The 131343-nt window shown below is 41.0% G+C and overlaps 1 protein-coding gene and 1 non-coding gene across 3 annotated transcripts; one reads left to right on the plus strand and one right to left on the minus strand.

Annotated features, from left to right (window-relative positions):
- Window positions 1-2257: 2257 nt before the first annotated feature.
- Window positions 2258-85741, minus strand: NPNT (nephronectin). Of its 2 annotated transcripts, XM_028158608.2 has the most exons (14): window positions 85235-85741; window positions 82980-83080; window positions 60964-61014; window positions 45905-45997; window positions 41475-41567; window positions 37109-37228; window positions 35468-35587; window positions 33513-33647; window positions 33093-33215; window positions 31404-31799; window positions 16162-16248; window positions 15342-15440; window positions 6396-6652; window positions 2258-5028 (listed from the first exon to the last, which is right to left on the minus strand). In XM_028158608.2, the coding sequence occupies exons 1-14, from the start codon at window positions 85303-85305 to the stop codon at window positions 4918-4920; spliced, it is 1857 nt and encodes a 618-aa protein (XP_028014409.2). In that variant the 5' UTR covers window positions 85306-85741; the 3' UTR covers window positions 2258-4917. The 2 variants fall into 2 exon arrangements, with proteins under 2 accessions (XP_028014409.2, XP_008148465.2); XM_008150243.3 differs by lacking the exon at window positions 60964-61014.
- LOC114234679 (U6 spliceosomal RNA) lies at window positions 12572-12678 on the plus strand. The gene has a single exon (XR_003620868.2). It is a non-coding gene; the product is annotated as a U6 spliceosomal RNA (small nuclear RNA).
- Window positions 85742-131343: the final 45602 nt, after the last annotated feature.

The following is a 131343-nucleotide window of genomic DNA, read 5'->3' on the forward strand; positions in this document are numbered from 1 at the left end:
TCTTGTCTTTTTTTATCTCTGTAGGGTTAGTGGTAACATCCCTAGTTTCATTTCTGATATTATTTATTTGTATTTTCTCTCTTTGTTAGTCTGGCCAAAGATTTTTATATTGTTTATCCTGTTAAAAAAAACAAAAACAATTTTGTTAATTATCTGTTTTAATTTTGCTTACTTTTATTTAACTTGCTCTTCTTTGTCTAGTTTTATATGGTTTAAAGTTTAGATTACTAATTTAAGATTTATTTTTTAATTTGACATTTACAAATATAAATTTCCTTATTAACAATGCTTTATCTGTATTCCAGAAGTTTGGGCATGTTGTTCTTATTTTTATTATTCTCAAAATATTTCTTTCTTTTCCTTTGATTTCTTCTTTTTCCCATTGGTTATTTGTAAGCAAGTTGTTTAATTTCTATATATTTGTGAATTTCCCCCAATATTCCTATTATTGATTTCTAATTTTATTTCATGTAAGAACATATTTTGTATAATTATAATTTTAAATTTACTGTGATTTGTTTTATGGCCAAATTTATAGTCTGTCAACATCTCCACATACTTGAAAAAAATATGTATCCCTGTGTTGTTGAGTGTTTTTAGATGCCTGTTAGATTATATGTATCCCTGTGTTGTTGAGTGTTTTTAGATGCATGGTTGTTTTATAGAATTTTTTAAGTCTATTTCCATGTTGATCTTTATTGTTTTATCCTTATTGAAGCTTTATCTTTCTGTTCCTCAAACTAGATAATCTCAAGTGACATATCTTTGAGTTTCCTTACTAAATTTTTCGTTTTTATGATGGTACTTATTATATCCAGAACTTCTGTTCTTTTAAAATAATATTTGTCTATTTTTATATTCTCTAGTTGTTGAGACTCTAAAGTTTTTTGGGTAAAAAAAATACACCAGAACTTAGTGAATTTTTGTGGCATAGGTCTTGCAAGTATGGATTTTTAGGTCTCCCGACAGTGAATGTTAACAGAGATAAAGGCCCAGGGTCCTCGATGTACAGTTCGGCCTTGTTACTTACTAGTTAGTTGGGGCTCAGGACCAGCAACAGGGGCATCGCCTGGAGCTGGTTAGAAATGTAGAATTTAATCCCCACCCAGATCCACCAAATCAAAAGCTGCATTTTCACATGATCTCCAGATGATTTCTATGCCCTTAAAGTTTGAAAAGCAATGGGCAAAGGGCATGGAATCCACTTTCAGATCCTCAAGGTACCACACACCATTATTTTCAGAATAGCAATTTGGCATTTACTTATATGACTTTGGTAAATGCCCACCTTCTTCTTTAAATTGAAACCCCACAAAAGAAAGTCTGCTTTCTGTTGTATCCCAGAGACAACTACAAGTAAGTACTCTAAAATCTGTCAAAAAAATAATAATAAATAAAAGGAACTGGACCCTGGAATCTCATACTTATCTGCTGCCTCCAAACCCCAACTTCAAATAGGTTTCAAAAGAGGTTTATTTTAATTTTTTGTCAATTATAGTTTATTTTCAATATTATTTTATATTGGTTTCAGGTGTGCAGCACAGTGGTTAGACACTCATATACTTTATAAAGTGTTCTCCCCAATATTCCCAGTACCCTCCTGGCACCATACATAGCTATCATAATATTATTTTTAAACTTAACATATTCAAAAAACATAAGCTTTCTCAGATCTAAGAATGAGTAAGAAGGATCTCTGAGATAAGGGAACTTCCGTTTTTCTTTACCTTTTGCTTAAGGTTTGTGTTTATCCCAAACTTGTGTCCTAGCTGCTAGTATTGGAAAGAAAGAAGCCATTTAACCATATTCTCTATAATTTTGTAGGAGAACAGATTTTTAATCGTGCATCTCATTAATTTTTTTTTATAGTTTTCTCCATTAGAAAAGGTTGTTGGGAATATGAGTAAAATGTCATAAATTAATAAAATCAATACTAGTAAAAAGGCTTTTCATATAATTTACATATATTTATATATTTATTTATAGCTTATACTGTTTTTCCATAAAAAAAAAAATTGAGGCAAATGTTTACAACTAATGAGATATAAGAAAACCAAAGTAATTTGCTAAGGTAGGACATGTGTTATATGAACTGATTACTTTCCCTGTCCATGTTGCTGGATAATGACCTCATATTTTATAACCTAGAAAGCATAATAATGTGGGCAATTATCTTTGTCCCCAATCAGGCAAGCAGTAAATATTCTCCCAATAAAAAATAACTCAAAACAATAAGAAATAAACAACCGGTATTATTAACAGTGTTTTTATTTACAAAGAATTATTTTTATTTGGCTGTTTGGAAAACCACTAACATTTTTTCACTTTAGAAAACATTAAATAATAAACAAGATGTTATACAGTACTTTGGATAACTTCTTCCATCAGTTTAGTGCAATGCATTATTGGCACCTAAAAGTGAAATTTTCAATTATTTTCCCCTTTCATCTTCAGTTGTGCAGTTATATGACCCAAAAGGAAAAGAATCATTAAGAAGAGCTCTAAGGCCATATTTGCTGGCCCCTACTCAAAGGCTCACTGATTTACCCTCCCCTGCTGCCCCGCCTCCATCAAGTTCAATGACAAAAGGTATTACAGGTGTACTATAATAGGCATACTATTATACCTATTGTTCAAAAAACCCATTACCATTGTGGAACTTGGGAGATTCAATTGATAAAGAGAAAGTGAATTATACAAGTTAGGTGAAGGAAAAGGCCTGGCAGTTGTGTTGGGCATGTGCTCTGTATCAGTAGCCAAGCTAAGCTGTCACACACATTGCAGAGAGAGTGCACCAGTTAAAGTCTCTGTAAACTGTGTTCTTTGCTATGGTCTTTCAAAATCTGAAGTATCAGCCACTGAGCAAGTGAAAGGGTTATACCATTTTCAAGAAAAAAACAAAACACATTAGGACACAGAAATATTAAAACATCTGCCTATTATACTCTCTTTTTGGAATAAAATATATATACCTATATATATGGGTTTTTTTGTTTGTTTGTTTTAATACTGCTAGGTTTGCCATAAAGGGAAAGCTCAGCATTTGGTGGGCTTGTCCCCTTTTGATTCCTCTCCATTGGAAGCCAAAGAGGGAAATGCCTAAATTAAACGCTGGCCTAGTCCAAATTACTTCGTCTGGAGATTTTCACTACACAGTAATAGGAGCAAAACATATTTTGGGAGATTGTGTAATCTATTACTCTTTCTTAAACATCCTTAACCACCTTAAATAGACAAAGTTTCATCTAATTTTTTAAAAGCCTCCAAGATAGAGACACTCCTTTATAAGGGATTTTCAGATTCTATTTTAACAACTGTCCCTGCCAGAAAGTGCTCCCTCATACTCTGGTCTAAGCCTGCTTCCTCTTATTCTATTCTTAGTGCATGCAGAGAACAGCTGGCCACCATCCTCTCTGCACCAACCCTTCATGCACTGGGAAACCAGCAATGGTTTGCCCCTCAGTCTTCTCTTCTCCAGGCTGAATAATCCCAGTTCCTTTAATTTTTCATCACAGATCTTTTTTTCCAACCCTTTAATCATATTTGTGATTCCTGGCAAAAACAGCAGAAAATATTTTGATTACTTAATCAGAAGTGAGGACAAGTCTCAGTAGTAAGCTGCATTTTAAAAATGATATTCTTTTTAATATAAAGTTAAAAAAATGCAAGGAGGAAATATGTTAGTTGAGGGTCCTTAGATCTCAGAATTCCAATCCTGTCCCGTTGCTCCAGTGCGTGAGTCCTATTCCAACACATTCCATACCTCAAAGCCTCCATACCCATGCTGACATGGTAGCACATAAGCTGTGAGCTAGCCCTGCCTCTGTTTATACTGATTTAAAAATTAGTATGAAATCTATTCCAGGGGAGCTGCTCCCAGGCTTCTCCTCAGCCTGCTTCCATAAACAGAATCCTTCCTCTGAAACAGCCGGGACTTTCTCCAAGGTCTTGCAGATTAGCAAAGAGAACCGAGTTATTCTGGGGAAGCCTCCGGCTTTTAAGTGTAGTGAGAAACAGTGCGGGTTGCACTGGTATATGCTAATGGCAGCTTCCTGTCCATCTAAATGGTTTCCTCTCCTTTGTAGGGATCAAACGCAAGGTATTTAAAACATTCACCCCTCCACGGCCACAACCTGACGCCATTCCCAAATTTCTCTTGCTACCGATAAAAGGTCATAGGACTGGACAACATGTCACCGTGTATTTTTAATTCAAGAGATCACAAGCTGCCTTTTCCCTTGCAACTGGAAGTCTGTAAATATCAGGAACACGCAACTGCGTCACATCAACAGCACATTTACACAAAACACAATACCACTATCGAGGAACTACGTGCCCACTTTACATAATTGTCTTTAAAAGAAAAATACAGATAACAAGAATAAATGCATCTTGCTATGTTACACACCCTTCTTTCATAAAGTGAATGGCAGTGAGAGAGTTCAGGTCAGGCCAGAGCTAACGGTGAAGAGGAGAAACAAAGTTCGCAAGCACATGGTACAGCGTATCTTGGGGGAAGTCAATACTACTCGTGGCACAACACTGAAGAGATAACAGAATGGCCATCTGCACACATTTCTTTTGAAAATGTCTCCCGTACTTTGCTACAAGGAACACCTTGTCACCAGGATGAAGGATGGCGTAGGTCACCCGTGCTGAAGGCCAGTTCCTAAAAGAGCCACGGGATGTAGGCAGCACCCACAGACAGCTTGCGTGTGTCTAACAAATGCCCCTTCTGTTTCAAAGGGAGTGTCACTGTCCATTGGCATTGCACAAAAGCAGGCCAACAAGATGGGGGTCAACAACCAGACTTTCTCTGACCCACTGACCCACGCGTCTCCTAGGCCTGATAGAAGGGAGGAGAAGACAGGCGGTGAAGATTAGAAGAGGAGGAGAGAGCAACATAGGAGTCCATTGCTAGTTGCGGAGTTGCTGGCGCTCTTCATAGCAGTGGCCTCTTTTCAAGCTCACATCATCCAGTCCAATCTCCCCGGTGTGACCACGCCTCTTTTCGCCTTTGAAGATGACCTAGGGAGAGAACGCACACACTGGTCAAGCCTCCTCTGCCCTTCCCCAGGCCTGCTCATTCGGCAGAATGAAGGCGAACTTCCCCCCGTTCTAAACAGTGAACTTAACAGAAGGAAAGACTAGAGAACAGTGTCTCCTGAGGCCTGCATTCTGGTAGAAACGGAAAGCCCCAGGAAACTGTTCATCAGACCACGTGACTCAGAACCAGCTGCCCTTTAAAAGCCACACTACACTACAGGCTGCTTCTGTCAATGATTACCTAGGTCAGAAGTCAAAAGACTGATGGCATGCAGAGGTGCAGACGTACAGCCACAGTAAAGACCACCGCCACGCAGCCTCCTCTGATGCTGCCGAGCTCCTCCACGGGGCTCAGACGGCCTGGCTGCCAAATGGAATAGAAGCCAACGCCACAACCCATCAGAGCATGGTTCTACTTGCGCACAAACCAAGAACTTCCACTATTCTTGTATTTTGCCTTGGATAGCATCCTTGCTCCATTTCAAAACAAATGAAACCTGTCTATGCTGTGATTTGAAATGATTTATCTTTTTATTTCTCTTAAAAATACATATGAACATATATTAAGAAAAATTTTAAGAAAAAATCAGAGTAACATACAATTTAAGACTCTGGTAAAAGCTGTATGAATGGAGCCTACCTTTTCTTTCTAAAAAGAGTTTACAGAAACTATACCTACCAGCACAGATGCAGAACCTCCTCATAGGAACAGTTTTAGAAGCAGCAATGTAAAGAAGACACGTCCCAAATAAGTTATTTTGGTGAGGTGTTACAGATCACCTCATTGCTACATGTGACTTGGTTACTTAGGATAAAAGTTATATATTCAATCAAGCTTTCCCACATCCTGTCCTGAGCAGAACAATATCTTTCAAGTCTATTGCTCTGGGTCCCACCCAAAGCTGCTTAACTATGCTCTCTCAGGCAAAGAGGGAAAAATGGATTTTAAAGAAACATTCTGGAGAAAAGCACTCTAGGGTAACTCATGGTGGTCAGCGTTTGAAGTATAAGGAAGGAAAGGAAAAGCAAGAAGAGTTAAGCTCAGCACCCCTGCCTTTTGAAGTTTCTCTTGATTAACATTTTTACTTTAATTACTCATTTTCTTCAATAAAAGTAGGGGATCTACCCTAGGGTGGGGAGAGTGGTGGTGCTCATAGGTTATAATGAAGAATGTAATAAGAAGCAAAAAGTGATTCAAGAAAGAGGCAAGGAATGGAGTTGTCATGCCCAGAAAAACAAAACACACGAAACTGTCTGAGCCTGAGTTACTAAGAAGAACAATTCGGACCCCAGGGTTCTCCTATGAAAGGAAAACCTCCCAGGTCCACGTCCTTTGCGGCTCTACTTACGCTCTTGATGTCAGCCCCTCGCAGGGTGATCTGTGTTTGCCTCCAGCCATGGCCACCATTTCTTCCCCACAGGGCTGCTCCGTGGGCCCCCAGTTTTCTCACGAACACCTGGAGCGCGCCCGAGTGCAGCCCAGTGACCCAGTGCCTGAAGGACAGGCACAGGTCCCCTGAATGCATGAGGCGGCCCAGCGGCAGCACCAGGCGAGCGGCTTTCCCCCCGGGGCCCTTGGCTGCGGAGACTGCCAGGTACTGTCCACCTGCAATGGGAAAGCAGGGCCGTGTGTGTACGTGTGACATCCCTTTCTAGCACAAACAGTACGGACAGTTTGAATCCACTTCAAAGTCATTTGTAAAGAATCCCCGGTTATTGCAGGAGAAAACGATGACTTATTTCTAGGCCTGTCTCAGATTCCATGGTTTTGTGTTTACAGAAAACGCTCGCCCATGGTGCTCACGGAGAGGACAAGTTATGCCAAGGACACACAAGAATAAATAATCCTAACGCTGTGACTACTTCCAGTGGAAGAGGATCAGACACACACAGGCATGCACAAACACACACCCTTTCACCACCTCCTGGTCCTCCTCAGGTTATGATTATGTTGTCAAGCTGGCTGGCTGATTAGGTGGTTGACGCAAGTTGCCAGGGAGAATTTTTCTACATGGATAATTAACCTCCGGGCAGTAGAGCAGATGTGGTTTAAAGGGCATTAAATCTGTTTATTATCTCTTCTCCCTATTTTTATTTATTTATTAACTCTAGAGAGAAAACAGCCCTTTAACGATGCCAGAGCTTGCCCTGGCCAGTGTGGCTCAGTAGGTTGAGCATTATCCTGTGCACCAAGAGGTCATCGGTTTGATTCCCAGTCAGGGCACATGCCCAGGGTTGCGGGCTTGATTCCCCTGGGGGGCTGTGCAGGAGGCAGTGGGCCAATGTTTCTCTGTCTCACTGATATTTCTTCTCTCCCTCTCCCTTCCTCTCTAAAGTCAATCCTATATAATAAAAGGCTAATATGCAAATCAACCAAATGGCAGAACAACTGGTCTCTATGACACGCACTGACCACCAGGGGGCAGATGCTCAATACAGGAGCTGCCCCCTGATGGTCAGTGTGCTCCGAAGCGGGGCTCACAGCTGGCGAGCACAGCGGCAGTGGCACGAGCCTCTCCCACCTCCGCAGCAGCACTAAGGATGTCTGACTGACAGTTCTCCCTGTGGGGAGCGGGCCTAAGCCGTCAGTCAGACATCTCCCAAGGGCTCCCAGACTGCTAAACAGCACAGGCCAGGCTGAGGGACCACCCCCTCCAGTGCATGAATTTTGTGCACCAGGCCTCTAGTAAAAACATATTTAAAACAAAACTAAACAAAACAACAACAAAAAGCCAGGGCTTGCTATACTTCTCACACTGGAGTGCAGCTCACCCCACGAGGTGATTGTGGAAACCCTCCACTTCCTGAAACATCAGCTTTATTTAAAGATAAGCAGTTTACAATGTGTTATATAATAAGAAATATATAATAAGTAGAATGTAATATGTAAATTTCTTATTACATATACATGAACACAAAGTGTTAATAAAAGCTGTCACTTTGGACGGACACTTTGTCCTCACATCCCTGGGGCCATAGAGCGTGCCTCCCCATTGTTAAAGGGATTGCAATTAGGGGGAAAAGTTTGAGCAGCAGTGAGTGGGGGGAAGCTGCTTCTCAAGAGAGGGAAAGTTACAAGTCGTATCTGAAGCTCCATCCAAGTACAAATGACATCCCTCTCAGGCTGCTTAATTGGAGCCAACTGAAAACACACTGTGTTTCAGCACCGATTTACACACAGGAAACGGTGGTGTGAATGCTGAACACATGTGTCTACTTTGGTAGAAACCCCACTTATTTTTCAATGAAAAGACAACCACTTATTTTTATGCTTAATCTGTATCAGAGATGCTGGAGTTAGGGGTGTCCTCCTATTTGTCAAGTGACTGCTCCTCTCCCACGTGCTCTCTGAGCAGTGGGGGGACCAGCAGGGGATGTCTGGGCCCGTACTCTGTACCAGGCTGTGCTGAGTGCTCCGGGGGCACCTCATGAACCCTGAAGGCTGGTTTTACCGATGCAGAGTTAGGGCTTTGAGGTGAGGTCCCCCAAGGTGTCACCCAGTGAGGGGCAGAGTGAAGGTTTGAGTTCAGAACTGTCTGACCCCCGTATCCAGCACGTGCTGCCCTCAGGTTGGATCACTGGCGTGCCTGCTTCTCTCCCCCGGGAGATGGCAGAACCCATCGCAGCGCCAAACCACCCCAGGGCATCCCTAGCACAAGGCAGAGGGGTAATGCCAGCTGTTGAATAAGTGATATTGTACGAAGACAGAAGGAAAAAACCTGCAAAGAAATGGGTCCTTGAGTCATATACTTGACCCACCACCAACAAACACAATTTCTTACCCTCCGTCCACCCCCGCCGCCCCCATTAATCCAAATGATATTTTAGGCCAAAATATTTAGATGGATTTTAAATGTCTCCCCGTAAGTCAGCTTTTGAATCGTCACAGGTAGGTTGCTTAAGACTAAGATATAAGGTTATTACAGTTAAACCTGCAAGTTTTAAGAAAACAAGGATTATCTTAAGACTCTGTGGAATGTATACTAACATGACTGCCAGACGCCGCCTGCGAATAAGACAACCTAACCAACCAAGGCAGCCTAATAAGAGTCAAATAATCCTTTCTAGAGGCACTTAAAACCCTGTCGTGTTAAATATGAGCAGAACTACCGTTGCTCTCCCTCCGTGGAGCTGCTCTGTGAACATTTTGCAGTGTTATAACTTATGTTTTTTTCACAAATATATCAGCCATTTTTCTATGACAAATACAGACATTTTTCATAGCTGTATGTCATTAATAACTTAGCCAGTTTTTTACTGAAGAGCATTTAAGTTGTTTCCAGATTTTCACACTTAAGATAATACTATAAAGTAGTAAGACAAGCAAAAAAAATAAAAATTGGTGACACATGAAATAGGACTAAGTTTTCTTTTCACATAAAGAGCTTAAAAATCAATAATAAAAAAAAACACAAAAGAAAAATAAAAAGCATCTCAGAAAAAAAGACTTTTAAAAAATGTGAAAAAATGGCCAGCTTTTCACAATAAAATAAACATTCAAATGAGATGACTTTCTACCAATAAGCCTGGAAAAGGTTTTAAAAAGTAGTTTAATAAGATCTGTGTTGGGAGTGGTCCTTAAATATTGTTTGGGGGAGTATAAATTGCTATAACCCGTATGAAGGGCAACTCAGTAAAATCTATCAAAATTCAAAATCCAAGTTCCCTTTGATTTGGCATTCCACAGCTAGGATAAGATGTATTCAAACACGTCTGAAATGATATGTGTATAAGGTTTTCACTGCAGTATTGTCTGAAAAACCGGAAGACTGGAAACAATGGAAATGTTCCTCAGTGGGTGGCTGGTTAAACACAAGGGAACATCTAAGGAATAATGGAGTAACCGTCATTAGTAAGAATGAGGGTGTTCTCTATGTTCTGATACAGGACAATCTTCAACAACAATGGCTAATGCTATTTTAATGGTAACTCGGGGACAGGCACTGCTTTAAATACGTTGAACAGATACTATTGATTATTCTCGGTTAAGTCACCTGCTCAAGGTCAGAGCTAGTAAGCTGTGGTACTGGGTTTCAGCCCAGGCATTCTGTCTTTCAAGTCCTTGTTCTTCATGTCAACTCTTAGCATAATATCCTTAAGTGACAAAAGCAAGATAAGTAACAGGGAGCTTTGTGGTTATGTGGACAACTATATCTCTGGAAAGATAACCAAGAAACTGGTTGTATCTGGGAGGGTAACTGAGAGCCAGGGCTGGAAGGCAGCTTGTATCTTCACCGTGGATTTATTTTTCCGTTTACAATATTTCAAAATAATGCTTTTTAATGCTACACCAGACATACTTGTACGTACACGCTGGCATGCCTGTTATGTATTTAAGTGAATTCCTTGCAGCTAGCAGTAGCCGACAGGGCACTGAGTCAGCCGCCTTTAACCCTTGATCCCCAGTGATCAGGGTTCCAGGAAAAGGGCCTCAGGTGCAGCCTTGACATCTATGGAGAAGGGTATGTCTTCAGGGCCACCGCTACATGCCTGCTGTGAATCACCACATCTGTTGACAGCACAACTTTCCATTCCTTAAAGCAGTGGTTCCCAACGTGGGGCATATGCCCCACAGGGGGCTATTTGATTTTTAAGGGGGGCAATTCAAGAATGAGTTATTGACATTGAATTTTTTATATTTCTTACGGTTTAGGGGCCTCATATATAGTACATCTCTATATATAAAAGCCTAAGCGACCAGCCGGCTGGTAGCTATAGTGCAGACTGACCACCAGGGGGCAGACGCTCAACCCAGGAGCAAAAATCACAGGCATGGAAACATGGAACAGACTGATGAATCTCAGAGGGGAGGGGGGAGGGCAGGAAGAGATTAAACAAAGATCGTATATGCATACTAGAGGCCCAGTGGGATCCCTCGGCCTGGCCTGCGGGGATTGGATTGAAACTGGCTCTCCAACATCCTCCAAGGGGTCCTGGATGACGAAAGGGTGCAGGCCAGGCCGAGGGACTCCACTGGTGCACGAATCCATGCACCGGGCCTCTAGTAAATATATATTGTGACATATTTATGCATTTCAGTTCTCTTATATGTTTTAAAACTTTATTTGCTATTTTTTCATATCACTTCGTATTATTTTTTTAACAAGTTCTTAGTGATTTCTTCCTCAGTACTTCAACTATCCTTTCGTTCTTTTATTTTTCTCTTTCATGGATGCCATGTTCTTTGGAAGCTTGTTTAGACCAAGTTAAAGGCCTTTTAGGCTTCTTCCATGTGAATAGGAGTTTACTTTTTGAATAATAAGAATTATATGTCACGGGGGGGGGGCGGTAATCAAGATTTTAGAGATGTTTAGGTGGGGCATGGCCAAGAAAAGGTTAGGAACCACTGCTTTAGAGGAATGTATTAATTTCACTATCTCACAATTAAGTTTAAGATTAAATGTGATAAACACAATCCAATGACCTCAAGGGAGGGCGGCTAGCAAATGCAATTATTTTACAGCTGTTTCTCAAAGTTATAAATTTATTTGAGAATTTTCTTTTCTTGGAGATATTAGCATAAAAGAATATTTGCATTTCTGGGTCTTGGATAAGAAATGCATATTTAAATCAGTCCTAACTGTGGAAATCCAAACATATGTTCCTTTTTAAATGGTATAATCTAGATAGAAACAATTTAGAAACAGCTAGCTTGGTAATTAGAGAATTCACACATAGAATTCATTAAATTGCTTATATTTATATACATACAACCTCACCTAAACATCCTAGAAGAAAAACAGCATTCTGCATTAAGAAGCTTAATTAATATTTCTCCATCAGTATTTGGTTAGAATTCCCCACCACAGCCTAAAAAGCCCATCTGCAATGCCACCTTGATATATGCCATGCACTCCTACCCTCTTCCAACCCTCTGCCCTCCTACGGTCTCCTGTCCATTTTCCAAGCTGGAGCCCCGCTGCTCACCGCTCTCCTGTGGTTACCTGGGCATTCCATTCTCAGTCAGAGGCTCTCAGAGCTGGCGTAAGAGGCTTTATAACCCAATGCTTATCCAGTGCTCAAAACATCTTGCCATACGTTACCACCGACAGAGAGCTCCTTAGACAACAGCCTGAGCTTTTAAAACAGCCCTGACTATGGGGAAGTTCTGTAGAGAGTGAGCCAAAGTCCATCTCTCTGTAGTTGTCACCTACTGATCTGACTTCCATCCCTTTGTGGTCACAGAGCAATGGTGACAGCCATTGTCCGTCAAGTACGAAGGCAGCCCTGTTCCACTGTTTCTTCTCCAGGCTAAACACTCTGGTCCCTCCCCCCGCTCTTGCACAGGCTTTGGGACCCCTGTCCATCCAGGTCTTTCTGAATTACCGACACTTATCTCTATTCTTCTCAGACCAGAAAGAACCCACCAAAATGGATTTTCCATTCTGAAAAAAAAAATAAATAAATAAACACACACACACACACACACACACACACACACACACACACACACCACACACACAAAAACACACCCATATTTCTTGGGAAATGACCCAACTTTTTGGCAGTAAAAACACAGGGTTCAGTGCTCGCTTCGGCAGTACATATACTAAAGTTGGAACGATATAGAGAAGATTAGCATGGCCCCTGCACAAGGATGACACGCAAATTTGTGAAGTGTTCCATATTAAACACACACACACACACAGGGTTCACTCACTGATTTCATCACCCACTAAAATTCTAAAGTCTTACACACTTACCGCTAAGTCACTTCTTCCCCTCCCACGGCTGCGTCACTGGTTTCTAGACCAGGAGTCCTACCTTGTATTCATCCCCATTAGATTCCACCCTCTTAAATGGGACCCGCTGGTCTAATGTTGTGGAGCTGGTGTGTCAGCACAGCTCCACACTTTCCCCTCTGGCTTCACGCCATCCAGTTTGGGAAGTATGCCTTCAATATCCACATTCAACAGCCAGTTCATCCAAGTCATTGGTGAAACCCTGGAGCAACCGCAGGAGATCACGCACACTTCCTCAGGAGCCACCAGGCCCACCCGCAGCCACCGCTGCCTTTCCATTGGTTCTGTGCTGTCACAGCCAAACCGCCATTTCCAACTTTTGTTTTTGCCTGCCATTTTAATTTCCAATCTTATCATTTTTCTTTTTGCCTGCCATTTTAATTTCCAATCTTATCATTTTTCTTTTTGCCTGCCATTTTAATTTCCAATCCTCTTCTCATTTTTCTATCAGAGGGCAAGTGGAATTTGGGTCACAAGTTTAAACATTTACCTATGAGATGAATAATAAAAAAATGTTGTAAAGTACTAAATTGGTTCTATAACATGGTATTGAAATTCTAAAAAATCAAGTCTTGTATTATCTACATAGACTATCTACGGAGATGTGTAATGAATTCTTTTGAGTTTATTTAGCATAAACTACTCTCTCCAGTGTACTTTACTTGAAAGGGTTATTCATTATGACCATGAACATGCATGGCTGCTAACAATCCTCCCTTTGGCAGCAAACGACTTCAGGTCAGCGGTCAGTTGCATCCACAGGCCTGAGGTCTGCTCATGGACCACGCACACTACCATAGGAGACGGAGGCCAGTCTGCGGGGCAGTGAGGACCCCAGAACACTGCTGGCCGTTCCGGACACTGAACTGCCCCGGAGGCTGCGTGGGCAGCACAGAGAGGTCTGGATGTGAAGTCCGTTCTTTTGCTCCGTGGACTTAGGAAGTTTATGCACACTCTGGGCCTCAGTATTCCCTTTGTGAAATAAAAACAATATTTAACCTGCTTCCCAGGGTGGATAAAAGGATATTAGACAAAATTAATGAAATGATGAATGACTCAAGCCTGTGGTAGGTATTAATTAAATGTTGGTGTCTTTCTAATTCACAGATATATGTGACATTAATAATACTAATGTTGTCCTAATAGTCATAGGGATGTGAAGTACAGCATAGGGAATATAGTCAGTAATATAATAACTGTGTATGGTGCCAGGTGAATACTTGAATTATCAGGGTGATCACTTTGTAAATTATGTAACTGTCTACCATGGCGTTATAGCCTGAAACTAATGTAAAATAATATTTGGCAACTGTAATTAAAAAATAACATTAAAAATGTATAATAATATTGCCCTGCTCACAGTTAACCTTCAATGAATGAGAGATCTAACAGGAGAGTGAGAGGGACTGCTTTGTGTGTATGCATGCACGTCGTGAAAATAATAGCTAAAAGAAATCTAAGAAACCCATTTGAATTTATAGAATATTCATATTTTTAAAAGCTTACCTCAAATTTTCGTTGTTCAATATTTGTCTAGTATTTTAATCTTAGGGGATTTAATGAAATGTTTTAGACTAATATTTTAATACCTTTCTACTCACGATGTGCATCAAGGATTAGCGCCAGAGGTATCCCCAAGGAACTTGTTAGAAAGGCATCAAAATCTACATTTTCACAAGGCCCCCAGCTGACTTGTACAAATGCTGAAGTTTGAGAATAACTGGTTTAACAGAGCATACCCTCTCTCGAGTTAACTTTTGTGTATTTTCTGTTCTTCTGTATAATACTTGGGATGGTATTTAACAACTAGGCTTTTAATTAACAACATCCTTTTTAGTTAACGATATACTTTTTCTTCACATATTGTCCCTTTCATTTCTAAATCTAGAATCAGAAATATAAAAAGAAGTCAAATTCCTCATCCTTTCATTAAGTTGACATCATCCATAAAAGATTCAATTACTGAGGGGAGGGAGAAAACCAACAATATGTAGCTTTGCTTCCTGGAACAAGACAACAAAACATCTTGCAAGTACTAAAACTTTAGATTAGTAGGAAGTGTGCAACTTAAAAGCCTATTAATTTTTCCAAGGAACTATGTCTAAATCCACCTTACTATAAGAACATTCTTTAGCGGAATAAATAATGGTAATTATAACTAATTTCTCCAGCATCTAAGTTAGAGTGACATTTTTTCAGAGAGGTATTCACAACTTCACAGAAATTTCAGGCTCCTTCAACTATGTCTCAAATCTTAAAAAAGTGAAAAACTGCATGGCTGATGTACTTCTTTTATGCTTGGGAATGGGGCACAACAAGTAAATTGAAAATTATAAGTTAGAATAAGCCCATGTGTTTTATTTACCAAGCCTTTTAATGAACTACTCGCCCTCCCATAATATAATTCTAGTTGACAGCTAGCAAATGGACTATGAATGCTGGACATGATCTCTCTTTACCTCTTAGGGATGTGCTACAGTGCCCTTGACTAGCAGAGCTGGGCCTTCCAAGGGGATCAACCGGAAATGGGTCCTAGAGCTAAACTGGGCTTACCTGCTGGATCCCTCACTGGTTCCCAGTGCAAGTCACTGTCTTTCTCCCTGATCCATCCACAAAGCCCATGGTCAAAACTGCAACTATGTATCAGGACACCTGCAAGGAAATGACCAGAAAGACAAATAAACCACAATGCACAACAGAAACGCACTTGTTAACAAGGTTATCGGTACAAGTGTTCTCTCCCATCTGCACTTCACTAACCCACCAGAACTTCTCTCCAGGAGAGCAAAAGGGAATCACATGAAACCCTTCTCAGCACAATTGTGCCTGTGTGCTCAGCTATAAAAACACAGCACACAAATGTTGCCAATTATGACCTTTTACATCAGTGGTTCTCAACCTTTCTAATGCCGCGACCCTTTAATACAGTTCCTCATGTTGTGGTGACCCCCAACCATAAAATTATTTTCGTTGCTACTTCATAACTGTAATTTTGCTACTATTATGAATCGTAAGGTAAATATCTGTGTTTTCCGATGGTCTTAAGCGACCCTGCTAGCAGTTCTCAACCTGTGGCTCAATTACTTGTGCCAACTGATATAACAGCAGAGGAAACCAAGTTGGGGAAAAAAAAGGATCTATAATTTTCCTAGGTGTAACCTAATAATCTATAATTTAAAAATTATTTTCATGAAATGGAGGAAAACAATAAAATGTCATTATAACAGTAGTAAGAATATAAGTGTCTTGGGGTGGTAAATACACCATACAATATACAGGTGATATGTTGTAGAATTGTACACCTGAAACCTATATAATTTTATTAACCAATGTCAGCCCAATAAATTCAATTTTAAATAAAATAAGTATCTACCTGGATCATCCTTTGCTTCATCATCTGCACTGACTCCTCTTTCAATTTCAAATATTTCAAACAAATCATTTGAAGGGTGCCGTGGAACTGTGTGAGAGAGAGAGAGAGAGAGAGGTTTTGATAAAAGGGCAATGCCTTTAACAAGGGGCAGGGGAGAAAGACCTGGGCATCCACTCATCTGGAAGAACCCCAACTTTTCATTACACTTCACGTGAAGATTCAGGAAGTTTGTTCTGCAGTGATGTATACTGTAACATTTATCTGTGTGCAAATAAAAACTGGTTTTCACAAGTTTTTAAATTTCAACACAAAAACACATTCAAAGGTTTTCATCTGGAAAATACATTTTACTAGTAAAAGAGCTACTAATTTCGAGTAAAATATTCATCTCCATGAAATTCAAAATTGTGTCTATAAAAGATACACTGTGAACGCTAGGTTGAGGATGTTTTGATGGAAATGCCTGCCAGGGGGGTGAGTGGTTTGGTTTTCTAACCACAGCACCCACTGCCCTCCATGAGCTCTGCACACTGGTGCAGGCTCATCTGGACTTCTTACCAGGGCTGGCCTTGCTTAGGCGGGGGCCCTGGCTCCTTTAAGATAAAATCCAAAGGCCTTGGTGCAGCATTCACAGCTCCTTCTTCCCCCCACCCCACCCCACAGTGCCCAAACATGCCATTCATTTTCAGTCTCTGACTGTCCCGAGCTTGGGAGGCTCTTCCTGCTAATTAACCTGCCAAACTTCCCTCTTCCTTCATTGCCCAGTGTAAATACCTTCCTTCATTGCCCAGTGTAAATATCACTGCCTGGGTGAAAACTTTCATGCCCCGGGCAAATTAAATCCCCCCCCGCCCCCCTGTAGTTCAGACTCCTCTTTCTACACCTCTATTCCATTTTTTTCATAGACTTGCAGTTATTTACACACACATGTGTGTGTCTGTCCCTCTGCTAATCTCTGAGGTCCTGAAGGACATCAATCATGTCTTATTCATGCGGCATTTCCGGGGCCTGACCTGGTGACAGGCACTCAGTAAGTGTTTACTGAACAAATGTGAAGATCTTGTCAAGAAACCCATGCACTCTGTCAACTCTCCCTCACTGAAACAAGTGGGACAGAGCTTAATTACCCACTTCTAAAAACATGGATTCATTTAAATAATTAGTTGCTTGTTCTTTTAACGTGTATTTGATTACCGCCCATATGCCAAGCACTGTGGGCGGCCACGCCGGCAGGGAGAAAGGGGTGAGTCAGTTCAACAAGGACCTGGCCCTCATGGAGCCTGCACTCGAATGAGAGAGGCAGAGAAGACTCGAAGACCAATGAGTACCACAATTCTCAGCGTTGGAAAGGGCCAGGAAGGAAAACACCCGATGACGTCATGGAGAGTGACAGGTGGGAATGGGGGTGTGGGAATGGGGGTGGTGGTGGAGGGGAATTCTTGGCCAAAGACCAGAGAATACTCCCTTTTCTTTGACAGAATTTAAATTAATTAGCTCTATTTTTACAAGGCAGGGAGTGAAAGATGTAGAACACCAGGGAACACACATTAGTCAAAAGGGTTCTTTTTTGACAATGTTCCTATTATTTTTAGCAACAGTTTCAAAAATTAATAATCTCATAATATTTACACTGATTTTCTAAAAGCTTATTGCTTTGATTTTTTTCTCTGTTTGTTTCAAAAGCCAGACAGTAAATCGCCCTCACCTTCTGCCTCACACACTCACATATAAGCAGCCTGTGAAGAATAAAGAAGAGAAGCTAGTTCACAGGCAAGCTCTAGGGACACTACCTGATCACAGGTGCTCTGGGGTGAGGCAAATGCCCTCCCTCTTGTACACCCAGATGACTGACAGCAATGACACCCAATTATAGTGTTCCTTTCCTTGTTGAGGCTCTGAGGAGGAGACTGTCCACTAGAAATACTACAAAGTTGTAGGCAATCACAATTCATTTCTCATGACAGAGAAAGTTAGAAAAAACTCTATTAAGACCATCATTTCTTTGTTCCCTTAATCTTGTTGTAACTTATACAAATTATCTCTGGATTGGAATAGCTCCAGTCTTAAGGTACCATATTTTAGGGGCATTCTGATGGTTTGTCAGCTCCCTTTTTTCCAGATGAAGGACTGTCAGATGGCAAGAAGTCTAGGTGGACGGGGGAGGACCGCTCCAAGGTTTCCTGGTGCAAGAGGACTGCTTTACGAAGGGGGATCAAGGAGGGCCTCTCTGAGGAAGCACCATTTGGATGGATAGGGGAAGAACATGAAGCCTTCCAAGCAAAGTGTTGGAGTAGGAGAAGAGGGAGCATTTCAGGCCTCAAGTACAAAAAAAAAGCGCTCAGAATAGTTGGAGAAAGGTGTTCTCAGTGGCTAGAGGATGCTGAGAGACAGAGCAAGTGGTCTGGGATGAGGCAGAAGAGAAAGGAAAGGACCAGATCACACATTTGGAAAACAGCAACCCAGAGAATTAGTCATCCAACAACTTGCTCCATGTCAGATGGTTCATTAGTATCTTCAGCACTGGGTTTCCAAGAGCTATTCAATTCAGCAGCGGCTGATCACACACACCTTTATTTTCATTCACTGGGAAACGTTCCAAGGATGTAGAGACCTGAAGTGCTCGGCAGCTATTAGTTCTTACAGTGGCGTGCGCTCTGCTCTGTGACTCTGCCACAGTATTTAACTCTCCTTCCTCACACACCGCAGTCTGGACTGCTAACAGCGTCCCACTGCTGTGCCAAGAGAAGGTACACTACCCATTCCCTGGTGTAGTTTACCGTTTCGGTAAAAATACTAAGTGAAACAAGCAGTGAGGGGAAAAAATCAAGCAGTATGATCTCAACTATGGTCAAGAGAAATGAATGAACAAACCAAAAATTTGGACTAGAAAAAAAAATGGTAAAAAATACACCGTGGTGGTCTGATTATCAGAAAGAAAATAATCGTGGTGGTCTGATTATCGGAAAGAAAAGTGTTATTTTCTCATTTGTTGGTTTGCAATTCTAAATCTTTAAGGTTGTTTATAAAATGAATTTCAATTAGGAAAAAAAACTTACTTAAAACATTGAAAGAAAGGAGACTTCTATCAGAACACATACAGGCCCGACCTCATGGCAACTATGTCTGTTACTTGTGTTTTGTCTGCTCAGAGGACTCTGAACAGAATCTTAATACCTGTTGTTAAATATGAGACTATGAAATTGAAATGTATGTGTGTAATTTAAATATATTCTTTGATTTATAGAGCTAGTGTAATCACTGCAGAAAATGTTAATTAAAATAAATGACTAGCCATGCCCCAAAACACAAAGGATAACCAAGAAAGATGCTAATACATGATCTTCCTAATTATCCTTCCCTGCATCATATTTGGGCTAACAGTCAACTTAAATATATATAAACAAATATCAACTATTCTCTGTAGCTGAACCATTAATTCTCAAAATTAGAATGGTATGATTTTAGAGATAGAAAAGGATCAGAGAAATCTAACAATACCATTCCTCTAGCATCTTTTCGTCCATCCTCCCCCCTCTATTCCATCCACATGCTAATGCAATCAATCAAGGAAGTGAGCATCCACTGGGTCCCCGGTGCTGGGCTAAGAGCTTGTTGTGAAGCGAAGAGCATGCTTTTGCCTTCAGAGGATCTACCGTCCAGATGTAAAGACAGACACCTAACAATTTCCCCAGGTAATGAGTGCTTTTAAAAGTGAGGTAGAGGAAGCTCTGTGAGCATGGGGGGTGAGAAGAAAGGGGGGCTAGCAGGAGGAGGACGGATGAGTGAAAACCTCCGAGAGGTGATGCCTATACCAGGATGAGTTCCTGTGAGCTGGCACCCTAAAGAATGAAGGTGTGTGGGACTGAATGCTCATTAGAGCTGGAGAGCTCACAGGGGAAGAAGGGTACCACAGGAATGAAGCTGGAGATGCAGGCAGACTATGCAGGGCCTTTTAAAGCTCCGTAAAGATTTGGGACTGTATTCTGGTAGAAACCGGGAGCCTCTGGAAGACTTTTACACAGGAGTGCCAAGATGAGGTCCACCATTCTGGCTGCAGCATGTGGAACGAACAGGGGGAGAGGATGTCAGAGGGCAGTTAAGACCAACATTAACTAAAGAATTCATCTTGAAAACATTTCCTCAACATTTTCCTTCCATTGGTCAATGTTTCACCTACTCAAAATATCCCATGCCCATTGCTTCTTACAACCTTCTGTCTGAACTAAAAGAAAGGAGGTGTCCAGGCATGGGAGGAAGGAGCCAGGTGGATCAAGACCCGGTGGGACTGGGTTTAGGGGTCCAGGATGCTTCCTTAACGCCTGGGGAGCCCTGAGGCCTGTGAGAGGATCAGCCACACAAATCATCAGGAAACTTCTTAAAAAGGAAGTCTGACCCACTGTTTTCTATTAAACATATTTTCCCCAGGAATATGATAATTTTAATATATAGCATGAGTTCATAAATGAGGTCTCCCAGATAGTCAATTGTATATTTTACCCAAAAAGCACTAAGAGTAAGCACAGTGGAGTAAGTGTAAATATTGTCATACACAACTCCCATGGCCAGCCCTCTCCCAAAGGGTAACTACAACAAAGTGTAAGCCATAGTTAGTAAAGGTAGATCTGCAAATTCTGTTTAGTGCTTCGGTGGCTCCCCTGACATGACCCAGGCCGGTTCTGGCATTTTTTGTTGAACTAAAAGGGTCAAGATAACAATGTCTGAAATTCTACCCTTGTAGGTTTAGTTCATTGAAGGAGAATGGCGCACATGGAACTTTCCTAATGTTCTGAAGGCTTGTTCTGGTGGCAAAAACTGGGCATTTTTAGAGACTACAGTATAGGGGTGAATGACAAGGATTTTATGAGGCAGCCTCTCCTCCCCTCCCCTCCTCTCCCACCTCACCCCACCTCTTTTCCCTCTGCCCCTCCCTCCCCTCAATCTGCATTACAGTTTTAAATGACCAAAGAGAAGCAAACACAAGGATTGGAAACAAGTTTCTAAAATTTCCTTAACCACTTTAGAGAAAATTCTTTGCTACCACCTGATTACAAGGGAAAAAGGAGAGGGTTGCTGGGCTCCACAGAAATAAGTTCTTGTTTGCCAGAGCTTTCATCCCACAGGAAGAATCTAAAAAGTTCACAAGACACCTCTGGGGGAAAGGTACATAGCAGAGCTGGGAAAATTAAATCTCTGGTGAAAGGTGGAACACAGACACAGCTACTCAATAATAAGCCCAGTTTTTGTGACTCACCTATTTCTCCTTTAAATCAAGTTTCAGAACAACTTCACCACTGCCCAGGAGAACAGGAACAGGATGTCTGAAAGATGGTTCCTCTGTAGGTGTGACCACATGGATGGTAATACAACTTTTCCAGATTAAGAGTACTTCACAGGTTTTGTGCTCTTTCTCTCTTCTAAGCCAAAAGAACCCCTAAAAGTTAGGCTCTGTCAGGACTGATTCCCGCACACCTGAACCCCAACAGGTCTGCTGGGACCTGGTGCAGCATGATCACCTGGGGGGGTCACAGAAGCCCATGGACTGTGGGAGACAGGTGTCAATTCCCTAGGCCAGTGGTCGGCAAACTGAGGCTCGCGAGCCACATGCGGCTTTTTGGCCCCTTGAGTTTTTAGCAAAGGCCAGCTTAGGAGTACCCTAATTAAGTTAATAACAATGTACCTACTTATATAGTTTAAGTTTAAAAAATTTGGCTCAAAAGAAATTTCAATCGTTATACTGTTGATATTTGGCTCTGTTGACTAATGAGTTTGCCGACCACTGCCCAAGGCCAAAATAATCACTTTAAAGGAAGAAAGGGAGCTTTTATTTCTGATATTTGTCAGACCCATCATGTAAATTTCCCTTGTAGACCTTGTCTCTGAAAAGGCTATTTGCACAGCAAAGCAGTTAAGGCAAAGCTGTCTCTAACATTACAACTGTTCAACCAGGTACTATCACACCTAAACAAAACAGGAGAGTAATTATTTGGTCACAGGAAAGCATATATGAAGTCGCAGTTTTCTATTTTCATTTTGTCTGTTCACCTAATAGGCTGCACTTGCAAATCAACTTGTTTCAAAGGGATCTGGTTAGCCAAAAATAACATTAAAATTGTAATGAACCATAACAGAAAGCATCAGAAAAATATAAACATTGAGGGCCAGAACACAAAATGGGGCTGTATTTTTCTGAGGTAAGTAGGCAATGCTATCATTACCATATAAATGAATTCATTTTTTAAAGAAAATCTGATTTCTGCCTTTGGTCACAGTCGCCAAGGACTCAATTTATACTTTCCAGAGAGAACTATTTTTTTTTTCTTCACCAGACACCATAGGATCCAATTAAAATGTAAATCAAACATCTTGAAAACTTGCAGAATTCACAGCACCAGATCCTGACCTGTAAACATTGACAACTCACTCCTTCAAAACACTAGCAGAAATGTCATCTTCAGGGAGATGTCAGGCATCTCCTCGGGGTCTCTGTAGGCCTTGCTGTTTACTAGAAACCAAACTAGTTTGAAGACCTCTTCACCCCTCGGCAGAAACAATCTTTTTACTCATCACCACAGAGAATCAGAAAAGAGACCATATTTCCATGACTGAGAACAATGTGATCACAGCAGCCACATACTCAGATCTGTTGACGGGAAATGAGAGAAAGAACCTGGGCACAGCTTGCAGCAAAGCAGCACTCAGGGAAAAAGGAAACAATCTCCTTCCTCCTGCAGGACACCTGGAATGTCAGCACATCCTCCTGATCTAGAGTAACAGCAACAGTGAGTGTGCTGTGTGCTGTGGCCACTCACAAGAGCACCTGGTCCATATTACATTATATCCTACTAGAGGCCTGGTGCACGTGATTTGTGCACTGGAGGGGGGCGTGACCTGCGGGGATCACCCGCAGTGGGAGCAGGGCTCATCCCGGTCAGCCCAGCGGCTGTGGATGTGCCCTCTGAGTGGCTGCTCCAGCGGCTGTAGACCTGCCCTCTGAGTGGCTGCTCCCACTGTGGGAGCGCACTGACCACCAGGGAGCAGCTCCTGCGTTGAGCGTCTGCCCCCTGGTGGTCAGTGCACATCATAGCGACTGGTTGACTGGTCAATCTGGTCGTTCCGCCATTTGTTTGCTGGGCTTTTATTACACAGGATAATCTTCATCTGCAACACTTTTCTTCTTGACTTTCCATGAGCCAGATGCTGCATGCTACATTTCAGGCACGGTTGTTACGTTTTAAACGCCCCACATCTGGCTGATTCTGTCTCTATTGAGGACAGGGTTCTGCTGGCCTAGAGCTGCCACTATGGCTCTCTGGGTCCTGCTACAGCCTCACCGGGTGGGTTTTCATTTTCACAAGATCCCATGTTTCTTGGGCACACAGTGCTGACTGAGCAGAACTTCCCTAGACAGTCCAATGTAGTAAATGTATTGGAGAGATTAGGAATCTACATTTTAGATAAGCATCCTAAGTTACTGTGGTTCAAAGAAGCTGTGCCAACACAAAAAAACTGCTTCCTGGGCCAAGTGATATTGTATTCCTTGCAGTAATCTGAGCTTCTTAGCTAAAACTGGGCATACCTGACACACTCAATGGTAAAAAAAAAAAAAAAAAAAAGTGAAAGGTTAAAAATAGAAGTTAATAAAACCTTTCATGAATTTTTAAAAACACTGTGTTCTAAACAAATTTAGCATGATTAAGAATTAGAATCTACTGGGGTTCTTTCTAAAAACACACAGTACACTGCTGGAGAAAGCGGGATTTGAGTACCACCAGCCCCTCTGCTGAGGAATTACTGCTCTGAGGTACTGTGACTAATGACAGTGGGGACGAAGTGATTAAAAAACACAGCATGCGGATAACAAAAAGACAGTGAAAATCGCCCCAAATATCACAAACTGGATAGATCGATGGTTACCATTTTGGGCTCTCTTCTTCCAAACTTTTGTATTCATTCAGAGAGATATAGGTATGCATTTTATACCCCAAAGGGGTCAACGGCATATACAGTTCTGTGTGTTCTTTTCACTTAACATTTTTATAACATGGGTATTTTCCCAACTCATTAAATATTTCTCAAACAACATCACTACATAATATTTCATTATCTTGCTAGACTAAAATGTATTTTCCCCTATCTTCCTTTACTTCAGGTTCTACATAAAGTGTTTCTTCTTGCCTGGCTGGTGTGATTCCTTGTCAGGGCACATGCCCAGATTTTGGGCTCAATCCCAGTAGGGAGTGTGCAGGAGGCAGCCAATCAATGATTCTCTCTCATCGTTAATGTTTCTACCTCTCTCTCCCTTCTTCTCTGAAACCAAAAAAAATATATTTTAAGGTGTTTCTTCTTTTCTTTGCTCTGGGATAGATCCTACCTGCTCTGATACCAGATTTTTGTCTTTGGTTCTTGGTCTCCAACTTTTTTTCAGCCCCTTGCAGCATACCTCTGATTAAATCGGCTTTTCTTGCCCTGTGTCTGCCTAGCTCCTTTCTGTCCTCCAACTCCACCCCTCCAGCAGGCTCTTCCAGAGGCCAAGACAACCCACTGGTCTCAGAAACCGTGCAAATGAACACCCATGGGAGAGGACTCTTCAGTTTTGTGGAGAGTGGTCTCTGCAATTCTTAGTTCAGCTCAGCCTGACCTGAAGTTGGTGACAATGAACTCTAATCCCAACAGTTATATAATACACGACATGCCACTCTGAGAAAGTCACAAGACCCTTAGCATACTGAGAAGTCCTACAGTTAACAAACCTATTTAAGTTTACTAAACCTAGGATCTCTCAAATTTATTTGACCTCAGAACTTCTTTAGCATACACTTGCATAATATCCCAGAGAACTAATGTTCAATCACACACACTTGGAGAAGCACTGGTCTGTCCCATACGTGAAAGAACAAGAATCTCGTGTTATCTGGTAACTGTAGAGTTGCCCAGTCAGGCCTACAGGGTGAGCTCTGCAAATGCATCTGATCATAATTCTATTTACTCAATTTTAAAGACCAAGGGTCACTCGAGTTGGAATTATTTAAAAAATACATGGAGGGGGTCAATGGGGGAAAAGGGTGGGCATCTGTAATACTTTCAACAATAAATATTTTTATAAAAAAGAATACAAGAATATCACTTATAGGTTAGAGGAACACCAATACCCCTTCCCATTTCTTCTGTACTCCGCTTTGCTTAGTTGTAATTTCTTCTATTATCCGTTCAAAAGAATAAAATTATCTTTTGTGCATTTGATTGAAAATCAGAGAAGGAAAAGTGTAAAAATTATTTCCCTGCACTTCTCCAAATCAACTAAAGATATTTTAACAACTAAAAAAAAAAAAATACATGCTTCATGTTTCATATCACACATAAATGGTTATTTCCTTAATCACATATTATGTAAATGTTCCCCATCATAGTTATTCCTATAAAATACAGTAATATTTTATATTCCATAGTAATAAATAATTAACACTTTTACTTGTATTATGTTTGATCCCTGAAATCACTCAATGTGAATGTAAAGCTATGAATACTAACTCAATTTTACAGATGAGAAAATTGAGATGGAAAGCTTAGTAACTTAGACAGTCACTTAATTAATAAATAATAGGGTTGAGAATCAAAAGTAGATCTTCTGATTCAGTGCATTCTTTGTCTGGCAGTAGTTTAAAACCCTCAGCTTCAAATGCCTCAGCCTTATTTTCATATTCCCTTTCAAAGCCTTTTCACTTTTACTCAACATCAAGCTTAAAATTATAAAGTATGTTTGAGTTAGAGTTTTCTAGATATTATTTCTTTTCAATGTCAATATTACTAGTAAACTCTATCAGGATAAGATATGATTGTCTAACAACATGCTGTACACCTGAAACTAATACAGAATAATGTGGAATGTAAACTAAAACTGAAAAAAAAAACCACCATAAAATTGAATAAATAAATGAAGGTAATAATATCTATATTTTAAAAATCTACATCTTCAAAAAAAGAAATGGATGGAGGGAAAAGGAGGTAGGAAGGGAGGTGGGAAAAGGGAAAAAATACTGGAAGCACAATAAAACATCTCTCCATAGTATAAAAATAAGTAACAATCAGAAAAGAATATATTTTTTAAATTATTAAAATATAGATTAATGTATTACATTAAACTAGGTTTTGTATGGAAAATTTGATTATATGATGATAATTTATTTCAGTTTAAAAAGTTATGAGTGATCAATCTATTCATTGATCTCTTTGTTCCACAAATAGTGTTGAAGTGCCAATTACTATGTAGCAGGCATTATGCTAGGTTCTGGAAATGTACCAACGAACAAAACAGAAAAAGGTCCTTTCTTCAAAAGCTTATATTCTAGAAAGGAAAGACAAAATAGACATTATAAATAAGTACACAATGCAGTATATTAAAAGGTGATTTAAAGTAAGTACAGTGGAGAGAGATCACTTGTGCTGGTGGTGGTTGAGGAGGTCACAGTGTTGAATGGGGGAGGCGGGCTCAGGGTAGCCTCACTGTTAGGTTGAGATTTGATAAAGAGGAGAGAGAGGGAGTCCAGCTGATAGCTGAGGGCAGAGGGTTCCAGGAAGAAGGAAGAGCTGGAGTCAAGAGTCCTCAACTGGGAGAAGTTTGAGGAATGGCAGCGAGGAGGCTAGCGGGGAGTGAGGAAGGCAGAGTGCTAGGCGATGAGATCGTTTAGGACTTTGTAAGACACTGGCAGGGCTTCAGTTCTTCCTGAACTAAGCGGTACTAATGCAGAACTGTGAACAATGACATCTTATTTAACTTTTAAAAGCTCACTTTGGCTGCTGAGTTGAGAAGCGACCACAGAGGAACAAAGGTGGAAGCAGGGAGAAGCTGGAAGACGATTGCAGTGCAGGTCCACAGTTGTTCCCCATAATTCTGAAATCCAAAAGCTGTTTCTGTAGCTGATTAGGTGGCAAAACTAACCTACACTTCACCTAACCTTGAGGATTTTAGTTGCCAGTTATTGAGTATTCATGTGTTTCACTGTAGAAACATCAACATGCATCATTATATCAAGTATGGCATATGCAGCTTATTCTCTAATATCTGAAAAAAAGTTGTATGCCACAACTCATCTGGATAAAGGAGGTTGGACCTAGACTCTAGGGGAGGGATGGCGTGGGCCAGGGGGGTAGCATTGGAGATGGCATGCAGTGGCCACAATCTACACTAATAAAAGAGAAAGGTGCAAATTGACCATACCTTCGTGACACCCACCAGCCAATCAGGAGTGAGTATGCAAATTAACCCAACAAAGATGGCGGGTTAATTTGCATATGCAGGCGCTGAGTGGCCAGGGGCAGGATGCTTGCGTCGTCGCCATGGCGACAATGTAGGAATTCCGCACTGCCCCAGCCGCTCCAGGCCTTTGGGCAGCATGGGAAGGCAGAAAGGTGGCTCCGGCCAGAGTGAAGGCAGAAAGGCGGCTCTGGTCGGAGCGAAGGCGGTGCCTGCAGCCAGGGGAAGGAAGGCCCATTCTTGCACGAATCTTCGTGCTTCGGGCCTCTGGTCTATATATATAAAACCCTAATATGCAAGTAGATCAAACGGCGGAACAACCGAACAACCAGTCGCTATGATGTGCACTGACCACCAGGGGGCATGCACGGAACATGGTGGGCATCGGCTGCATGGTGGAGCAGGTGAGTGGGGGCGCCAGACCACTGCAGGGCTCCGGTCACTGTCATCGGGGTGAGCCTCTGGTGGTTACTGAAAATTCTTTGCTCCTACGTGCCGCTGTCTCACCTGACGCTCGCACCTGCTTCCGGCGCCAGCCCCATTTGCACCTGCTGCTGGCGCCAGAGTCGCCACTCACACCCACTGCCGGTGCCTGGCCCCGATCTCTTGGGACCATCAGTGGGTGCGAGTGGCAGCTGCCAGCCCCGATCACCCCTCAGGGCTTCTCCACCTCCCCCTGCTCCTGATGGGCAATCAGGACTGGCAGCCGCCTCTCGCACCTGCTCCTGGAGACGGCCCCACTCGCACCCGCAGGTGTGAGTGGGGCTGGCACCATCAGCACATGGGAGCAGTGGGAGTGGGGCTGTTGGCAGACAGGGGACCAGGGTGGGAGGAGCTGGGTGGGGGCACGGAGGATGGGCCAAGACCCGCCTCTATGCCCACTGCAGCCTCGTGGCCCACAGTTCCTTTCAAGGTGCACAAATTCATGCACTGGGCCCCTCGTTTCAATATAATTTGAAGGTAGGTCTAACAGGTTTTCCTTGTAGATTGGATGTGGGTATAAAGAGATTAATTTACTATGACTCCAAGTTCTTTAGCTATAGCAACTATAAGATGTAGGGTCTGAAAGACTGTGGGTAGAGTGTGTTTAGGATGAAGTTGAGGCACAATTCAACAAGTGGTTTGAACATCTGGTTTCATCTAAACTGGAGAGGTTAAACAGGCAGGCGATATTCAAGTCTATAATTTGGGGAGAAGTCTGGACTAGAGATGTATTCTTGTTATAATTTTTTTTCTTTCTTATTTCCTCTTAGAATATCTTCACACACACACTATAAAGAAAAACATTGTTTAATAACTTCTGCCATTAAATAACATACCTTTCAATGTAAAGAAAAATATAATTGTTGAAGTTTGGGGCTATTTGGAAACTTCCAAACAGTGGCTATAATTAACATCAACTGAAAATTCATGAAATGAGGACAGCCAGACTTTATTCTCAGACCTGTGGAGAATAATGGCTTAAGAAAATTAGTATGCCAGAAATGAAGAAAATATTCAACGAAGAAATGGTGTTGAACTAAAATAGCAATAAGGTTCCTTTCTGTTTCCCCAGTGAATAAACACCAGTTATTTGTCCTGAACCAAAAACTTGAACACTCCCCTCATTCAGAATATACGCTGCAATCACAAGATAGCAAATTACATGTCCAAAATACCCTCATTCACACTAACATTCACCAGCAGCTCTAGCCAGAGATGGAACGAGAGGGGACTGTCATCTTTGGTGGAGTGTCCACTGCTCTCTGTGGCATGCAGCAGCCTTGGCCCAGGATCAAGGCCATTCTCTCCCAGGGCCTATCTCTAAGATCACACTCTCTCAGAATGAGTGCTTTCACACATCACCAGAACTCCATGCTCTCCAGTTTTATCCTGCTAATTTCTGCTGGCGACCTTCAATGTCATTTTAATTCCTATGTATGTCAGTAAGGAGAAGAAAAATGGGAAGAAAAAGAGAGCTTTAAAAAACAGAAAATGTTAGAAGACTCAGAAAGATGTTGATATCTATGTTAGAGTATCTTTTTTATATGAAGTAGCCAAGTTCTTACAACCCTACCTTAAGCAGCAGAGTAATATAAATACTACAGTTACTTAAGCATCCATGAATAAACATTCCATTGTATGATTATGAAGAGATAAAGAAATAAAATAGAGTCAGAAAAAGAGAGACATGAGAGGGAGAAGGAGGGGGGAGAGGAGCAGGGAAAGGAGAAGAAAAGTAAAGAAGGGGAGGGAGAAATAAAGAGAAGGTGGGAGGATAAAAATTATCAGAAAATATGCTTTTCAAAAAATAAAATATGTTACCAGATCTACCATCTAATCCCTCTAAAAGTCATATTTATTGTTCAAAATGTACACAATTACAAGTATATCAGAATTAGAGAATCTCAAATTCATTTTAAAAGGACAGTGACCTAGAAGAAAACATTTGATTGAGAGTCACATAAAAGTAAAAAAAAAAAAAAAAAAAGTTTTTCTCTTAAAAAAAAAAAATCACAAATGTCAGTATTCTTTTCACCTGGTAAAAAAAACTGCAAACACGTACAATCTGAAAGGAGCAAAGCTGAGTTCCATCAGGGAGTGGAAAAAGAAGAAACTAGTAATGTCAAAAGGAGAGGAGAAGAGAGGAGTGAATGCAAAGGTAGCTAAGAATAAACAAAGTGAAGCATGACAGAAAAATACAGGGAACAAGGCTGTAAATTGCAGACTTTGGTTTGGTAATAAAGGAACCTCTTCCTCCTTCAAAACTTGCTTCATTACCTATAGCCTTTATCTCCATTGGTGGCACACCCTTTACCCAGCCACCCATTAAAAATCTGGGAGTCTTTAATCTAGCCTGGTCCAGATCTAGCCACCAGCTTACAGCAAATACAAGGGATAGCTGTGCAGTTTTTCTCATCAATTCCTGGCTTAACCCTCCAGTTTACTGGCAGTTTATTGCATACACTATGCTGCTTCCTACCTTTGTGCCTTTGCTGTACTGTCCCTGCTAACTATAATGCCTCCAATGATTTTTTTGGAGATAACAACTAACACACAAGCAACAAAACAAGAAATAAACAAGTGGACTACATCAAACTAAAAAGCTTCTGCACTACAACAAAAAAATCAATCAACAAAAAGACAACCATGAAATGAGAAAAAAATGTGCAAACTATATATCTAATAAGGGGTTAATATCCAAACTATACAGGAAACTCATATAACTCACTAGTAAGAAAAAAAAAAAAAAAAGAACACCCAAATAATCCAATTGAAAAATGGACAAAGGACCTGAATAGACATTTGTCCAAAGAAGATATATGAATGGCCAATAGGTTACATGAAAAGATGTTCGACATCACTATTAGGGAAATGCAAATCAAAACCACAATGAGATATCATCTCACACCTAGCATTAAAAAGACAAGAGATAATAGATGTGGGGGAAAAAGGAACCCTCATGCACTATTGGTAGGATTGTAAACTGGTACAGCCACTATAGAAAACAGTATGGAGTTTCCTCAAAAAATTTACAATAGAACTACCATATGATCCAAGAATCCTATTTCTGGAAATATATCCAAAGGAAATGAAAACACTATGTTGTAGAGATATTATTTGCACCCCATATTCATAGCAGCACTATTTACAATATCCAAGACATGGAAATAAGTAAGTGTCCATAGATGAAGGAATGAATAAAAAAATGTGATACACACACACACACACACACACACACACAATGAAATAAGAAGAAGAAAATTGTGCCATTTGCAACACAGATGAATGTTGAGGGCATCGTGTTAAGTAAAATAAGTCAGACAATAGAAAGACAAGAGATGATGGGTGTTAACTAGTTACTATGGTAGTCATTTCACAATATATATGTCAAACCATTATGTTGTACACCTTAAGCTTCTACAGTGCTGTATGTCAATTATAGCTCAATAAAACTGAAAAAAAAACAAAAACAACACCCAAAAAATGTGCGAGCATTTATATGACTTACTGAACACATCTCCTCTGGGCTTCTGAGGATCTGTCTGTATCCTGTTGTCAACTGTAATCTCCCTTGGTGATGTGGTAGCAGCTGGTGCTACAGTCGTCAGTCTGATGATTGGTCTTTCCGGCGTTGGTGGTGGTGGAGGCCTCCTGAGTTCTGTGGGAGGCGGTGGGGGTGGGGGTGGGGTAGGCCATGTTGTTGGCTTTGGTGTAGGTCTTGTTGTTGGCTTAGGAGTGGGCCTGTTGGTAACAACAGGAGGAATATATGGTGTCCTCAGAGGCCATCTAGTACTTCCAACATCAGGAATCCAATTATTGTGTCCTCCATCTCCCTTTGAAATGGTACCATTTCCCTTTGGTGCATGAATTGGACCTGAAGGTTCAATCATGACTTTTGGAATATCTAAAAGAGTCAAAAGATTTAAATTAGTGTGTAACCGAAAAAGTAAAACATCAAATTGTAAAAAACAAGCATATCAAAATATGTGCCAACTAGATTTACTTTTCACATTTAGAATATTCCCCTACTGTAAGTCATGCTGTTTTCCAAATAACAAATATGTGCATATATGATATATGATACACATTCATCTGGTGGGTGAATGCAAAAATTATATTGGTGTTTCTATAATAAAGCTGTATTATTTGAAACACAAAAAAGTTGTGTTTGTAAAGTGGGAACAGATGGCAATCAATGAGATTTTTAAAATGCACAGATGTTCTAAATTTTTAAAATATGAGAAATGTATACATAGAGTCTATATTAAGTGTCCCTATGGTACATGTATATCATAAAATCATATTTAGAATTGTCTAAAGACTAATTTCTCTTCCACACTTTATATAAATTTGACTCATGTAAAACATTTTTATTAAATGCTCTACATATTATTTTAGTTGATTTTTTTCCCACTTACTAATTTATATAATTGTTTTAAAAGAAATCTTCAGAGGTCACCAAGATCATCTGTGGATTATTTTTCCTTTATTATCTTCATCAAAAGAAATTAATATTTAATCTGTCTGGTATGATATACTCCTTCAAAAATCCTTTAATCCCCATGATTTTATGCCTCAGGATTTTTAGTAAATATTTTACTCCAGAAATTTTAAAATGTATTGTTACATGACATGTATGCTAAATTATGGACTTTAGTTTGTAAAATTTTCATCTTGGAGGGTATTTTTTTCATGTTTATCTACTAATGTATTCATACTACATACAGAACTTATAAAAACTTAAAAAGCAAAACAGTACTAAAGGTAGAGAAAACACATAAATACGGGAATTTTTTAGAATTAGGAGACATAATAAAATGAACCAAAAATGTAGAATATATTCAGATTATCCCACTATCATATTCTAATGCTAATGACAAACATTTATTTCTAATTTTAAGAAAATCAAACTCTTTGGGAGGGCTCTAAAATTTATCAGCTACAGGGAATCTACAGAGAAATTTTAGTCAAGTAATTGAATGTTTTTAAGCATAGAAAATATAACTGAGTCTTTAATTTTTAAAAATACCTGAACAAGTGATTCTATTGTTTGTAGAAAGCAGAGACTAATATGACCAGCAATGAAAATTGTACTTTTTTTTATCAATTAATCGTGTTCTTCTACTTCCCCAATAATAGCCCTTGTGCAATCTAATTTCCTGCTGGAATTTAGAGCTGGAAGACCAGTGTTACTCACACACGCAGCTCAGTCCGTCGCCGTGGTATCCATCTTTACATTTGCACTTGTAGGACCCATGCACGTTGAAACAGTGAGCAAAGCTGCTGCACTGGTACTGACCCAGGGAGCACTCATCTATATCTGCATGATGAAGAAGGGAAAAGAGATGTTTATCTGGGAGGTCAATAGGATGACATGAAAATATAGAGACAGTTTCAAAAAAAGTTTTCTGCAATGTGAAGGTCCGTGTCAAACTGGCAGATAAACCAAAGAAATGAAGTGCCTGTGCATCCCGAAGTACTGGGGGTTGAACTGGACTCCTGTTTGTTTAGTGCCAGTCGCCTCCCCCGCCCCTGGCATCTCAGTCTTCAGCACAATTAAGAGGCCTTTCCACGCCAGAGGAAGAAACAGGGAAAAGCAAAGACTGGGGTTCCTTACCGTGACACTGGTATTTGCCGCCAATGTACATGAGGTCGAAGCCTTTATGGCACTTGCAGATGTAACTCCCAAAAGTGTTGACACACTGCCTAAATCTAGGGCAGGAAACTCTTCCAGTAGCACATTCATCAACATCTGAAACATAAGCCAACTGTATTTTAGGAGCATGTTCAGATGAAGTGTATTTTAAAATAAATAACTGCCTGCAAACGGTTGCCTGGCACACAGTGACTCATCATAGACATTATCCAGCTGTTGGCCCCACAGGCACCATAAATTCCACATCTCCATCTTTCAATTCATCTTCCTCACCCAGGCTGCCCTCCTACTGCAAGGCATCTTAGCACACACTGCACCTGTATCCACCTAGTTGCTTGAACTGAAACATGAGTCATTCTTGACAGCCCTCTTTCCCTTAACGCTGTCATCAGGCCCACTTAATTCTACCTCTGAAAGACTATTTGAACTTGTCTCCTCTTCTCTTCACCCTCGGCAACTACCCCAGTCCGAGCTACCATCTTCCAGGTCTCCTAATCTGACCTTTTATGGCCAGGCTTACCTCCTCCAAAGCATTCCCACTCACCTGTCAAAATAATTTTACTACAACATATAACTGGATTAGTGCCATGCCTAAAGCTCTTCTACTGTTTCTACTTGCTTTCTGAATTAAATTCTCATTCTTCACCAGGTCTTTGAAGGCTCTGTAATAAACAGCCTACCTCACTGGCTGTAGCTCAAGCCATCGCCCCTTATGCTCCCACTCTGTACTGAAGCCACATTGGGGTCTTGTTCACTGCAGTGCCTGCATTGTTTCCACCTGCTTGGCTGATTCTTCACATGACCAATGGCCCAGGTCTTACTTCAAGGCTTTCCTTGATCATTATTTTCTAAAACAGACCCTCTCTGTTTCTCTCTCTCTCTCTCAGGTCCTCATATTAACACTTAGTATTGTTTGTAATTTTATTGGATACTAGAGGCCTGGTGCATGAATTCGTGCACAGGTGGGGTCCGGCTGTCCCGCCCCGATCGGAGCTGATTGGGCCAGGCAGCTGGGGGGAGGGGCCATGGAAGGTTGGCTGGCCAGCCCCGCCTCCGATTGGGCCAGTTGGTCAACCACAGTGTGTGTTATAGTGACCGGTAGTTCTGGTCACTTGGCTTTTATATATATATATATATATATATATATATATATATATATATATATAGACTGCACCATTAGAATATCAGCTTTGTGAGGATCAAAACCTTGTCAGCTTTTTCCATTACTGTACATCCTGCACTTAGCATAGTGCCTGGAGTATAGAAAGTAATCAATAAATGTCTCTTGAATCACTGACTACTTCCCTTCATTGAGTACTTACTATATGCTAGGTTGCTAAGCTCTTTTTATACCTGAGTTCCTTTAATCCTTACAATGGTTCTATGTGTCATTACTCCCATTTTAAAGATGACTTTGACTCAAGTTCAAAGAAAGGAAGTCTATTGACGAAGGTTACATATCAAGTATATGGCAGAGTTGGATTTAAAACCAAAGCCTTGGCTCTTAACCACAATCCTATACTGCCTTCCTAATTTAAAGGGGGAAAATCTAAGTCTTAAATGCAAAACATACAATCTACCTGTTCAGTTTCATCAGTCATTGCCCCTTACATTCCAGAAATACTAAGCTCTGTTTCCCTGAACATTATGCTCCTTGAAACTTTAATGCCTTTGCAGATGTGGTTCCCTCTGCCCAAAGCTTTCTCCTGCCCCTCATTTTTAGAAAAAAAAAAATGTTTCTATGGTCTATTCACAGAGAGGGGTCCTCTTCTGGGTCATCTGATATCTTGGTATCTTCTAAAGGATAGCTAAGACGTGATGTAAGTAACTGCCTTTTTTTCTTATTCACATCACCTTTCACTTTCTTCCTTTCCCTAGAGAGACTACAGTCAGAGAGGCTTGGCTTTACAACTCACCCACACAGGTCCTTCCATCCAGAGCCAGCTGGAGGCCAGGAGAGGGGCACTGGCACCGTATCTGTCCTTTGATAACATCACAGCCATACTGACAGTTTGCCATGGAGCACGTCAGGCCACCTGGAATGAGTGTGACTGGCTGACTCAGAGAACAAACTCTACAAGTGAAATCACTACGTCTTTAACCTGTCCTGAAATCAGCGACACGGACTCAACAATGAAGACAAAAAGGCCTCAATTATTCAACAGGGGCAGAACGACCTTCCTCCTCCACGGATCAGGAGGATTAAGAAGTTGCCGAAACCGGTTTGGCTCAGTGGATAGAGCGTCGGCCTGCGGACTTAAGGGTCCCAGGTTCGATTCCGGTCAAGGGCATGTACCTTGGTTGTGGGCACATCCCCAGTAGGGGGTGTGCAAGAGGCAGCTGATCGATGTTTCTCTCTCATCGATGTTTCTAACTCTCTATCCCTCTCTCTTAACACTCTGTAAAAAAATCAATAAAATATATTAAAAAATAAAATAAAATAAGAAGTGAACCAGCTCTGTTGCCATCTGGGAAAGGCCTCTAATGCATTTGAGGAATTCCAAGACAAATGTAAAGCTTAATCTCATATAGGTTATCTGTAAATTTTTCCAGTGGCCAAAAACAGTGGAAAATTGAGGTTATTTTCCCATATTATTCATGCCAAGTGCTGGTCTTAAGTGAAGCGTCCACATAATTGTGTCAAGCTCCCATTAAATTTCTCTAGAGACAGCAGATTTCCCATTGAGTAGGGCAATGTTAGAGGAGTTGAACATCACTGTCACATGTGATTTAACATGAACCCACTTCATTCCAAAATGTCTCATGCTAAGTAGGCCATGCTAAATAAATTTAGCTAACCTTTTTATTTTATAAAACACAACTCAGAGAGAGACAGTGAATGACTGACTGATAATTAGCTAATTTAACTGATAATTCAGTAAAAATAAAAATCAAATCATCGATTGTGGGATATCCTATACACATAACCTCAATTCAATGTTCAGCCTGCAGAGGATTTAATGGCACCATCCATCTTATAACACATCCAAATGATAGTAGGAAATCTACTTTTACGTTACTGTAATCATTCATTTTTTTTTCATTTGAAGTAGATTTTAATAAAAGGGACATAACTTAGTCCTTAGACTATGACACTGAAATGTAAAAATGAAGTGATAAGGTATTTGTGAGTCGTTTATAACCAAACAACAAGCTTGATGGCTTCTCTACCAGCAAATAGTTTAGAACCCATCTTTATGGGCAGCACAACGGTCCTGAAATAATCACGGATGTTCCCCTTCTAGCTGGAATAGCTCTAGGCCCAGAGTGACGAAAGGGAAAAACATGCTGGGAAAAACATAAGAAAATACACTTAGTTTTCTTCTTCTTCTTCTAAAACTATTTCCAAATCAATTTAACGCTGGCACCCAGGATAAGAGAATTCTAGCCATCTAAAAGGGGCAACTCTTCTTTTGATTTTCAATTGCTTAGGGACACATACAAACACACACTCCCATTCTGTCTGGGAGGCCACCTTCATTCTCACACTACCAGAGCACAACATGAAGGAAGTCAAGCCCAAAGCACTTGTAAAACAATTAAGATTCCTGACATACTTGAGCAGGACCCATCCGGCATCAGCATGTACCCGTTGAGACAGTAGCACTTGTAGCTGCCGTAAGTGTTCATGCACCTGTGCTTGCAGGGCCGCGGCTTCAGGCCACACTCATTTAGATCTGCAAAGAGTGGAAGTTGAAGCAGAAAAATCACAAAATGTCCGCACAAATGTAAACCATTGAAAATACTTCTCTATATTGAAAAAATGAAGAAGGAAAGTAGGTCAAGCTATGGTAAACGGTTATTTACATACTAGTAAGACGGAGTCTGTTCACACTGTCTTAATTTTAATGCTGGCTACACTAGGGGCAACCAAGAGTTTCCTACCCGGGGTGACTGAAAGCCTTATAACAATGAGGGACCGTTATAAGGCTTTTGTCCTGGAGCTGACATTATATAGGACATGTGACTCCATCCTCTGTGGAGCATACTGTGCCTACCTCATTGTCCCTAGAAAGAGCAGCATACTGACTCCTCATGGTGCTCTGTCATCTGTCTGACTTCAATATCCTCAGAGTGTGTGGGGTCTACTAGAGTCACTCCTGACAACATGTTCTTCCTCTATCGATTTATTCCCCTTTGTTTAAAGAAGATATGAGAAAGTATCCGGATTCTAACAGTAGACTGCTTTGAACTTCCCAAAAGAAAGCTGTTCCCAGAGGATAAGAGCTACATGGATGAGAGTGAGCACAATTGTGGTTTTCCTTGTTCAGCCTTAGAGCTTATATACTGATCTCAGATTAAAGAAGGAACTTCTGCTTCCTACTTTAGCAATGTACTCAAATCACAAAATAAACTAAAAAAAAAAACAACCCTCCCGTATGTTTTCATTCATTTGGTAGTTAAGAGGGGCATATGGAAATAGTAATGAATAATACATAATTGACTATCATTATGTATTTTAGGATTATTGGTTTAAATACCAATATGAAATGAATTACTAAATTGCACATTAGAATTTTCCAACCAAAAATGAACACTGCCTTAAGTAAACATAAAGCTCATAATGATATATAAACATTGAAACAGTAATGCCCAAAATATAGATTTCATTAAAAATGTTCATTTGGAACTGCCAGTATAATATGATTACCTATTAACATATGTCATCAAAGCAGAAATCTAGTTGCAAGTTTAACCTAATCTAATATAAATCTGACCTGCTGTTTATTAAAATTCTATATATTTCACTTAATTAAGCCAACTTACAATGCTTTTTAAAACCTGCAAATTATTGCACCTATATATTTTTTAATATAATTTACCGACCCTCCAAGTTGGTCTTTTTTTCTAACTTTCACATCTGTAAGTAGGTCCCCAGCTGGGTGAAGCCTGGGAAGATTAAATAATAAGCTGTTGTCACCCCCAGGCTTTATTCAATTTTATACTTTATTGCGTCTTGCCCAGTTAAGGATATACAAATCAGAATAGCATTTTAGGATATTTCAAAAAAAATTACCCTCAAAGAAGATGCTTTGCAGATTATAGTATCATTAAAAATGTGACTTCTCCCTCTGTTAAGAGTAAAAATTTTAAATCAAGAATGAAAGTAAAAGAAATTGATTCCACTTCTCATATTCTACTTTGTATTTCAATATTTATCAAAAATTAAAGTCAGAGAATCTTTCCTCATGTTCTAGGAGGAGGTGATTTTTATTCCTCATACTTCCCTGCAGATTCACACCTAGCTTTGATAAATCCCTGACTGATATTATAGAATGTAGTATTTAAATCTGAGTACACTGTTAGACAAAGGCTTTGTGTTTTAAATACTTTTCTGCACTAAACAAAAAGAAAATGGTGTAACAAAACAATAGAGTTAGGCCAAATTCCCTATCTCGAGGGAAGGATATTCGTGGATAAGTAAAAAGTGTCAACTAAGAACCCTTAGGTTTATTTTTAAGGAGCCACAGAAACTTCTGTGGGTTTCCTGATTGGAACTGGTCAGATGTTTATAGCTCCAGGCAGCTTATATACACGGAGTAGTTATGCTGATGGAAATTTCTTCAGACACTGTCTATGGACTAAAGCTGAGGCCCCGCGGAGGCAGCCCATCTGGGCCAATAAAGGGCTCCTTAGCATGGCTCTGTGAGACTCCACCTTCAGGCTGGGGCTGCTGGGGCTCTTCAATCCCAACTGACCCTTCCCTTCCCATGAGGAAAAGGACTTTGGGGTTAAGAATCACAAAACTGGAAGAAAATGAAAAATCAGTAAGATGTCCTAATTCCAAAGGAACCTGGGAATCACTCTGAAACAATATGAAACAAGGAAACATGCATTGTTCATGGTATGTGTAGAGACATTTGTTGACTACTTTACGGTTAATAAATTGACATGTAAATATCCAAATATGTTGGGAGCAATCTGAGAAAGCGTGCTCTGCGGGCCGCTGCGGGAGTGGCCGGCTCTCCGTGACAGTTCCCAGGTGTTGAAGTCCACGACTGCCCTTACTCTCCCGCCTGCCACAGGCACCTGCCTCCTCAAAACTTCACAAGAGCCACTGCAGAAATTATGAAGTAGGGGTCCACAATATTCCATACTTGTCAATATTTACCAAATACCAGACTTTTGCTCAAGCAGGGAGCTTCTAAAGATCAAAAGTATCCAATATCCTGGTGATGAACTTCTTTTTCCCTAATTTTTTGTCAAGTTTCCATCCTTGATTATTATATCTTATTTTCTTAGTGACCTAATGCCTTAGAAAACTGAGTTAATATAGGCTGCTTCCAAAAATCTCTTGTAGTACAGAACTACTAACATTTGTGTTCCTATCAAATTAAGTCAGAAATTCAAAAATGACACTTTTAATTTATAGTAAATGCTCCTATAATAATAAGTGGAACAATATAAAAAACATAAAAGTCTGCTTGATTACACTTTATACATCTTAAAAGTTGATAAAAGAACCTAGGGAAAAATCTTTAGTGTGTTTATTTTAAATTTACTTTAATCTTGCTCTTTCTCTAGGAGTTTATAATATAATATAAATTAAAAGGGAAATATTTAATTAAAAAATGAATGACTTATATCATGGACTTATCACACAAAGAATAGGACTTTATAATTAAACCACTTACATTCAAATACTTAAATTATTAAGTGTGCAATTCTTATAGAGCATCTATAAGTCAGGAGTATACTTAAGCAGGTTGGTGGGCTCAGGAGCTTGGGAGAGGGGGGCAGGGAGAAAGGAGCTGGTCTAGAACAAAAATGCAAGCTGCATAGCATTATAATTACACTTCAGGGAAAAGAGAATAGAAATTTTATTAGCATGCAGACACCGAAAAGTAGCTTGAAAATCTCCAAGAGATTCATTACATAAGACAACTCAATAGAGGTTTTTTAAGGGAAAACAATTATTTGTTTAATGCGCTTGCACTTTTTTTTTCCCTTTGAGACTTAAACTGGGCAATGACCCAGAAGTCTAAGCTTTTACATTTTATCTGACTAAAGTGGAAGTCATAGAGAAACCGACGTCAATATGTCAACGGCCATCACTTTTAAACTTTGAAGACAGCCGTGACACAGTGACTGAGATTAATCCCATGGCCCTGATTCTTTGTGCAGAAGATGTGCACGTCCATCAGGTCCCTTATCAGCAGAGAGAAAGAGTAATTTCTAATTTATAGGATTTTAATTCAGGCATTCTATGTTCCTCAGTCTATCAGTGGGTGAGGGATAACATTTTTTTAGGAGAACTGTGAAGGCATGCAGCCACCTAACCTTCCTACGAAACTTTCCAGCGTAATGAAGGCACTAATATTTGGGGTGTTGCCGTTCTCACACCAGCCCTGCAGGCAAATAGGGCAGGAATTACTCTCCCCCCCCCCTATTACTAATTATTTTGCTAACACCCAGACACATTAAATGACTTCCTCCTTATGGGCTGTGCTTTCTAATATTAGAAAATGTACACTAAACGAAGGAAGCTAATGTATGTTTCATTTCCGGTAGCCTAACACGCTACACCCCGAGTACAGTGGTGAAGAGGACTTGCTCACGTCTAAAACCTACCTAGCAAAAGCCATCCAAACCCTAATCTCAGTTGCTCTGACATTCCTGACTTCGTCTACATATGAAAACAAACGTGATTTTGTTATGTGATTTTCAGAAAACATGTTGAAGCCCAGAGAAGAAGAAGAAGAAGAGCAACGACACTTGATGCAGTGAGAGGACAGCAGAGGCTCCAGACTGAGGAGAGCACAGAGTCTGCAGCAGGCGCCCGCCCTGCTGCTGCTCCACAGGCTCAGTGCTGAGGCCGGGCCCCGCTCCGGGGCTGGTCTTCGGAACAGGTGCAAGGAGTGACACACCGCAGGAAGCCGTGCAGGTGGGAGGAGCAGACCCCCCGAGACAATGCACGCTCACCCCTTGAAGGTAAACTCGTGGCTTGCGGATCCAGGGGTTGGAAAAGAGGCTGCTCACTGCCTTGGTCAAGAGGAGTTGGGTAGGAGTGCTCGTCTTCACACCAGGAAGAAGGTAATAAGAGTCAACTTTGAACTGATGTCATTTTTAGCCCTAAAAATCTTTATAAGTATATATTAAACAATTACATAAAGTTGGTGGAGTGCAAAAAGAATACTTTACCAAAAGTAGTTTCTAGTTTTTCCAGATTCTCTCTTTTTTAAAAATTTTTTACTTTCCTGAAAATTTATCACCGCCATCTTTCTTCCCAAGAATACACACACACACACACAGTACAAGATAATCCATCATTCTCATACAAACTTAAAGGGGGGAAAAAAACACAGTAAAAAAGAGACAGTCATTTTAAAAAGCATGATTTTAACCATCAACAATGAGAGAAAACTAAAAGAACAAAAAAACAAAGATTATACAAATATTGATTTTAAACAGCCTGCTCTGTGAGTCAAGATCCTGAAGTCTTCAATGACCAACTTAAGACTTTTTCTTATTATGTTGCACAATAGTTTAAAATACTCCAAAATTACACACAAAGTTACGATTTACATAAAGACCTTATTTAAAAGGATAGCATGATCAATGTTTTCACTCAAATATAAAAACTTATGTTACATTTAGGACACATTTAATTAGAATACCCATAGAAGTTTTCTGCAAAAAAATAAAATAAAGTAACTGTTCCCATGGTTAGCTTACTAAAAATATTGTGAGATGGGTGAGATTCAAAAGTAGAGAGTCAAAAAGGCACTCATATCCTATTTCAAGACTATTGCATTGGTAATAGTAAGTTAAACTTCCAAATTAAATGAACATTGGTGTCTGGGTTAAAATCACACAACCTTCAAAAAAGTAAGGCTATAAGAAACTACCTCGATATTAGGGTTAATGCACGTAGGCTGTTGTGCTGAGAAAAGCAATCAGCTCTGAGAATGAACTAGTCCACCAATGTTTACTGTCTGATTATGTGCTACAAGACACTAATTCTTTTCTCGGGATAAGGAATTCAACATATGACACATGAACCATGTCAAAACATTAGTAATTTATATTTATAAATTGTTTCTTCTGTACTCATTATAAAGCACACTGTGAATTCAAAAGAATATCTCCCCTGAAAAAAATGCAATGACATGATATATTCCATGCTAAAAATAGTTCCCTAGTGGGAAAGTTATAAAAATATTATTATCTCTAATAGTATCCTTTCTTGGCTGAGGTGGAAAGGGGATTTGTATGGGTACATAGAGACTCAAGGAGGGAGGAACTATGCAAGAATAAAATTACCAGAGAAAGTAAGATGGAAAAAAACAATCTTGCCAGAGTTCTGGTTAGAATTTCACCTACTATGAAAGGTACCTTATAGAGTATGATAATGATCAGTCCACGCCTATGGTTTTATATGTGATCCAACTCTAGCAATCCAGAAAATGACCGTCGGGGAGCAAGTCACCAAGAGCAGATTACACTCATCTTGCGACGGGCTATTAAATGAAGCCAGTTCCAAAGTGGGCCTGCCCTGCTATCTGGCTGCTCCCCAGGCCGCCCCAACAGCGCTCAAGTGCTTGTCATTTATCATGCTGTCCACGCAGTCAAGCAACCTCCCAGGGGATGACTTCTTAAAGTACACAATTTGCAACAAACTTTTTATGCAGATCCATGCCTTATACCCAAACTGACTTTTAATCAAAAGCTATTATCTAGTTCTGTGAAATTACTTCAAGGTACCTCTTCTTGACATTTCTCTCCTCAAGAAAAAAGAAACTTATGTTTTCCACTTTATTAAAATGTATGGTCCAGATCAAAAGTCTATGCTAATTTGTTATGGAGACATGGAGCAGATATAGACCATTTGCTCTATCAGCGTTTCTGGGGGTCCCTCGACAGCTCTCCGAGTTAAGCAGCTCGCTCAGGGCAGCTTCTCACGGGCTCATGTCCACACGGTAAGAGGCTAAGGTACCAGACACCTCCATGGGGCTGTTTCAAGTTCCTATAGCTTTCAGGACCAAGAACTCTTGTATGAAACAGTCACTCACTCAATAAATATTTACTGTGCACTAATCATGTGCAAGTCATTTTAATAATAGTTTTCAGGAACCCAGAAATCAGAGAGACAATACAAAGGGTTCCCGTTCTCAAAGGGCATACGTGTACTTCTTTCCATCAGGAACTTGCCTAATTGCTGTTTTGATAAGGAAGGCCACAAGAAAGATGAATGAAACACATTCACATTCACTGTAAGCTGGAGCTTTCTATTCAAGATTGGATATGAAATGACATTTTCAATGTCAGCACTGTTTTTACAGGTGTAAAATCCCATTTTGCTACTAATGGAATCCTTTTCCCCCTAAGGAATAGAGTTTTGGGAGGCAAGATTTCAACTCAATATATTCCAATTTTTCTTTAGAATTACTGAAAAAAACAACAACAACTGTTTGTTTGTTTTTCTAAAAACAAGTGCATGGTGAACTCTTTTTTCTGATAATAAGTATATGGTAAACTGGTTTTCTGAAAATAAGAGATACTCAGCGATGAATCCTTGTTCCAATAATAGCTTGAGAGTCTTTTGAAGCATATTAAAGTTGATGATGCTCTGCAAATAAATTTAAATGAATTTTCTCTGCAATCTCAACAGCAGCTATTTGGAATAATCTTCTTTGTATAAATTCCTGGCATCAGGACAAGAAGCTTCATGGTGCTGACATATTAATGAAATCTCTGGTGGCTTGTGTTCATCACTTTTAAAGAAGAAGCATGCTGGGACTCTAAGATGAACACTAATAACTCAATAATTAAAACCAAACATGCTGCTACTTGAGAAAGACAGAAGACGGAAAACCAAATGGATTTTTAAAAGAGTAAACTGAGATAATAAGAACCCCATTTATCTAAAAAGTACTACCCAGGTATGTCAGGTAAATTCCAAGTTAAAAAACATTATTTGAAAAGAAGCATTGGAAAAACTTGGCTATCAATCAAGTAGCAGATAATCTAGAAGACTCTAGAATAACAGCTTGTCCTACCGTTGGACAAGTCACATTTTACTAGCATGGATTTCATCCAGCAGTGCAGAAACAATTAGATATACCTTCAAACACCAGTGTTCAGGATGTTGTGAAAACTATGTCTACAAACATGAGTTTATATGGCACACCTCAAGGAGTATCAGATACTGAAGAACAAGAGTGTTTCAACAATATCATTTCTGTATCGTGTTCATATCTACGAGAAAGTTAGACCCCTACATGACTGTTTCACTTGACATTTAAAATGATCGGGAGTATTGCTTTAAGTAATAAGTTAAAAACTGACTATTTTATCCTTGTATTTTTCTAGTGAAATCTAACCATACTAGTACATTTTCTTGGCTGAGGTGGAAAGGGGATTTTTATGGGTACTTCAGATTTTGTTGGTTGTGGTGTGTGTGTGTGTGTGTGTGTGTGTGTGTGTGTGTGTGTTTGTGTGTTGTTTTTCTCCTAATGGTAGAAAGTTTTTGGTTAAAAAGACAAGCCTTGTCAAACTTGTTAGCATGAACCAGAGGATCACATTTCCAATGATATTTTCTTCATCCAAAACTAACTTGGTAAAAAGAACATAAATTCTATAGACAATAGCTCTAAGTTGATATAGCAGGTCTTCTACTAATTCTATGAACTTGGACAAGACACTTAATATCCCTGATATCACTTCAACTAAACAATGAGGTAATACATTATTTTTAATACTTGATTATAATAAATACTCTACCTCCTGATGTTGTTGTAATAATGAAAATAGATAATATATGTAAAATACCTGGTGTACTCTTAGTGCTAAATAAATGTTTGCTTTTATAAGTAACTGATGCCAATTAAAAGTAACTTGCTAATAAATTAATTAAAATCTTTATTTCTCAGAGAAACACTGCAAGCTGGTCAACAGTTAAAGGGAATTTAATCACAAAATAGAAGGGCTCAGAGTTTGAAGGGGCCTCGGAATTTCAAATCAACCTTCCTACCTGACTGTGAGTATGAAGGTGTTCTCACCAAATTGGGTCCCAGGAGCCTAACAATTTGCTAAGGCTCCCCCACTGGTTAGTGGCAGAACAAGGAGCAGCAGAATGGAAGGCTTCTAACATTACTGACACTGCAATTCTCTTTTTCAAAGTGCATTTTAATTATTAGCAGTGAATAAGAAGATGGAATTCTTTTAATTGTCCTGAGATGAAATAAATTCTAAAAGATTTACCATTATTATATTTCTATCTTTCAATAAATACAGCTAAACATGCAGAACGATCGTCATGGAAAAGTGGCCGGGCGTGAGAACTTAACATTTTTATATCAGGCAGGAGGAGAGGGGGCTCATGATTGGTCACTGTGTCACACTCTCCCTACCTTGACTGCAGGTTTTGCCGGCATATCCGGGATGACACTTGCACTTGTTTGGTCCGATACATTCGCCGTGTTTGCACTGTGGTTGGCACACAGCTGTGAAAAGAGAATATCATGCATTATTTCTAGGTCAGCAGAACATCAACCATATAGTATTTACGTCATGTACTAGCTTAGTAATAAAAACACACACCTTAGAATGTATAAAAGAGGAGCAGAAATATACAAAGTCACTGTGTTCTGGAGTGGTAAGCACTGTCGAAAGTACACATTAACACACCTGTGTTATATATATGTGTGTGCATGTGTGTATCACTTTGGGCTGAAAAATTGGCTGAACTTGAGGTCAATACTCTAATTGTCAGAAAAATATGTAAAACTATGCATAAATACAACTGGTGTTTGTTAATAGTTATAACTTTACAATAACCTGTACTCATAACTTCAAACTCATTCTCTCAAATACACTTCAAGTCTGTCCAGTGTGGCTCAGTGGTTGAGCATCAACCCATGAAACGGGAGGTCTCGGTTCCATTTGATAAGGGCACATACCCAGGTTGCAGGCTAAATCCCCAGTAGTGGGTGTGCAGGAGGCAGCTGATCAATGGTTCTCTCTCATCATTAATGTTTCTATCCCTCTCTCACTCTCCCTTCTTTTCCCTGAAATGTATTTTTTTAAAAAAAAAATACATCCCAAAAAGTTGTTCTTAATCCAAAGATATTGTTTAACTCCAGATAAATTGTTTAAAGACCAGATAAATTTCCAATTAAATAATAAAATACTATTTTATTGGAAACAGTATTCCTAAGTATAAAGTGTTCAAAATAAAATAAACACTGCAACTCAATCTTTTTTGGAATTTCAATTTAAGAATACCTCTGTCATCTTGCTCTTTCTTAACCTTAGGTGGATCGCTATTGCTCATCAATCGATAATGGCTTTTCTATGGCCTATCACAGCAAATAAAAATATCTATTTTTCATTTACTATCTTCTATCAACTGAGTTTGTCTTTCCTCAAGACCCCAAAAATGTTATAAAATCATCATTTAAATTTTTCACAGTCTTTGATTCCTGCCAAGATACTGCTTAGAATTTTTTCTGTTTACTCTCTATCAGAGATTCTCAGCTGCGGGGATTTCTGCCCCCGTGGGACAATTGGCATAAATGGAGACATTTTGGTTGTCACACTGGGGAGAGTGTGCTCCTGGCATCTAGTTGGTACTGCTAAACATCCTACGATGCTCAGAGAGCCCTTCACCCCTCACCCCCCCCCAAAAAAAAAACAACAAAAAAAACCCAAAAAACCACACACACACAAATTATCCATCCAAAACTGTGATGTCGCCAGAATCATAAAACCTTGCTCTGTACCAAATATGTGCATGGGCTAGGCCAGATACTAGAACAGAGCGAACACATTGTATATAGTGTGGTCACTGGTGTCAAAGAGCTTACAATCTAAATGAAGGGACAAAACAAGCATGTTTTTAATTTAAGGCAACGTTTGCTTATGAACAAAATAGGTGACACATACAAAATGTGTAAAGAAATCATCACGCAAGCATATCCATATAGATATGTACAGAAAACCTTGTAGAAGAGGCTTGAGTTGGATCTTGAAGCTTGGGTAGAAAGAAAAGGGAGATGACTATCGACGATAAGGAGAATTGTACAACAAAACAGACCGTTTATTAGGGGACACTGAGGAGGCGTGGCAAGCCAAAAAAAGTGTGTGTGTGTGGGGGGGGGCGGTAAATGCTGGTAGTAAAGTGAGTAGACAATCATAGGTGAGCGGTATCAGATGATGATGTTCCCTCAATTTCAGACGGAGGGATATACACTTCATCTATAGAAAATGGAAAGTTTAACACCATCAGTAAAATTAACAGATAAAAATCAACATTCTGGGAATATTCGCCTGGTAATAATATATAGAAAGGACTGGAAAAAGTCCAGTTGACATGAGGAAGGAATGATTTGTTTTTGAGGCAGGAAGAGACGGGCTTCAGTAACCACAGTGAAGAGCTGACACGTCGTAAAAACCAGAGGGAATTGGGGTCAACAGTGACCCTGAGTTCTCGAGTCCCCGACACCTGTTCCCTCCCCTATTGGCCCAGGCTGTTCTCTGTTCTGGGATATGCTCCCAGTTTCTGGCAATTCTCAAACATCATTTCCCTTAAAGCTCTAATATTCCTGTGAAACTTGCGTGAAGGTTATTCTTGGTGTTTTCTACACTTCCTGACTCACCCTCCCTAACCCGCCCCTCACCCGGATTCCACAGGCCTATCTGCCAGTTTTACTCCCAGGTCTTTCCTGCCCACTTGTCACTGCAACTGGACCCCGTACCACTAGTGATCCTTAGACAGTGCTGCTCAGTAGGTATTTAATCTGAAAGCGTGCAGAAATAAAGGAGGAGAAAAGTGGACAGTGTAAATGGCAGAGGAATGTGCTTGTTTAAAATCTGATGTTAGACATGGCGTGAAATTCAAACGGGAGCCATTTGTTCAGAACTGTAAAAAGAAATGAACTATCTCGGAGTGCCTTTCAATATAATATTTCAGTCAATTGTACACCTGATAGATGGTTTAGATGCAGTTTTTAAAACAAGTCCCACAATAAGCCATTTTTTAATGTAACTTGCTAGTCCCATCACCAAGAAATGCAAGTTGAAAAGAACTTTTGTTAAAATAAAAAAGAAAAAGAAAAAAGATTTTCCATAAATCTTCACAATTATATATAAAAACAACCTGAATAAATCAGGTATCTCTGAGGCACCCAGAATGCTATATTAAAAAAAAAAAAAGAGTGAAGATCTCAAAATCAGTAAATCTAAGTCAAGGTAATCACCTCTCAAAATAAAAGGAATTTGAAAACATCTCTAAAAACATGAAAAAGTAGTTTAGAAAGTACCACTTAAAAACATGAAAAAGTGTATTTGCAAGAGGACACTTTATGAAATAATTCCACCTGAGACCCCCAGGCCCATTGCCTTTTGACCCCCTGACCAGCTGGATGACTATCCATTTATAGTGCTTTCAGGCACTTCACAGGAACACAAGTTTCTATTGTCCCCCTCCCTCTCGCTGTTTGTTCTCCATTGAGTGCCCTAATCTTGGGCACATCAAATGCACACATTCCAGGAGGCCAAGGATGTTAATGTTTCCTACATGTGTAGGGAGTCAGTATTTTCAAACGGCTGTTTGCACGTCTACCCGACCGACTATGCACCGAAGAAACCAATGACCTATTTATTAGTCAACAACTATTAAATGGGATAGGGTAGTCAAAAGTTGATATAACCATTTTGTCCTCTTACAAAAAGAAACTGCCTCTTAAAAACGTTGTGTAAAAGTCCTTTCTCCTATTACCTTGCTGGCATGAGTCTGCAATGGAATTCAATAAATATGTATTCATTTTTATGTATAAATTGTTATATCTAATGTAGTCTACTAGCCAAGTGTGGATGAAATGAGAGTCACAGAGGATATAAAAAAAAATAACTATTAAACTATAATACATTGGCCAAAACTTAACAAGAGCTGCGATAGAGAGGTGAGATAAAAGGGTGGGGGAGCAGATAATAACTGACTAGGTTCTGGAAAAGCCTCCTGCAGGAAATGCAATCTGAGCCATGCCTTAGAGGTAACTAAGAGGCAGAGACACTGGGAAGGGAGAGGAAGCCTTTGAGAACAGAAGTACTGGGGAAGGACAATGAAGAAGGTTCTAGAGAGCCAAGTGCTCTAGGGAAGCTGTCACATGAAGCTCTGAAGTGCTTATAACAGCAGATGGGAACCAAAGACAGGCTAGGCAGATCATAAAAGGCAGAAACTGCCCAGTGCTTACAAACATGTTTTCCCGTCTTCTTTAAAACAGACTGCCTTCTTTATTTCTTTATTTTTCTTTTTTTGCATGGGGGATGAGTCCTCTATGGCATATATGAGTAGGCAAGCAACCAAATTCCGGCCAATTACATGTGAGCAGAAGTTATGGGGAGGGGCGTTTGCAATGCTACCTAAAAAGGTCCTGACTAGCATGCCTCCTGTCTTCTTGCCTGGAATATAGAAATCACAGTGAACTACAGAGGCCACTTCCTGACCACAAGGTAATCTTGAGAATGAAAAAGGGGGCGGAGCAAGATGTCATAATATTAACCCTAAATTGCCATCCTAGCAATCTGGGGCACGGTATTTGTACTTGCAGCCAAATACAATTCCTAACTGACTATCCTTGAGCACAAGGGTGTGGAATCTGGACTTAATGTGTGTTTGTTATCAAGTTGGCACATATTTCCTCTGGACACACACACACACACACACACACACACACACACTGCATAGAAATGAGCAGATCCTAGAAAAGCAATATAATTTGTCAAATTTATTTCATATATAATGCTGTAAAATTATAGAAGTATCTAAAGAACATCACTTCTATATCTAAAGAATCAGATTAGAAAATACATATCCATAATGACACTGGAGAAAAATAATTCCCAATTTCTGTGTAAACTGGTCCACCCTTTGATAACCGACTCCACTGTAATGTGAGCTCTCAGTAGCTGGCCAGCACACACCAACCTTTACAACCTGCTGTGGACAGCAGGCCAGGAGAAGAAAAAGAATGTGATCCTTCCTAGTGGTCCATTTTAGAGTGCTCTAAAAACACCAAAAATAGATAATACATTTGATTTGGAGGAAATACCATATCTGTTGTTGCTACAATTTAATCAGAAAATGCAGCATTACTTCTCTGACGTACACATTGACCAGGGACAAGAATTCTGGGCCGTATTTGATGGTCCACTGTTCTCTGGCCTCCACATATGGTTTAGCAGCTCAGTAATACAAAAATTAGGTGAAGATCACAGATAGTCAATGAATGACAGATTTTAACCCAAAATTGAATGCCAGAATTAAGCTGAAATGGGCAAATAATATTCATACTTTACTTTTTAACATTCCTGCAGTATAATCTCCAACTCATTACTTTAACTAGGGGGGAAAAAAAAAAACAAGTCTCAACTGGCAAAGCAAACACAGCTCTTTTACTGTCTGTCACATGTCCAAGCCGCTTTGGTTTGCAATCTAATAAAATTTTACTCTTTAAAAAAAAGTTTACTCTTAAAAATTCATCCTAATGTATATAACTGAGGTTCTGAGAGTTGGACAATGTTTTTTGATGCTGATATAAGAGGTGAGTTATCAAATAAGTTAGGGGAAAATTAAGGCCCCGTATCAGTTCTATAGACTATTTCTTAAATAAACTAATCACAGTGAGAGTCAAGTGCCAACATTGAAAAAATAAGGACATGTTGAGATGCCCAAGCAGATGATGGCTCTGGAAAGCAACAAGGGAAAAGCCAACTCAACCTCAGGTGTGGTTAGTAACTTGAGAAGGATTTCCTTAATGTGAATAAGATTGTCTTTAGAGTCCTAAGAATCATTTGTAATTTCTGCAATCTACATCATGTTGCTATTCATACACGGCACCACTAAAAGCAGAACAAAGAACCTTGTCCTTCAAGGCATGTAATTGAGAAACAAAGGTGACATAGAAGTATGCAAGGGCAGGGCAGAAGAATGAATGGCTACAAAGGTGGGAGATTTCAGAGAGTTCTCATTACATCTAACAAGTTTCAGAGAACTCAGATATGGAAAACTCATCTGAGGCAAACAGGAGCATGCAATGAGAAGTGTCTTTTTCAAAGAGCAATTGACCTTGTAAGAGAGAAAGTTGCTAACTGAAGCATGAAACAACCCACTGCTGTATGAATGGGACTTGGAAGAAGTGGAGGCAGAATTTATAGGGCCCCACTGGAAAGGGCCTTGAGCCATCCTACATCACAGGTACACCAAAATCCCGAGGAAAGCCTCCTACAGATTCTAAGATCTTCAGAGGAAAACAACTCCCCAGCTTTCCGAATACCCTGTATGCTAGTGCTGATTATCCTGCTTTCAAATCTAAACTCCTGCTGCAGTATAAACTGAAATTGAAGTGCCTCTGATGGCTATCACTATAAAATATTATCCATTAAATACTCTCATGAATACAGAACTCAAAACCACTTCATATGACTGATTAAATCTATCCTCACAATATCCATATACGGCAGGAGAACGACATTATCCTCATTTACCAGCAGACAAGTGAAAACACAGAAGGTTACGTGACTTGCCCGATTTCAGTAAAAATTTCCTGTCCCAGATCCATGGGTTTATCTGAACTCACTTGTTCAGATAAAGGCCCGGAAGCCCAGCAAATCTGAGTGCTTGGAAGGGAGAAGGTGAGGTTGTAGTAAAACACTAAGCAAGGAAGGATGAGAGGGGTAGAGAATGTCAATGGTGATTAAAGGCATAAAGGTATTTAAGTTGCATTTCCAGGAAGGAGAAGTTGCAGGTAAGAGCATAATCTACAATTTACGGAAATTAAAGTAAGCCTAATATTTCAACATAATCTCTTTACTCCTTTGCTTATTTTGTACCAAAAAAAAATAATAATGAACTATAGAATTTCTATCTCTTCTGAAGTATCTCTACATCCATGATTTTATTTTTGCTGTCACATTTTATCTAACATTCTTTTTATTAAAAACTTAAACAATTTTTAGACTATAGTCAAATATTAAGTCAACCAACTGATTGATAATTTGGTGCATGACCTTAAAATAAATAGGGTTTCTGGTCAATATAATATTGTCTACCAAGAGCAGTCTGATAATAACTTATTTTTGTCTTTGGGAACATCCAAATCAGACACATTTCAACTCTCACTATTTTTAAGATACATTTTTATTGATTTCAGAGAGGAAGGGAGAGGGAGAGAGATAGAAACATCAATGAGATAGAATCATTGATCAGCTGGCTCCTGCATGCCCCACACTGGGGATTGAGCCCACAACCCAGGCACGTGCCCTGACTGGGAATTGAAACGTGACCTTCTTGTTCATCGGTCTATATTCAACCACCGCTGAGCCACGCCTGTTGGGTTCAACTCTTACTATTTAATGTTTAACTCCTGAAGTAGCCCAAAGAAAATAGGTTTCTGCACCTGCATTTCTGTATCTCAAACCAACTTTTAATTATCAGAATTCAGTACTATCCCTTTCCACTGAAAAATCTCCTTCTGAAGTGTTGGCCTTTTCAGTTGGCTTGGAATTTTAATTTTTCTTTCGGTTTCCACTGTGATATGAGTGGAATTCGGAATAATGCCAAATGAGACATTCAGAACACATAAGAAAATGTTATTGGAAGTGTGAAGTAGGTTTTTGCTTGCTTCTTTTACATTAGCTAACAGTAGCAATGAGCACACTCAGCACCCAGATCTTTGTTTCTAAATCCTATTCCACAGTGAAAGGAATCAGGACTGGGGCAGGGAGCCTGAAACGTTTTGCTGTGATAAAAAGCAAGGATGTAACGCAAAGAATAATGAAAAGATGCAAAAAGGTCTGGCTTGGAGGTGTTTCCACTGGCCAAATTTGGGATAATTTGAGCGACAAGAAGTATAGTAATTCATAACAATCAAATAAAAAAAGAATCCATGGGTCCAAAGTGATTCAAAAAGGACAGAGCTCCTCTTCCCGGAAAGATGCCAGCGAACATATAGAAGGAATGGTAACACAATTTCACAACCACCATCGAAATAATTAATTTGATCAAAAGTTATCCGTAGGTGTTAAAACTTTTGCTGGTTGGAAGTTTGTTGGAGAACAGGATGCTCAAACAGTTTCAATGTGTCATCTGCAGATGACTTACTAATAACAAAAAGAAGAAGGTGCCTTTCAGTGGAACCTTGATCATGTGATCAAACTTAACATCCCCAATAAGGGAACAGACTGACCTTATGCACAATGGGAATGTCATAACATATAATCACCTCTGTAATACTCTTGCAAAAAAGGGTTCACCTGAATCCAATGACGATGAAGCCAGACACAAATTTAGATTGTGAAACATTCTACTTGGGACTCGTCAAAAATGTCATTGTCAAGAAGAAGAAAAAAAGTGGTCTTACCATTCTAAACTAAAGGAGGCCAAAGGGAATGTCAAGGAAATGCAATGTAAGATCTTTGCTTGTCTCCTGACCGAAGAGAAAAAAATCATAAAACTAATTATTGGGACAATTGGGGAATCTAAAATAAGGACTGTATGTTACATAATATTTGTGTGTCAATATTACCTTTCTTAAGTGTGATAAGGATATTGTGGTTTGCATGTAAATGTCCTTGTTCTCAGGGATGCGTATTGAGGTATTTAGGCATAAAGTGCCATTATCTGAAAGTTACTTTCAAATGATTCAGATGGAAGGAAGGAAGGAAGGAAGGAAGGAAGGAAGGAAGGAAGGAAGGAGATGTGTAATGTTAACAACTGTAGATAAAGAGCATAGGGGGCTCTCGCCAGGTAGCTCAGTCAGTTAGAGCGCTGTCTTGATACACCAAGGTTGCAGGTTCAATCCCCCGTCAGGACAAGAATTAACCAATGAATGCATAAATAAGTGGAACAACAAATCGATGTTTCTCTCTCTCTCTCTCTCATCAATAAATAATTTTTTTAAAAAAGATTATAGGCGTATTTACTGGTCCTATACTTGCAAGTCTTCTGTGGATTTGGAAATTTTCAAATATAAAAATGAGAAAAATTTATAAACACAAGTACGATAAAATGCATACCTTGACAAATGTTATTACTTGAGAGCTATTGTGCACTCATCAGTGCTCTCTAGAGAAGGGGCCAAGAGCACAGATGCCCTCCACTTAGGAAATGTGTGTCCTACGCAGATCACTTGTCTTTTCTCTAAAATAGTGAACCTGAGTTGAACCAGGTGAAGGTGCCAGCACAGCTATTTTTTTCTTAAAGATTAGTGCATATTGGACTTACTTATAGATTCGTTGACAAGATTAAATGAAAAACATCCAAATAAACTACTTAGAACAGTACTTGTCTGGTACTAAGAGCTCAATAAAATGCCAGCTATAATGAGGATTAAAAGAATGACTAAAAGGAAAAGCCACAGTGGTTAACACAGTATATTAAGAACTGAAGCTATACATATCAATAAGATACCTCATCCTCAACTAGGTAAGTCCAGTAAGGATAGACAAGAAGCAAGCACAGATATCTTAACTGGTGCATATAAAGGATACATTAGAGAAAGTGATCAATTACAAGATTTAAGAGAGTCAGAAAAGGTTTTGGGGAAAAAGCAATGCTAAACATTTCTTTCTTAGAAAAGCAAATTTACAAGACATCTGGTTTCATAATGTAAGAATTCATCAGGGTATAATGAAACATTAAAGTGTTCCTTTTAGTTAAAAATAATCATATTTGTTTTAGCTTAGGGGATGATGCTCAAATTTTGGGCAGGTTTACTGGGCAATTATCACAAAAGGCTAGAAAAATTCTAATGTGACCATTACGACTTCTTTCAGCAACCAAAATCTCTCTATGTTTAAAAGAGTTACTGGTATAATGAGTTGAGCCATATACTAACTACTTTTAAAAGGGAATCCTTTTGTGACTGTGCATAGATTTATATGATGTGAAGCAATCATCAGTTTGGTATACTGTGTGTGTTTTTTGTTGTTGTTAATCCTCACCCAAGGATATTTTCCATTGATTTTTTTAGAGAGAGTGGAAGGGATTAAGGGAAGGGAAGGGAAGGGAAGGGAAGGGAAGGGAAGGGAAGGGAAGGGAAGGGAAGGGAAGGGAAGGGAAGGGAAGGGAAGGGAAGGGAAGGGAAGGGAAGGGAGAGAGAGAGAGAGAGAGAGAGAGAGAGAGAGAGAGACATCAATGAGGGACACATCAATTGGTTGCCTTGGTTGCCTACAACCCAGACACATGCCCTTGACCGTGAATCGAACCTGTGACCCTTTGGTGCATGGGCTGACACTCTAACCACTGAACACACTGGCCAGGGCTATTGTGTTGTTTTTTAAAGACAACATTACTTCATTAATTGCTCCAACTTTATCTCATGAAGAATGTTAAATAGAAATCTGGAAGAAACCTAAATGTCCATCAATCAGGGATTGGTTAAATATATGTTGGCACAATGGTCTTCTTGCTTCCAGTACTACGGACCTGAACAGGCCTACGCTGCTGTGAGAGGGACCTGGGTAACCCATGATCTTACCATGCCATTCTCTTCCCTACCTCCCTGACTCTTCGTCATGTGTACTTAGCTCATCTTACCAGATCAATGTCTCGGTATGGCATTCAACACTACATTTCATGATCTGATTCCTGCCTTCCCCACCAGGCTCATCACCAATCACAACTACCAATACACCAACAAACTGAAGTTCTCAAGAAATAACACACTCTCTAGTACCTCCATACCTTTACATGGAATGTCACTCCTCCCTTGGCTGCCAGACTAACACCTGGACCGGCTTCATACTCAGCATAAACACTACCACCGCCAAGACCTGCTGCAGCCCTGCATCCCGAGTGTGGAGCCCTCTCCGTGCTTCCCTAAGCCTCTGTGCATACCTCTATCATCAGTTATTTATATGTGTTTATATTCATATACACATACACCATGCTGTGTCATCACAGTTAATTTTCTTATCTAGCTCTCCCACTAGACTTTGAGCTCTTTAAGTACACAGCCCCTGCTCTGAAATAGTGTACAGTCTCTTGATAAAGACCAATATGGCAGGTGTACAAGATGTTTAAGAGAACATAGAAGAAGGAATTTCTCTGCAGAGAGGTGGGAGTCGGGAAAATGCCAGGAAAGGCTTGCAAGAGGAAATATGAGCTGAATCTTGAAGGATGAGCAGGAATTCACCATGTGGATGGTGAAGGGCCTTTTATTCAGAATGAGGGGTATGAGCAGCAGAGAGTCTGGAATTGCAATGGCAATCCCCTGTGACTGGGTCCTACAGTCAACAGTAGTCCTTCAGAGACAAGGCAGTTGTCAGCATGAAGAGCCTCATACTCAGAGAATCAGGATGCTATCCATGACTGCAGACAACCAATGGATTGTAAGCAGCCGATGACCCAATCAGATTGCATCCTGTGTTTTCAAGCAGGTAAATTGATTTCTTTTTAGAAACTTAATCAAGAGTGAAGATCTATGATATGTAAAAAGCCCATAAGATAGGCAGACAAATTAAATATACTCGTTTTCCCACTAAATTATCTTTTCTGAAAAGCACAACCTGCTTATTAAGATTCCATCTTCATCTTTTTATCCCTTTTATAAGGAAGTGTGTGGTCCTTCCACCTTCGAAAGCGTACCGAGCTGAACCAGACTAGGCATTGCGGAAGCTGTTGCACCGGAGATGAAGACGTGGGAGACACAGTCCCCAGCATCACGGAACTCTCAGTAGCAGAGCAAATGACACAGATCCACAAACCACCACACTGCAGAGCGGAATGAGACAGGCTCCAGGCAAGTGTTAGGACTAAATGTGAGAAAGGAGCGGAGGCTCCTCCTGCTCAAGTCGGGAAGGCGGAGGGAGAAGGTGGCCTTTGAGATGGGATGTGAGTCAGGGCTGCTTCTCGGTATGTCCGGTTAAGAAAGAATACAAACTTAAAAAAAAAAAAAAAGTGTGGTCATTCATTCCTAGCAATTACTCACTTTCAGTTGAATTTTTGCTTAGAAGTAGCCGTGTTGGTGATGTAAAACAGAAAAAGCCAACAAAAGATAGAGAAAAGGCCTCACATTTGTAAAGGGTGACTTTTTTTCAGCCCTGATATAAACAAATGTTGAATTATTCATTTCTTTTGACTGGAGGCCAAAATAGTAAACTGGAGATAATTTTTTTCAATAACTTAAAGCTATGAGATCACATTTCAGTCAAAATGTAATATCGCATCTTCTCTTCCAAATTCTTCCTGTCCTGTTTGAGGTCGATCCCCTGGGGAGGTCATTGTGATGCATACTGAGGCTGAGGAAGTTGACGGAGGGGAGGGAGGTTTGAGTAGGACGGTGGTGGGCAGATCATCAAATCACAGCCTGTGTCCTGCCCAGATCCCAGCCCTGAGCTCCAGACCCCAGCACCCAACCACCTATCGACCCCTCAACTTCACAGCCTCAGAGCACGTTAAGCACACCACACCAGCACTGAAGTCACCACCTGCACTTTCTCCCGTGTTCTCCAGCTCCCCCAATAATACACCCGAAACCGGGACATCATCCTGATTCCGTCTCCCCTCACTTCTCAACCATCCCCACGACGACCAGCACCATTTTCCTGAATGTGAACTAACAGGAGTCAGTTACTGGGCAAAATGCTTTGTAAGTATTTTCTCATTTGATCTTTATAAAAACCCTATGAAATAGGCCTCTTATCTGTATTTTACCAAAAAAAAAAACAAACAAAAAAAATTATTGCTCAGAAAAGTTAGGTACGTTTCTCAAAAGCACCGTTTGTGGTAGCAGCCAGGTTTCTCTGTCTGCGAAGCCCACAGGTCCACCACTGCCCAAGGCATCCCTCTCCATCCTTTCTCTTCAGTATCCTTCATTCCTTTTCCTTCTCTCTGTTCCCACCACTACTTGAGATAAAACCTAATTTCTCACCAGTTTTACTGGAACAACCTTTATCCTTGAGCCTCAAATAGCTCTTCTCTAAATTGCCACTCAAGAACACATTCAGAAACGGGCCCCAGAACCTCAGATGCCTACAGGTCCCAGGCATTGGCCCTGGAGAAGCAGCAAGCTGCATGGTCAAATGAAACACATGCTCCTTCCCGATGGGGCAGCTGCTAAGCGACCGACTCCAGCCTAACTCCTCGCTGCAATGCAGCTACTGATTTTTCAAAAAGCCTGATATCTGCCCTGGCAACTATTTTTAAAAAAATGTTAAAATACTCTGTAAGTGAAACCAAATCCAACTATGTGTCAGATCTGACCCATCAGCACCAGCTTAAGACCTCTGAAATATAAGGTTGATTATGAGCTGTCCCTGCTTAAAATCTTTACAATGCTCCTCGACAACTCTGGCATAAAAGCCAATCTAATAAGATGACATCAAAGGCCTTCCCTGAGTCCGCCCATCCTTACTTATTCCACAGCATCTCTCATCAGATGCCCTTCAAACACATCCCCCAGTGCCGGACTAGAGTTCTTACATTTCCTGGAACATGCCCCTTTGCCCTGCGGTTTCTGAAGTTTTAATGCATTTTTCTATCTGGCCAGGGTGCCCTACACTTGACTCATCCTTCAGGACTTAGCTGGGCCACTAGTCCTTCACTCCTGGTCTGGGATACACGCCCTGAGACATGCTCTTGCAGTATCCTATCTCAAAACACATCTGTATCAAAACACAACTCTCATCAACATTGTCATCACCTGTGGTCCTTCAACGCTGACCATAAATGACATGAATGCCCATAGCTTCATCTTACTGATGTGGTATCTGCAGTGGCTGGCCCAGGATCAGGCAGATACTAGCACTCGATATAGGTTGAATAAATAAATCAACTGAATAGCACTGAGTGTATGAAATCTTCCTTGATCCTCTCCAGCTGGAAATGATTCTTCCTCTGAAAAACCTCAACTCTTCATTCCTAACTCTTTCCTACCTTAGAATACTGGAAGGAATGGGACAGCATCGTACCAAATCAGCTCCTTGCAAGCAAGAGTCCACGTTTTACCAATCTTCGTATCTCTCCCAGCAACCACCTTAACTCCTTGCCCCTAGTAAGCTCTCCAATGTTTGTCAAATCAATCACAGTAACTCCAAATGCAATTTTCGTTTGTGAAATAATAAGTGTGCGTCAAATAAATCATAGGATCTGTGGTTGTAATCCTACAGTTAAATTCTAGTTCCTTCAGTTCCTTTTCTTTGGGTTAGGTAACCAAAACTGTACTCCACTCTGAGGTTTGCATCTTGTCTCCTTTTCACTTCTTTTTGAGTTACACACACACACACTCACTGACAGAAGTATTCATTTGCAAAAAGCAATGTGAACTTCATTAGAGAAGTGACTATTTTCAAAAGATGGGCCGGGTAAACAATTTGTATTTAAAAACATGCTATACTATGGATACTAGAACGGGCCCTAGTAAACACAGTTCAGAGTTCATTTGTTCTATATATATCATCACACACTAATAGTAGCAAACATTTATCAAGCCAGCAACAATCTTGCAAAATAGGTTTAGAGAGTAGGAAGCTGTGGCTCAGAAAAGTTAAGTAAAATATCTAATATCTCATGGTCGGCAAGTGGCAGGAACAGGTCCTGTACCCGGTCTGTTGGTGACAAAGCCCACCTTCTACTCTCTCTACGGCACTGCCCCCTAACGCAGTCAGAGCCCAGCTAGTTAATTCTGTAACTGTTAGTCATTATAAGATACAGACACTTGAACTTTTTAAGTCTCCCTGAAGAAATTCCTTAACTTTTATTTCTAGCATTACCAATTGTGCTCCCAAATGTTATCAAAATCCTCTCTTTCATCTGTCAGGTTAAAGTATGTTGTCTTCTTGGCACCAATTTAATTAAATAGAATTTCACATATTTCACCGAAATTTTCCACTGAAGTGTCAGTAGGGTGATTTGTTAAGTGGCATTATTCACTTGCAAAAATGCTTTAAACAAGGAGAATGTGTACTTGTATCAAAAAGAATAGCATGAATAGCTGTAGGTGCTACTATAACATCTTATATCTTTTATACAAAAAAATATTTCTTACCTGAATTTTTCCATGAAGAATTAATATGAATACAATTCCCTCAGGTTAATGATAGGCTGGTGTTAGTAATTTCATTTGGTGAACTTTGTGGGTGTTTTAAAATTTGCTTCTTTAAGTATTAAAAATATAAACTGTCCTTTAGGTTAGAATGGAGGTCAATTTATTAGATTGACAAAACAAGAGAAAGAAATTACAAACTGAAAGGGAAAAGTTTAATGTAATAACTGAAATAGAATTAACTTAGTATGATTATGAACAGAATAAACACATCTCTAAGGAACATAGTTCTCCCCCACAAAAGCAACTCAAAAAAACCACAACTAATGTTAAGTTTGATTAATTTTGTGAAGTTATTGTTTAGAAGTTATGCCTTTCAAGACATATATTAGCCACAATTATTGCAAGAAATATGTTCATCTAACCTTTGAGCTGGCACCTTATCCTGGCTATTCTCTGCCTTAAGACGTAGAAAGCTGCAAAACAAATGTCCAAAAAAAGAAATTCCAGATCTTTTCTCTGTAAGGAGGCGGAACTTGGGTATTTATCAACTTGTTACATTCCCGGAGACTTACACACATTCAACTTTCAGTGCTTTTCTGAAACAAAAAAAAATCTAGGACATGTTTAAAATAGTTATATTTTAGTCACCATTTTGTCATTAGAAAACATTTTGTAACAAAAATATTAACCAATAACTGAAGTTGTGCTATTCTTTCATAGTCCAAATTCTAAGTTAAAATATTCAGACCTTTTGTGACACTGTACCTTCCAATCCAATTTTTCACTTTCAGAATATTAATTTTTGGTTCCAAGAGACAGTATCCTTTTATTTAAATGTGTGTTGGACAAAGTATCTGAAAAAAATTAAAACCTTTGATCAATTAGTAACCAGGGCTGGTAGTTTTTAAATCGGATATATCTTTACTTACCTGTTTTCTTACATACTGTATGTTCCCTTTTCTCTTCAAATTTGGGGAAGAAATATTAAGGTTTGTTTTTTTTTCTTTCCTTCCACAGCATTTTCTTCTTGCATGGCTGCTTTGGTTGTCCATAGCAACAAGAATTACCCTGAAAGCTCAGCCATTTCACTTAAAGGATACATAAATAACTCAGTTTAATGAAAGTAAATGGAAGAAACTTGAAACACAACTAATAATGGTCAGGATTCGACCAGCCTAGAGACCCTAGAGGTAAGGGAAGAGATGATTTCATTACTTCTCTTTTGCATGAACATCTTCCCTTCTTAAAGCATAAAACACTCACTTTAACTTTCGATTTGTATATTGATTTGTAGAATTTAAAATTAGATGAATAGAGCCTTCTTTTGGGTACCAGCAAAAGAAAACAATTCTAAGTTCAATTTGATTCAAATGAAGTAGTAATTTTATCAATGCAGAATTATTGCTCTATATTTTTAAAGGCACATATTAGATTTAGTTGTTAGAGATTTTTTTTATGTGGGTTAGGTTTATAAGAAATTAGTGGGGATTTTTTTTACTGTTGTTAACTTCAGAAGAACTCACCATACCTTGATGTTGATACATTTCTTAAAATAGATAGTGAAATATATCAGGTACAATCTAAACAAAAAGCTGAAAATAAATCAAAGCATAAACTAAAAATTAGATTCCAGATCACATATTAAGAACAATTGTTTATAACAATGGTTCTGTATAAGAATGGAAAAATATAAAAGGATACCGTTTCTTTAATACTCTTTAATTGCCAATTTTGAATAATCTAATTTATCAAGAAAAATATATTAAATGATTTTAAACAAAGGTTAAACAAACATCATTTATTGTAAAGAATAGCAAACATCATTATTTCCTAACAAGCAGCCAAACAGTTCTGTACAGTTTATTTTCATTTTATAATATCGTTAAGTTGGGCCATATTTCTCCTACTTAACAGAAGTCAGCCTTGACACTCAGAGATCTAGTGAATTTTATAATATTGGTATATATACATCCATTAATAAGACTTTTAGCATGAAATTTTAGCCAATGCCCCATATTTTAACACTTGCATTTTAAAACTATACAAAACTGCATTTTAAAGAAATGTTAAACCTGGAAGAGATTATTTCCAGGAAGTTTCTGGAGTCTATTTTCTATTGATACAAAAGGAAATTTTCAACCGTCACCATGATTTTTGTGAAAGTTGCCAAAAAGAAATGCCCTACATGTATTTTTTGCATGTGGTATAAACACCACTGTGAGAAGCACTAAAATAGGATTCATTAGGTGCACCTAATATAGACGATCCTATCCCATTTCCTCCTAATAATCTGTTATCTTTACAGCCAGTGTAAAACAGCCACAGTAGTAAATACAGGCAATGTTACCATCGGACCCACTCAGTTACAGCTCACAGATATAGAGTTCTCTCCTGCCACTTGCCCGAGAACCGCTGCTTAGATGCATCTGAGGCTTCTCAGGGATGCTGTGCGCTTCACTGAGGGTTCTCAGGGATGCTGTGCACTTCACTGAGGGTTCTCAGGGATGCTGGGCATAGTTAAACATAATAAGCCCTCTGGTGATCTTATGAAATTGTAACTAATATAAACCAGAGAAACTAAATTATTCAGGGATTACTCCTTGCATGCTAAACACAGGTTTATGGATTTGCAGGCAACCCTGGGCTGTGGACGGTGTTAAAGAAAATGAGGGATAAGAAACCCCAAGGAACTGAGCCTACTTACAATCCAAACGTAAGTCTATTGTCTGGTATATAGTTCAACTTACTGTAAAGGATTATAAAATGCCCAAATATTAGGCCAATCATAATCATTGAAAAATAAATAATAAAATGCTTCAGGCTAAGGTAACTAATGCAGTTTCCATGTGACTCAGACAGGACTCACATGGACTCTTGAGCATAGAGCACAGCATGACACATGTGCCTCCTTCCAGGTGACAAGTGCCAGGGACATGCATGGAAGGGAAAGGTCCCTCCTCACACTGTACGTCTACCTCTCAACCCTAGTCTTTTGCTAGAAAAAGCAGTAACTCTAAAAATTCCCCATGCCCCAACTTTAAATGTCATGCCATATTTCTCATTGTCAAAACAAGTTAATATTAACTAGACCACCAATTTACACCATACACAAGAATAAACTTGAAGTAGATAAAAAAAACTTAAATGTAAGTCATGAAACCATAAAAATCCTAGAAGAAAACATAGACAGTAAAATCTCAGATATCTGGTGTAGCAATACTTTTTGCCAATATATTTCCTAGGGCAAAGGAAAAAATAAACAAATGGGACTACATCAAGGTAAAAACCTTCTACATAGCAGAAGAAACCATCAATAAAATGAAAAGGGAACCTACTATGTGGGAGAACATATTTGCCAATGATACATCTGATAAAGGGTTAATCTCCAAGATATATAAAGAACTTTTACAACTCAACATCAGGAAGACAAACAATCCAATTAAAAAATGGGCAAAGGACCTAAATAGACACTTCTCTAAAGAAGATATACTAGTACATATGGCCAAAAGACATATGAAAAAAATGTTCAACGTCACTAATCTTCAGAGAAATGCAAATTAAAACTATAATGAAGTATCAACTAACACCTTCCAGAATGGCTATCATCAATAAATCAACAAGCAGCAAGTGTTGGAGAGAATGTGGAGAAAAGGGAACCCTAGTCCACTGTGGGTGAGAATGCTGACTGATGCAACCTTTTTGGATGAAACCAAAACAATATGGGGTTCCCTCCAAAAATTAAAAATGGAACTGCCTTGCCTGGCTAGTAATTGAGTGGCGATCTGTGAACTAGCAGGTCACAGTTCGATTCCCAATCAGGGCACATGCCTGGGTTGCAGGCTCGATGCCCAGTAGGGGGCGTTCAGGAGGCAGCTGATCAATGATTCTCATTATTGATGTTTCTATCTCTCTTTCCCTCTTTATTCCTCTCTGAAATCAATATATATATATATATATATATATATATATATATATATATATTATATTTTTTTTTAAGAAAACAAGTTTTTTAAAAATGGAACTGCCTTTTGACTCAGTGATCCCACTTCTAGAAATATATTCCAAGAATCCTGAAACCCTAATCAGAAAGAATATATGCACCTACATGATCATAGCAGCATTATTTACAACTAGATGCCCGGCGCACAACATTTGTGCCCTGGGGAGTCCTGTAGGGGCGGGTCCCTTAGCTGGCCTGTGCCCTTTCACAGTCTGGGAGCCCTTGGGGGATGTCCTACTGACAGCTTAGACCCGTTCCCCACGGAGTGGGCCTAACCTGGCAGTCGGACATCCTTAGCGCTGCCGCAGAGGCAGGAGAGGCTCCTGCCACTGCGCTCACCAGCCTTCAGCCTGACCTCTGGCTGAGCAGTGCTCTCCCTGTGGGAGCGCACTGACCACCAGGGGACAGCTCCTGCATTGAGTGTCTGCCCCCTGGTGATCAGTGCGGGTCATGACGACTGGTCGTTCTGCTGTTCAGCTGATTTGCATATTACCCTTTTATTATATAGGATAGCTAAGGTATGGAAACAGCCCACATGCCCATCAGTAGATGAGTGAATAAAAAAAGCTGTGGTACATACACCATGGTATACTACATGGCTGTAAAAAGAAGGAACTCTTACCCTTTGTGACAGCATAGATGGATCTGGAGAGCATTATATTAAGTGAATAAGCCAGTCAGAGAAAGACAAATACCATATAATCTCATTTATATGTGGAATCCAATGAACAAAATAAACTTATGAACAAAATAGAACCAGAGGCATGGATGCATGGAACAGACTGACAGATCTCAGGGAGGAGGGAGGTGGAGGAGACTGGAAGAGATTAGCCAAAGAACATAAATGCATAGCCCTTGGACACAGACAACAATGTGATGAAGGCTGGGAGGGGGTGTGGGGACTAGGTGAAAGGGGGCAAATGGGATGAAAATGGTAGACATCTGTAACAGTGTCAACAATAAAAATAATGATCCTACCTAATAAAAGAGTAATATGCAAATTAACCATCACTCCACTACAACCACAAGCCACGCCCACCAGCCACGCCCACCAGCCAATCAAAGCAAGTATGCAAATAAACCCAACCAAGATGATGGTTAATTTGCATACATAGGCGCCCTGAGCAGACCCCCTGCAACGGATCGCAGGGAGCAGGGTGTCTGCTCTGGCATGAGCGGACCCCCTGCGATTGATGACAGGGAGCTGGGTGTCTGCTCCGGCCCCAGGTCAAAAGACTCTGGCAGAGGCTTTCAGCCTGGTGCCGGAGCAGACCACCTGCAATCGATCGCAGGGAACTGGGGGTTGCTTCGGCCTGGTGCAAGACTGGACCCCCTGCGATCGATTGCCTGGGCAGGGAGCTAGGGGTCTGCTTTCGGCCTGGGCAGGAGGGGACCCCCTGCAATTGATTGCAGGGAGCTGGGGGTCCACTCCTGCCCAAGAGGCTTTCGGTCTGGGCAGGCCTGGGCAGGGTTGAGCCGGTGATCACAGGGAGCTGGAGGGCCCCTGCCCAGGCCTAAAGCTTCAGCCAGAGGCTTTAGGCCTAGGCAGGGCCCAGCCCTCGATTGGTGTGAACTATAGAGGAAACATCTTTTCTGACTGCACATTGGCTAATCTTCCTGTATGCCACTGGTAATACTCTTAGTAACTTGGGTAATAAGAATCCAAAAAGGTGATCTAGGGTTTTTCCACCACACTTCTGGAGAAAAAAATGAAGGTCTGCTGCTGGAAGGGCTAAGAAATGTCATATCCCTGCCCTAGCTGGTTTGACTCAGTGGATAGAGCCTGTGCCTGCAGACAGCAGGGTCTGGGTTCAATTCTGATCAAGGGCATGTACCTAGGTTGCAGGCTCCTCCCTGACCATTGCCCAGATCAGGGCTCATGCAGGAGGCAACCAATCAAAGTGTTCCTCTCACTTTGATGTTTCTCTCTGTCTTTCCCTTTCTCTTCCACATTCTCTAAATGTCAATGGAAACATATCCTCAGGTGAGGATAAAAAATAAAGAAATGCATATCCTATGAAAGACACATCTTGAAAATGCGTAAAGAAAGTTGTCATTTCTTCTTGGTGAAGGGACTGGAGTCCGTGTTGATGAAAACACCTTGGTGGCTGGGTTAATGGCAGTGGCTGCAGCAGCAGGGTGATGGGGCTGGTGCCTTCCCCTGATCAGCCCGGTTGCCTCCCACAAAGGGAGGCCAGACTGCGGCTTAGGCCCGCTCCCCGTGGGGTGCGGGCCTAAGCCGTCAGTAGGACATCCCCTGAGGGCTCCCAGTATGTGAGAGGGAGCAGGTTGGGCTGAGGGACCCCGACCCCCAGTGCACAAATTTCGTGCACTGGGCCCCTAGTGGTAAAAATAAAGTGAATGACAGTGGGAAAAAGTTAATATTAGCATGGCAAATGCTATTCATAGACAACTATTCAGCTCTGTACATTTATAATCCCAACATCCAGGACAACTGATTCCATGAATAACATTTTAGGTAAGAATTTGGATGATCCCAACTTTTAGTCCACTACTTTATAAGTATTAAAGCTACAGAATTCATCAGACTTTAACACAGGATTAGAGAACAGAACATTTAGCAAATATAGAAATTATTTCTTCATAAATTATGTTTAATTCCCTCAACTTAATTATTTCAAAAACAATTCTGTCTTATTTAGAAAATGAAAATGTCTTAATTCTTGGCCATCTATAGACACCAAGATACAATGAATCTTTTAATTCATCAATGATTTAAAAATTCAATTCAAGGGTCAAAGGACCTTGAACCATCTTACCTAATAATAGACAAACATGTAAATTGACTGTACCTCCGCTACACCTACCAGCCAATCAGGAGTGATATGCAAATTAACCCAACAAAGATGGCAGTTAATTTGCATACACAGGCGCAGAGCAACCGGGGGCGTTCCGCCCCACCACCGGTCTCTCAGGGCCTCTGGGCAGCATGGGAAGGCAGGGCCAGAGCAGAAAGAGGCGGCTCCAGGGCTGGGCCTGAGTGGAAAGGCAGTGCCGGCAGCCAGGGAAAGGAAGGCCCATTCTAGCACGAATTTTCGTGCATCGGGCTACTAGTTACCTAGTAAAAACTGTTACCACAGTAAGTGTTTGTAATATAAAATCAACTCTAAACACCCACATACATTAAAAAATACTACTAAGCATGAACTGCAAATTGTTTTTCTATTATTTGCTATTTGTTGGAATGCATGCATATGGCAGATAATTACCAAGTACCTACAAAATCTTAACACTGAAGAAAAACGGAAGGTACTGAACTTTAAAATAATATTTTGGGTGGCAGAAAGCTTATATTTGAAAAGTCTATCCATGAAGTAAGTTTCTGAAAATTTAGCAACACACACCTTTGACCATTTAGGGACCTTTCATAGAAACTGAGTTTGAGAACTCTGATTTATAAAAACAAGGCTAAAGATTTTGAAAAACAACATTGTTTTTGGCAAAGTAAGCCTAAATCCAGAAATTCTTAATGGTTTCTTCCTTTGTGTATATTAGCACAAATTTAAACTGTGATGACATCTTTCCTAAAAGTTCATAAGTCAATATCTTCAAAAGGCAACCCTAACTTTGTGATGTGATTTTATAATAGGAAAACAATCTCAGTTTTGAAGAATTTATATAATTAATCTACAGCAGTGATTAATTTATATAATTAATCTACAGCAGTGATTCAACCTTTTTCATCTCACAGCACACATAAACTAATTACTAAAATTCTGTGGTACTCCAAAAAATATATTTTTTAGCAATCTGACAAAAAAAAAAAGTAGGTATAATTTTGATTCATTCACAATGAATGGCTATTGTTGTATTGGTTATTGTCATTTTTTTTATTTAACAATCTTAGGGAAAAGATGTCAGTGCCCCTGACTAAATAGTCAGGTATACATGTTTTAAAAATTCTTGAGGCACAACGGTTGAAAATTGCTGATATACAGAATGGTGAAAGAGATATTGACTAAATCAAGTGTTCAGTTTTAAAATTTAGTTGAGTCTAAGATTATCCACATGCAAATCACCTATGGCAAATCCTTAATTGCAAACTGACTTTCCACTGACATCTAGTACCCACCAAGGCTGTCTCCAGCCTTTAGTTAATGTCCGACAGGAAATGAGGACTTCTAATTATATATAACTAGGGAAAAAACTGTTTTCTCCCAAAAAAATCAACTATATATTCTAAAGCTAAGAAATCACTTTGAGTACTCATATCTTTTCCTTCCATGAGAGTTAAAAATAGCAAGTTGACTTTACAGTGTTTCATCAGACTAAAAACTAAAACTCTTGAGAGAATCTAAGAAAGAATATTGAATAAATATATAGATATCTGTTACTATTTTATAACAAATACTAATACATAATAATACTTTATCATATGTAGGTTTCTGTATACTCCTGTATGCTGGCTTTATTAGGAATTTTATTAGGAATTCTATTATGGCCATAACTCTCTCTTTAATTATGCACTAGTAGTAATGAAGTGATGAAATCAGAAAACTCTAAAAAAACCTTTAGTGCATTCAAGTGAAGAATTTCTTTATATTTGATATTACTTAACAAAACTATGTCTTGTAACACACTAGATTTTTAGTAAATAGGCGTATGCTTTGCAACTAATTTGCTCTGGTAGATTCCCAGGGATGCACTGTCCATCACATCAGGCCTGTGCTCTCAGTAGTTTCTATGGGTGTAGTCTCTTTGAAATTTTTTGAAAAATTTTCAAGCCAAATGATCTGGGCTTCATCTTTGAAAACTGATCATTTATTAGTTCCTATGAAAGACCTTGGCCCTGCCCATGTAAAAATCCTCATTTCCCCTCCACGTTGATAAAGTGTGAAAACTCGGACAGGGTAGATTCTTGGTTGGTGCTGATCTCCTAGGGCACGTGTGCATCAGGGTTTCAGGTCCCAGTGTCCCTGCGGCTTCAGGAGTGTGTGGGAATGAGCACTTCCTCACAGCGCAGTTTGGGTGTCGATAGGGACTTGAAGAATACTTACCACAGGCTCTGCTTTGAGTCTATTACAGGCCTTACATGGTTTATGTAGAGCAGCCCTCCCTGAGATCCAGTGAACTAGGATAACAACTAAGGGTCATGTTGGCTCCTTTGCACGCCTGTAACAATCTGGAGCTTTGAGGAAATGAGCACTGGTCAAGATTTTGTTGTTCCTGGGTTCACTGGCCCTTATTCCAGTTTGTGCCTCATCCACCTCTTACTCCAAGCCATAATTTACATGGAAATAAGAATATAGCACAATGATGATGAGCTAATATATAGATATGTAACGAATGCAAAAATAATGGCTCATACAAAACTGATACAGAAATTCCCCGCCCCCTCCACTGATTTCTTTGCAGAACCTCATACTGGATCCTAGGAGACCCCTACCCGCAATCCATTCACAATGTACCAACACCATCAACTGACTGATGATGACTGATTTTTAAAAGATACGGACTAAAACAAAAGCAAAAATATATGGAGTGGCCTTTAATTAATACAACAATCTTCAGGACATTGCTAGAGATCCTAACTTGGAACTGTCTTGTCTAACCTAAAATTGTCCATAAAGCCCTCAACAGTTCATCCATCACAGCTAGATATTCTGGAGCGGTGGCTCAAAAAGCTAAGTGCATAGATAATACTGCTTAAATGGCATACAGAACAGCCTTCCATGTACTTCTAGAGTAAGAGCCTCACCTAGCATTGCAGATCTTCTATGAAACAGTTTTAGCAACCAAAACTGGCTTCAAGGTAGAAATGTCACTGTCCCCTTCCACTCCCATCATCCACTCCCCTCTGCAAAGGACAACATGAAGGTCTTCCTTCAGAACTATCTCTGGGAAAAGCCATACTTCTCCAAATAAATGGTTTGCTTTATACCTACAAACAACATGAATTATGTGAGCAATAACACTTCCCTTTCTCCTTTGGTTACCAGAAGTGAAGAGCCAAATTACAAGACATATTTAGGATCCTATGGCTTATCTATCTGCGTTTTAGTAATTCTTTTCTCAGCATCTTACCTTTTATTCTGTCCTTTTTTCTGCCCCCCTAGACCTTGTTAATTCTATATTCCTAGTTTATTGTATGTTTTCCTGGAAGACACATCACATCCTTCCCACACAGGTTGAACATAAACAAATTCAAAGAAATCAATTCTACTTATCTTTTAAGGTATTTCCTAAGAAATCAAAAATAGAAAGTAACTGAACAGAAGGTTTCCACTTTGTAACATTACCCATGATTTAATCTCCTTTAAGTTACATATTTTATATAATAAAGTTTATACAAGTAAAATGAGCTCTTCAATTACTGTACTTACATAAAAATAGCATGTCTCTAGAAATCTCCCACCTCTAAATGTATAGAACAATGACGATGAATCTGCAGAGATATTCATTGCAGCATATTTCATAAAAACAAAATACTGAAAACCACCTAAATGTGCATAAATAGGGGATTTTAATATTAATTATGGTATACTGTGCAGCCATTTCAAAGAATGAGATTTACATGTAGTGATAAGAAATGGTCTCCAAAATGTAATCCTTATGAGCTAATATGCTAATTAGACTGGACAGCAGAACGACCTTCTGGAACAACCAGTGGGTGTGTGTGTGGGGGGGGGGGGGCACGGGGCTGCGAGGCAGCAGGGGCCGTGAGGGCCTACGCTTGCACAAATTTTGTGCATTGGCATTATATAAAAAATGGCATTATATAAAAAATAAGTTACAGAACAGTTCTTACTTTGTGCTATTATTTTATGAACAAGGAAAATTTTGAAAATGCTTAGAAGTCTCTGTAAAGATCAATAGGAAATAATTCATGAGAGTTGGATCTAGATGTCAGAAATATTGGGAAGTCAGAAAGACTTTTCTCTCTCTCAACCTGAGTCTTTTTTAATTTTTTACTTATGCATGCATTTCTTATTTTGTTTTCATTAGACAGTTTAAGTATATAATTGTGATAAGGATTAGAATAACTAATGAGAAAGGTATGGTCCTACAGTTTTAAAGTCACTTTTTACAAGTCTTTTAGTACAAAAATATATTCATATTTCCTGAAAATCTTTTTATCCTAACAGGTGTCCCCAAAAAAACTTTATTCGGATATCAAAATTCTACATAATCCTCCCTAATGGATCAGAGGTCTAGTAAAAAAGCAAACACTTATTTACATAGGCATACAAATTATGGCTGGCCTATAAAGATAATAAAAAGTCAGTGAATTAAGCAACAACACCTAAAAGAATTTGTGAGTCTTTCTTAAAAGCAAAAAGCAACTCACATCCATAAAAAAATAGAAAACTGATAGGCAGGAAGCCAGGAGGAAATCTTGGCAAATGGACAAACCTCACCCCATCCTCCCAATATCAACCAGTTGCCTCTGGTCCAAGAGAAAACAAATGAAAAATGGGGGTAGAGAGTCCTTCACTAACTTGTCAGAGAGATTTGGGGGGAAAGTAGAGACTAGAGCATCCTAGAATCAAGCAACCAATTAAGAGTCTGGATGTAGGATTGCCAGAGCCTTGTGTCAGCACTGCAATCCAGTATTTCCCCTTACCTACTTACTACCAGGTAAGGAACCATTGGCCAACTGGCTAATGTTAACAATGTATGCCATCTGACCACACAGAAAAAAGTGATCCCACAGAAATACTAGAACACATGCAAAACAATATTTTTGCTATGTATGTTCAAAGTTGCTTATTTTAGAATATTTTTGTATTAGTAAAAGATTAGAATCAACATAAATGTCCATTAATAAGAAATTGGTTAATAAGTTAGGGTACAGACATACAATGATTCCAAAAAAAAAAGGCTCTTCATGTGCTGGTGATAAAGAAAGCCTTTCAAATTGTATAGTTAGAAGAAATAAGCAAGAATGGTGTTTATATAATATGGTTTCATTTGTATAGAAGAAGTGGGGGAAAAGAATTATAGGAATTTGCCCGTAAGTATGTAAAGTATTTCTAAAAGGTACACAAAAAATTGATAATAGCCATTCTTTGAGGAGGAGCATTTGAGGATATGAATGCATTTTCTCTTATAAAATAAATATATATTAAAAGATTGATAGGAAAATGTAAAAACCTGCACAAAATTGGTGGAAAGGGGGAAAGGTATCTGTGTGTGGTGGTGTGGGAGGAGGGGGGAGTACTAAGAACTAGGCCATCAGCACCTTTCTCTCCTTCCCTTTTGTCTCCGCCACAATGAAAGCCCAGCCCTGTGATGAGTCTCTTCCTCTGTTCACTGAAGATGCTGCGTGGAATCATTCACCATCGCTGAATTATCACTTTAAAGCATGCAGTTGATTCCACTGACCCATATGCATATATCAACAGACAAGTGGATAAAAAAGTTGTGGTACATATAAACAATGGAATATTATTTGGCCATAAAAAAGGATGAAATGTTACCATTTGTAACAGCATGGATGGACCTACAGGATATTATGAGCAGTGAAATAAGTCAGTCAGAAAAAGACAAATACCGTATGACTTCACTTATATATGGAATCTAAGCAACAAAATACAAACAGACTCATAGATACAGAGAACAGACTGATGGTTGCCAGAGAGGAGGGAGTTTGGGTAACTGGGTGAAAAGGGGGAAAGAATTAAGTACAAATTGGAATTTATAGGGAAATCATACATCTTAACAAAAGGAAGAGAAACAATCCAATCAAAAAATGGGCAAAGGACCTAAATAGACACTTTTCGAAAGTGGGCATACAGAAGGCCAAGAGACATACGAAAACATGCTCAACGTCACTAATCACCAGAGAGATGCAAATCAAAACGACAATGAGTTACCATCTCACACCCTTCAGAATAGCTACTATCAACAAACGACAAGTACTGGCAAGGATGCGGAGAAAAAGAACCCTCGTGCACTGCTGGTGGGAATGCAGACTGGTGCAGCCACTGTGGAGAACAGTATGGAGTTTCCTCAAAAAACTAAAAAAGCAACTCCCATTTGACCCAGTGATCCCACTTCTAGGAATATATCCCAAGAAAACAGAAACACCAATCAGAAAGGACATATGCACCCCTATGTTCACAGCAGCACAATTTATAATAGCTAAGATTTGGAAACAGCCTAAGCGCCCATCAGCAGATGAGTGGATTAAAAAAAAAAACTGTGGTACATCTACACAATGGAATACTACACTGCGATAAAGAAAGAAGGAATTCTTACCATTTGCAACAGCATGGATGGAACTGGAGAGCATTATGCTAAGGGAAATAAGCCAGTCAGAGAAGGATAAGTATCACATGATCTCACTCATTTGTGTAATATAATGAACAATATAAACTGATGAACAAAAATAGATCCAGAGACAGAGAAGCATCAAACAGACCGTCAAACCTCAGAGGGAAGGCAGGGGAGGGTGGGGCAGGGTAAGAGATCAACCAAAGGACTTGTATGCATGCATATTAGCATAACCAATGGACACAGACACTAGGGGGGTGAGGGCATGTGCTGAGGGGTGGGAGTGGCCAGGGAGAGGTCAATGGAGGAAAAAGAAGACATATATAATACTTTATACAATAAATATATATTTTTTTAAAGTACAAATTGGTAGTTACAAAACAGTCACAGGATGTAAAGTACAGCACAGGGAACATGGTCAATATTGTAATAACTATGTATGGTGCCAGGTGGGTACCTGAAATATCAAAGGGGTCACTTTGTAAAGTATATGATTTTTAACCACCATACTGTACACCTGAAACTAATACAAAGTAATTAAGAATGTAAACTGTAATTGAAAAACAAAATTAAAAATTTGGAAAAATGCATATAACATGAATTCTACAGATGTCCATTACATCTGCTATAATGAAAAGGGGGGGCATACCAATATTCTCAAAGCTTATCAAAAAGTTTTCAAGTAAAAAACCCAGTATTGTTTCTGGGGCCAGAAATGCCTCCTTAGTCCCAGTGTGGACATGCGTGTGCACTTTCAAGCAGCATCATCCTGTGGTGGGTGTTTTTGTTTTTGTTTTGTTTTTTAATCCTCACTGGAGGATATTTTTTCCATTGATTTTTATTTATCCTTTCAAAGAACCAGCTCTTGGTTCTATTGATCTTTGGTATTGTGGGGGTTTTTTTTGTTTGTTTGTTTTTTGTCTCTATGTCATTTACTTCCACTCTGATCTTTATTATTTCCTTCCTTCTACTTACTCTGGGTTTTTCTTGTTGTTCTCTTTCTAGTTCATTCAGTTGTCGGGTTAGGTAACTTATTACTGGTTTTTCTTGTTTTTTGAGGTAGGCCTGTAGAGCTATGAACTTCCCTCTCAGGACTGCTTTCATTGTGTCCCATAGATTTTGGATTGTTGTGTTTTCATTGTCATTTGTTTCCAGAATGTTTTTTGTTTCTTCTTTGATCTCTTTGGCAACCCATTCATTGTTGAATAGCATGCTATTTAACCTCCGTGTGTTTTATTGTTTTTTATTGTAGTTGATTTCTAGTTTTATGCCATTCTGATCTAAGAAGATGCTTGATATGATTTCAATCTTCTTGAATTTGTAGAGACTTAGCCTGTGTCCTAATATGTGGTCTATCTTTGAAAATGTCCCATGTGCACTTGAGAAGACTGTATATTCCTTAGCTTTGGGGTAGAATGTTTCCAATGATTTTTGAAAGAATGGAAGGGAGAGGGACAGAGAGAAACACTGATGTGAGAGAGACACATCGATTAGTTGACTCCTGCATGGCCCCAACCAGGGCCAGGAGTCTGCAACCAAAGTACATGCCCTTGACTGGAATCGAACCTGGGACCCTTCAGTCCACAGGCACACAACTCTATCCACTGAGCCAAACTGGCTAGGGCCTGTGACGGGTGTTCATGGGCAAATCCAAGCAGCTGACTTTGCAGTGACTAGAGCGCTTCCCTTCACTTGGCCTGACCTCCCAGTTTGGGAAGTACTAAGATTTCTAATCCATAAAGGTTATGACCTGCCCAGCTGAACTTTATGAGGCGATCTAAGGAAATTAGTAGGTCTAAATAGTATTATATAAAGGTCAGTTCTAATAGGGGCAAAGAATGAAGGAACAAAGTAATTTCTGTGAACCTTAACTTTCAAGACTACACATGTTCAAAAACTACCTGTTTGCAAAGGTCAAACTTCTTCAGCACTGCTTTAGTTTGGAATTTGCATTCCAAGACCACTTGAAGTTACCCAAAGTACATGGTGTTCTTAAATAACCTTCTCGCAGAAAGTAGTGTTTGAAAATTCTTAATAAAAAATTTCACTTTATTACCAGAGGGGTCAGGTGGGGGTAGGAGCAATTGGAAGAAGGCAGTCAAAGGTACAAACAGTTATAAGATAAATAAGTACTAGGGATGAAATTACAACACAGCTATATTTAACACTGCTATATGCTACACGTGAAAGTCGTTAAGAGAGTATACCCTAAGAGTTCTTATCACAAGAAAAATATATATTTTCTTTTGTATCTACTATATGAGATGATGGATGTTAACTTATTGTGGTAGTCATTTCTCAATATATATATATATAATTTAAATCATTATGTTGTATCCCTTAAACTTCTACAGTGCTGTATGTCAATTATATTGCAATAAAACTGGAGGGAAAAGAATTACTGAATTGAACTGAAAAAAAAAAACAAAAAAAAAAACACGCCAAAACTTCACTTCTTAAGGATTTGGACATTTAGGTTTAGTGCTGAAAATCCTATATAATAAAAGCCTAATATGCTAAGTGTCTGGTCATCCATTCAACCAATCAAAGCGTAATATGCTAATGATATGCCAAGGCCGCTCAACCTCTCGCTATGACATGCACTGACCACCAGGGGGCAGACAGTCCACAGGTCGACCAGTCGCTATGACGTGCACTGACCACCAGGGGGCAGACAGTCCACAGGTCGACCAGTCGCTGTGACATGTACTGACCACTAGGGGGCAGACACTCTGACCGGTAGGTTAGCTTGCTGCTGGGGTCCGGCCAATCGGGACTGAGAGAGACGGACTGGACATGCCCTGAAGCTCTCCATGTCCCTCCCTGGCTCCAATCGTGCACTGGTGGGGTCCCTTGGCCTGGCCTGTGCCCTCTCACAATCCGGGCTGAGGGACATCCCCCCCACCCCCCCCCCCCCGCCACCCCCTGAGTGCATGAATTTTGAATTTCATGCATTAGGCCTCTAGTAGTAATATGATTGTCCACCACCTTGCTTTTATTCCTACCTGAAAAGGGGGAAGGGCAGGTTCTGCATTCTTATCCCAAAACTACAGGAGGAAGCTGATTAACCTTAAGGCATCAAAGCCTGCCTGGCTGCATTAAGGTGGCCTCTTGCTGTCTTCAACATTGCTCTGGGCAGCACAACCCACCTTGAGACTCCCAGTTACTCCTGGAGTCCATATGACTGTACAGGTATAAAAAAGTTTCATCTATTGCAGGAGGCAGCCAATCAATGATTCTCTCCTATCATTGATGTTTCTATCTCTCTCTCGTTCTCCCCTCCTTTCTGAAATCAATACAAATATTTTCAAAAAGATTTATCTATAAAATGCTAATTCATGTTCAATGGAGGTTGCCATAGTTCACAGCTGTTGACTACAAACGGAAAGCAATTCACTAGAAATAACCTCTTTGATGGGGAACACTATGTATGGCCTTCAAAGCAGATTCCAACATATCTTATTTACTCTTGATTATGTTAAAGAAAATGTTCAAAATGTAAATAATCAAAGGCATAATATACATAATTTTGTGACTAGGGGTAGGAAATCAATTGCCAGTGTAGGAAGCAAAAATTAATAAATTATGTTCCACTGACAAGGACAAGTTACTAAGCCCAGATACAAGTAAGGAATTAAACATGAAATTTAAACATTTCATTTTCTTAATCAAAATTCTCTGCTTTAAACTAATAACTTTTTCATCTGAAATACAGAAAGAATTCAACAATTTGCTCATCATTCTTTCCAGTACTCCACAATCATTAGCCAGTAACATGGATCATCGAACTGAAATTATATGACAACCCCAAAATAGCTTCAGAATGAATTACTGTCTCTCAGTCCCTACTTTGAACTAAGCTATAAGTTTATCTAATATTGATAATAATCCAAAAATAGTACAATTGTAGCCTTATTAACTTCATTGAGAGGAAGGAGAAAATGAGGTTTAAAGCAAATAAAGCAGAGTCAAACTCTAGATGTAGGTGTTATATCTTTTTTTAAAAAGAAAATATCTATGTGTGTTTTTATAGATTTTAGAGAGAAAGAAACATCAATGAGAGAACCATTGATCAGCTGCCTCCTGCACACCCCACACCAGGAATTGAGCCCAAAACTCAGGCATGTGCCTTGACCAGGAATCCAACCTGCAACCTCTCGGTGCATGGGACAACTCTCAACCACTGAGCCACACCGGCACGGCTAGGTGTTATATATCTTTCCAAAATCTCCAGAGAAACATAAAACAACTGCGTTTTGTCTGGTGTTAAGTAATAATGATGTAAAACCACCCCAATTCACATAATTTCCTTCAGAAACCACAAATTGCTCACTGACAGCCAAAGAACTCAGAAATTGAATAGCTTTATCAAAGCATGGAACTAGTTGTATTTTGAGTTTCTCTTCACTCCTCTGTAAAGCACTTCCAACAGAACCGCTATTGTCAAAGCCACATATACAGCCAAATCTACAAGTAAACAGACAACCATATAAATTAGAAACAGAGCCTATATACTCTTTTCTACATTATGGAATCATAGAAATCTGCTCGAAGAATAAGAAAACTGCAGCTGAGAAATGTAAACAGGTAATCTATAATAATAAAAGCGTAATATGCTGATTAGACTGGACAGCTGAAGGAACTTCCAGACGACCTTCCAGACGAAGCCGGGGCTGCGAGGGCCGAGGCCCCTTGCACGAATTTCGTGCATCAGGCCTCTGGTCAGGTATAAAAGCCAGGACTGGCCTCAGCTGTCCCCATTTGTCTAGTGCTTTTACTTAAGAATTGCTTCCAAGGCATACACAGCTTTGTCAAATAAAATATAGTTAGAAAAGGTCAATGGAGGGGAGGCAAGGGGGCATATGAAATACTTTCAACAATAAAGGTTTTTTTAAAAAAAATAAAATATACAAACCCTGAGAAATCTTCATTACAGAGATCTCCACTTGGTAGGAGTAAAGAAATTGTTAAATAATTCAAATGAATTGTGCCATTAGTATGATGGAAAAGTTAAGGAACAGAATAATTACAGAGCAAGAAACAAATGTTTTGTGAGTGATTAGGGGCCGTGTGCTGTAAATATGTAACCATCAGTGTGTTAGTGTTATGAACATATTCAGAAAATTTCACTGTACAATAAACAGCCACATCAATAGTCAATAAAGCCCAAGGCAAATAGAAAAAAAACAAACACACACACAAATTTTGAATGTAGAGATTTGCTTATGAGTGAAGAATACAAAACAAAGAACTAAAGGGCAGAAAGAAAGCAAGAGTATGGCCTCTACAAGAGGAACTACGAAAACAGAACCTGCCTATTTCTGGAATAGGCCGAGCTTTCCCAGCTGGCGGGAATGTTGGGACGGAATGCTGGTGGCACGGGCAGGAAGCAGGAGGACAGCTCCTATGTCTGTCCGGGAAGCATCTCTGATCCTTCCTTCCTCAGTCCCAGAGGGAAGGATGGGGATCTGGCTAACTGTGGCTTTGTGGCTAGACACGGTGAGCCAAGCGCGGAGGCTGAGCAAGGCTAGTGCCTGCGGCGCTCTTGGCCTCTCCACACAAGTCCATGACAAGGGGGAAGGCAGCGGAAACGAAACGCATCATGTTCTGTGGAAATACACATATTTGGCCCCAGGAATACTGAGTTAAAACATCTCACATTGCCCAACCAAGAGAGGTAAACAAGGACTAGGGCACGAGATCTGATAAATACTCAGCATGAGGGAACGGCCTCCCCAGCTTACAGACACAGCTTCTCAGGGATAAATTGGGAGGTTCTGGGTGTAGGTGGGAATAGCTTCCCTTTGTGTTGCTGTGCTGATCTGAAGGAAAATCCCAAGTGAATTATTCAGAAAAAAAGCGAGAACCAGGGCACCTTTGATAAGGAAGGGCTCCTATGAGCAAGAACGCTGAGATTATCTGAGGGTCAGAAAGGCAAAAACATGTTTCATGTTAATTTCCCAGAAGCTTCTTGGAATTTTTATAGGTAATCCATTACCAGATGTAACTGTTAAAGAATAGCAAGGTATTTTCCTTGAATAAATATAGTGACAAAGGTTTAAATTTCACAAAAACTTGCTGTAAAAACTAATCAGAGCTTTCCATGTGTCCCTAACAAGCCTCTTTGGGGGCAGTTCTTCCCACTTTGAGCTGACCTCTCACCCCTGCATTCCTCTACCTGTTTACAGCAAAACAAAGACAGCGGGTTCTCTGAACTGACAAGAGTCATTTGGACCATCTGAGATTCTGGGAAAATAAAACACGCACACAAGGGAACACCCATCTTTGAACTCATTTTTACCACTTTGCCATCTCCAGTATTAATGGTAAAGATCCATCTGGCCCTTTGTAATTTAAAGGCATTTTATTTTATTGCAACAGAGAACCTTGGAATCATTTTTTATTTTGGCAGTAAAAATGCAACATACATACATCATGCCTCGAGAACAAAGAATCAGCTAGCAGGGGAACATCCCATCCCACAACACTGTTTCAATGGCAATATTCCTTTACATTTCTCTAAGTTCACCAAACACATCCATAGTATTTACTCTGTGCTAGCAGCAGTTGTAAGTGCTTTACAAATAATAACTTTTTTACGCTCTCTGTTCTGGTTATATCTCAGAGGTATACCTATGAGGTACTATACTATTTCCGTCCATTCTAGAGATGGGGAGAATAAAGCACAGAGAGATTGAATGAGTTGCTGAAAGTCACACAGCTCCTAAGAGGCAGAAGTAATTGGAACCCAGGCAGTCATGCTCCAGAGTCCATGTTCCCCTTCATTATTCTGCCTCTTGAACTTTCACCAAATCTAAATTAAGAGGAAGTATGCTTTGTGCAGGATCATCTTACAGGTTTTATAACATTATCATTTCAATATTTAAACTCATGCCATGTTGCAGCTTTCTCAGATTCTTGAGGAATAGCAAGAAGGTAAATACTACCAAATGCAGTATTTGACCACTTTCAATCTTTTGGAAACAAAATGAAGGCATAGAAAATAATAAAATAGCACCCTCTATTTGCTGGGAAAGCTACTGTGCAAAAAAGCAACTCTTAGCAGGTTTACATTTTGTAATGCCACTGAAATTTTGAAAGGCCTTTACGCGGATTCAACTTCAGAATCACCAAACTGGCGCAGACCAGGGAAAATTTAACCACATGGCTAAGAGACACAGCACAGCTCCTCAGGGTTCTTTCTGGAGAATACCTCTAAGAGACAGAAGCGTTTTCTCCTCGGAATTCTCTTATCACATCTGGCAGAGTGCTCTGCCCTCCTCCGCCTCTGCCCATTGCTTGGCACTCTGCCTTCAGGGAAGGTCACTCCACTGTGCTCAGGGCCTCCTGCCAGCGCAGCCTTGTCCTAGGCGGGGCTGGGGGGGGGGGCACTGTGCACTCCCCAAACCACTTCAGCATTTCCTTTGGGGGCGTCCTGCAAATTAAGGCAGCAAAGGAGGAGGAAACTATCTCCATTCCGGCAAAGAAACTACTCATTTTTCATTTGGGAAAGGTGCCTGTGAAAAAGGTACACTCTTCTCTTTTTGACTTTCAAAGCCTGATTGCTCTTCAAATTCCACACCTGTGGCCTCCAGCTGTGCAAACACTTCTAAAGGAGGTAAAACTGGCAGAAGACTATATTCCACCAGCTACCATTCTCCTTTATGACCATCTTCCCTTAAAAAACAATGTTGAGTAGAATAAGCAGTGCGGAGGGGGCGGTGGGGGGGCGCGAGGGGAGGACGCACGACAGCTTTGCCTAGTTCTTTTATTTACTGGAAACTGGAGTTACCAGCATCTCCCTTTATAATAGAATGTAATGGCCCAGCTGTGCAAAAAGTCTGGCCCAGTGGCTTGCAGATAGCAGGTAGACAAACATTAGTCCCGTTTACCTTTCCATCCCTAAACAGAGATGTCAGCCTGTGCATGCAATTAGAGAGTCATCCTGCGACTGTCCCTCTCCCTCCTTCAGAGAGTTCAGGATAGACGTCACATGCACTTCTCAAAGACTGAAACTGCCAAGGGAACACCTAACTTTAATTTACTTAAAGTAAATTTAATTTGCTTAAAGTGAACTTAAACTTACTCCTCACATTACCAACACGTTCCTAAGGCAGGCTCCTCCCCTTCCAGCTCCAGCTTTTGTTAACTACCCTTCTCTATTCCTCTAAGGCCCTTTCTTATTAGCAGTAAAACACTGGGATATATAGAACCCACTTTTGTCCCCATCATCTCAACAGACCTGCCCACCTAGTACTCTAAAGATGTCCCTGAAATTTACTTAATTATTTGTGGGTGTTTTGTGTGTGTGTTGTTGTTGTTGTTGTTGTTGGGGGGTTGGGTTTTTTTGTTGTTGTTTTTTTCTGAAGGGCGTGAGATATTATTTTGAAAACCAGATGAAATACTGGGAACAAATTTCTCCAACTTTTGTGATGTAGCTTTGATTTTTACCATAAAAATATCCATTTGTGCCCTAGCCGGTTTGGCTCAGTGGATAGAGTGTCGGCCTGTGGACTGAAGGGTCCTGGGTTTGATTCAGTCAAGAGCACATGCCTGGGTTGTGGGCTCAGTCCCCAGTAGGCGGTGTGCAGGAGGCAGCTGATCAATGATGTTCCTATCTCTCTCTCTCCCTTTCCTTTCCTCTATGAAATTAATAAAAATATTTTCTTTTAAAAAAAAACATTCATTTGTGATGAAGGAAAAGGTAAAAATTAGTGTTTTTGACTTGACACTTATTACATGATTACTTAAAGAAGTTAAAAATGATGCCTTTTTCAGATGGGTGGTCCATTTAGAACACAGTCAACAGTCAATACAACCTCACTTCAAAAAAAGAGGCCTCTTTACACAACAGCTATGGTAAGGATTTTATACCTTAAGTTTATTTAGTGTAAATACAGTCTAGACTCATTATCTTACCCCCATCTCAGAGCCTGCAGCAAAGAAAAGAAAACTGAAGCAGGAGAGACCGGGGACCAATGCTGAAGTGAGCATCCTGTGAGTAACCAAGCTGGCTCCTTACAGCACAGGGCTCAGGTTGGAAAGCCGCAGAGCCTGGGACAGTAACTGGACACTCCCAGGTCAGAACCCGACCAGCAAGTGCTGCTTGTCATGAGCCCTCTGGTGTGCAGAGTGAAGCCTGGAATGAGGGTGGAGAGCCCCCCTCCCAGGGAGCTGAAGTCCCCGGGTGATGATACTCACGCTGACAGTGTCCCCAGGACTGGCGGGCCCAGCCCCAGCAGCAGTCAATCCTCCCACCATAACGACACAGGCCAATTGACGACACTATTTGCCTGGGCCACCTATCGAACAAAAAGATTCAAAATAAATACAGACACTTTTGAAATTAAAAAATAATTTCCTCTTTGTCATTATGTTAGAAAATAATTAAATCACACGCACACACGAACTCCTTCATTCTTGCAGAATTTAAGGATTAAAACACCTTCAGGGGAATAGTTCTGCAATGAAGTAATTTCAAACTTCAGACAGTTAAACACACACACACACACAAGAGTAGGGGGGAAAGGGAGGGGAAGATCCTTTCTTAAATGGAAATAGCACCAGCTAAAACCAAGGTTTCTCAAGGCTGCCACTCTCAGGGTGGTTTCTGAAGCTTGAAATAAAACAGATCCCTCACAGACCCACACCTATTGGGGGGGGGGGGGGCACGGTTCTGACTGATTCATCATAAACTGAAAAGTATTAAGACATGTCAAAGTGGAAAGAAAACCATTTCTGCCTTATATAAAAGGGAGATGTGGGAAGGGGCAGAGAGAGGGGAGGAAGCGTCCACAAAATCAAACAGAACTCTTTGCGAGATAGGACTCTTTGGCAGAAAAAAAAAAAAAAAATGTAGTAGAAAAAGAAGTCTAAATAAAACCACGGGAGCTGACAGTGCAGCTAACATCTCAACTGTTCTTGTGGTGTGAAACTTTCCTGCATCAACAACTCGTGCCATTATCTTCCTCTCTAAGGTAAGGACTAAAGAAAGTATCCAATTTCAGGATACCGATTTATCCACCAGATTCCACTTTGGCACCTTCTTTGGTGAATTGTTTCCTTGTTTGGAAACAATGACTCCCCCCGCCCCCCCAGGAGGATCAATATTTTCACTGGCTGTTTTAGACATCTTTATAAACTACATTATCATCTTACACTTACTCATGTGATGCACTTCTTGTTACAAATGAGTCTGCAAGAAACGCACAACATACCCGAATGTGGCAAAGAACTGATTTAAAAAAATAAAATACTCTGGCCCCTACCCGCTTTTTTTATTAGCCTTTTCTTTTCCTTTACCCCCACCCCCCACCCCCATAGCACATAATACAAAATAACCCCGAACTTTCTCTTTCCACCGACCAGGTGGTAAACAAGCGGTTGCGCTCTACTGGTTCCCTTCCGTTCCCCTCCAGGTACAAGAAAGCCAATCAATCGTGGAATTGATTGGTTCCAAGATTGCAAGTAAAACAGGTGCGGCAGTCTTCAGGGCAGCCCAGGGAGGTGATTGGCGGGTGGGGGTCGCCGAAAGAGAGCCGCTGGAAAGCAATGTGGCCCAGGTGAAGCTCTGTCTGCGGGAGCAGCAGCGATCTGCGCTCGGGCGAGTCTGGTGTGTAACTGCACGGAGGTGGGGTAACGGTAACCGTGCACGCCCTCCCGACACACACACACACACACACACACACACACACACACACACTCTTCACGGAGGTGGGGTAACTGTGCACGCCCTCCCGACACACACACACACACACACACACACACACACACGCGCGCGCGCGCGCGCGCGCGCAGCGCACCCCGCGGCGGCCGGGGAGAGGGTGCCGCACCCCCAGCGGGAGGAAGGGCTGAGTGACAGCGGAGACGGAGTCTGGTTGTCGGGACCTGTCAGAGCACGCCGGAGTCGGGCTCGCCCCAGGTCTCCGCGGCTGTGTGCGCGCGCGGAGCGTCCCCCCACCCCAGTCCTTATTTTGAGCCCTAGGAAACCAAGTGGGCAGGCAAACAGGTCCCCCCTGGAAACGCAGTGGCTCCCTTGCCGCCAGCCGTGATGTGAGCGGCCCTGACAGCTCCAAGCCCGGATTTGGCCCCGGCCCCTGGGAAGTTTCCCCACCGAACAGCCTTCTAAAGCGAGAGCCAGAGACTCCCGACCGAGGGATGTCCCGCGCGTCACCTCCTCTCAGCGGCGGAGGGGCACCCTCGGAAGCGAGAGGTCGGGCTAGAGCCTCCCTTCATCCCCAGCCCGGATCCCCGAGCCTGTAGGCGCGGCTGGATCCCTTCCGGTGGAGAGAGCGGCTCGACGGTTCTCTTCCAGCCGAGGGGATGCGGTGGCCCAGCTTCTGGACAGACAGACGCCTCGGTGGCCGCGCCACCGCGCCGGGAGAGGGGACCGCAGGGCCGGAGGGGATTAGCGTGGGAAAGGCGGCGGAGGGGAGGTCGCCCCGGGGCCAACTCACCTCCCGTCGAATTCGGCGGCCGCCGGCAGGTAGAGAGCGGACCCGAGCACCAGCGCCAGGAAGAGACCCATGTCGGCGGCGGGCCCGGCGCGGCGCGCGGGAACCGGGTTGGGGTGGTCGGTGCCTGGGAAAGGTGGACGCTGGCCTCCCCGCCGCCCCCGAGGCGCTGCGGCCGCCGGCGAGCTGCTGCCACCCCGGGAGGAGAGCGGCGCGGCGCGCTGCCGGAGCAGGTCTGCCGCGCGGCGCCCGGAGCCCCTCCGGCTCCCTCCCCGCGAGGGAGGCGCTGCAGGGGGAGCCGCGCCGCCTGCGGGGAGGGGCGGGGGGCGCGCGTGCGCTCCACTCGCCGCCCTGACGGCCCCCGGCGAGGGGTGAGGGCTCCCGGCCCCGCCGCGGGAAGCCGGCGGGCGGGGGCGCTCGGGAAGGCAGCGTCTCTGGGGGGCCGGCCAAGCGGGGCGAACGCCAGGCGGGGAGGAACGCTGCGCGCCCGGCCCGGACCGGGAAAGCAGGGCGCTCAGGAGGGAAGGGGCCCGGGCGGCGGCGCGCCCTCGGCGTGTCCCGCCCGAGCAGGTGGCGGCCGCCGGGGAGAGCCGTAGCTTTCGCCCGACGGCAGAGAAGTCAGGGAGCAGGGAGGTTGGTTGATGGGGCTGGAGCGGAGCGCCGTCTGCATTTGGTGAAACCACAGCACGACTTGGACAAATTAGCAAAGGCAAACTCCTGGGGTTTGCTTCTCCCACAGAGTTGGCAGAGGCATATTTTTCATTTTGTAACCAACCGAAGGAAATGTTTGGCTCTCCAGTCGGGTTTTGAAGAAGAAACGTGTAGACTTTCGACCTCTGCCAGCTCAACGCCGCGCGCATGAGAAGGACAGCGATGGCTGCCCCTCCAGGGCCCTGTGCCCGCCAGAGAGGGAAGGCGCTTACTCCTTGGCAGTCTCGTGGTGCCTGATCCTGAAGTGATCATTGAGAAACCATTTTAATCAATCACTGCTCCGCTGTGGCAGAGTAAAATGCACTGTACTAAAGGACTGCTCAGATGAAAACACGCAATGGTTATCCTAAAATGCACGTTCAAAACATCAGTCCAATCCCTACCCCGAAATACTCCCAGGGCAGTGATCTGCCATCTCCTGTACCTCTCAGACCCAATCTCTTTTCTCCGAATCCTTGCCTTTCTAGAACATTCCAGGCATGCCCCTGCCTTAGGGCCCTTGACCAACTGTTTCTTCTCTCTGGACACAGATGTCTGCGTGGCTCACATTCTCACTTCATTCCCGCCTTTGCTCAAATGTCACCTCTTTGAGGAGACCAACCTTGACCGCCCTGTTTAAAGTTGCAGCCTGCCCCCTCCCCGTGCCCCCTGCCTGTTCTACTTTGTCTTCCTCCCATACCACTAATCCCATAGTTTCCTACATAATTTGTTTATTTCTTCTTTTTGTAGGTTTTCTTTCCACTAGAATGCAAACTCTGCAAGGACAAGGTTCTTTGTTGGGTGCACAGAACAGTGCCTGGCGAATAGCAAGTGCTCATAAACATTTATCGAATGGGTTTGTTACATTACCAACTTTTCTCCCCATCTTTACTTTCTTTTTGAGGTTTCTCAACTTCACATTTTTAATGGAAAGTTCTGTGGCTGAGTGACCTCACTATCCTGATCTCTTGGTGTGTATAAAAACAGGGAATTTTCTTTGAGAAAAGGAAAAATAATGGTTTCAACTTAAGCGACTCCTTGATTTCGAAGTTGTTTTCTGTTAGCAAAACAAGTTTCTATTTTAATCTCAGGAAATATCCATGCCAATTCAGGCTTGGGACATTATTTTAGGCAAACAGCTTGGTGTCATCCATTTCAGATCTTTCTAATGCAGTCCAAAAATGTAGGAGTCAAAATATTTTTTTTTTTTTTGCAGAAAATCAAATTTTTGTAAGTGCACGGTGGGCTGGGTTCCAGGCTCCAGTGGCTACTCCTTAGCCACTTTCTTTGTTTATTGGTTCCTGGATCGGATGTGCAAATAAGCCCCACCAGAGGAATGGGTGATTAGGGAGAAGGGGCTGACCTACTGCCTAAAAACTGGAGATAGAAGGAGAGGGAAAGCAGTGGTGGGTGAAGACAGGACTACTATCTGGAACAAAAGGGCAGTGCCCCATCTGCACGCCTCTTTTATTTGTCCTTATCTTTCCTTTGGCCTAGAAAACACTCCGTCTCCCTTCTTCATTTGGACACTCTCCACTTATCCTTTGGGTCCAAGCTTAGCTGACACTTACCAGGGAAGCCCTTGAATCCTTTGCTTGGTTGAGCTTCCTGTGGCATGTGCTTCCACAACCCCATGCATTTTCTGGAGTCACTCTTAACGCACAGTGTAACTGCTTCTCTACCAGTCTAGTTTCTCATGAGACTCTAATACAACCAATAGGAGGGCAAGCGTCGTTGTCACTCTACCCCCTGTGCCTGACACAAGGCTGAAAATCAGCAACTGTTAAATACAGGTTATCCCCAAAAATGTATACACACGCTGAATAATTATTATTCCCAGTGGGTTAAATCTAAAAAGAAAGAAACATCGAGCTATCGGAACAAAGTACGTATACATTTTTGAGGGGTACCCCATAGGTTGAATTAGACTGGATTGAATTCTACCTGGCGAACTTTAGCTTCTCCCTTGAGTGAGCTGTAGCTAATTATATCATTTTTTGTTGAATCGTGGAATGAGGAGACCCTAAAGGAATTCCATGTTCTAACTGGTTAATATGCTGCTCTTATGACCACCAGTGATCATTCCAAAAAAGAGATGGAGTTCCCACACAGTGACATTTCACTATCTGTCTTAAAAACAAACAAGAAAGAACCAAATAAAAACAACTTGCTTTTTTGCCCTGCTGGCATGGCTCAGTGGTTGAGCATTGACCTATGAACCAGTAAGTCACAGTTCCATTCCCGGTCAGGGCACATGCCTGGGTTGTGGGCTCCATCCCCAGTGGGGGTTGTGCAGGAGGCAGTGATCAATGATTCTCTCTCACCATTGATGTTTCTCTCTCTCTCTCTCTCCCTTACTCTCTGAGATCAATAAAAAAAATATGTATTAAGTTTTAGCAATGTTTGTACTTTTCCAGTAGGACAACCTTTTGGTTAGGTTTCATACCAGGTAATGCCACCTTGCAAGTCGTAATCCTGATTTTCTCTCACACAAATAATTATCTATCACTGGTCACAATACAATATAGGTAAGCAACAACATAAAACCAAACAAACACAACTTCAAACACTTGGGGATTGAAGCTCTTGATTATTTAGTATTTTTCCCCCCTCACAAATATTTGTTGAGAGCCTGCAATGCATTGGCCACTTCTAGGTGCTGGGATTCAGCTGGGATCAAGACAAGGCTGTGCCCTGAAAGAGCTGACACGGCAGTGTGGGGACAGAACGGTAGGTATGATGAAGACAGGGTAAAGGTGTAAAGAGAAGATAAAGGAAGGATAAGGTGATAAAAAATGATGGGGTATGATTTTAGATGGGGTGATTTGATCACTCCTGGGAAGTGACACTTGTGAGGAGAGTGAATGTAGTGAGGGCTGGGAGGTATCAGGGCAGGAGGGTGAGAGAAGTGTTTTCTCTGTCAAGTGTTCTTAGCTATTGTCATGCTAACCATTAAGCAAACTAGCCCTGTCCCCAGTGCAGTAGCACAGGATAGGACGACTGTTTTAAAAACTCTTATCAGCTCTGAGAAGGATGCGGAACACACAGCTGCTGTTCACAGTAATTCTGACTCCCAGCCGAGCAAGAATTACGGAGTTTCTCTGCTCTGGCGGTGGAGGAAGCCCGCGGTCAGACCGTCAGGTCACCCCTGCTCCTCCGCCTTGACCATTAATCTTGCATAGCCACATCAGAAGTGACTGTTGGAACATATGCCTTCCTTGGGGGCTGTATATCATCGCCAGTTCTTTTTCTGCTGGTATAACTGTAAAGTCCTGAGTGTTGCTTTAAGGAGCTAATAGAGACAGGCGGATTCAGGCCAGACTCAAGGTCTCTGAGGCTACAAAATATCCTTAAAACCCAGATAGGCTTTTGATCTAATTGCTTCCAGTCAGTTTTTTTTTTTTGTGCAGATAACCAAATGCAAAGTCTTTCCTGGTCCTAGTTTTTAAGCCTGCTTTATTTCTTTGCTACCATGTGTCCATACCTTACTCTTTCATCTTAATGGAGGCCACCTTGAGACTAGCTGAAATAACAGGGTTGTTTGGGAGGGCACCACCCTTACTCTGATCCTTGCCACAAGACCTGGATCCCTTTATCTATATTAATGTTCAATCCCCAGGGGAGAGGGGGCAGTTTCTGGACATTCTCATTTTCTTTCATTTCTGCTTGCAAAGTAGCCAGTTCTTGCCTGAGCTCATCTATTTCTTAAGATACCTTCCTAAAAGCAACAAGGAACAGCCAACATTTTCATGTTTTGCAACAATATTCACTTTATCTAGATGTATGTTGTGATCATAGGTAATGATTTTACAAAATAGCCTGAGTGTTACTAGCTTTACACCCTGTACACAGCAGCTATAGTTATCCCACAATTGGAGCACATTATCCCTCCAAAGAATAGATCATTTCAAAACTATTTAAATTCTTCTAAAATATGAAAAATAGGAATGCTTACCAATTATTCCTAAGAAGTCATTGCTATCTAAACCTGGGGGGAAAAGCCTTCTCATATGTGCAACACACACACACACACACACACGCACACACGCACGCACGCACACACACACACACACACACACATATACACAGCTCATCTCCCATAGGAATATCAGTGCAGAAGTTCTAAATTAGCAAGTGCAGCGTAGGGATACATTAGAAGAATCCCACAATCAAGTTGATAGAAAACTTCTGTGTAGGTAAAGGGTTAACAACACCCCTTCCCCTTCTAGATGAGAATGTGACCTATGTTAACTTTCTGGCTCTGTTTCCCTGGCAACCTGATAAGGCGGTTTGTGGACTGTGTTGCTAGTAAAAATGGACCCCTGGTTGGTAAACTGCATGTAGACAAGGGCAAGCAAATATACCTGATGGCAGACCGTAGCATGGGACCAACCTGAGTTCAGTGGCTCTTACATGCAGAGACCTTGGACCCTATGCCTATGGTGGTGTCACACGAGATGCTGGCTCCAGAGGGGGTGAGGTGGTTAAGCTAGAGCAGTCTCACACCTGTGTAAAGAGTTTCTCATCTTGCACCTGAGCTGTTCTGTGTGAGAAGTTCCATGGAAGACGAGCGCTTGATGCTACTGTGCCGGCAAACTGTGGTCCCTGTCCGATATTCTTCTGAGTAAACAGGTGCCAAATGCAGCCATTATAGTCTTGTGAGCGTGAATGTTCTGAATGTTTTCTTAAACGTAGTTTGCTGCAGAGTCTATGATCAGTACTATTGATTCCTGATATTTTTTTAAAACTCTTAATAAGATAAAAAGATGTATGTCTCAAATTAAAAGCCAAAATAATCTATAATGTGATCACTGGGAGAATTGTTACTAATGTCAGGAGTGAGATGAGAATGCCCATATCACTTATTTTTAAAATAATATTCCAGAAATAATATTTGATGCAATTAGATGACAAAAAAATGTGAATCTTTGAAAGCAAGAGGTAAAGTTCTCTAAGATGATATGATTATGTAACTAGAAATAATAATTTAAATATTTACTGGAAAAAATAAGAATATTCATTAAGATAGTTACAAAAAAGTGGTAATTTAAATATGTAAACAAAAACCTATATGAAAAAGTTAAAATATAATTTAAAAATTACCAACTCAAAAGATTGATCTTCAACTTTTATGCTGGGCAACCAATGAGCTTCAGGCACAACTATTGCTTTTGGTGTTTCTCATTCATCTTCAAACAATTCTGCCAAAGACTTTATTTAATAGGACTTTGATTCTATTTTAATTTCACCTAGAGAACTGAAATTCACACCAATGGCTGACCAACAAATTAGAAAGCAGTTTCAAGAGTTATAAAATAGAGTTATATTTTAATCTCTTACCTTTCAACCATTTTAATATTTAATGCTCTGATACAAAGTTTAAAGAAGTTTTCATGTTTTTATGCATAAGGATAGAAAGATTGTTCTAGGTTGGCAATAAATTTTTAGTATTACAATGCAAGGAGTGGTAACACTAGCCAGCTGCTTTCACACATCGCCCCCAATACCTTTAGCTTAACACAATACAAATTCCTTTAATTAGGGAAAAGTTTAATGCAGCTTGGATAGCTGTCCTGTGATCCTTTACCAGTTAGCTATTCAGGGATTTGAGCTCCTTCCATCTTTTGGTGTGTCTTCTTGGAGTACTCACATAGCCACAAGGCCACGTGGACAAAGGAGAGAGCAAGGCAAGTAGACCTGGGATTTATGGCGTTCCACTGCCTAGTTACAAGGCTCCAAGTAAACTGCAAGAGAACTTGCAAAATGCATTTTTCCAATGTGCCAAAGAGGAAAATGGCAACTTATAATTGAATACCTGATATTATCTTTGCCATGGTCTCAAGAAGCCAGAGAAGTTAGTATTTAATTACTACCAGAGAGAAAGCTTCATATAATTGACATTACTAAAAAAAAAAAAAAAAAAAAAAAATCATTATCTTGAAAATCATTCTCCAAAATTCACTTAGTCAATGATTTTCATCAAACTCAATATATTCATGACATATAGCTCACCCACTTAAATTAGATAAATGTATAAAATTCCCAATCTGGCCCATGGTAGATTGGGTAGTGAGTGGTCAGCAAGAATTGACTCCATCCTCAAGGCAAAGTTTTACTGCTGAGAATGAAATGCTTCTCCATCGAGGTTTTTCAGTGTTGAGGGAGGCAACTACAACACTTGCATTAACATTTTCCCTGCCTGAACCAGCTTTGACATGCTGTGTTTGAATCACTAATCTCAATTTGAGCTTTTATTAAAGTATTTGAGCAAATTCAAAGTTGCCTAAAATACTCTTGTGGGGAGTGCTAGTTAAGCTTTTCACCTTTCATAATAAAATATCAACCTACTCTTCTGGATTCTAAAACATGAATGTGCTCTCAAACAACATGGAAGACCAGTTCTTTAGGCAAAACTTTAGTGCTTATAGAAATCCGTGTTAAAAATAAATTATATTTATGGAAGCCAGTTCTAGACAGGGGTTGTGATATGCAGCAGCTCCTCTGGATTTCCCAAAAATAAACCTTGGATCAAGTTAGTCTCTTGGAACTCAACTTAGAACCTGGAAGAGTTTGTTACAAGATAAAGTTCAATTTAAGATCTGCTCCTGCACTTTTGGGAAGACTGTTATATATGTTATCTGATATAGTGATTTTTTTTTATCCTCACCAGAGCAGGATATTTTTTTCATTGATCTTTAGAGAAAGAGTGGAAGAGAGGGAGGAGGGGTGGAGAGAGAGAGAATCAACATGAGGTAGACAAATTCACAGTTGCCTCCCGCATGCACCCAACCAGAGTATGAGCCATTGACCAGGAATCGAACACTTCAATCCAAGGGCCAAAGCTCTAACCGCTGAGCAAGCCATCCAGGGCTGATGTATCTATCTTGATCTCATAAAGTAAGTAGTTTCTAATACAATTTAGGGCACGAAATGGTCTCTTCTGAAAAAAAATTGTCTTCTATTTTTTTATCTTTAGTGTTGAGAGTATAACAGATGTCTCCCGTTTTTCCCTCATTGCTCCCCTTCACCCAGTTTCCACCCCACCTAGGCCTTTACCACCCTGTTGTCTATTTCCATCATATATTTTTTTTAAATGAAAACTTACTTCAAGTTTCTTTTTCAAAATGGCTGCCAAGCCTGGTCAGTGTGGCTCAGTGGTTGAGTCTTGACCTATGAACCAGGAGGTCACGGTTCAATTCCCGGTCAGGGCACATGCCTGGGTTTTGGGCTTGATCCCTGGTAGGGGGTGTGCAGCCGATCAATGATTCTCTCTCATTATTGATGTATCTATTTTTCTCCCTCTGCCTTCTTCTTCAAAATCAATAAAAATATATATTTAAAAAAAAGAAGAGAAAAAAAGTTGGCTATCAGAAAACTATAGAAACAGTAAAAAGGTGAGTAGTTGCCAGAGGTTAATGAGAGAGAGGGATGAATGGGCAGAGAACAGAGGATTTTTAGGATAGTGGAACTATTTGGTATCATACTGTAATGATGGCTACATGCCATTATACATTTGTCAGAACATTTAGAATGCACAACACCAAGAGTGAACTCTAATGTAAACTATGGACTTCAGGTGATTATGATGTGTCAATGTTGGTTCATCAGTTGTACAAAATGTACCACTCTGATGGGGTATGCTGATAATGGGGTAGGCTATGCATGAGTGGGGACAGGGAATATATAGGAAACCTCTGTCCCTTCAACTCAATTTTGCTGTGAACCTAAAATTTCTCTAAAAAATAAAGTCTAGTAAAATGTTCTTTTTTAATATATGCATTTGCCATTATTTTTCCCAATAATTTGAATTTTGTTTGTCAGTTGTGTTTACTTAAAACTAAAGACAACAATTTACATATATTACACATCCTATCTAATAAAGAGGGAATATGCTAATTGACCTTTAATAAAGAGGGAATTGCAAAGATGGTGGTGCCCAAGGCCAATAAGGAGGGAATATGCTGATTGACTGCCCCACCCTCAAAGATGGCAGCGCCCACAGCCACAAGATGGCGGCACCCAGTCCCCTCAGCCCCACCAGGGTGGAAAGGCACACGGCAAGGCCGGGCCCACCCCCAGGTGGGCCCAACCGCTCCATGCGCCTGCCTCCGGAGTCCCCCAGTCCCCTCAGTCCCCCCAGCCACCCAGGGCTAGCCTGAGGTGCAGGCAAGCCTCAGATGGCAGCTACCCAGCCGCCCAGGGCCGCCCGAGGCTCAGGTAACCAGGGCCAGCCAAGGCTTGCGCTGCCGGCAGTGGCAGCAGCAGAGGTGTGATGGGGGTGTCACCTTCCCCTGATCGCCAGGTCACCTCCCTAAGGACTCCCAGACTGTGAGAGGGGGCAGGCCAGGCTGAGGAACCCCCCCACAACAGTGCATGAATTTTCATGCACCGGGTCTCTAGTATTGTACATAAACATGTAAAATACAATATATAAAATATATAAATATAAATACATATATTTAAAGCACCTAACAGGAAGCACAGAGTTAAATTCGGCCACAAGAGTTACTTTAGCTCTGAGGGTGGTGGGTTAGCCTGTGTGTTCTTTTTCTGCTTTCACTGGCCCTGAATTTCTCTTTGCTTCATCATCTGAGGCATTGTGATATAATAGTAAATACATATCTCATCTTTGTCCTGCTCGTACTGTCGTAGGCATTTAGACAGACAAGATCAGAGCGAGGATGATAGGTCACCAGGGTGGAAAGCCATGGGTGCCTAGCAATGGGCAAAACTGGGAAAACCAGAACCTCACCCCCAAGGTGACCTTTCCTCCCCAAGCATATCGCTGGTCATGTGGTTTGTTCAGACCCTCCCTTGGCCTTCCTGCCCTGGTAAGTCATGGGGGTAGACCCCCTTAGAGGAGAAAGCCACAAGGGGACCAGAGAAGCAGCAAACCCAGCCCTGACCTGTGTGGCTCAGGTAGTTGGAGCATCATCCCAGACACCGAAAGGTTGTAGATTCTGGTCAGGGCACATTCTTAGGTTGCTGGTTTGATCCTGGTTGGGGCATGTAGGGGAAGGCAGCCAATCAATGTTTTTCTCTCACGTTAGTGTATCTATCTCTCTCTCCTTTCCTTGTCAAGGCTGACCTCAGGACCACCTACGTTGACTAATGACTCCCTGCCCTGGTGCTGCCAACCAATCAGCGGGAACCACAACCCTGAAAGAACAAAGGACCCAGCCTTGGGCAAGACTTTGATATGCAAATTGACCCATCCAGGGCCGTCCCTCTTCGGTCAGGCCTGTGCATCTCAGAGGCAACATTCCTCTGCCTTCCTCATCCCAGGGCCAGGTGCCAGACAACTAGGGAACACCAAAAAATGATGCAAAGTAGCCAACCCTAAACTATTTACCTTGGCCTGCCTTGCCTTTCCCATGGAAACTGGAGTGTCCCCCACCCCACCCCATCTGTCTCCTGCCTCTGCCCACCCTGTCGTCCTCCCCGTGGCCCTGCGTGATGTGTGTGCCTCTGTCTCTAGGACCTGTGAGTGAAATAAACTGTTTCTTCCTGAGCCTGTCCTCCGTCTCCTCTTACGGCCACATCTGATGGATCATCTCATAAAGCGATGTAAAACCAACATGTGTCTTGAGGAGTCGCTGGGAAAATATAGTGAGTTAAAATATAATGACATCGTTAGAGTGCCTGGTATGAAGAAACCATTCAATTAATGGCAGCTGTTAGGAAAAGTAAGTCTAACTGAAGAGGAGGGATAACTCCCAACATGTATGATCCAGATAGCAGCCATGCTCTGGCATATCTCAATATAAAGCTATGGAGTGTCTGTACCTCTATCTCTTTCCACAACATCTGAGATAGGAAAGAATGTGGGACCATTGCTGCATTCCTACGAACAACTTTTTTTGGGGGGGCCAGAGGGATTTCCTGTCTCTGACTGTGATGGAGGCTGGAAGCAGAGGCTCCTGTCTTTCAACAACAGGTATGATTTCTGCCAACAGAACAGCCAATTAAAGCCTCTAGAGAGGGAGGGATTCACCTGGACTGGAGACGTAAAGAGTTTATGAGTTTTAATGACATAAAGATGACAGTGACACATGCCAAGTCGAAAGAAATCCCTGGCTGCATTTGATACCGAGGTTTAGTTCCTAGGAGCAGGGCCAAGTGCTCCTCCCTGCCAAGGGGGAGAGGAGACGTCTCCTTGCTCCTGTCAATCCTGGGTGCAATCGGCTCAAATTTCTGTAGCGTCTAGAAGAGAGATTTCTTTTTTCAATAAATAATTCAATAGGTATCTATTGCATAACGCTATGTGTTTTGTACCATATTACATGTAAGCCTTAGCCGACCTTTCCAGCTGTAATTGAAGCAGCTTTATCCCTGGTAGTCATTTAACTTGGTTTTGGTTTCTTAAAAACAAAACAAAACAAAACATTAAACAGATTATCATCACCTTGAAACTTTGCAGTGGCCTTTTTAAGGATAATGGATCAATCTTTTTCATTCATCAAAAGTAACCCTATGATGGGCAAGGAAAAAGAAGATGAAAACCTAAAAGTTCAGAAATAAAGGTTCCCAAGGACTGGAGTAACATCCAAGAAACCGAAGGGTCACTCAAAAGATTCCTCAAAGTATTGATAACATGATTTATGACATGAAAGAATATGTTGGCCTTGCCACCTGTGGTAAAGGTTTGGATCCCCTTAGGGATGTTTCAAACCTTTCCCATTGACCTACTCATGTCTTTAAAACCCGTTTTCCCACTAAAAGTTTGCTTTACAACCTCTCACTTATTTGTATAGAAATCTGCATGCTGCCTAAAATCTGAAAAGTAAGGTCATCAGATGTACAACAGAAACACGGGCGGGAGTTCTGCTTCTGGCAATGATGGGTGAGGATATTTTGAGCAAACCCTCTCTTTGAGAACCAGAAAAGCTATGTAGTTGGTAAGAAACTGGGCTCCTGGGCTCCAGATAGGAACACACAGGGGAGCCCAAAGAACTGAGCCTGAGATTGTCCTGCTTTTCTCCTTCAGGCAACTGCCAGTCTAACAGTGGAGACTGAGAGGTGGCTCCTCAGCAGAGCTTTCAACAGATGTGTGAGGCGAGGGAAGAAAAATTCAAGTCCAGAGTGCGCCAAGGAGGGCGGGACTCGGTAGACTCCCCAGGTGTTCAGCTGGAGTCCTGAAGGAGTAAACCCCAGGAAGGAGAGTCTGCTGGATGCAAACCAGCCTCACAAACAAACGCCAGGGCCTGAAGGTAGGTGATCTGCGTCTGCTCCTGCTCCAGCCCAGCTGCTTGCCAGAGGCAAAACGAACACTCTCTGGAGGAAAATAACATCGCCTATGGCCACAAATTATCTCTGAATGTTTTATATCAAAGTCTGGCAATCAATTAAAATGTACTGAGCACATGAGAAGATGGAACTGAAAGAAAAACAGAGAATAATGGAAGCAGGCTCATAGGTATTGGAGTTATTCAACAAAATTTTAAAAAAGTATTTACATTTAAAAAAGGAAAGGGAAAGATTGAAAATTTTGGCAGAGAATAGGACATTAAAATAAAAAGGAATTTCTAGAATTGAAAACATAATTGATATTGAGATTCCAGTGATTGAGTTTAATAATAGATTACACACAGTTGAAAAGAATCAGAGAAGTCAGAATGATATATCTAGGTTGAATCATGCAGAGGCAAAATACATGAAAAATACCCAAAAGAGTGTAAGACACACATGGGACAGGTGAAAACATCTAATATGTATGTGCGTGTAGAAGAGATAGATCAGGACTGAGAAAATGGGACAGAATAAAGCTATAAAGAGATAATGGCTGAGAATTTCCCAAAATTTTTGAAAAATATGAAGCCACCAAATTAAAAAGCATCATGAGCCCCAAGCAAGATGTCTACAAAGAAAACCACACTTAGACAATACCGGTAACACCAAAGACAAAACCTTAAAGCAAGCAAATGAAAAGAAGACAAAAATGTGTTGGCTGTTCTCCTTCCTTGCCCAGGGTGGTGTGTAGGACATGGGCAACTGGACCGGGGTTTGCTTTACTCTGTGTTTCTGTCTATTGTCAGTTACTTTGGGGAAATTGAGGCAGCATGCCTCGTCTTTAAAATTCTTAGAGCATTTACTTAATGACAATACATATTAATTTGGTTCTTAATCCTGCTGAGCACCTTGATGTGGTAGGCCGTTACTATGCCCACCTTTAGATAAACAAACCAAAGGCTTAGGGAAGTTAAATCCTTTGGCTAAGCCGGCAGGGGTCCTCAAACTTTTTAAACAGGGGGCCAGTTCACTGTCCCTCAGACCGTTGGGGGGCCGGACTATAGTTTTAAAAAAAAACTATGAACAAATTCCTATACACACTGCACATATCTTATTTTGAAGTAAAAAAACAAAACGGCAAAAACACCCGCATGTGGCCCGCGGGCCGTAGTTTGGGGACACCTGGGCTAAGGTCACGAGGCTAGTAGGAAGTAAAGCCTGACTTCATGGCCCTTGCTTCTAACCCTCTGTCATCAGGCGGAAATGGTAAACTGCCTGTGGGAGGATTACGACTCAACTTTCTACTAACCCTCATACTGCCAAGCCCTGTGCCTAGTGACTTGCTCAAACAATACTAACAGCACAACCCTAACAGTCACAGCTGACTTCATGGAGCACATACAATACATCAGAATGCATTGCTTTTCACAACCTTCTCATGAGGCAGATACCAGTATTATCCCATTTTACATACTAGAACACTGAGGCACAGAGAGGTGAAGTAAGTTGCAAGGTCATATGTCATTAAATGGTGGGGCTGGAATCCAAAACCAGGCAGTTTGGTGTCACAGCCTGTTTGTAACCATCAGATGCACTGATCTTGCTCTACTGTTGTTCATTAACCAGAGAGGTCAAGGGAGAGAGAGGTCTGTGTCCACTGGGTCAAGCTTGGAAGCACCCTAATTGTGACTGTTAAACCAGCACACACCTTGGCTGTGAAAGACCATATTTGCAGAGATGCTCACAAAAGGCAAATGATCACAGAGGAAATTTTAAGCTATTCCATTTGGTTCTACGGACTTTTTTCAGAGCCTCTGCAGTCACATTTTCCCCACAAGGTGAGTTCTTAACTCATCTATTTACCCCACCTTTTGTTTGTTTTTCTAAGACATTTTATATTTTTAAATTTATCATTGTTGTTGAAAGCATGTTACAGATGTCACCCCTTTTTATCCATTGACCTCCTACACCCTGCTCCAGCACCCTCCCCAAGCCTTCACCGCACTATTTGTTTTTACCAGAAGGAATTGACTTTATGTCAGAATTGTCCTTTGCTGAGACCCAGATTAGTTGAGGCTTAACAAAAATGCTAAAGCCAATGGAGCTTGTTTAGAAGGAGAAAATCACCATGAAAAGAACAGGCCTCCTGCTTGGGGAAGGTGGGAAATGTTAACAGATGCCGGGAAGAAGGGAAAGCTGCTCAACTGCTACCATTCTTCTTCATCAAGAAAACGAAGCATCTTCACATTGAAAAGTATAGGGTGAATGTTAAATGAGTCATAAATTTTACAGCTCACTCTCTACAAAGGAATTGAATTACAAAATATGATGGTCTGACTTTCTCTAAGGCCATATATATCTAATCCAATACTGTAATTAACATCCAGTTTTAAATGTCGGTAGTCTCAGAAGAATGAATCCACGAATCTTGGATGGAAGTAGTTTAAAGATGACATTATCAAATACTCTCTTGCTTTGGATGGAATTAAACACATAGAATTTCTTTAAAAAATATATATATATATGGTTTCACTCTGTCTTATGGCTCATTTGGTTGTAAGAAACAGAAGCCCACTCTGGATACTTCCAGTACAAGAGGATTTATTACACAGCAGCTCCTCATCAAATTTAAGAGAGGAAGGACAGTGAAGCCCCATGGGAAATTAACCTGGGAACTGAAAAGTCTTCAGGAACTCAGCTTTTCTCTGGGGCTGCATGTTCTCTTATACACGGTTTTCTGTTTCCCCTGCCTCGTCCAGCCCCTCTGTGCAGACCGGCTGTCTCTGTGTGCTCTCACATGCATGGCCATCAATGGCTGTCATGGTCTCTCATTTGACAGGACCTTGCAGCTCCAGGGACCACCACCACCTGACCTATGACCTATGTCTCTCAGTTAAAATCTCAAGAGAAAAATAATCAGATTGGCCTGGTTTATGGATCAGGTGTCGACCTCTTTTCTAATTAAGGAGGGTTGGGTTTATGTGGTATAATCATGGGAAGAAGGACTCACAGCTGATGCTTGAGTTGGGTGAGGGAGAAGGGTGTTCTTTAAAAAAGAGAGAGAACTGGAAAGAAATCTGGACCCAGTGCTTCAGTGTCCTAGAATTTTCAGCGTATTTTAAATGACTATCAAGGACAAGTTCAAATATTACACAGACTTTGGGAGAAGGCCATTAAAAGAGGTGTGTGTGTTGAGGGGGAGGACATTCAATATATATGTAAATTATTCTCCACTCAGTGAGGTTTAAGCTCATAAATTACTCTTCTCCAATGAAGTGAAATTGAAAAATTGAAAGAAAAACTTCCAGTGAGACATGTGAACATTCACCAAAGATTTTTAGGGGAAACACCAATAAAGTCTGTATCTAATATCAACATAATATGATACATTCACCAGATAATATTCAATTCAGGTGCATGCAATAAATAATTACCAATACATGATTTTAAAGCAGAACGCCCCTTGACTGTGACAGCATGAAAAATTTCAGGAGAGTCAGCAGAGGGTAGCATTTGACATTTTTTCTCTGACCCCTTTACCTAACTGGGTGAACTGGCTTCTAAATCAGAGCAGGTCCCGGATCAAGAAGATGGTGGTAGAATAGGTGGGTGTTACACTCTCCTCCTCCTAGTAACAAAAATGGAATTACAACTAAAATGTAGAACAAACAACCTGAATAACCAACTGAAGACTAGCTGAACAGAGACTTACAGCCAAGGACTTACAGAAGAAGCCACATTGAGAATGGTAAAATGGCAGAGATCAGAAAAGGGCTGGCCCACTCCCACTGTAGGCTGCTGTGAGTCTGAAGGGATATCTCAGCTGCAAAGGTTCCACCTGAGGAGCATGGGGTCTCAACCCCAACCCAGGCTCCCCACCCCAGAGCACCAGAACCAGGAAAAGGCACCCAAATAACACCTGGCTGTGAAAAGCAGTGGAGCTTCTGTCCATCAGAAAGAGACAGGAATCTTTTGGAGATACAGGTGCCCTCTTCAAGGGCCAACACACAAAATCTTGTTCACACTGACTGAGCCTGAGCTCCAGCAGATGGAGGGCAGAGTGGACTAGAATTGTGTGAAGAAAGACTGGGGTTTGCAGCTCTGGAAAGGGAGCTGAAGTGACAGCCACCAGAATCCCTGTGTTGAGTCCCTCTCCCATATCGCAGATGCCATCTTTCTTGGGTGGATCACTTCCCTCCATATGGCATCGGCCTGGGGGAATGCAATAGCCACAACCTCTGGAGTCCTGGTCACCCCACCCTGTGGAGCTCATACCTTGCTGTGGAGTCAGCTGCCTGGGTCAGAGTAGAGAGGTCCCAGAAGATGCAGGGGTGTCAGTGACTGTTGTGTACCTTTGGTGTGGAGGCCATTCTCCCCACTTTCCTGTGAACCTGGAGGTGCCTTCCTTGCACAGGAGTTCTGCTAGTAACAGGATACAAAACAAACATCCAGAAGTCAGTTACATTTTTATACACCAATAATGAACTATCAGAAACTAAGCAAATAATCCTATTTACAATTGCATATAAAATAAAATACCTAGAAATAAATTTAATCAAGGATATAAAAGATTATACTTGAAAAATTATGACACTGAAGAAATTGAAGAAGATACAAATAAGTGGAAGAATATACTGTGCTCATGGATAAGAAGAATTAACATCATTAAAATGCCCATGCTATACAAAACAATCTATAGACTCAATGCAATTCTTATCAAGATACCAATGGTTTGTGTCACAAAACTAGAACAAATATTCCAAAAATTTATATGGGATCAAAAAAATAAAGACACCCAAATAGCCACAGCAATCTTAAAAAAGAAGAACAATGTAGGAGGAATCATACTACCTGATATCAGACTATGTTACAAGGTCATAGTAATCAAAACAGCATGGCACTGGCATACAAACAGACATACAGATAAATGGAACAGAATAGAGAGTCCAGAAATAAACCTTCCCCTTTATGGTCAATTAATATTGACAAAGGAGGCAAGAACATACTATGGAATAAAGACAGTCTATTCAATAAATTGTTTTGGGAAAATTGGGCAGATGCATGCAAAAAAAAAAAAAAAAAAGGAAATAAACTAGACCACCTTCTTACAACATATCTATATACATAAAAGCCTAATATGCAAATTGTCCCTGTGGGAGCTCGACCGGGAGACTGATCACTCACTATGACGTGTGCTGATCACTGGGGGGCAGTGCAGAATGAAGGAAGGCCCCGGCCAGCAGCTGGCAGCCGGGGAAGGGAGGCCCCAGCTGGCATCCGAGGAAGGGAGGCCCCGGCCAGCAGTCGGAAGGCCCTGATCAGCCCTGATTGCTGGCCAGGCCTAGGGACCCTACCCATGCATGAATTTCATGCACTGGGCCTCTAGTATAAGAATAAACTCAAAATGGATTAAAGACTGAAATGTTAGACTTGAAATGATAAAAATCCTAGGTGAACACAAAGGAGTAAAATCTCAGACATTTCTCACAGCAATATTTTTTTCTGACAGATCTCCTAGGGTAAGGAAAACAAAAGAAAAAATAAACAAATGGCACTACATCAAACTAAAAAGTTTTTGCACAGCAAAGGAAACCATCAAAAATAATGAAAAGACAACCCACTGAATGGGATAACATATTCTCCAATTATACATCAGATAAGGAATCCTAGCTACTGTATTTTCCAGCGTATAAGACGACTTTTTAACCCAGGAAAATCTCAGAAGTTGGGGGTCTTTTACGCCAGAAAATAAGGTATTTGGGTTTTAAGCAATCTGATATACATTGTCAGAGATTTTTCTAACCTACCGTATTTTCTCTACTCTCTATCCCTCTCCCTTCCTCTCTGTAAAAAATCAATAAAATATATATTTTTAAAAATGGTGTATGTTGTCTCACAAACTATAAGTAATAATGACAACAAAATAATAATAGTAATTAATATCAATAAAGAGCTTATTATGTGGTAGTTATTTGCTAAGCATTATGCATACAGTACTTCATTTATCTAAAAACTAGAGGCCTGGTGCACGAAATTTGTGCATGGGGGCGGGGGGGTGTCCCTCAGCCCAGCCTGCACCCTCTCCAATCTGGGACCCCTTGAAGGATGTCCTACTGCCAGTTTACAGGGATCGGGCCTAAACCAGCAGTCAGACATCCTTCTCACAATCCAGGACTGCTGGCTCCTAACTGCTCACCTGCATGCCTGCCTGCCTGCCTGCCTGCCTGATTGTCCCTAACTACTCTGCCTGCTGGCCTGTTTGCCCCCAAATGCCCCCCGTCCCCCCCCCCCCATGCATTAGATACATTAGATAGCATTTATTTACTTAGAAAATTTCTGGACAAAATTAAGACCCAGTTAATCCTTTTTATTGTAGCCATCACTGGCAGCTGCCTGTCTAATAGCCACTCCCCTTGGTTCTTGCCAACAGAACCCTGGTTTTGTTCAGGCAGCCACATGCCTGGTCCCAGGGAATGAGTTATGATCTACCTAAACCAGTCGTAGAAGTTTCATTCTCTTTTGCTCACGGTGGGGCTAGGGATAGGATCCAGTTTTTGCCTGGGGAATGAGAAATCAGGGAAGTTTGCTTAGGACTCTGGGAGGCTTTCCCTTCTCAGAAAATAAAGATGTGCATGAGGAGAAAGCTCTTTTTGCTTCTACCCCTTTCCTTCCTGCTTAGGAACCTTTTATTTGAAAAAATGTACTGCCTAGAGATGTGTTGGTCACCTTGTGGATATGAGGTGTGATATTGCTGGCATACTGTGAATAGAGGGTGGTTTCTTGGTTATGTCACAAACTACAGAACCAACTCAGACACCACCTACCTTTGAACTTCATGTAAATTAACAATTGTCACTATTAGTGGGGGTTCTTGATAACTTGTAGGCAAAGCATTACTGACTGATATAGTTACCTCAGGGGAGTGGACCGAGGGCACAGGAAGGGAGAAGAGTGTGTTATTTTTCATTGTGTATCTTTCTGAACTGCTTTAATTTGTTTTTACCAAGTATGACCAATACTTTCAAAATTATAAAGCAACTAATTTGATTTTAAGTTGCATTTCTGAATAACTGGTATGTTCACTTGGGGAAAGCTAAGAGCCATCATGTTTCCAATAGTACTCCAACTCATTGGCCCACAATCTATACCCAGGTGCTCTTTCCACCGATATATATTAATACACACACACACACACACACACACACACACATACACACACACACACAATCACTTGGAATATTTGAGCAGTTAGATAGTTTTGAATTTTAACGTCAATTTTTTCTTCTTTCCAAACTATTTGTGAGCATTGTGTGCTTCCCGAACAATGTAAGTATCAGGTGAATCTCCTTAGCATGAGTTTGTAGGGGAGGAGCTCAGTGTGCCTACTGAGATTTACTGCAGTCCCCACAGTTTTGTTCTGAAGCAGCTAGGTGGGAATGAAGAGTTGCTTCCACTAGCTGAGGCTAACAGCACTCAGTAGATACTTCTACCTGGTGAATATGTTGACCCAGAAGAGGAAGAAGGCTGAAGCGTCAGAGAACATCAGCTAATATGCTCACCAGAGTTTCTCCAGAAAAGGACCTTTTATCTTCATACAACCCAATTGATGCTGACATCCATTTAACACTATCAGCCAATGAGAAAGATTATATTCCTTGTTTGGGGTGCACTGGTGCAGGATTTCTGGAGCCGAGGCTTGCCGGGGAATCCATTATTTCCTTCCCATTTCTCCTTTGAGCTCTAATGTCTCAGGCTTCTTGGCTCCCTAAGTGAGGGTAAAGGAATGAAGCTGAAGCTGGTACTTGTGACACCACTGCATGGAGAAATGACAAGCTACTGCACCATGAGCAGCTGACATCCCCGTGCTCATCAGCGATGTTCAATTAGATGGACAGAGTGAAGAATCAGGATCAAGAGAATGAGAGCTAGGTCAGTCTGCATACTTCCTCTACTGTGAACCTTCCCAAGTAGCAATCCTCAAATTCAGGGTCACATTTTCTTTCTTTTTTAAAAAAATATGTTTTTATTGATTTCAGAGAGGAAGGGAGAGGGATAGAGAGATAGAAACATCAAGGATGAGAGAGAATAATTTATTGGCTGCCTCCTGCACACCCTACACTGGGGATTGAGCCTGCAACCTGGGCCTCCTGGTTTATAGGTTGACACTCAATCACTGAGCCAAGCCAGTCGGGCAACAACATTTTCTCCACATATTTATAATGCCACCCTCTATACCTGTTTCATCACCAAGACCCTAAGTTTACTGAGAGATAGAAACAAACATTTGAACATATGGAGAAATTAAAAAATCAATCATTTAATGACAAATGATGGAATCCCATGTCTCCATGAGATATTTCTTCTCCAAATTTTTTGTCCACTTGTACAAACAAACTTCTAGGGATTTAGATGAAATAGCTATGAATATATTTAGGATATTTGATTTACTCATTTAGATACCCTCATCACTTAAAATTAAAAATGTAAAAGTATAGATTAACTTTAAAATATTTATTTTTGTCAACATTGAAGGAAAAAGAATTATTTAAACTCTTCCAGCACAGCTTCTACATCAGTGTCTTTGTCATCTTTAAAGCTAATGTTTGTCATCTAACAAAAGCAGGCATGCACGTGCTTGAACCACGTCCAACATGGCCAGGGGTGAACCTAAGGAGGGGCGGTGAAGGATTAAAGAAGACAGGCAAGAGAATACAGCTGGGGCTAGGTGGATCTCTTGTGCCTGGATGAGGATACAGAGAGACCCAGCCTGCAAGCCGAAGCTTTATTTTATAGTCAGAGCACACAAAGCAAAACAAGGGGTGTGATCAACATGTTTACAATGTTCTTGTGAGTTTCACCTTGTTTTGGCAGCACTTGCTGCACCTCCCACAGCCCATTAGTTACCTAGGAAGGAATTAGGGAAGACTATAAAGTCAAGCTTAATTATGTGAGGAGGGCTCTGCCCTCCAAGCTGGGAATTCTTTGTGGTCCTGCCACAGGTCAGTCTAAGGCTTGACCCTATGGCTGCTCTCTATCTACACGTGTTTTCTCTGTATGGGATTTTACTTAAGAGGAATAAGGTAACTGAGACCCTGGCACTGGGCTCTGAGGAGAGATCAGGATGAAGAAGCTGGTTCCCTAACTCACACACCTCTGGGTAAGGCACTTCCTGACATCAGCCCCCTGGGTCACACACACACTCCAGTTGTCCCTTGGTTGAGAGGGACATTTGGTTGAGAGGCCATTTGAATGTCCTGATTTTATCTAGTTCTAGCCAGGAGTCTCTACTTTTACTTATAGAAGATGCTATAACATATTTATTCTTAGCTTCAGCCTTTACCCAGCCAGCTGAGTATTAATGACTTTGAGACCTTTTCCTGATAAGAAAATCTTCAGAATCCCCAAATATAAAATAGCATTTCTTTTACCATAACTTTAATACTACCAACCTTAGAGCACTCAGAAGTAGAATAGTCTTTATGTTGCTACAGTTGTGTAATCACACTACCTCATCTATGCACCTCCTTTAGCTAAAAAAACAAAGTAAAATAAAATGAGAGTTTAGTGCACAAGGCTCTATAGCCCATATATTATCAGCTACTTTCTCCTCTTTTACAGGAGAAAGTGGGTTGTCATATGGTAACAGAGGGTATAATTTAGTAATGATGGAGTGAGATAATCTCTTTCCCCACCCAACATCCCAGCATGCTCCTAAAAATGTTGCTATTAAGTTAAATTGCACTATCATGAATTCAAACAGACAATTTCTTCTGCCCTGGTAATATGGGGTGTGACAAACAGCATGGATTTGGGAATCAGCCATACCTGACCTAGAAGCCAGAATCTGCCCCCCTACCAGATTAGGTCTGACCTTGGGTGAGGTACTTAACCTTCCTAGATCTTGGGTTCCTCATCTGTTTTTTATTTGTTTGTTTGTTGTTTTTTGTTTTGAAATATATATTTTATTGCTTTTCTACAGAGAGGAAGGGAGAGGGATAGAGAGCTAGAAACATCGATGAGAGAGAAACATCGATCAACTGCCTCCTGCACACCCTCCACCGGGGATGTGCCTGCAACCAAGGTACATGCCCTTGACCGGAATCGAACCCGGGACCCTTCAGTCCACAGGCCGATGCTCTATCCACTGAGCCAAATCGGTTATGGCATCATACACCATTTTTTAAAAAAGAATGAGTGAACCATGTCTAGCATGGCCAGGGTGAACTTGAGGAGGAGCCATGAAGGATTAAAGAAGGCAGACAAGAGAATACAGTTGGGACCAGGTGGATCACTGTGCCTGGATGAGGAAACAGTGACACAGCCTGTAAGCTGAAGCTTTATTTTATACTCAGATCACACAAAGCAAAACAAGGACAAGATGTTTAAATGTTCTTGCAAATTTCAAATCTGCTTCTTTCCTGTTGAACATCGCTGATGAGCACGTGGATGTCAGCTGCTCATGGTGCAGTAGCTTGTCATTTCTCCATGCAGTGGTGTCACAAGTACCAGCTTCAGCTTCATTCCTTTACCCTCACTTAGGGAGCCGAGAAGCCTGAGACATTAGAGCTCAAAGGAGAAATGGGAAGGAAATAATGGATTCCCCGGCAAGCCTCGGCTCCAGAAATCCTGCACACTATCAAGCTTTGTTTAGGCAGCACTTGCTGCACCCCCCACAGCCCACATCCCTTAGTTACCTAGGACTGCAGGGTTGGACTATAAGGTTAAGCTTACAACCATAGACTTTTGGCTATAATTGTGCTGGGAGGGCTTTGCCCTCTAAGCTGGGACTTGTATGTGGCTTTGCCACAAGTCAGTCTGAGGCTTGAACCTGTCTGTCTGAATGCTGTAGCCGCTCTCCCCAAATGAGGATTATTTTCTAGCAGATACTTTACCCGTACTTTAAGAAATTCTGCCAGCAGTTTTATATTGGGCTATTGAATGTTCTTGAAGATATTGGCTGCAAAACTCCTTTAAAAAGAGATAAGAATTACCATGGTCAGCAGTAAATTCCATTTAAACATAGTGAACTAGTTTTGTGAATAACAGCTAGGTGACTAAATGTTTACTTTCTGATGACTATCTAGCCACAAATATTTTCTAATCATGTTAATATGCAGGCAGAATGAAGAAGGTTAGGTATTCACATTTTTGGTGTATTTGCACAAAATATCATGTTAGCAAGAGAAAATTTATATTATTGACAGACTTTTTGGAAGAAAAAAATCACTTCACTACTATTTGCCTAATTTATGTTGCACAGAGAAGATGAGAGTTGTTTGAGAAGTTCTCAGGAAAGAGAAGGCCAATACAGATCTTTCAAGTAAAAGAAAGCACTTTTCTTCAAGTATTTGACATAATTGGATTAGAGCCTGTGGGAGGGGAAAGGGAGCGGAGGAGGGAAGTCTCCTTACTTATCCGTGAAATAGGAACCTGACAAGGGTCTAAGTAGGTGAGTGTGCGGTGAGTTCGGCCTCAGATTGCCTTACAGCCTCCACAAGCTGACCTCTCATAGTCCTTAAGGCCAACTTGTAAAATGGCTTGTCTTTAAGGTAAAAACTCTATCTTTTAGTCCCCCTTTCTATTGTTTCTCATCATTTGCCCTAAAATACGTTGCTAAAGGTAAATATATTAGTTGTTTTTAACTAAGCAAGTTATTTAACCTCTCAGACTTCACATTCTTCCATTTTTAACACAAGTGGGTTGAATTAAATGATGGCTAAGGTGTCTAGATTTAAAAGTCTAAGTTAAAGATCAGTGTTTTCAGAAGGGATTAGTCACCGGAATGACCTGAAAACACTTCTAAAAACACTTTCCTGAACCCTATCTTCAGATATTCTGATTCATTCATTCAACTAATGGTTACTGAGGACCTCGCGCTGAAGTCTGGACACAAGATGGACCAAAACAGACATAGTTCCATCCTGCCCCAGTCGCTGCAGAAGGACTGAGCGTGAACCCAGTGATGTGTTTTTACTTTTATTTTTTTTAAACATATTTTATTGATTTTTCTACAGAGAGGAAGAGAGAGGTATAGAGAGAAACACTGATGAGAGAGAAACATCGATCAGCTGCCTCTTGCACACCCCCTACTGGGGATGTGCCCGCAACCAAGGTACATGCCCTTGACCAGAATCGAACCTGGGACCCTTGAGTCCGCAGGCCGACGCTCTATCCACTGAGCCAAACCGGTTTCGGCCCAGTGATGTGTTTTTAAAACATTACTCTCCAGGCAATTTTGGTAACTAGACAGTTCAGAGAAACAATGTTTTAGACCAAATGCAAACAAGAGACATTTCTGAGGTGCTGTTTTAATTTTATTTGGGAGGAACCCAGCTTTACACTCTAGGAATGCACCCATTTTTCACTGAAAAATATTTAAATATTTTAGCTTCTCTAGAATATATATATGACAGGACAAAAGTAGGTTTACACTTGTTTGTATGGAAAATAGTACAATAATTAATAAATAATAATACAAGAATACACTGTTTCCCAGCTGTAAACTTACTTTTGCTTCACCCTGTGTATATGTGCACATGTATATATATATATACGTTCTTGTATATGTAAAAGATATATGCATATCTTAGATTGAAACATAAATGTTAAGAAGAAGAAAGCACACACTTAACAGATGTAGTCAGAATATGCTGGTATTGGGTGAGTTTTTAACAAATTAACATTGTTGGTTGATACATTAACTAAGGACATCTGCACAAGTTAAAAGAAAATTATATTGGACTTGAAAGGCTGAAAGTTAAAGTTCAGATTGCTTATGCAAATAAGTGAATTATTTGTTTTGAATTCTGCTATTCATTGTGATTTCTCTTTGAGGAACTTTAAAGCCTCACCTACTTTAATGTTCAACACTTAGAAACTAGCTGAGATTTACAAACAGACATTTTATGCTTGCTAGGGTTCTTTTTCTCTAAATAATACTAGACTGAGAAGTCACCAAAATGAAATAAATCAAAGAATTCCCATTTCAGTTTTGATACCACCAAATTATAAACACAAAGACAGTTTGACCTCACTGCTGGAAGTGTACCTCTGGGAGACCAAAAGGGTAGATGTTAACAAAGGGACTATGAATGGCCAACCCTTAATTGTTTGATGTGTAAGTTAGTCAGACTCTTTATCACAAGAGTCCCCCCCTCCCCCCTGAATCAACACCTACATTTCAATTGGGCCAGTGGGAAATAAAAAGATGCCATTCCAAGCATCTCAGGTCTATTCACTTGTAGTCTCCCTGTGTCCATCAGGGCTCTTTCAGGTGGTTCAAACGAAGAGACTTTATTTACTGCAGGGACCACAAGCAGGTATAGGCTGGGGGCAGGGAGTGAAGAAGTAATGTGAGAAGCTAAGAGACTAGCCAGAGTGGAAAGCAGGTAAACAGTCTTGGGTGGAAAAGGACAAGAAGAGGATGCTATAGGCCAGAATAAAACCTTGAAGGAAGGGCTGCTGTGGTTGTGAAGGCACAGATTATCAGAGATCCCTTCCGGCAGGCCACAGGGAGTGAGTACTACTCTTACCTCTCGTTCCCTTTCTTTCTACGTTGATTACCTAAGCATGCTTTCCCAGTGCCAAGTTCCTGGGGTCAGGGCAAGAAAGTGTATCAGGGATGCATGGGCGGTGTAAGGAAAACCTTAGACTCTCTAAACCAGAGACTCTCTCAAAAGATCATTTGTAGTGGGAGTTTAAAATTATGCTCCTTTCTTTATACATAGACTATTTACTTTGTGGACCCATGACTATTTTCAAATCTAAACTCAGTTTTTTATTTCAAAAAAGTTTTTATTGTCTATGTTTTTACTAAATTCTAGCTGTAAGAATAATGTGGGTTTTAAAAAATATATATTTTTATTGCTTTCAGAGAGGAAGGGAGAGGGAGAGAGAGATAGAAACATCAAGAATGAGAGAGAATCATTGATCGGCTTCCTCCTGCATGCCCCACACTGGGGATCAAGCCCAAAACCCAGGCATATGCCCTGACCAGGAATTGAACCATGACCTTCTGGTTCACAGGTCGATGCTCAACCACTGAGCAACACCGGCTGGGCAAGAATTATTTGTTTTTATGTTGCCTCCTCCTCTAATCAGTTATTATATTATGAATAGTAAATGGTAAGCAAGGAGCCAAATCTAATACAAAAACAATATCTGGCATTAGCTGTAATTGCTCCTATACTTTAGCAGGGATAATCCAGAATTTTACTTTGGTGATTAAAATAATAGGATTAAAATACAATGCAGCTTATTTGTGCATTCCCTCTTATTACAGGAGTTGGCTGTATAGTTACAGGACCTCTATCTTTAATGTGGGTGTGGGCCTGAGTCAACCGTCACACAAAAGCTTGTCTTCTTGAATACTTGGATTATTGAAAACGCCGTCGTGCATTTTATAAATTCAGCAAGAAAAAGAATAACCATCGTTAACGCTGCTGAAACCCTGGATGGATAGCTGGCTCTGAGATGCTGCAAGATGAAGGCGACAGCAGCTCAAATGTCATTGCCTAAAGGAGGACAACCAATGTTAGGCTGGTTGCCATCCACGTGATTTCACAGAAGGTTGCCCAGAAGGGATGTCACCCACTGCAAGAAGCACAAATGTTGTTGCCAGGACCTTATATTTTTCAAATGCAGGACCAAAGGCAATTTGATCCAGAATGATAGATTGAGCATCCTATAAATGATTTGTACATCCAGAAAGCAGGATGCCTTTCCCAAGAAAACACTTGAAAAAGAGAACCTTGGAACATTTAAATCACAAAGAAATACACTAGTGTCTAGTTTTCAAAGAGTGCTTAAAAATGAGTAATTTTATAGTGGGAAAACTAAATTTTCTAATTTTTATTTATTTTTCTTATGTGTGAAAGTCAACAAAGGTGTTAAGTAAGGGATGGTTATTAGGAAATCTCATTCAATTCCATTGCATTTGCAAGTTACAATTTAAGGTAAATGTTAGCCATTTGCAATTATTTTCAAGCAATCAAAGTAAACTTTCTTTCATAATAACTTCAGCATTAAGTTTGGGCAGATTAAGAAGAGATTATTGATTCAATCTGAGTGCAAAATATGCCCCATTAGGTTCCTCCTTTGCCTTTGCACCCTGATGCCTGATAAAGTCCCAGGTCCAGGTATGACTATTTACTATCTAATCTGTTTTACTTGTTTAAATTTGCTTCCACTCACTTATTCCAGCCAGAAATAGCAAGATCTCTGGAAGTACCAGATGCTGCCCCGTGTGAGGTAGGCTATGCTCATTCTGTTGTGAGATGGCCAAGTACTGACTCTAAGTTTGCAGCAAAGACACAGCAGTTTCCCATTTGTTGAAACAAGACTTCCATCATCACTCTCCTCCACAAAGATCTGAATGGTTTCTCATGGCCAATAAGACCATCACAAGATAATATATTTAGAAACTCATCTGCAGTTTGGTTCTCTTTACCCACCTCCACATAATGCCCTCACTCCCACCTGAGCTTTTATTTATTTATTTTTTATTTATTTATTTATTTTGGCATAAGGTTCTATTTGTGGTCTAACATAGAAGCAACTTGAAAACAACGATGTTTTTTGAAAGTCTGAAGTCATTGCTAAGGCAAGGCTCTGTATCAAGGACAGGAAGGAGAGAGAGAAGGAGGGCCCTGAGGAAGGCCACAGGTGAGAGGAAATGTTCCCCCGGCTGTGGGAGGGATGGATTCTGAGAAGAGAGGAGCCCCGTCCCCCACTCTGTGGGGTGAGGAGCTCAGAGGGAAGAGCTGCAGAGAATACCTAGGGTGAACGGACCTTGAGCTTTGGGGTTCCAGTGAGCATCAATAGAAGATTTTTTTCTCAATTGAAAACTGACCTTAAATTCCTTATTACATGTCATAGTCAACTTCTGATAATGTATGACTCTGGTGAGGAGGATGTGTGATACACAGTCTTAAAAATCACACTCCATTTCAGATCTTACTATTATTAGCTACTAGAGACCTGGTGCATGGATTCGTGCACATTGAAAGGAAATTAAGTAGAAGGTGGCCGGCGGGGCAGGACTGGGTGAGACGGGCCGGGCACACCTCGGAGCCAATCTCCGGTGTTCCCTCCCCGGCCTGCAGCACCTGGGGCAGCTCCGGGGCTCGAAGGGCATCTGTGGAGTGAGCAGGGTCCCTCCAGCAGGTGGGGTTCCTCGTCCTGGCCTGTGGAGATCGGGCCGAAACTGGCAGTCTGACATCCCCAAAGGGGTCCCAGAGTGCAAGAGGGCACTCTGCAAAGTTGCTGTTGCTCAGCAGCTCTTGCATTGAGCATCTGCCCCCTGGTGGTCAGTGCGCATCATACCTACCAACTGGTCTGCTGGTCACTTAGCCTTTTATATATATAGATTGTTTAGAATAAATGATGACTCTTCAATGAGCCTTATGTCATGCATCCATAAAATTAGGGATTAATACCCTAATTAGGCAGTGTTGTAAAAATAAGACATGATGAACAGTATGTAACACACAGTCAATAGAAATTAATGACTTAAAGTTAACTCTGGAGAGTTATACAATTTTTTCACACTCAAAGAAATTCCCTTTGCAACAGTATTTACCAACTTTCCCATCCTTTAAAAAACAACAACCCTTTGGGTCAATTTTTTGTTTGTTTATTTGTCTTGCTTTTAATTTATGATAAGAACGTGTAACTAAAATCTGCCCTTATAACAAATGTTTAAGTGCACTATACAATATTGTTATCTATAGGCACAATATTACACAGCAGATCTCCAGGACTTATTATCCTGTATAACTTAAACTTTACACCTGTGAACAGTAACTCCTCTTCCCCTCCTTCCTCCAGCCCCTGTAACACCATTCTGCTCTCTGTTTCTGTGAGTTTGACTATTTTATATACCTCATATAAGTGGAATCTTTTAGTATTTTTCCTTCTGGGACTGGCCTGTTTCCACTTAGCACAGTGTCTTCAGGTTCATCCATGTTGTCACAAATCACAACTTTTCTTTCTTTTTTAAGGCTGAATTATATGCCATTGCATCTACTATATACACACTACATTTTCTATATTCACTCATCCACTGATGGACATTTAGGTGTTTCTTGAATAATGTGAATAATGATGTTATGTGAATAATGATGCAGTGAATATGGGAGTGCATATAGCTCTTCCAGATTCTGATTTCATTTCCTTCAGATATATACCCAGAGTGGGATTGCTGGAACCTATGGTAGTTCTATTTTAATTTTTTAAGGAACCACTGTACTCTTTTCCATAGGGGCTAGATCATTTTACATTCCCACCAATAGTGTACAAGGGTTTCAATTTTTCCACATCTTCTGGTTTTAAAAGAGCAAATAAATAGCCCCAGTCGGTGTTGTTCAGTGGTTGAACGTCGACCTATTGTGCTGCGCCAGCACAGCCAAGGGTTTGGGGAGCCTGAGCGGGGGCGATGAAGGATGGAGAAATGGTAGACAAAGAGAAAAAGCTGGGTCTAGGTGGATCTTCTGTGCCTGGCTGAGGCCACAGAACAGATCCAGACTGCAAAGCTGAGGCTTTATAGTCAGGGACAAACAAGGCAATTAACAATGTTCTTGTAAGTTTCACTTATTTTGGCAGCACTTGCTGCCCCTCCCACAGCCCACTAGCTACCCAGGAAAGATCTAGGAAGCAGTCACAAGATCAAGCCTAATTATGCTAAGAGGGCTGTGCCCTCCAAGCTGGGACTTGTTTGCGGCTTTGCCAGCAGGTCAGTCTGAGGCTTAACCCTATAACCACTCCCTACAGACCTATGAACCAGGAGGTCACAGTTTGATTCCCTGTCAGGCACATGCCCAGGTTTAGATGTGCAAAAGGCAGCCAACCAATGATTCTCTCTCATCATTGATGTTTCTATCTCTTCCTCTTCCTCTCTCTCTGAAATCAATAAAAATATATTTTTACAAAAGAGCAAATAAACAATATTCACCTAAAACATTAGTTCTTAATACAGTTTGGGGTCACAAGACCCTTTGGAGAATCTAATGAAAGCCATGGGACCCTCCTACTAGTAAAATGCACACACAAAATAAATAATGCAATGTGTTTTTTAGAATGAAGGGCCCTATATAACCTATTTGCAAACCCCAGTTTAAGATTACTTCCTTAGATTAAGCTATTGTTGACACATACTGATTTAAAGATTGACAAGCTTTTTTATAAAAAGCAAGACAGCACATATTTTCATTCTGTGGGCCAGTCTCTATCAAAACCACTCAATCCTGCATTTGCAGTACAAAAAAACGGCCATAGAAAGTACATTTTAAAAAAATGATCATGACTGCATTCCAATAAAACTTTATTTGCAAAAAACAGCTGTAGGCTGGCTTTGGCCCTTGGGCTATAGTTTAGTAATCCATTAATTAATTAATTCTTTCAAAAGAACTAAGTGGATCGCAGTAGTTAGGAACTGGGAAACTCTTGAACACACAAATGCGTGTGTGTGTGTGTGTGTGTGTGCGTGCATGTGTGCGCGCGCGCGTGCACACACACACACTCACAAACACACACACTATGAAGGCCATACAAACACACTGTAAAGGAGTAGCAGCTGCTAGATCTCCTTTCCTGGAATACCTAAGATGAGAAACCATGGAGATGATCTCCCTTCACATTTGATAATAATCTTTTAATTTGCATCTGATGTCTTACTTCAGTTGCTTTAGATTCTAAAGTTTAGAACATCATTCATTAGTGCTTCTTACCAGTGACATAAGATTATAGTGTATTTTAGTTTATGACGAGGGAGAGAGGAAAATGCTGAGGGTATAGCAGGCATTTCTCTGTACCTACATTCTACCACGTCTTCCTCAGAAACAACATGCCTCCTTAAAGAACCTGCTCAAGGTTCCATCTATGGTTTATTTTCTGTTACTGTGTTTCCAAAATTTGTTCTTGGGGAGCACACTCGATGGTATTCACGGTAAAAATTCCCAAAACTACAGCAATGTGAGCATAAATTCTATGTAGTAAATGTCTGTACATTTAAACATCATTGGAAAGAAAACAACTTTCAAGCGCCTTGCTGATAGCTGCCAGCAAGTTTCCATGAAGAACAAACACTGTCAGACTAACCTGATCTATTAGGGTCCAAGTCCCAGGTGGATCAAGAAGAAGAGATAGTTCTAATTTATCTGGGCTCTGGGGAGGTTAGGTGATTCCGTTATATGAGGCAATAAATTCAGAAAACATGGACCAGACAGCATAATTTTTAGGTGAGAATACAAATTGCCAGAAGGTCAAAAAATAATACAAGGTGTTTTTCAAAGTCAGCTGGGAGCCTAGATTTTTTAAAAAGTTTTCATCACCAGCTTAAAGAAATAAATAAGTCAACCCAGACAATGCCTTAGAAAAACACACCTTACGAAAGCAATTCAAGAAGAAATGGAAATTGTGAATCTACCAAAAATCATCAAAGAAATTGAATAAGCAGCTTAAAATCAAACTCCTATTATCCTGTCTCCAAATACACTACATGGTTTTACAGGCCAGTGAACCAAGCATTTGAGAAAGTCCCTATCTTATAAAAAAAAAAAGTTCTAGAGAATAGAAAAAAATAGTTTTCATATTGTCAGCATAGACAGATATAAAGAAAGGGAGCAAATGGAATTGGACATTAAGGCATCCACAGGCTCCCCAGGTGGGCAGCTGCATCCTCCACCGAGGGGCCTAATCCCCTAAGTGAGCAAGAAGAACTGGTCTCCATCAGCCGGGATCATGGGATTATGAAGGGAGAGATAAAAGAGCAGGGGAAATTCTTCTCCTGAGGCATGGGCAGTAGGAGCTAAAATGGCAACCATAAAGGGAGGTACCTAATCTGGGAAAAGGATCTAATTGGATAAGGGGCAAAGAACCCTGGGAGATCTAAGAAATGGATTGATTGGGGGAGGGCCCAGCACAAACCCACAAAGGATTGGAAAAGAGAATGGTTAGTTTGAAAGCCCACGGTAATATCCAAGTGTAACAGAGGCCCCTCTCGGTAGCACACGTCTGCCCATCCTTCTCCTATTCCCGTGTGTTCTCTGTTGCACCTGTGGGGGCCCAAGTGCAGGCCTGGGTATGGCAATGCAGCAGGCCAGAGCGCAGCCGAGTACAGAGACCAAGCGAGCCAAAGGGGGCAGAGACTGAGCTGGACTAAGTCTTGGCGTGGACTGAACTGAACTACACCCTCGATGCCGGGCCAATGGCACAGAATTTCTGGACTCTGGCCCTCCTTCTGGGCTTGGTGAAGACAAGACTGCCTTTCTTCCCCAGCGGTACAGAACTGAGCCATCTGGTCATGGATGAAATACTGGGCACCTAGGTGCAGTCATTTATGTCTACTCCAACAAATCTTACCACTGCACCTCACCCTCCCATGTGTGGGTCCCCAGAAATGCTTTTCTTGTGACTCCATGGAAGAACCCCGTTTCCACTGGCTACATCATCAGTTAAAGGTGCCAGAATCGCCTAATCTTTTTTAAAAAAATACTTTATTAATTTTTTACAGAGAGGAAGGGAGAGGGAGAGAGAGTTAGAAACATCGATGAGAGAGAAACATCCATCAGCTGCCTCCTGCACGCCCCCTACTGGGGATGTGCCCGCAACCAAGGTACATGCCCCCTTGACCAGAATCGAACTGGGACCTTTCAGTCCGAAGGCCGACGCTCTATCCACTGAGCCAAACTGGTTAGGGCAGAATCGCCTAATCTTGATACCTAAGCCATCTCAGGGTAAGATCAGAAAGTGACAATCACATTCTGATTGGAGAATCAAATTCCTCCCTTGCTCATGGGAGTGGGGTGAGGTTCCTAGGCTACTGCTGAAAGGAGCACTTTCAGAAGCCCCCATGGGGAGAGGAGGTGTGGTAAAAAGGCTTTATTTACATGGACTTACATTCCTGTTTCCAATGTCCCACTTCCCTTAACCCAGTCCTGGAAGAGGGGCAGCTGGGGCAGCAGAGCCAAAAGAGCCAGTGTCCAGTGTTTCCATTCCATTGTACTGGGTCCAGTTCAGTCCAAATTCAGTTCATCAGTCCATCTGTGTAGGTCCCACATGGCCCTGAGCCACATGGGCGAGTGCAGGGAGTGTGCCCCCTGCAGCAGGGAGTCACAGGAGCACAGGCAAGCAGGAGAGGCAAGAGCCAAGAGCCCTGTGTGTGAGAGAGAGGGTACTTCCTTTCTTCAGAAGTTTACATATTCAGGTTTTGCGCCCTTGCAGTGGCCACTGACTTGCTCCCAGGTGTGACTGACTGACAGGTAGGCACCTTCCCATGTCACTCAGACCTTGCTGGGCATGCGTCCAAATTGCCTTTGTCCAGTCCTTTTCCCCATGGATCAGCAGGGAACAGAGCTGGAGAGTGTTAAATTAGCAAAGCTGCATAAATGGCATGCCTATACTATCTAGTCCTCCCTTTTATTACTTACTCCTGTTAAATGATAACCAGATTATTGCAACGGTATCAAGGTGACATAATAATTATGAACAAAAATAATAAAACTAAAAATAAAACATTACCTAGGAAAAAACGTATCTTGAGCACGTTAAAGGTTTCCCCAGGCATATAAGGACATTGTAACATTAGAAAATGTTAATGGAATTAGCCCCTCAAAACATAAAAAGAGAAAAACGAGATGATCGCCTCAGTGGCTATAGAAAAAGCATTTGCTAAAGTCAGCAACCTGTACACGATAAGACTGGAGGTGCAGGGAGCTACCTCATTCACACGCGCCATGTTCAGAACAAAAGGACTTGGACACGGTGAAAAGGCTACTTCTTCCCTAACTGCTTCCAAAATTGACCTCTAACGTCAATGCGGCTCCAGTGAGGGCTTTTCCATGGACTGTGAAAGCAGATCTTCAATTTCAGATGGTAGAGCAAAGGGCAGGAGCAGCCCAAACTATTTTGAGGGAGGAGAACAAGGCAGTGTTCTCTCGGCCAGACATCGCAACTTAGAAAGCTTTAGGTAATTAAGAGAGTAATTGGCATTGACGGTTCTGTCCGGATCACTCGCTGCTGCAATACATCCATGAGGCACAGCCCAGGAGGAGGTGGAAACCGGGCTAGGTTTGGAAGGGAGCCTTAGACATATAGCAAGATTTAGGAAATAAGACTCAACGGCTAAAATTAGAAGCCTCCAGTCTGATGATAATTCTAACAATGCTATACAAACAATAATAAGGAAAACACTGGTTAAAAGTAATACTTTTGCAATATATTCACATTTAAAACAAGGAAAGTCAATGCATAGCTGTGGCTCTCTTCCCCCCGACATAAGCACCTGAGATGCATTTTAAATGTACCATGAAGAATGTGGCTGAAAGAGAATTCCTTTGAGATGCAATACGGAAAATACACTGAAGGTTTACTGAGAAAGAAAGTAAAATCTCTTACTCTGGATGTCTTGAAAATTCATACGGACTTTATAAAAAAGTTGGGAGTTTAATTTAATAAAGGTGTTGAAATTCATAATTTGGCTACAGAAACTATTTCTAGTTGTGTAATTTTTGCCCGAAAAAGGGGCCACATACTAAACCTGACAAGTTCAGGGGAGGCCTATGTGGTGGCCTTACCAACGCAGAGACCTAATGTAACCACATAGAATGGTCTGTTTCTAACTAAAAGTGAGTCATGGCCCATAGTCACGTCCTAGGCCAGTATCTTCCCAGACAAAAGTCAATTTTTACCTTACTGAGCCTCTCTATTGTCTTTTTTTTTTTTTTTTTTTTTTATCTGTGATAACATACCTTTGGAATGTCAGGGTAATTTCCTCCCCAGTCCCCCAAAATCCTCACTGCCGGAGAGCAGAGACCACAAAACCCCGGATTGCTATTGCTATTGTGTTATTAACTGCTAACTATCCTATACCCATAAATGTAAAAGAAGTATGTGTTTGTTTTACTCTTTAGCCGGAGTAAATCCCGGAGATTTCCCAGCTTCGCTTTCTCCCGCCTCCCTAGTCTATCACCAATGGATTTCATGTAACTCCCTTATGTCTTCTCTTTGGATTGTAAGGTATAAAATAAGGTGCACACTGCCAATATCTGTTGAGATTTTCCTTCCCAGGAAAATTGTCCTCAGTTTGGCTCAAATAAACTCACAAAAATTCTTTACAGGTTTAAATATTTCTTCCATTGACAAATTCTAGAAATAACGTGAAGATGCTCTCTTATGGGGAGACTGAGAGGGGAATGGGGCTACATTAATTTACATGCATTGTTATCTCTCTCTCCGCATGGCCATCTTTTACTTCCACAAATACACACGCAGATGCTGTCCCAAAGTAACCATCTGCTCTTAATTCAGCAGCAAACACGCCAACCACGTAGTCGGTTAAAAGTCTATTCAAAGAGGACCCTTGTCATCACTCTGGGTTGTGGCAATTCTAAACTCAAAATATAACAAGGGCAGAACAGTTGCCATTTGCCAGGAATGTACTTATGTATTTTTAGTCTCATTAAATTCAGAGTAAATTATGGGATGATTTGTGAAGGATCTAATATAAGTGACAGGGTTAAATAAAAGATATAACTGAGATGACCATGTAAAATTTGTGGTGAAGTCAATTTTGTTATGCATAAAATTCACCTTTATACTATAGGTACTTACTCACCTCCTACTTGGTTATATATATAAACCATGTTTTTTTGTGTGTGTGGTTTTTTTTTTTCTAATTTACTGAGAACAGCTTAGAGGATATGACTGTTGTTCTCAATGAAATGTGTGCTGCATCCCAAAATTATACTGGGCTTTCTATTATTATTCTCAGACAGTTGATCCAGCTAGTTTATGCAAAGAAGAAAGCAACACACAGGAAAGACAGTCTGTGGGACTCAAGGCTCCGCACATGCTCCCCTTCTGACGGAAATGCAGGCAGATGGTGAGGAATGATCTGTGGCTGAGCCCAGTTGTCAGCCACATGGAGAGCAAGCTTCTCTTTTCCCACTGAAGCAGCTCTAGTGACAGAGAAATGGCAGCTCCCTATGACTGCACCTTCTACAGTCTTACTCCTTTTTTAAAAAATTGATTTGAGAGAGAGAGGGAGAGGGAGAGAGAAACATTGATTGGTTGCCACCCCCCCACACCCTCAACCTGGGACTGAACCCGCAACCCAGGCATGTGCCCTGACCAGGGATGGAACCAGGGACCTTTCGGTGCATGGGACAGCTCCCAACCATCTGAGCCACACCAGCCAGGGCTACCGTCTTATTTCTTTAATGGTCATTCAGTATCACTTATTCAACAGATATATTTATTAAGCACCTTGCTTGAGCCAGGCTCTACCTTGGGGCAAGTTTACGATGGTAAATATCGAACTAACAATTGTTGAGTACCTTTTTTTTCTCTTACTTTGGCTTAAGCATTTTGCCCTTTCCTCCATGGAAAGGGACAATCATTTGTCATTATCATCTTCATAAAAACTAGTCAGATGACATAGACAGTACCTGTCACTTGTTAGTCTTCTCCAGCATTGGATTTGCCAGATATCTTTTAAGAACATTAAACAAAATAAAAACAACATAAACCAAAACAGTGCAAAAATCCCACATGCTTGGTACCTGAATATATGTCTACAGAGGGGAAAGGAAAACCTCATATGTATTTTTCCCTACTTGTGAAGTGTTAAAATATATTATTCTATAATTTTTTTTTTGAGTTCCTACTCTGTGCCTGACTGGATTAAGTACTGAAAGTGTAATGGTGGGTAACAGCCTGCTTGGAGCTTGAATTCTGCTGAGGAACACATAAGAAACATACACAAAAGAATTGTGGGAGAGAGGAAGTGGGAGGGGCCACTTTAGTTGGTCAGAAAGCCTTCTTCCAGAGGTGACAGCAAGCACATTATGAAAATTGTCAGGACTGCAAGTCAGTCATCCAGGAAATGTTCTCCTGTTTGCTGCTGAATTTTGTTTTCTTACTTGATTATATACTGTTGTTATTTGGTTCAGATAAACTAGACCTTAAAGCAAATGAACAAAACCTGGCTTCTTCACCGAGCTGTGAAAAAGGAGTCCTGCAAAAGCAAATATTCTTTTGTTGTAAATACTGGAAAAAAAGATGCTAGTGTTTGGCTAATTCTTTAGTGCAGAACAGTGATTTTTACTATAATATTCTCACTTCCTTTAGATCAATGATACTTAATGTTATTTGGAGCCATGGATTCTTTTGAGAATCTAATTAATACTATGGTATCTCGAAAAATGCATGTCTGTAAGAAGTAGAGGGTACAATTTCAGGGAAGGTTTACACATTTTCTGTCTCAAATCACAAAACATTTACATTATTAACAAACATGAAACTTACCCTGTTAGATGTCAAAATTTATTTTAAATCTGCAATAATTTAGTGAATGTGATTATGGTACAAAAATGAACAGAACAGAGTAAAAATAAAGAAAGTCTCAGGTGTACCTAGTGTACTAAAGACATCTCAAATCAATGGAGAAAAGTTGAATTTTTATAATGATACTAGGGGCCCAGTGCACAAAATCGTGCACCTTGAAAGGAAATGTGGGCCTCGAGGCTGCAGTGGGCACAGGGGCGGGTTTCGGCCCATCCTCTGCGCCCCATCCTGGCCCCTCCCGCCGCCGCTCCTGGCCCTGTCTGCCTGCAGCCCAATTCCCACTATCGCCACTCCCATGCGCTGATGGCGCTGGCCATGCTCGCACCCACTGAAGGCACGAAGCGATTGGGGTCAGCGCCGTCAGTGGGTGTGAGCAGTGGCTGCTGCCCCGATTGCCCCTCAGAAGCTGGGGGAGGTGGGGAAGCCCTCAGGGGCAATCAGGGCTGGCAGCTGCCACTCGCACCTGCTGACAGCGCCAAGAGATCAGGACCAGTGCCGGGTGCTGGCAGTGGGTGCGAGTGGGGCCAGCACTGGCAGTGGGTGCGAGAGGCGGCTGCTGGCCCCAATCGCCCCTCAGGAGCAGGGGGAAGTGGAGAAGCCCTGAGGGGACAATTGGGGCTGGCAGTCGCAATCAATCTCAAATCAATGGGGAAAAGTTGAATTTTTATAATGATATGGTGAAAATAATTATGTGAAAAGAAATTTTTAGATCTCTACCTCAAACCACTTACCAGAAAAAAAAATTGTACTGGGTTAAAGATTTAAATGTAAAAACTTAAACTATTAAAGAATTAGAATACCAAAACTATAGGTGAAAAATGTTTTTACTCACTGGGTGGGAAAAAGGTTTCTAAGCAGAAATCACAAAGAAAATAGTAACATGTATAACCAAATGTGAATTTTAAAGTTTATAATAGCAAAACAAAATTAGTACCTTTCTCCATAAAGGCCAACTTAAAAAATTATAATGTAATTAACAAAAAACTCTGTAACCCATAAATAAATTTCTACTTATCCTATATAATAAAGAGCTAATATGCTAATGAGACTGAACAGCAGAACAACTGTCCAGATGGTCATTCGAATGACCATCCGGACAACCCTCCGGATGAAGCCGGGGCTTCAAGAGCCAGCTGGGGCTGAGAGGGCCGAGCTCCTTGCACGAATTTCGTGCATTGTGTGTCTAGTCTTTACAGAAAAGGTGAAATTACCAGATAAAAATGAGCAAGAAGTGTGAACACAATAACTTAATCTCAAAACAAGAGCTCAAAAGATATACTAGTATTCATTAATGGAATAAATTGATAGGTAATACACATAATATAAATAGCCAATCTATAATAATAAAAGCACAAATGCTAATTAGACCGGACAGCCAGATGTCCCTGACCTTCCAGATGAAGCCAGAGCTGCGAGGGCCAAGGCAAGTCACTGTGGCTGTGAGGGCTGAGCCCCTTGCACAAATTTCATGCATCAGGCCTCTAGTAAATATATAAAAAGTATGTAATCATATGCCTAAGCTCAGAATAAATATCAAAACAAAATAGAATTTTTGCCCATCAACTTGGTCAAGATTAAAACAAAAATCTGTAAATACCTGTATTGGTTAAGGGTATGGGGACATAAATAATTATACATACCTGAGTGTAAACTCATACTTTCCTAAAGGAACATTTGACATTATAGGTCAAGCACTTTAATAATATTGATACCATTATAACTAACCCGGTTATTAATTAATTAACAGGCATGCCAGAAAGCTGCATTTTATCACTCTCCAGGTCTGTTCCCTGCAGATTCTGGGGGAAGGGACTGGACAAAGAGAGAATAGATACATGCCCAGGAAAGTCTAAATGACGTTGAGAGAGTGTTTGCTGTCAGTCAAACCTGGGAACAGGGCATTGGCCGGAACAGGCATGGCCACTATACGGGCACGGAATCTAAAATACATCAGCTCCTGAACAAAGGGAGTGCCCTCTCTTGGCTCTCTTGGGACTCTTGTGCAGGGTGTGGGCTCTCTCGCTCAGTGCTGTAGGGCCTGTGGAGCCCACACACAATGGACTGACGGACTACAACTGCTCATTCCAGTGGTGCCCCCCAAAACCCCACTCCCACTAGTGTCGGAAAAATTCCGCCCATGAGATTCTCCAATAACAAAATGAGGCAACATTTGCAACTTTGAAACTCCACTTAATGGAAGTTTCTCCAACCTTCTATAATAACAAAAATAAATCCTTTGTTTTTCTGGAAAATGTTTTTCTGAAAGTGTGAAAATTCCACAGAGCAATGACAGGAAATGCTTTGATAGATCTGATAAAATGCCCTACACTAGGGCACTGGCATTCAGAGTCTATTTCTAAACTGAAAGAGGCAGTGGCCTTTTCTTTCTGCCTTTTTCATCCTTTTTTCTCTCTTTCCTCTTCTTTCATTTCTAACTACATTGCTGGTGGCATATTTTATTATGTTTTGTAATTATCTGCAATTCCTCCTCCACCAATGTTATACATCCCACCATTATACTTGGGGGAGAGGGCATGTAATTTGTTTGTCAAAAAACAGGGGAGGTGAAGTGCATCACATCTGAGCAGAATCTCTACTAGCTGGAAGTTTGCCGTGCCTGTTTTTTCCTTTGCCGTGAGTCCAGCCATGTTCCTGATAGGGGCTGTTCGGTCAGGTATGAAGAGCATGTGGAGTAGAGTCAGCATTAACTTAGGTAGATAGATATAGTACAAGTGAGAAAAATGCATCTTTCTGTGTACAACTTCAAAAGGCACAGATATTTTATTACCATAGCATATCCTAGCAAGTTTTGCTACGGATCCTGAATTCAAATAGTAGCTGTGTCAATTTCTGGCTGGGTTCAAATCTGAGTCTGCTCTTACTATGAAATATTGGCTTTAGTATCTATAAAATGGGATTACTAATGGTATCCAGCTTTTAGGGACATTATGAGGATTAAATGGCTTAAAAGGGCCAACTGGGTTATTATTTATAAAGGGATTAGAGTAGTGCCTAGCAAGTATTAAAAACTATTAGTGTTTGTTAAATTCATGTGTGTTTTTTTGTGTATATGTGTGTAGAACAAAGTCTAGGAAGGCATACAAGAAAGTATTAATAGTGATTTAAAATTTTTCCCACCTTTTGTTTAGCTACATCTTCTAGTTTTTCTTCAATGATGTGTATTTCTGGTGTAAATTAAAAAAAATTATTAAAAAACTCTCAAGTACTTTGCATTGAGAGTCTGTCTAAACAAAGTAATTATAACTGTACTAGAGGCCTGGTGCACAAAATTTGTGCACTGGGGGGGGTGTCCCTCAGCCTAGCCTGCACCCTCTCTAATTTGGGACCCCTTGGGGGATGTCCAACTGCCAGTTTAGGCCTGATCCCACAGGGCCTAAACTGGCAGTTGGACATCCCCCTCACAATCCGGGACTGCTGGCTCCTAACCACTTGCCTGCCTGACTGCCTGATTGCCCCTAACTGCTTCTGCCTGCCAGCCTGATGACCCCCTAACCACTTCCCTGCTGGCCCGATTGCCCCCAACTGCCCTCCCCTGTTGGCTGATGGCCCCCAACTGCCCTCCCCTGCTGGCCTGCTTGCCCCCAACAGCCCTCCCCTGCCGACCTGATCTCACCTCCATTGGCCCTCCCCCGCCAGCCTGAACTTGTCCCCAACTGCCCTTCCCTGCTGGCCTGATCGCCCCTAACTGCCTCTGCCTGCCTGATCACCCCTAACTGCCCTACCCTGCAGGCCTGATCTCGCCTCCAACTGATCCTCTGCCAGCCAATTTGGTTCTGATTAGCCAGTTTTTATGCCAGTCAGCATCAAAAGCTCCACTTCCTAGGCAACCATTGGCTCCTCACAGTTGACCCAGATTTGGTTCTGCTTGGTCGGTTTCTATGCCAGTGTCAAAAGCCCCGCCTCCTAGGCAGCCATTGGCTCCTTGCAATTCACCCAGATTTGGTTCTGATTGGTCGGTCTCTATGCCAGTCAGCATCTCCGGGCCTATCTCTGGGCCTGATTATAGAGACAGGGCTGATCAACAGCCACCCCAGGCTGCTGGTGAGCGGCTGAACTGCTGACCTCTGGGAGAGAAAGAGAGGCTTGGCTGCTGGTGAAGCTGGGAGAGAGAAGCAGGGTCTGATCACCCTGCTTCTCTATCTGTGCCTCGCCAGCAGCTGCCACTGCAGATCAGCCCTGCCTCTCTCTCTCTCCCAGAGGTCAGCAGTTCAGCCTGCTCACCTGCTGCGCACACAGCTGGCAAACGGTCGAGCTTCCAGGTTGTTTCGGATGTTTATGGACCCAGTGTTTTTATATATTAGGATTGCATTCTTTATTATGATTTCATTATGTCACTTCTACAAACACGTGTGATCTATATATATAAAAGGCTAAGTGACTGTCTGTCCATCCAAAGGCCAGTACATATGACGTGTACTGGCAATTTAAAAATAAACATTGACTTGCGCATGCATGATGCATATAAAGCTCTCAGAATATTGAAATCCTCTGTGAAATGATTTATAACAGATCTATTATTGAAGCTACCTTTGGAAATAGTATATCTATAGATAATATTAAAAATATATCTAAATGTGTGATTCTTTGTCCTAAAAATGAGCATGTTCATAAATTACATGAAGAAATTTTGGATATATTCGATGGAGATTTCACACCTATTTGAGTGATGATTTCATCGATTCAATGGATAATGCCGAAGAGGAAAACTTTCCCATCGAATTTCTTAATACTATTACTCCTTTGGGAATGCCATGTGATAAATTAAAATTGAAAGTAGGTGCAATCAAAAGATTGCAACCTAACATAATCAAAGCTGAAGTATTAACAGCATCTACAGTAGGAGAGGTTGTTCTGATTCCAAGAATTGATTTCTCACCATCTGACACTGGCCTCCCATTTAAATTAATTCAAAGACAGTTTCTCATGATGCCAGCATTTGCAATGACTATTAATAAATCAGAAGGACAAACTCTAGACAGAGTAGGAATATTCCTACCCGAACCCATTTTTGGATACGGTCAGTTATATGTTGCTTTCTCTCGAGTTCGAAGAGTGTGTGATGTTAAAGGTAAATTTGTAAATACTTCATCATAAGAGAAATTAGTCAAGCACTCTGAAAGTGTTTTTACTCTTAAATGTGGTATACAGGGAGATATTAGAATAAGTTTAATCAATTTATTAGTAATTATTTTTATATCATGTTTTTGTTGTTTTTATATCATGTCTTTGTTGTTAGATCATGTTGTTATTAATTTATTAATCAATTTATATATTATTTTCATATACATTTTACTAATTTTCTTTCATCTCTGACACTTCTATTATAGAGAACGTGCAAATAGCAATATTAAAATATTTCTTCTAATTAAGTTCCTTTCAATGTGCATGAATCTGTGCACTGGGCCACCAGTTTTATTATAAAAAGTCAACTGAAAAACAGGTATCAGTATGTGGAAGTTCTATTAACGGCAATTTTCTTGAACAATAGAGTAGGTAACACCTGTAGCCAAAATCTTGAGAATAAGATGAAATGTTTAATTATTATTATTCATATATTTTATATGTTTGCTCTGAAAATGTCTTGATTCCTAATATCACTGAACCTTGTCTCCCTAAATAAGATAACTTGTTGAGTCATTAACGATTATACCCCTGCTTCTCTAAGCCAGGCTCAGATGCCAATGAAAGATGAGCTCTGGCTTCTAATATTACAACATTGAGGCAGACCAGTGAGGAGCAGCTTTGCTTTTTATGGACAAGGGAAGGGTGCGATTGGGTCATTTGCTGGTATTGTTGTCATTGCAAGAAACTTTTCGCTGCCTACATCCAACACCTTTTATCTTCCCTGCTGAGAAAAAGCCTTGCAAGGATTTACCCACAAAAATCATGATACAAAAGCAATCATTAACACCCATGTCTTTGCCTAGCTACAGCCACCACAGCTAGAGAATCCCATGACTGAGAACAAGGATGGGAGAACAGAGGGGTCACGTCCCTATTAATTCGCTTTATTCATCATAGGGGCTACTGGTGGGGGGAAGCTCTTCGAGTACCTGGGAGGATGCAGAAGACTCCTCTGATGGTGCACATTCTGTAACAGGTGCTCCAGGGAAGTCAGGAAAGGCTTTCCCTACAGTGATGGCGAACCTATGACACGCGTGTCAGCAATGACACGCATAGCCATTTCTGATGACACGCGGCCGCTGAGGTGGCCGCATGCGGAGGATGAAACATTTGCTGCTCCTGAGGATGAAACATTTGCGAAATAATGTTTTTTCCTCAAAGTGACACACTACCCGAGTTATGCTCAGTTTTTTGGTGAAGTTTGACACACCAAGCTCAAAAGGTTGCCCATCACTGCCCTAGGAGGTAAAATCTAAAAACTGATGACTGAATGAGATTAAGCTAGTGGGAGGGATAAGAAGAGGCTTATTTTGGGGAATGGGAACAGCATGTGAAAAGCTCAAAGTAATAGATGTCATTCCAGACGTCCTTCCAGACGAAGCTGCAGTGGCGGGGGCCAAGGCAGAGGTGGTTAGGGGTGATCAGGCAGGCAGGCAGAGTGGATAGGGGGTGATGAGGCCAGCAGGGAGCAGTTAGGGGGCAATCAGGCTGGCAGGTGAGCAGTTAGGGGGCGATCAAGCCAACAGGGGAGCAGTTAGGGGCAATCAGGCAGGCAGGTAGAGGTGGTTAGGAGCGATCAGGCAGGCAGGCAGGCAGGGGGGTAGGGGCAATCAGGCCAGCAAGGGAGCAGTTAGGGGCAATCAGGCAGGCAGGCAGGCAGAGGGGTAGGGGCAATCAGGCAGGCAGGCAGAGTGATTAGGGGTGAGCAGTTAGGGGTGATCAGGCAGGTAGGCAGAGGTAGTTAGGAGTGATCAGGCAGCAAGCAGAGGGGTAGGGGCAATTAGGCTGGCAGGGGAGCAGTTAGGGGCATCAGGCAGGCAGGCAGAGGCAGTTAGGGTAGGCAGAGGTGGTTAGGGGTGATCAGGCAGGCAGGCAGAGTGATTGGGGTGATCAGGCAGGCAGGCAGGTGAGCGGTTAGGAGCCAGTGGTCCCGGATTGGAAAGGTTGCAGGCCAGACTAGGGGACCCCCCTACCCTGTGCATGAATTTCATGCACTGGACCTCTAGTCTATATATATAAAAGGCTGAGTGACTGACCCTATGTCCATTCGACTGCCCAACCAACCAGTATATATGACATGCACTGGCAATTTAAAAATAAATGCTGACTCATGCATGCACGATACATATAAAGCTCTCACCGGTGTGTGTTTTGATCTGTCATTGTTTATCATGAATTTGGTTGTTTTTGTTGACATTCTGAAGTTGAAAGAAAGCAACATGGTCGACAGAATATGTCTGAAGACCAACTATTGGCACAATGTACCTCTGAAGCCAAAAGAAGCCAGTGTCGTTGACAGAATGTATCTGAAATAGTTCTTCTAATTAATTTCCTTTCAATGTGCATGAATCTGTGCACTGGGCCACTGGTCAAATAATCATAAAGTAGATACACTGAAAATTATAAACTCTGCTGAGAGTAATTAAAGAAGAATTAAATAAACACATGATAAGATGTATTATGTTCCTGGATGTAAGAACTCAATATTGCTACATTTACTAAATGTAACAAACTAGAACCATAAAATCTCTATAAGAAACCAGGAAGAATCTTCATAACCTTAGAGTAGGTAAGGATTTATTAGAGAGGACACACAAAATATTTGATTATAAAAATGATATAAATTAGGCTTTATGAAAATTAAAACATTCATCATGAAAATGAGTAGGTAAGCCACAGACTGGGAAAAATATTCACAATACATATATCTGATAAGACTCATATCCAGAACATATAAAGAACTCTTATAAATCAACAATAAAAAGCCCAATTGACCTAATTTTACAAATGAGCAAAACTCTTTAACAGACACTTTACAAATGATGCTTAACATCACTAGTCATCAGAGAAATGAAAATTGAAACCATGATGGAATACCATTCCACATCCACCAGAATGGAAAATTGTTTGGCAACTGACATTCATTTATTTAATGACCCAGCAGTTCCACTACTAAATGTTGGAGAGGGCTTAGAGAACTAGAACTTTCTTATGTTGCTGGTGGGAATATAAAATGGTAAAACTACTTTGGAAAATTGTTTGGCAACTGACATTCATTTATCTAATGACCCAGCAGTTCCACTACTAGGTATGTATTCAAGAGAGATAAAAATATATATCCACAAAAGGATTGTGGATAGGACTTGAACATTCACAGGCTTCATTCATAATATCCTCAACGGACCAGCAGCGGCGGCTAGCCAAGGCAGGTGCGAACGGGGGCCCTGATCACCCTGCTGGTTGTCCCACAGATTGACCCTGATCACCGTCCAGGCCTAGGGACCCTACCCATGCATGAATTTTGTGCACTGGGCCTCTAGTATTTATATAATGCAATACTGTGTAGCTATAAGAAGTGAATTATGCTTCTTATAGCTACATAGTATTCCATTATATAAATATATCAATAAAGTGAATATTTTTCAAAAATACTTTTGAGCAAAAGAAGTCAGATACAAAAGACTACATACTAAATGACTTGATTTATTTCGAAGGACAAAAATAGGCCGAACACATGAAGGGTGATAGGATCAGAGAGTGGTTGCAGTTAGGGTGAAGGATATTGAATTGAAAGGGATGTGCGAGAACTTTCTAGGCTGATGGAAATGTTCTATAGCTTATTGGTGGTGGTTGAACCGGTGTACACAGCTGTCAAAACCTCTCAAACGGAGCACTTAGAATCTGTTATTTTGCTGTCTGTAAATTAT

The sequence above is a fragment of the Eptesicus fuscus genome, chromosome 2 (assembly GCF_027574615.1).
Source record: "Eptesicus fuscus isolate TK198812 chromosome 2, DD_ASM_mEF_20220401, whole genome shotgun sequence".
NCBI lineage: Eukaryota > Metazoa > Chordata > Mammalia > Chiroptera > Vespertilionidae > Eptesicus > Eptesicus fuscus.

Bases quoted from the DNA above. Each gene is read 5' to 3' on its own strand.
- NPNT (XM_028158608.2), bottom strand. From the start codon at position 85,305: ATGGGTCTCTTCCTGGCGCTGGTGCTCGGGTCCGCTCTCTACCTGCCG. The intron at 83,081-85,234 runs GTGAGTTGGCCC...TTTGTTCGATAG, and splicing joins GCCGCCGAATTCGACGGGAG to GTGGCCCAGGCAAATAGTGT. The intron at 35,588-37,108 runs GTATGTCAGGAA...CACTCATTCCAG, and splicing joins GCCGGATGGGTCCTGCTCAA to GTGGCCTGACGTGCTCCATG.